We start from the raw sequence: 144,179 nt of genomic DNA, 5'->3' as shown, positions 1-144,179 counted from the left end.
ACATTTTTTTATTGAATGGTATGAAGCCCAGAAGTGTGTTCTGAAGACAACTCTTAAGACCAGGCTGTCAGTAAACTCTACACTGTTGTATTTGGAGCATGTGACAAGTAAAATTTGATTTGAAAAGGGGTTTTCCGCTAAGTTCTGATGGGATCGATGTTAACTGTGTTATCATTGCTGCAGAATTATGACACCACGGAATCCAAGCTTCGCCGTGAGTTTGAGGTCTACGGACCCATCAAACGGGTAAGTTTACTCTTTGTCTCCTAAACCACCCTTTGGTTTTATAATACAACTTATGAGACATTTGTTAGTGGCAATTGGTCCTCTGTGTGCCCCCCCCCACACACAGCTTGTTCAGCTAGCATTATTATAGTCGCTCTCTTCCAGATCTACATCGTCTACAACAAGAGGTCAGGGAAGCCCAGAGGCTACGCCTTCATAGAGTACGAGCACGAGAGAGACATGCACTGTGAGTACCACTAGAGACCAACCCCCCCATAACCCACCTCATCTCAAATGAGTTTGAATGCTGGGAGGGTACATGGGTGGGATAGTATTTTATTTGAAGGACTGAAAAGAAAGGTACCGAAACAATTTCACGAGATCAATTTTACGACCATACAAATGGTTAGAATTTCACCATAGCTTTACAAGTTGTACCAGTTGGGGTTACTGAATTTTAGTTAACATCGGCATCTTGTACTCTTGCCCAGTGCAGGAGGAACCCTCTTGACTGAATAGCACCTTTTATGGAGTAAACTGGCTAGGCTCTGTTTTTAAAATGTATCTATTTTCTGTACTGCACAAGCAGCTTATGCTGTCCTTGGTGTGATTTCCCTTTGAAGGGCCAGGATCAGCGATGGTTTCACATTTATCGATAGTCCTAGGGCCACTCTTAATATCTGGCAAATTTAAAAAAAAAAAAAAAAAATTAAAAAGTGTTCACACTGCTGAGCCACACCGAGCTGTACTGCGCTGGCCTGATTATGCTGCGAGGACATGAATGGAAAGTATCCAAGCCAGCAGAGTATGGTTTGGATTGGCACAATGGTATGAAAAGGGTCAGAGACGGAGAACTAGCTGGAAAGTAGGCTTGGGCGGTATCCAGATTGTCATACCCTCATACCGACCTTGTCATACTGGGATATTTGGTATTGCCGGGTTAGAATGCTAACGACCGCATTGCTAACATTTTGTAACTCAAATGATAGTTTGCTGCAAGCACAAAACCAATATTTGCCAGCGAGGCTCTTGATCCAGGAGGTTATTCTCTGCTTTTACCAAGTGAATGCTTGATTTAGAAGAAGCTAACCACTTAGCTAGTTGGCTAACTAGCTACTAAATTAGCAAACCAAATGCAGAAGTTGGCACATTTTAGGCAGTTAACTTTTCGACTTCCCATAGTGTAATTAAATCACCTGGCGCATGCTGCACAACAGTGAGTCACTCCCATGGCTCCGGTCTCTCTCGTAGTTGTGTGCCTGTGAACAAGCACCACATGACTGGGGACTACTGTAAGCTTCATAATAATGTGACAGGTGAAATGAAGAACTCTGTTCTTTGTCTCCTAACGTATTGCACAAGTTGATTATGGGTGTTTACTTAAGTAGCTACAAATAAAATGTATTAATGAACCTCAAATAGTTTAAACGGTGTTGACGGTATGGAAAAACCATCCCGTGTCTTTTTCCAAATACCCCGGTATACGATATACTGCCCAAGCCTATTGGGTAGGTGGTTAAAAATATGGACCCACAGTCCATACGAGTTAAAGATTAAAACTCTGAACACAAGGGTCCCCAAAATCCATCCATCCTTTATATTTTTACAACTGAGTTTGGAATGGCGATATGTTATTAATTAGGGGAAACAAGGTGCTGAGTGAATTTTGTGTGATGTCTGTCTTGTGTGGCGCATGATGACCTTGACTGACTCAAGTAAGGCTACGAAAGGGTTTCTGTACTGCACTTGTTTGAGTGAGTGCAGTTAGTCCAGCCATGACACTTGTATGTGGCGGTGCCATTTGGTGGGAAGGTTTGGCCTATGTTTTTGTATGTATAAACAACTTCTAAGCCCTGTTCTTCTGGTCACCTTGAATGTCTTTGCTTGCTGTAGGTTAGGCCTGTAATAGTTAGGAGTGTTAAGTCATCAGTGGAACAGGTAGGTTTCCTGGTTGGACAACCAACGGTAAGCTACAGGTCACCAACAGGGTAGTTCTTCCTCCTAACTTGTCTGGTTAACTTGGGTACCCTCATCTCTGTGCTTTTGTGACACTAGGCCATTTCTATCAGCTCATATCAGTGGTCCTCCACCCTGGTCCTGGCGAGCTACCATGCCAGCTGGTATTATTCTCATTGATCGAATTTAAACAAATTATCAGGCAGAAGGGTGTTCCAGGTGTAAATCAGTTGCTCTCTAAGATTGCTATTTACTGGCCACCTTCCAGGCCGACTGCCAGATCTCACAACACCTGGGTAGGTGTTTTACATGTCAGCTAAAAATCATATAAAATAAGAATCTGACGCCTGACTGCTAGTTGGTGATGAGGCAAGTCCGCACAGCGCGACTGCAGTGGAGCTGGCCTGGAATGTGGCCGCTGATTCATTGCTGGAACACTTAGGGTCATGCACCCAGGGTGCAATGAACAGGCAGGGAATAGTGTTCCCCAGGACCAAGGTCGCCCACCCTTGGTATGATGCGACTCAGGTGAGGGTTGACTTGTGAGGGGATGTCAATGCTGGCTCTGCAGTGTATTAACTGTTTGTTGTTCTCATTGCCACTGCAGCCGCCTATCTGTGATGGCTATTGGCCAGAGCTGGCTTGCAGATGATGATGGTTATGATACATCTACACCCTACTACCACAGCTCAGTATATGGTTGGTATGATGGGTTTGTATGATGGGTAAGCTTTCTTTCCACCCTCCATCCTCCTATTTAGGGAAGAGGAGCTACGTTCAATGGGCAAAGCACATTTTTTTTGAAGCTGCATAAATGTTGCTTGAACAATACTGACATTGATAAGACTGATCTGGTGCTTTGACCATTGAACGCACCCCCAGGCCAGTAGTCAGTTAATGGGTGCCTTTTGAGTTTTCCTTTTGTGTTAAAGCCACCTCAGATGTATCCCTTTTTAATACTTTTCCATATAGGCCTAGGTGCTTTTACTATTTTAGTATTTGTTGTCTGAAATCAGGTTCTCTTGCATAATCATTTACAAAAAATTTTTTTTTTTGCATAACATTGCATCAAAAAGACCACACGCCCAAAACGAAATCCCCTAGCATTGTAAGTTAAGGTCTTGTGTGCGTCGAGCTGGCTTTAATGGAATTGGCTTACGAGGGGACTCAACACTTTTACAGGAAGGCACATACTTATGCACATATGTAGCTTTGTCCCTACTATATAACTAGGCAAGAGCAGATGTCGACGAGCATAGCGATAGCTCATTCAGACATGGCAGTCATCTCACCCCCAGATCTCTTTACCACAGCTGATTGTAAGGATCCGGTGTATATAGCTAATAGAGCCAGTCAAGTGAGGAAACATGTCACCACTTGAACTTGCCTACATTTATTCTAGCCTACACCAAACACTTATCTAATTTTCTCTAGGTGCATACCTTTTGTTTCTTAATTCTTATTTTTTTCATATGCACCATATATGTGCGTGTATAGTAAGAATGTATTAGGCCTTCTTTTTGTGGTTGAGTTAAGGCAACCCCACCCCACTTTGAGTGAAGTCCTCTCTGATTGGTTGAGAAGGTTATGGTTTGTGGTAAGACAAACCCGGCTTGATTAGTGAGGGGTTGTGGTAAGGCCCCCTGGTAATATAAACCTGTGAGGTGTCATGAAAGTACAGTGATGATTTGCTATGATCTAGAGGGGGTTCTGGTAAGGCCCTCTGGCTATAAAAGCGAGTGGTTCTGGTAAGGCCCTCTAATTGGATATAAAGAGGAAAGAGTCCTCTGCCGTTTCCCATTGGATCGTCTACCACAGCAGAGCAGACCAGTGTAGAGGCCAGGATGGGTCATCATGGATCCTGCCGAATTCTTCGGTCATAAGAGACTGATCCCAAGACTGTCTGGCCCAAGGGAGTATATATTTGTGTGTGTGTGTTCTGAGTTTGACTCGGAAGCTGCAGACTGTGGTGTTAAATCTGGCAGTGGCTGGAGCCTGCCAATTTGGCTTGCAACTGGAAGCCCTATGCTCCCGGCGGTTCTGAGTCCGACACTGCGCTCTTGTCCAGGTGGTGGTAAGATAGTTGGTCAAAACAAACACAGCAGCCCATAAAGCCTCCACTAAGGTATGTGTATATAACTTGACACATTTTCTCATATCGCGATGATTCCCTCCACTATATCTCCCCCTCCAGACAAGTAATTACAAGGTCAGAGGTTGTATGTAAGGCAACCTAATTTACATTAGCCTCACTATAGTCTGAAGCACAACATGTATATGGTAAGAAGATATGTTTGTGTAATAAGCAGCATTGTCATACAAGGTTGTGTATTCTGGCAATTGGAGTAAATATTCAAACCAATGTCACTGGTATTTTATGTCTCACTGAACTGGGGGCTAAGAACACCAGAAGTGGTCGTGTCAGTGGTGATGGCTATTGCAGGACGTGCCTAAGGTGTCAACATTTGCAGGGCAGGATCCACCTGGTTTGTCACTAACTACGTTTCCATCCAGTTTTTGAAGAGTCATACCGTATTAAAGCAAATCACGACAGCTGTGATGGAAACATGAAGTTTCGGTACAATTTTATTAATGCAGAGTTTGACATGGTGGGATCTTTCTGTAAAATGAATTGTGTGAAATGGCGGTGTTAGTGCTTTTACGGTCAAATATTGATAGTAATTACTGTCTTATCGAAGTAAAAACTTGGAGTCAAGCAACTCCAATTCTACAACTCTGGCAACCATGCAGTTTAATAGGCTACAGATAAAATATATGAATTTTGAACTTCACATGGTGATGAAAGTGCATGGCAATGAGCTTGATTCTCCTTTCCAATAAATGTTTGTTCTTATGCTGGTGACATGATGCTTGACTGCTGTTTGACAAAATATTCTCTCATCCATTATCTTGTGTAGACTAGCCTACCCTTACTGTATATGCGAGCTGTTGGCTAGAGCACACGCCAAGACCAGCGTAGGCACATTTACTATTAAACGCAACAGTTTGTGACAATTGGTTGTTAAATGTTTGTATATAAAATAAATATATATGAACTTCGTCATCAAGCACTGATTTTTATCTGCAACAATTCGGTTTGGTGGGAAAATTCACGTTTTCTTTAATGCGGATTTAAGAATATTTGCATTAAAATCTGTCGCCAATGGGGTGGAAACCTGGCTACTAGTATAAAATCCCCAATTCCACCTATAAGAGGCTAGACGAAGTGGGTGGCTGTTTGATCCATGGGGGTGACTCCTATTCGATGTTCCTTCTGGGTAAGAGGTTGTAGATGTGACAATTAGGTGAACATGCACAAATGCATTTCTCATCAATTTGTCAGGTTGGGTAATATAATAAATAGTATGTTGCTATATGAATTACTGTCTTCAAGTGCACAAGCATTTTTCACAACATGCTCTCAAATGCACTCCACATCAAAGTACTGTCAACTGCTTGGACCACTAATTGCTCTTAACCCTAATTGCTCCTGTAAGTCACTCTGGATAAGTGCTTTGCTCAAGGGCACATTGACAGATTTTTCACCTAGTCCGCTCGGATTTGAACCAGCAAACATTTGGTTACTGCCCCACCACTCTTAAACTCTAGGCTAACCACTAGGGACATGCAATATTCAGTAATAATGCATTATTGGTAATGGTCTCTAGCTGACACTGGTAGCTTTAATGCATTTTTACACAGAATCCCATGAGATGGAAGTTACAGTTATTGAAAATACACAGCCTTTCATATCACTATGGAGCAATTTAAATGCATAGTTGTAGGTAAATCTTAGCCAAAGCTACCTGAGCCTTTCATGCGTCACTATAATTTTAAGGGTATGCATATAATTGATATTGAGCATTTTTGCTTGCTTCCTTAGCTTATAGTTGTGGGCAATGTCAAGACTGTTGATTGGTCTAATCTCCTCAAACTCAACTCTGGACCTCGAAGCCAGTCTCCCCCCCATCCCCCAATTGTTCCCCTCTAATTAGGGACTGATTTAGACCTGGGAAACCAGGTTGGCAATTGAGGCAGAATAGAAAAGCAGCAGGCTCTGGGCCACGTAGGTTGAGTACCCCTGGTCTAAACTATGACCTTTTAGCTTCAAGGTAAAAGGAGCCATGCAACAGTAAGAGGTTGACCCTCTGACAGTGTGGTCACTTGACCTAAGTAAGATTTAAATTATTTTAAGCGGCGTTTCACTTTTCGGTCTCTGGTGCTCCGTGAAACAGCAATCATTATAGGCCAAACTTCAATGTTTTCTCAAATGTATTATATAATAAAATGGAATGTTTTGCGATTTTAATGATTTAATGCGTAGTTCACAAAAAAAAACATTTATCTGCTATACCGGCTCACTTGTAATTTGCGCCTAGAATGCTTTTCTTTATCCCTCTTTAACGTTTTCAAAATAAAGATTTACTGAAGTAAAGTGCTTGCACAACAAAATACTTACTGTGGTACATCTTCAAAAAAAGATCGATGTGCAGGTAAATGCAGCATTTAGTGGTGGAAAAAGGTCTACTACTACATGGTCTGTCTGCCCAGAGAGCAGCTCCACACTACCTCACCTGCTCCTGGTCAGTATATTCATGCACTCTTTGTTAACCTTACCATTGAAACCGCAGAGCTCCATCTTACCCCTCTCTACCTTTCTCTCATTCCCCTCCCTTTCCTCCAGCTGCCTACAAGCATGCAGACGGCAAGAAGATCGATGGAAGGAGAGTGCTGGTGGATGTTGAGAGAGGCCGCACTGTGAAGGGATGGCATCCCCGCAGGCTAGGTGAGGAACTGCACATGATTTCTGTGACTATAATTAACAGATTCTCTTTGCACTGGCCATTTTATGAATCCCTTTAATGTTAGTCAGTTTTTTTAAATACAAATCATAGACAAATTTAATGTATCCTCAACCAGGCGGTGGTCTTGGTGGGACAAGGAGAGGCGGGGCTGACGTCAACATCAAGCACTCTGGAAGAGACGACACCTCACGTTACGATGACCACCCCCCAATTGGAGGGTGAGTAACTACACTGGGCCCTTGGGGTGGTCCACTAAGAGAGGGTTATGTTACCCTATTCTAAATAGGCCCTATCCATTAGACCTGAAAGAAATGGATAGATGTAGCAATATAGAAAAATTGGGCTAGCGGTAGACTTGGGATTGGACATTTTGGTGTGGCTGACTTGAAGTTTTCTGTAGCGGTTTGTCAAGTTGACTGTTATTTTTGCCCTTCCCGTCACCTCAGGGAACGAGAGCGCGAACGTGGACCTGAGCCCAGAGGGGAGCGCAGAGAGCGCAGCCGTGAGCGTGAACGTGGGGGGGAGAAAGAGCGTGGTGGCGAAAGACGGCGGTCCCGGTCCCGGGAAAGACGCAGGCGCAGCACCCGCTCGAGGGAGAGGGGCGACAGGGGTCTGGGCCTGGCAGGGCCCGCAGAGGAGAGCGTAGGGGGTGGAAGGAGGAGAGATCGGGAGAGGGAGAGGGGGGGAGGACCAGGGGGAGACAGTCATAGCAGGGAGAGGAGCAGAGACAAGGGTGAAAGGAAGAGGAGGAGCCGCAGCAGAGAGCGCAAGCGAGACCGGGAGAGGGGCAAGGGTGGCGAGGGGGATGAGGGCATGGGGCTTGGAGACGGTATGATGGGGGAGGGAGCAGAGAAGATGCCTGAAGAGCCTAGTGTGGGTGAGGAAGGGGGAGAGGTGGGAGAGGAGCGAGGCGGGAGGGAGCGGGACAGAGACAGGGAGCGGGACCGTGACCGGAGGCGCAGCCACAGGGACAAGGACCGGGAGAGGCACAGCAGGGGGGACAGGGAGAAGGACAGGGAGCATAAGAGAGACAGGGAGCGGGGTGGCGGGGAGCGCAGGGAGGACCGGCATGGCTCTCTCCTGCCCCCCTCGGCCGAGCAGGACGACGTGGGTAACGGGGAGGCGGGGGAAGCACCGCCCCAGCCAGAGGAGAACAGCCAGGATGGGTTGACGATGGACCAGGAGTCTGTGCAGTCGGGGGAGGGCTACGTTTCCAATGAGAACGGCTACAAGGTGGAGACCCAGGCAGACGAGTACTAAGCGGGGCGTTGCCATTTTTAAGTTCCTGTTTTTTTAATTTTATATATACACATCAAACCCACATACCCCCTTCCCTGTTTGTGTGAATGATACTGTAATGAGCTGCTGCCCTGTTAGAAGCCACAACGGAGCAGTGTAGGTATAACAAACTGTCTTTATGGGTTAAGTAGGGTTTTGTTTATTCTGTATTTGAACCCCAACAAAAGGTCCACACCACAAAATAATTATTTCAAACCCGTCCCTCGGTTCCAAACTGAACTGTCCCTTGACATTCACGTTCTTCCCCCAACCGGAACTTTAATCTGACATTCTGCTCTGTCAAGTACTTGTCTGATTACAATCCCTTTACGAGTGAGGCAGAGATTGCATAGTTAATGTTCAAATATGTCTTTTTCATAAATATCTATTGGTGTTAATTCAACCTGGGTTGTTTTTTGGGGGGTTGTTAAGTTGTTTAGGTTTTGTAACACCCCCCTCCCTCCCAAGTGATTTGTATCAATCCATGATCCCACAAAAGCAGATGAGAAAATAAAAAATATATATATTTGAGCCTTCATATGTTCCTTTTTCACTTCAAAGTACAACCCTGAGAACATCTTACTCAACTGTCTGGACCCATATGTCTATCTATTCTCAAGAAAATGTACACCAATAGCTAGGTTTCCATCCAATTGGCGACAGATTTTCATGCAAATATTCTTATGTGCATAAGGCATTATATGCATTTTCCCACCAAAGATGTTTCCATCCAATTGACTTGTTGCAAATCAAAGGCTGTGCGTGATCTCGTGAACATAAAAATGCATTTTGCGGTTAAATTCCGATGTATCGAAACCCATTGAACTAGCTTTTCCTTATCGCATTTAACTCCACAAAATGTGTTATGTAGCTTTGTTATTGGCGTATGTCCTCTAACCAACAGCACGAAGTTGGCTAGAGCACACGTGGCCTACATGCGATGTGGACAAAAGAGTGAGTATTTTTCAAACGGTAGCCAAGCATTGACTATCATGTCACCAGAATAAGACCCTGGATATTTATTGGAAAGTAACATCAAGCTAATTACCGTGCACGTTCAACACCCTGCGAGTTATATTAATTGATTTAATCTGTAGTTTAATGAACCGCACGCTTTCCCGACTAGTCGTAGTGGGAGGACCACATGTCAACGCGTGACTCCCAAGTTTACGTCGATATGATGGTTAATTGTATCAATATTTGCGCATAAATTCCACTGACATAATTAATTTTACCAACACATTCCACCTTGTCTAGTTGACATTTGTTTCCGTCAGGCCTGTCATTACTTTTTATCCGCCGTACTTTGCTTGCATAAAAAGGTTGGATGGAAACCTGGTTATTGAACAAAGTTAAAATTGGGGGGGTAAGGAAATGTGTTGCAAAGTGCATGTCTACGAGTTGGCCAATATTGCTCATTTTTATTCTGTAAAGCAAGATGGGGGAACCCCCTGAATGGAATTGTTCTGATTCTTCTGAAATAAAGTTTTTTTTAATTTTAAATATTGAACATTTAGTCGGTCATCCTTTTCAGTAATCTAAACTACCTGGTTTATCTTCGGTTGGCATCCGACATTATGGTGCATTGCTGCCACCTACTGTACTGGAGTGTGGGCCAGTGACTGGGAGAAACTAAATCATACTTTATGGGGCAAATTTCACGCCATATGTATTGCATTTCGACAAAAATAAATTGTAAACACGATAAAAGTTGCTAATGTAAACGTATTTTCAAGGAAGAGTGAAATGTGTTAATCAAAAACTAAATTGAAAGCAAAATGTATTTAACATCAAAAGCAAAACCCCAAAACTTGCAAACACTATTTTAAAGTGAGAGCAAAACAGAAATTATTTAAAGGTTTTCAGTTCATCTTTCCCAACAAACAATCCTATTGAATCCATTTTGCCTACGCTCTTGCCTGCATTTTCTACCTTTTGGTTATGCTACTCACATCTTGGCTCTCTTTGCTTTCACTGCCAGTTTGATTAAGTTTTGGCTTTTTTTGTGAAGGGTGGTATTTAGAGGGTGGTGTAGACAATGAGTCTCCATTGGTCCACTAGTTTGAGGGATGGTTCACCTTAACCCAATCAATGAACTTTAATATATTATTTTGGCTACTTAACCGGATGGTCTGATGTCACCACTGCAAATCTTTCTCACTGTGGCCACTTGTTCTGAACATGGCAAACCAGTTGCTAACACCTGCGCTGAACTTTGGGCAACAGGTAATTCATATGTTTACCTAAATAGTTACATGGTTTGTCATTAAATGTGTTTGACACACTTCTAATATCTGTACATTATTGACCCGTGACTGACAATTTTGAAGTACGTTGGCTTGTCAGACTAGCCAAATGGATATGTAATGGATATGCAAGACTAATGTTCCAGTTAGCCACTGCCAGCCATAGTGAAAGGTTTGCTCAGAGCGGGTGAGCGAACTAGATTTAAATAAAACAGCGACAACCCTGAATAGCTATTCCCATAATACCTGAAGCCTAGACCCAATGTTGCCTGATACCATGGATTGTATAATGATATAATTATAATGATATGCTTATATACTAAACAAAAATATAAAACGCAACATGTAACAATTTAATTGATTTTACACAATGCCATACACGTGATCTGCGGTTGAGCTGCCGGTCAGACGTACTGCCAAATGCCCTAAAACGATGGAGGTGGCTTATGGTAGAGAAATTAACATTAAATTCTCTGGCAACAGATCTGGTAGACATTCCTGCAGTCAGCATGCCAATTGCACGCTCCCTCAACTTGAGACATCTGTGGCATTGTTGCGACGAAACAGCACATTTTAGTTGCCTTTTGTCCCCAGTACAAGGTGCATCTGTGTAAATACAGTAACTGCAAAATAAATATATACATAATCACATTCACTATTGACTTTAGGATATATGAACCCGTTTTCCAAAGACACTATTGTGTTATACAGTTTTAAACTGTTTTTTTATATACAGAGGAAGGAGACTCTTGAACCTGCTCTCAGAATATCTCTGACTGAGGAGCAGGCAGACAAACTTCCCAAATAGGGGAGAAGCACTCAAAACCGACTAGAAAATAATACAAAAATGGTAAGTCCAAAGACCTCTCGTATTGCCAACCTTACTACAATGGCAGCAAATATTCTTATGAATTCAACAAAACATAATGAAAGGAAACTTTATATCACACCTTTTCCTGAAGTGAATGGTTTCACTCACTACTCTCCCCGCGAACTGCTGCGTTCTTTGATATCCACATTGCACGTGAGGTTGATGGAAACTACATTTTCACTTTGTCACATATATATGAGCACATGTTCAAAAGTGGTATCAGACAACATTATTTGAGTGACAGAGTTTAACATGTCAAATCAAGGACGTAGAATAGACTAGGCAAGACTGTATCCGTGTAGACTATTAGTGTAAGTGTGCGAGATCAAGATGGTTCGTAAGAGGCTAGCGTTTACACAGGCAGCCCAATTTGATATTTTTGCCCAATTATTGCCATAAAATAACAATTAGTGGAATATCAGAATTGGGTTGCCCGTATAAAAGCAGCGACAGGTTTAGGTAAACATAAATCTCTAAAAATGCACATCAGCGATTATAAGCTCTTCTGTCTCTGACCATCACAATCTTAAAATTATGTTCTCTAACCTTATGCAAAGAGCAAACAACAAGCTGCACAAGAACTCACTACTGTAATGGTCCAGGTTACAAAGTGGCTCAGTGACTCGTGTTTGCATCTCAATGTGAAAAAAACTGTTTGCATGTTCTTCACAAAGAGGGCAACAGATGCTACTGAGCCAGATGTCTATGTGTCAGGGGAGAAGCTCCAGGTGGTATCCGATTTTAAGTACCTTGGCATCATACTTGATTCCAACCTCTCTTTTAAAAAGCATGTGAAAAAGGTAATTCAAATAACTAAATTCAATCTAGCTAATTTCCGATTTATACGAAATTGTTTGACTACAGAGGTAGCAAAACTGTACTTCAAATCTATGATACTCCCCACTTAACATACTGCTTGACTAGTTGGGCCCAAGCTTGCTGTACAACATTAAAACCTATTCAGTCTGTCTACAAACAGGCTCTCAAAGTGCTTGATAGGAAGCCCAATAGCCATCATCATTGTCACATCCTTAGAAAACATGAGCTCTTGAGTTGGGAAAATCTTGTGCAATACACCGACGCATGTCTTGTATTCAAGATCCTTAATGGCCTGGCTCCCCCACTCAATATTTTTGTTAAACAGAAAACCCAGACATATGGCAGCAGATCCACAAGGTCTGTCATGAGAGGTGACTGTATAGTTCCCCTAAGGAAAAGCACCTTTAGTAAATCTGCATTCTCTGTGAGAGCTTCCCATGTCTGGAATACACTGCCATCAGACACACATAACTGCACCACATATCACACTTTCACAAAATGCTTGAAGACATGGCTAAAGGTCAATCAGATTTGTGAACATGGTCCCTAGCTGTGTGTTGCCGCTTTCAATGTTGTCTGTAGCTTGTGAGGTATGGAAACACTTTGTTGCTTTTATGAATTTTGTCTTGCTGCTTTTTGTTCTATGTTGCTCTGTCTGTATGCTATGTCTTGCTTGTCCTATGTTGCTATGTTGCTGTGTCTATGGTGCTATTGTCTATATTGTAATTATTTTTAATAACCTGCCTAGGGACTGCGGTTGAAAATTAGCCGGCTGGCTAAAACCGGCACTTTTACTGAAACATTGATTAATGTGCACTGTCCCTGTAAAAATAAAATAAACTAAACTAAACTTACAAGTTGTTTAATAAATATGTTACCTAATCATTTTGTAGCCTTAAATTCAGTGCGTGGCTGGTTGACAAATGTAATTGAAATTCTACAATTGGTGATTAGAAAAAAAATCCAGCCTTTTAGCAATTGGATCATGTGTGTGTGCGTGTGTCTGTATGTGAGATAGAAAGTGTGTGTGTGTGTGTGTGTGCGTGTGTGTGTGTGTGTGTGTGTGTGTGTGTGTGTGTGTGTGTGTACATGAGGGGGATAAATACATAAATAACCCAATGAAGTGTGAACTGTTTTAATTCTATTTATTTCATAAATCTTTTACTTAAAAGTGTGACAAACGTGTGAAAGTGAGCACAAGTACGTGTGAATGTGTGCCTTTTTTATTCATAAAATATAAATACAAAATTGACCATTCGACAAAGTTTATTTTAAAACAATATGACGGCTGAATGTCTGATTAATTCAGATCCAAACAGTTGCGTTAATGAGATTCACTCCACATTATTATAGCCCCTGCACTGGTTACCATCTGTCAAGGTGGGGGTGTTAAGGACTGCATTTAAACACATAATATTGTTCATTGGGTCCACATTAATTAGGTTAAATGTAATAAAGTCATTGACCTGTCAATTCTTTAATGTTAGGCTATTACATAAGCTAGAAAGCAGGAATATTGAGACATGATTGAATCTTTGTCATTCTTGATGTCTTCACATATTTAGACCATTTATTTTCTTACATTTAGGTCAGTGTATTTGTCATTGTCCACAGCATATCATAGTCTATATGTCTTGCATTAAACATTTATAGAACATTTTATACTGCTTGGTAAGAAACCTGATCCCCATTTCTGTACACAGATCTCGGAATTGCACTGTAATGGCTTTACTTGTGTCTCCTTGTGCATTATTATTGAAATCTAAAAAGTGAATACCCTACTGTTCTGGCCCCTGTAGTTGGGTTTGAGTTCCTTAAGGCTATTGTGGAATTCCTTTGTTGACCACTTGGGGGCCACTGTCCTGTGTTGATGTGTGTTGTTCGTTTAATGTGCTCAATCCTGTAGAAAAATAATTGTTAACATTCCAAAATGGTGAAAGTCACTGTGGAGCTGCAGATATTGTCAAACTCCATCATCCATCATGTGATAATGGAGCCAGAGGAGATGGCTGCCGTTTTACTGTCACATAACCAATTGTCTTGGTGTTTTTTCGCGTTATTTGTAACTTATTTTGTACTTAATGTTTCTGCCACCGTCTCTTATGACCGAAAAGAGCTTCTAAATACAAGGACAGCGATTACTCACCCCGTACTGAAAGAAGGATTTCCTCCAGACACCCGACAAGGCCGTCATCCCCGTCATTCACAGGAGAAAGAGACAGAGATATTGGGGACGTAGGTAAGGATCCGACGGCGAGTGGGTAATCTGCCTTAACCATCAATGTACAAAATTTGAATAATAAAACAGACGAACTACGAGCACGTACATCCTACCAACTGGACATTAAAAACTGTAATATCTTATGTTTCACCGAGTTGTGGCTGAACAACAACATGAATAACATACAGCTGGCGGGTTTTTACACTTTTCGGCAGGATAGAACAGGCGCCCCTGGTAAAACAAGAGGTGGAGGTCTATGTATATTTGTAAACAACATCTGCTGCAAGAAATCTAAGGAAGTCTCAAGGTTTTTCTCGCCTGAGCTAGAGTATCTCATGATAAGCTGTAGACCACACTATTTACCAATAGAGTTTTCATCTATATTCTTCGTAGCTGTCTATTTACCACCACAAACCAATGCAGGAACTAAGACCACACTCAATGAGCTGTATACGACCATAAACAAACAGGAGGACGCTCATCCAGAGGAGGCGCTCATAGTGGCCGGGGACTTTAACACAGAGAAACTTAAATCTGTTTGACCGAATTTCAACCAGCTTGTTAAATGTGCAACCAGAGGGAAAAAAAAACTCTAGACCACCATTACTCCACACACAGAGATGCATACAAAGATCTCCCTCTCCCTCCATTTGGCAAATCTGACCATAATTCTATCTTCCTGATTTCTGCTTACAAGCAAAAACTAAAACAGGAAGCACCAGTGACTTGATCAATAAAAAAGTGGTAAGATGAAGCAAATGCTAATACAGGACTCTTTTGCTAGCACAGACTGGAACATGTTCTAGGATTCTTCTGATGGCATTGAGGAGTACACATCAGTCACTGGCTTCATCAATAAGTGTATTGATGACGTCGTCCCCACAGTGACTGTACGTACATACACCAACCAGAAGCCATGGATTACAGGCAACATCCGCACTGAGCTAAAGGTTAGAGCTGCCGCTTTCAAGGAGCGGGACTCTAACCCAGAAGCTTTTAAGAAATCCTGCAATGCCCTCCGACTAACCATCAAACAGGCAAAGTGTCAATAAGATTGAATCTTATTGAAGTGCTTTGAAAGGTTGATCATGGCTCACATCAACACCATTATCCCAGAAACTCTAGACCCACTCCAATTGCATACTGCCCCAACAGATCCACAGATGATGCAATCTCTATTGCACTCTACAACTTTTCCCACCTGGAAAAAAGGAACACCTATGTGAGAATGCTATTCATTGACTACAGTTCAGTGTTCAACACCATAATGCCCTCAAAGCTCATCACTAAGCTAAGGACTCTGGGACTAAACACTTCCCTCTGCAACTGGATCCAGCACTTCCTGACGGGCTGCCCCCAGGTGGTAAGGGTAGGTAACAACACATCCTCCACGCTGATCCTCAACACAGGTGCCTCTCAGGGGTGCGTGCTCAGTCCCCTCCTGTACTCCCTGTTCACTCATGACTGCAGGGCCAGGTATGATTCCAACACCATCATTGAGTTTGCCGATGACACAACAGTGGTAGACCTGATCACCGACAACAATGACACAGCCTATAGGGAGGAGGTTAGAGACCTGGCCCTATGCTGCCAGGACAACAACCTCTCCCTCAACATGATCAAGACAAAGGAGATGATTGTGGACTACAGGAAAAGGAGGGCCGAACATGCCCCCATTCTCATCGACGGGGCTGTAGTGTAGCAGGTTGAGAGCTTCAAGTTCCTTGGTGTCCACATCACCAACAAACTATCATGTTTATTTTTATACCTTTATTTAATCTTTATTTAACTAGGCAAGTCAGTTAAGAACACATCCTTATTTTCAATGAATGCCTAGGAACGGTGGGTTAACTGCCTTGTTCAGGGGCAGAACGACAGATTTTTACCTTGTCAGCTCGGGGATTCAATCTTGCAACCTTACAGTTAACTAGTCCAACGCTCTAACCACCTGATTACATTGCACTCCACGAGGAGCCTGCCTGTTACGTGAATGCAGTAAGCCAAGGGAAGTTGCTAGCTAGCATTAAACTTATCTTATAAAAAACAATCAATCATAATCACTAGTTAACTACACATGGTTGATGATATTATCTAGCGTGTCCTGCGTTGCATATAATCGATGCGTATTCGCGAAAAAGGACTGTCGTTGCTCCAATGTGTACCTAACCAGAAACATCAATGCCTTTCTTAAAATCAATACACAGAAGTATATATTTTTAAACCTGCATATTTAGTTAAAAGAAATCCAGGTTAGCAGGCAATATTAACCAGGTGAAATTGTGTCTCTTCTGTTGCGTTCATTGCACGCAGAGTCAGTATATATGCAACATTTTGGGTCGCCTAATTTGCCAGAATTTTACGTAATTATGACATAACATTGAAGGTTGTGCAATGTAACAGGAATATTTAGACTTATGGATGCCAACCATTAGATAAAATACGGAACGGTTCCGTATTTCACTTAAAGAATAAAGGTCTTGTCTTTGAGATGATAGTTTCCGGATTCGACCATATTGATGACCTAAGGCTCGTATTTCTGTGTGTTATGTTATAATTAAGTCTAAGATTTGATAGAGCAGTCTGTCGTGCGTTTTGCCAGCAGCTGTTCGTTGTGCGTCAAGCATTGCGCTGTTTATGACTTCAAGCCTATCAACTCCCGAGATTAGGCTGGTGTAACTGATGTGAAATGGCTAGCTAGTTAGCGGGGTGCGCGCTAATAGCGTTTCAAACGTCACTCGCTCTGAGACTTGGAGTGGTTGTTCCCCTTGCTCTGCATGGGTAACACTGCTTCGAGGGTGGCTGTTGTCGTTGTGTTCCTGGTTCGAGCCCAGGTAGGGGTGAGGAGAGGGACGGAAGCTATACTGTTACACTGGCAATACTAAACTGCCTATAAGAACATCCAATAGTTAATGGTTAATGAAATACAAATGGTATAGAGAGAAATAGTCCTATAATTCCTATAATAACGACAACCTAAAACTTCTTACCTGGGAATATTGAAGACTTATGTTAAAAGGAACCACCAGCTTTCATTTGTTCTCATGTTCTGAGCAAGGAACTTAAACGTTAGCTTTCTTACATGGCACACATTGCACTTTTACTTTCTTCTCCAACACTTTATTTTTGCATTATTTAAACCAAATTGAACATGTTTCACTATTTATTTGAGGCTAAATGGATTTTATGTATTATATTAAGTTAAAGTTGGTGTTCATTCAGTATTGTTGTAATTGTCATTATTACAAATAAAATGTTTAAAAAAATACAAATAAAAATCGGCCGATTAATCGGTATCGGCTTTTTTTGGTCCTCCAATAATCAGTATCGGCGTTAAAAAATCGTAGTCGGTCGACCTCCAGTCCAAACACACCAATACAGTCGTGAAGAGGGCACAACAAAGCCTATTCCCCCTCAGGAGATTGAAAATATTTGGCACGGTTCCTCAGATCCTTAAAAGTTCTACAGCTGTACCATCGAGAGCATCCTGACTAGTATGGCAACTGCTCGGCCTCCGACCATAAGGCACTACAGATGGTAGTGGGTACGGCCCAGTACATCACTGGGGCCAAGCATCCTGCCATCCAGGACCTCGATACCAGGCGGTGTCGGTGGAAGGCCTTAAAAATGTTCAAAGACTCTAGCCACCCTAGTCATAGAATGTTCTCTCTGCTACCGCACGGGAAGCAGTACCGGAGCGCCAAGTCTATGTCCAAAATACTTAACAGCTTCTAAGACTCCTGAACAGCTAATCAAATGGCTACCCAGACTATATGTATTGCCCCCTCACCCCTCTTTTCCACTGCTTCTACACTCTGTTAATTATCTATGGAGTCACTATAACTCTACCGACATGTACATATTACCCCAACATTGACTTTGTACCAGTACCCCCTGTTATTTTACTTCTGCGCTTTCATTATTTGTTACTATATTGTTGGTTAAGGGTTTGTAAGTAAGCATTTTACTGTAAGGTTGGATTGTAATTCAGCTCATGTGACAAATACCTTTTTGCTTGCTATCACTTTGTAGAAGCATTGTCTGTTAGCAAAATTAATCATAACATATTTAGCTTTCATTTCATTATATTATTTTGTACGGCTGATCATTTTAATGAGATTCATGAATATTCTTCATAGCCACATGATGTCTGTTCACAGCATATGGTTGACAGGACCAGCTTCCTTGCTCAGGTCAGCAGAGCCAGAAACCTCTCAGATACCTTTCAACTTGGTTGACTCCGGATCTGATGTCGAGATCCGCCCTCAAGTTGCCTGCCACGCCACCAACGTCTACAGAAAGAAGTTTGACCCTGAACGCTTTGAGAGGTTCTCAAGCTGGTGAGCACTGACAGATGCAACAGCATTCTGCTTTTAAACAAAGCAGAATGCTGCAAAGGATGGCACATCTGTGACAAACCCTGCTCCATCGAAGACCTGGATCACACCAAGACAATCATAATACGCAGTCTGCAACACAGCACCTTTCACAAGAAAATGGAATGCATCAGAGAAGGTAAAGCCATTCTTAAGCAGAGCCCACTCTTCGGTCTGTGCCCCTACATGGATGATTCAGGCCTACTGAGGATTGGAGGATGCCGGTCCCAAAAAAACCTTGGTCAAGAGGAAATCAACCCTCTCATCCTCCCTGGAATGGGCCATGTGACTACTCTACTCATCCACCGCTGCCACCACGCGCAGGTCCACCATCAAGGGCACCACTTCACTAAGGGTGCTTTGAAAGAAGCTGGTCTGTGGGTCAGTGCTGGGAAACGCTGCATTAGCAGCACACTCTACCAATGCGTAATTTGCCGAAGACTACGTGGGAAGATGGAATCTCAGAATGTTGGACCTGCCCGTGGAGAGAATGATCGGAGTCAAGAGGCACATCCTTGATTTCATGTTGCTGAAGGTGGGTCCATCCAAACTTATAAAGTCTTGACCACATTTATGGCAGAAGTCTCAGCCATTGTGAATGCTCGTCCACTGGTTCCTGTCTACAGATCCAGACTCCCCTCTCATCTTGACACCAGTGACATTCCTCACCGAAAAGGTTGCTGAGGTTCCCCCACCACAAGGGGAGTTCAATGAGAAAGACCACTTCAGTCTTCAATGGAGGCAAGTACAGAGCCTTGCCGACACATTCTTTATTCCAACGGTGCCAGAATATCTGCCTTCCCTGCAGAGTCGTCAGAAGTGGCAAAATGAGAAGCCCAAACTTCAGCCAGAAGACATTGTGTTGCTGAAAGACAGACAACCAAAAAGAAACGACAGACCTATGGGCATCGTCAAAAAGACCTTTCCCGGGTGTAAGAAGGGGGGTGCGTTTAAGTTCTGATATAGTATCAGTTCGGATCAGTCTGAAACACTTTATGAATATCGGCCCTGGCGACTCCTCAAGATTTACAAGTGAAATTCTTCAAGAATAAATTACTATCTTCAATCAGTGTTTGACTTAGACTAAAATAGGTTCCGGTACTCATTTTGGGTGCCTGTACAGTTTATATTTAGGTGCAGGAGCTCCACAATACTTTTGAACATATATTCTTGAAGAGGAACAGGGGCTCAAGCAGTAGAACATTTGAGGTGCCGGAAATCAGCTCCAGTGAGCTCCTGCCTAAGTCAAGCACTGTCTTTAATTGCTATTACCATTGAACTGCAATAAATAGAGTTGATTGTGGCGATAAGCACTCTGTGCAGACTGCAGTGTCAAAATCTGAAGCAAATCTGACTATGAAACATCATCAGCTAGCCCTTTCTGACATGAGTTCTGCCACCCCAAGAACTAATTTCTAATACAACTCCAATTTGCTTTCAAATCATATGGCTACACAAATATGATCACAAACAAGGACTGTTCAAACCTTTACCGGCTTTATTTCATGAATAAATAAGTACATAAATAAACAAATGGTAAATATGAAAGCCTTGGAATGCTTACCCTACCTAAAGTGTACATACATACATACATACATACATACATACATACATACATACATACATACAGAATCATCTCACTATAGAGTAGAAAAGTAAATAGACCTATGCATTTAAACTACATCCACCATGCTTACTCTCCTCTGTTCTTACGCTAAACACATGGTTGCCATACGCTAGGATGCAGGTTTCACACGGGGAGAGAAAATCACAGAGGGTAAAGGATGACCTAGGGCTAGGCAGTCCCCTGCGAACAGTTAGGCAGTGGAGGGGGATAGTAGATGCATTTCACAAACATATATAAATAACAGATCTAAGTTGGCTACTTTGGTTACTTCCTTCTTCTCTATCATCTGACCTCCTAGAACTAAGGTGGCGGGTCCAACAGGCTTGACTGAGGGTGGGAGTGGCTAGCCTCGGGACTCCAGAGACCTGTGTTAGGGAAAATGATAGAGAAAGAGAAGAAGAGAGCGAGAGAGACAGAGAAAAATAATTACATAAAAAACAGACTTGTGAGAGTGAGCGTGCTCACGTACTTGCTTGTTTATGTGTCTGTGTGTTCCCTCACGAGTAGCTTGTGTGCTGCTGGCGTCTTCTGGCGCTCCTCATCTTCTCAAAGCGGGCCTCCATCTCCTCCAGCACCTTAGGCGTGTACCTGACCACTAGTTTCACTGAGCCCTGGGCAGCCTTCAGCAGCTCCACTGCCTTCTCGTGGTGCTCCCCCTCCACACTCTGCAATACACACACACAACCAAAAGTATATGGACACCTGCTCGTCAAGCATCTCATTCCAAAATCATTGGCATTAATATGGAGTTGGTCCCCCCTTTACTGCTAAAACAGCCTCCACTCTTCTGCGAAGGTTTTCCACTAGATATTGGAAAATTGCTGAGGGGACTTGCTTCCAGTCAGCCACAAGAACATTAGTGAGGTCGGGCACTGATGTTGGGCGATTGGGCCTGGCTCTCAGTCGACATTCCAATTCATCCCAAAGGTGTTCGATAGGGTTGAAGTCAAGGCTTTGTGCAGGCCAGTCAAGTTCTTCCACAAAGATTTCGACAAACCATTTCTGTATGGACGGGGGCATTATCCTGCTGGAACAGGAAAGGGCTTTCCCCAAACTGTTGCCACAAATATAGAAGCACAGAATCATCTAGAATGTCATTGTATGCTGTAGCTTTAAGATTTCCCTTCACTGGAATTAAGGGACCTAGCACAAACCATGAAAAACAGCCCCAGACCATTAATCCTCCTCCACCAGGGGCAGATAGCGTTCTCCTGGCATCCGCCAAACCCAGACTTGTCCGTCCGACTAGCAGATGGTGAAGCGTGATTCATCACTTCAGAGAACGCACTGCTCCAGAGTTTAATGGCGGCTTGCTTTACACCCCTCCAGCCGATGCTTTGCATTGCACATGGTCATCTTAGGCTTGTGTGCGGCTGCTCGGCCATGGAAACCCATTTCATGAAGCTCCAGACAACAGTTCTTGTGCTGACATTGCTTCCAGGGAGTGTTTGGAACTCAGTAGTGAGTGTAGCAACCGAGGACAGACATTTATTTACGCACTACAGCACTCGGCGGTCCCGTACTGTGAGCTTGTGTAGGCCTATCACTTCGCGGCTGAGCAGTTGTTGCTCCTAGACTTTTCCACTTCACAATAACAGCACTTACAGTTGACAGAGGGCAGCTCTACCAGGGCAGAAATTTGACGAACTGACTTGTTGGAAAGATGACATCTTATGACAGTGATATGTTGAAAGTCACTCAGCTCTTCAGTAATGCCATTCTACTGTCAGTGTTTGTCTATGGAGATTGCATGGCGGTGTGCTCGATTTTATGCAACAGGTGTGGCTGAAATAGCCGAATCCACTAATTTAAAGGGGTATCCACATACTTTTGTATATATAGTGTATGTGAGTAAGCATAAACACGCACACCCTCCTCCCAATCCCTCTTACCACTCCATTGACAGAGAGCAGTTGGTCGCCCCTCTTCAGCCCCCCCTGCCGGTCTGCCACCCCCCCGGGGATGACCCTGGAGATATAGATTGGGGAGTTCTGCTCCTTTCCCCCCATGATGTTGAATCCCAGGCCCTCCTCTGTCTTGGGTAGCTCCACCACCCGTGGGTGGGCATGTCCCTCGCTGGCTGCAAATGCAGCCACTGTGGCCTGGAGGAAAGGTTGAAAGTGAAATTGCACGAGAAGTTGGACGCCATTACACTAATATGACTGTTACGGGATTTGTGATGTTTATTCTTTCCCGGAGTGTACTTTTTCTGTATGTGTGTTAAATGTTTGTTGTCATTACCTTGGCAGTTGCCTGGGCACGAACCTCAGGCCCTCCCACAATGTCAAGAGTGTCATAGAGCTGTTCATACACCTGTTGGAAAATGTAGAGAGAACATGAGGGGAAACCAAGGAACATCCAAATCATTGGAGACATTGGCACTTTAATGAGTTTCACCGGTTTATAAAACACAATATTATAAAATGTATAAATCACAGATGATAAAACATAAAAACACTTCTCCAGGCCTCCATGCATAGCAAGTCGCTGATGCATGCCTTTTGAATGTCTACATTAAAAAAAAAGTCTAAACAAATCAATTTAATAAACACCATCACAGTAAATCCATTACTTACTTTAGTCAGGTCTAAAGAAACATTATGATATGAAGAAAATGTATTTCCGAAGAACAGAATATGATCTGGCCTACTGTATGTTATCTGGCTATGCTCCATGCAATAGACTTTAGGCTTGTTTATTTAGCTGACAAAATATGATTAGAAGTTCTGTGCCATTATTTTATATGATATTATAGTAAGAAGAATATAATTGAACTTAGCTGAACAAAATCATCAAGCTTCGATCATTTGAATCAGCTGTGTAGTGTTAGGGCCAAAACGTGTACCCCAAGGACCGAGTTTGGGAAACGCTAGGTTAGAGGGACAATAGAGCCCTGAGTACCAGGCCATTAGGACCTAATGGTCATTAAGAAGTTAGGAACTACCAAAACATGTCCAGGGTGCATAAGAGGAGATTACTGTGACTCAACGTTCACGTGTCATTTTTCTGCGGTCATGACTCATGACTTAACAACCCTAGTTGTAACCACTGTAAATATGAAACCTTTCATTTATTGTAAATACGTATACTGTTACATAATATACATTTTTTGTGACATCATGATAAACCTTGTCTGTTCGGAATTCAGTACCAAAGAATACATGCTATATACACATCTATACAAACCAATCTAAAAACAATATAAACTATATTGCTAGATCAGACATGCTGGGTTTAGGTAGCCTGTCCTACCTCTGATGGATATAGGCTACAACTAGATCAGACATAGTGGGTAAGTTATTCTAATATCTACCTCCCTGATGGCTGCACAGAACTTGCTCTGCAGGACTCTCTGCAGGGCCTGGAGTTTGGGAGGAGGCAGCTCACCGCTTCTCTGCAGCCGGTCCAGCAGCTCTATCACCCTGCACACATCTAGAGGGGAGCGAGGAGAGGGTGAGTTGAAAAGGGGTAGAATACCCCTTCTCCTGGAGAGCTACTGGGTGTCCAGGCTTTTGCTTCAGAGGATTTCGCTTCAGCCCTGCTCTGATCAAGGTTGGAGCAAAAGCCTGCATACCCCTACTTCCAATGATTTGTGCATGTACTGTATGAATGGCCACAAAGGAGAGGAATCTGCACACTGATATGCTCCTCAATATGTCTCATGACTAAACATTTTAACAATTAAACACATGCAGGAATATATTACAGTGAGTGGGTCCCTCCATTTGAGGATCTGTAGAGCACTGGAATATATAGTGTAGCCCGTAAATGAACACTAACGTTACTCACACCTACTATATACACTGATTACGCACATAACAAAGTACATACGCCAAAGTTGTTCGGCTAAGCCTATATAAATACGTCAATTAATAGCATACGCTTCGACTGGTCGCTAATCCGCAATGTTCGTAATAGGACTCCATCTAAATAAACTCACAACAAACGTCATATAAAACACCAGCGTGTTTATCTCAAGACGCGTCTGATTGTGGTACGATGATACGCTCAGGTTGTGCTATTGACAAAAGCTCTTCTGTGTAGTTACCTCTTTCTAGACAGAGCGGCTCGGTCATCGTCGCCATGTCTGTTTCCTTTCCCGAATGATAATATGATGACATCATTGAGAGGCTCCTTGTCTGGCAATGCGGTGAAGTGGGTGGACGTTTCTCGCCGACTGGACGCGATTGGAGAGGGTTGATTTACAGTGTTTTTTTATTCGTTGCACTGGTGGAATAATATAATAGAGATAAGGCTGTCCAGTCTGACCCGCAGTAAAAAAAACAGACGACGCAATGCAAGAAAAACACGTTTTAGGCTAGCGCACAAATGACCCAACCGCCTATGCCAAGTGTCGCCGGAGTGAATATTAGAGAAAAGACTGACATAATTACGTAACCCACTACGCAAGAACAAATCGTGTTTTGATTCGTCCGCAGTCCAGTCATTCACTGTCAAATCCTACAGTATGTTAGTGCTATAAAGTGTCATTGGGACGTTCATACACCCCCCAAACATGTTTTATTTCAACGGCATAGTGACGTCCCAAGGATTCCATATAGCATAACGTGTCTACATTTACAACGCCTTCGTTTGACCTGGTTTAGTCCCATGCTATGGAGGGTGATAAGGGACATAGAAAAGCCGAGGCAACCGTACCACCTGACCTGAAATGTATTTTACCTTTATTTAACCAGGTCGGCCAGTTGAGAACAAGTTCTCTTTTACAACTGCAGAGTTACACATGGATATAAACAAACGTAGTCAATAACACTATAGAAAAAAATATATATACAGTGTGTGTAAATGTAGTAAGATTAGGGAGGTAAAGGCAACAAATAGGCCATAGTGGAAAAATAATTACAATTTAGCAATTAAACACGGGAGTGATATAAGTGCAGAAGATGAATGTGCAAGTAAGACATGATTACCAACGCCTTACTAATGGCTGCTTGACTCCTGCGTTGTCAGATTTTACATGACATGATTACCAACGCTTTACGCCTGCATCGCGTGTTAATGAAAATCAAAACGTGCACAGTTTATATTTATACTAATTAAATCTCAACCATAAATGTTAGAAAGGTACCATTTTCCCGTGGAAGCAAACATTCCAACGTAGCCACCTTGAACTATAGTGTAGCCTATGGTTGTGTATTTCCTGTTATCGCTAATGGCCTAGAAAAGATGATGCCTAATCTATATATAATCTGTCTTTCCCTCAACATCTCATGGTATGTTATTTTATCAAATTGTATTGGTCGCACGCGCCGAATACAAACAGTGTAATGCTTACTTACGAGCCCCTAACCAACAATGCAGTTGAAAAAAAATACGGATAAAAATAAGAGATAAAAGTAACAATTAATTAAAGAGCAGCAGTAAAATAACAAAAACGAGACTATATACAGGGAGGTACTGATACAGAGTCGATGTGCGGGGGCACCGGTTAGTTGAGGTAGTATGTACATGTAGATAGTTATTAAAGTGACTATGCATAGATGACTATGTTGGTTATCCCACTGTATACAGATCAAAATATTGTTAGCCAATCACAGACTGTGTTGTTACCTGTTCCACATCAGACAACCAATAAGAGTTACTTTCATGAGTTCATAGGTACTATTCGGCCTCCTTGGGATGTCCCTTCAGTCGAATAGAGCAGTTCATAGACTTTCTCCGAGGGTCCGTGCTATTCGGGCTCCTTGGGATGTCCATACCACTATCAAGTATAAATGTAAATTGGTTAAAGACGTCCCAATGAATCTGGATCGCAGTGATCGTTCATAGAGTGAGAGACGGAATTTGAGAGCTCGGCGGCGACAGACATTCCTTTTTTTTTAAAGCGGCAGAAGCGATTATCGAGTGTCTGCCTGCCCCAGATATGTTTCATTAGAGACGATGAAAATAATTACCAAGATGTACTTGATCCAATTGAGGAGTAAGTAGGCTATATTTAAGTTGTGATATTTTAGGAAATGTGGTCTATATTTTAGGCAAATGTGGTCTATTTGAAAGTAAAATGTTTTGTTGATAACGCATTGTCGAAAGCACGTTGGCAATATTATTTACTGTGTTGATAGCATGGTAGGCTAGTGTACAATACCGTAATTTGATGTGCTAGTACGCTATAGGAGAGAGGAATAACCTCGTGGGGCAGACAAAAAGTGAGTAAAAAACACCCTAAATATGTTTAAAACTACAAATGAACTTTCTTCTGTCATTCTTGTTTTTTTAATGTCACAATTCCAACCCTCCTCCTTCATCCGGGTTTGGGACTGGCATAAGTGACCCAAAAGAGACACTCTGGCGGAGTTTATTTTTCTTAATTTGGTTTGTAACCTTATGGTCCATTTAGGAGCCTACAACAGGTCACAGTAAAACATGAACATTTTTAACTGTAATATATATATATATATTGTATACAATCTACATTAACAATCTAAATGGACCAAAAAGAGACAATAGAAAAAACTACCAATGGCAATGTGAGAAAATTATGGTAACTAGTCTGGACTAAAATGAGTAAAAAGCTGATGTGCCAAAAAGCTGCAGAACATTATCAGGCAGCTGGTGCTCATAGCAGGCCTCACCAGACAGCTTCAGTCCATATCGAATGTACAGGATGGAGTTAAGGGTCTGCAAGGACATACGGTTTCTAAGTTTGCTTTTTACCACATTCATCTGGCTGAATACTTTCTCGACTTCAGCATTCAAGTGTGACAAGGATAACACAGACACAGCAGCCATGGCAAGTTCCTGAAACGGGTTGATATCAGTTGCATCCCTGAACTTCCAAATCTCACTCCAGAAGCTCAGTGTTTTTTTTTGTCTCATCCCATTTACTAAGATGGATGGCATATGCCATTGCTGGACAATCTTGTCTATCTTTGCAGGGGAGTAGCCAAGGAGCTTGGCTATTTTTTCTATTTCTCCAGGGCTCTTATTGTGCCTGGCTCATTGCGAACTAATTTGACAGAATTGTATGTAATTATGACATAACATTGAAGGTTGTGCAATGTAACAGCAATATTTAGACTTAGGGATGCCATCCGTTAGATAAAATACGGAACGGTTCCATATTTCACTGAAAGAATAAACGTTTAAACTCATGTTAAAAGGAACCACCAGCTTTCATTTGTTCTCATGTTCTGAACAAGGAACTTAAACGTTAGCTTTCTTACATGGCACACATTGCACTTTTACTTTCTTCTCCAACACTTTGTTTTTGCATTATTTAAACCAAATTGAAAATGTTTAATTATTTATTTGAGGCTAAATTGATTTTATGTATTATATTTAGTTAAAAGTGTTCATTCAGTATTGTTGTAATTGTCATTATTACAATTAAAATCGGCTATGAGGGGCAGCCAGTCCTCTTCTGGCTGAGCCGGGTGGAAGTTAAAATAGAACATGGCCAAGATGTTCAAATAATAATAATCACAGTAGTTGTCGAGGGTGCAGGCAAGTCAGCACCTCAGGAGTAACTGTCAGTTGGCTTTTCATAGCCGATCATTCAGAGTTAGAGACAGCAGGTGCAGTAGAGAGAGAGAGTCGAAAACAGCAGGTCCGGGACAAGGTAGCACGTCCGGTGAACAGATCGGGGTTCCAGAACAGTTGAAACTGGAACAGCAGCACGACCAGGTGGACTGTGGACAGCAAGGAGTCATCAGGCCAGGTAGTCCTGAGGCATGGTCCTAGGGCTCAGGACCTCAGAGAGAAAGAGAGAGAGAATTAGAGGGAGCATACTTAAATTCACACAGGACACCGGATATCTGAAATACTCCAGATATAACAGACTGACCCTGACACAAACTGTTGCAGCATAAATACTGGAGGGTGAGACAGGAGGGGTCGGGAGACACTGTGGCCCTGTCCGACAATACCCTCGGACAGGGCTAACCAGGCACCCACTTTACCAAAGCACAGTCCCCACACCACTAAAGGGATTACCTCAACCACCAACTTACCATCCTGAGACAAGGCCGTGTATAGCCCATGAAGATCTCCTTCATGGCACAACCAAGTCGGGGGTGCCAACCCGGACAGGAAGATCACGTCAGTGACTCAACCCACTCAAGTGACGCACCCCTCCTAGGGACGGCATGGAAGAGCACCAGTAAGCCAGTGACTCAGCCCCCATAATAGGGTTAGAGGCAGAGAATCCCAGTGGAGAGCGGGGAACCGGCCAGGCAGAGACAGCAAGGGCGGTTCGTCGCTCCAGTGTTATAGGAGAAAGCCCTGCCTCCAGTTGCTTAGAAATTCTAGGGACAATAAGGAGGCCTGAGTCTTGTGGCCGTAGCGTAAGTGTAGGTATGTACGGCAGGACCAAATCAGAAAAATAGGTAGGAGCAAGCCCATGTAATGCCTTGTAGGTTAGCAGTAAAACCTTTTAAAATCAGCCCTAGCCTTAACAGGAAGCCAGTGTAGAGAGGCTAGCGCTGTAGTAATATGATACATTTTATAGGTTCTAGTCAAGATTCTTTCAGCTGTGTTTTTCTCAAGTTTATTTAGTGCTTTATCCGGGTAGCCGGAAAGTAGAGCATTGCAGTAGTCTAATCTAGAAGTGACAAAAACATGGATACATTTTTATGCATAATTTTTGGACAGAAAGTTTTTTATTTTGCAATGTTACGTAGATGGAAAAAAGCTGTCCTTGAAACAGTCTTGATATGTTCGTCAAAAGAGAGATCAGGGTCCAGAGAAATGCTGAGGTCCTTCACAGTTTTATTTGAGACGACTGTACAACCATCAAGATTAATTGTCAGATCCAACAGAAGATCTCTTTATTTCTTGAGACCTAGAACTAGCATCTCTGTTTTGTCCGAGTTTAAATGTAAAACATGCCGCCATCCACTTCCTTATGTCTGAAACACATGCTTCCAGGGAGGGCAATTTTGGGGCTTCACCATGTTTCATCAAATGTACAGCTGTGTATTGTCCGCATAACTTTCATTGCTAACAGTATGTTTCCAAATTATCTCACCAAGAGGTAAAATATATAGTGAAAACAATAGTGGTCCTAAAACGGAACCTTGAGGAACACCGGCATTTGCAGTTGATTTATCAGAGGACAAACCACCCACAGAGACAAACTGATATCTTTCTGACAGATCTAAACCAGGCCAGAACTTGTCCGTGTAGACCAATTTGGGTTTCCAATCTCTCCAAAAGAATGTGATGATCGATGGTATCAAAAGCAGCACTAAGGTCTAGGAGTACGAGAACAGATGCAGAGCCTTGGCAGACACCATTAAAAGGTCATTTACCACCTTCATGAGTGCAGTCTCAGTGCTATGATGGGGTCTAAAACCAGACTGAAGTGTTTCATATACGTTGTTTGTCTTCAGGAAGGCAGTGAGTTGCTGCACAACAGTTTAAAAAAAAATTGATCGGAATGGGAGATTCTGGGTCAAGGTTGGACTTTTTCAAGAGTGGCTGACACTTTTTGTGAGTTTGGTACACATCCGGTGGATAGCGGGCCATTTATTATGTTCAACATAGGAGGGCCAAGCACAGGAAGCAGCTCTTTCAGTAGTTTAGTTGGAATAGGGTCCAGTATGCAGCTTGGAGGTTTAGAGGCCATGACTATTTTCATCAATGTGTCAAGAGATATAATATTAAAACACTTGAGTGTCTCCCTTGATCCTAGGTCCTGGGAGTGTTGTGCAGACTCAGGACATCTGAGCTTTGGGGAAATACGCAGATTTAAAGAGGAGTCGTAATTTGCTTTCTAATGATCTATCTTTTCTTCAAAGAAGTTCATGAATTTATCGCTGCTGAAGTGAAAGCCATCCTCCCTTAGGGAATACTGTAATGATGTGTGCTGACAGTCGGGAAGCAAGTTCAGGGAGTGAGTGATTTAATTAATAAACTAAACATAAAACAAAACAAACACGAACAACGCACAGACATGAAACAGAAACAATGACGCCTGGGGAAGGAACCAAAGGGAGTGACATATATAGGGTAATCAGGGAAGTGATGGAATCCAGGTGAGTCTGAAGATGCGCAGGTGCACGTAACGATGGTGACAGGTGTGCGCCATAACGAGCAGTCTGGTGACCTAGAGGCCGGAGAGGGAGCACACGTGACAGTACCCCCTTCAAATTCTGCAATGGCCAACTGCTACAAAAAACACAATGTTTTTTTTTTCCCAGGCGGCTTAAGTGGCTTTGGAAAGATGAGAATGGTGATATAGGTCTATGCGCTCGTGTTTTGCAGCTAAAGGAAGAAAACAAGGATAGTAAGGTGGTGCGGCAAGAACTACGTAATCTGTGCCGGACACTGGTGTTAATAAGGTGCTTCAATTAGAGTCACAGGAAGGAGTAGTAAAGCATGGACCTAATGCTATAGTAGGAGATGACTGTACTGATAGTGACACTGTTGTCTGGGGTGATAGAGTTAACTGTGGAGTTGACCGTACTGATAAAGGCATAGATCTTAATAATAAACAGATTATAAATGCTGTTGACACACCAAATTCTACACATAAATTGTATGGGGGTGGTCATGATGTTGGGGAGCACCAGAAAGTTAAGACTTGCCAAAGAAAGGGGAAAAAAATTATAGATGTTTGGATTATCATGCTATTTCAATGACAATACATGGCATCATGTAGCATAATGAAACATTTGATTTACAATTTTGTGAGGAAGCTGCCAAAACTTTGCAATGGCCAACTGAAACAACCATCGTAGTGTCAAAATACATACGATTATTTGGAACAAGAATAGAGGTAACATTCAAAGTCTTGTTAATCCAATTGAGTTGACCAACCTTTTGAGCCTGTCACCGATATTTCATAAGATAAGGGTGACAGCACAAACTTAAGTCAGTGCAACACATCTCCTGATAGTCAAACGGATGTAGAATATGCCGCTTTTCTGTGCAACCCAGAATCATGCCGAGTTCAAGTACAGCCATTGCAAAATGGATTTAGTCTTAAAGGGGACTGTGACACATTTATACATTCTATTGCTTGTGACAACAAGGTGAAATTCAACAAGATGGTGCAAACAGAGAATGTAAATGAGGCTCAGGTTCAAAACCTATTCTCTGTGGAGAGTTTAAATGAGGGAACGAATGTCAACTGCTTAGAGAAGACCCTCAGACTGCCAACTTGATATGCTAAACGTACACACTTTCGAGTATAAAGAACCTGCTTCTGATTTCAATCCTGAGATAGCCAAGAGTTCATATGAGGAAGTGTCAGTGGTACAGCTCAATCAAATCTCAGACACCCAATTAATACTACCACAAAGACAGAAAGTTGTGGTAGAGGTTTATCAGATGAGGAATTCATAAGTTTTATGACAACTGAATCAAATGAGCCGCATGTAATTGTTTTGTCAGATGAGGCACATTTTGGAAGGTTCAGGCATACCGCTCCAAATAATGGTGTGTTTAAACTTCTTGACACACCTATCCCGTTAGCGGGATCTATTTGTCAACATCCGCTGAATTGCAGAGCGCCAAATTCAAATGAAATTACTAAAAATATTTAATTTTCATAAAATCACAAGTGCAATATAGCAAAACACAGCCTAGCTTGTTGTTAATCCACCTGGCATGTCAAATTTCAAAAAAGCTTTTCGGCGAAAGCATACCAAGCATTTATGTAAGGACATCTCTCAGCAGACAAAACATTACAAACAGCTAGCAGCAAAGTAGATTGGTCACGAAAGTCAGAAAAGCAATAAAATGAATCGCTAACCTTTGATGATCTTCGGATGTTTGCACTCACGAGACCCCCAGTTACACAATAAATGTTCCTTTTGTTCCATAAAGATTATTTTTATATCCAAAACGCGCCGACCAAATGGAGGTATTATGTTCAGAAATCCACAGGCTCGATCGGTCACGACAAATTCCAAATAGTATCCGTAAAGTTTGGAGAAACATGTCAAACGTTTTTTATAATCAATCCTCAGGTTGTTTTTACAATACACAATCGATAATATTTCAACTGGACTGTAGCTTCTTCAATAGGAGAGAGAGAGAAAATGTCTGCTCCACTCAGAGTTGGCGCATGCAAACGCTGCTGGCACCCAGCCATCCACTGACGCGATGGGATCTTTCTCGCTAATTTTTTAGAATAAAAGCCTGAAACTATGTCTAAAGACTGTTCACACCACGTGGAAGCCATAGGGAACGGAATCTGGTTGATATCCCTTTAAATGGAGGGAAGACATGCAATGGAACAGAGAGCTTTCAGGAAAAACAGCACTTCCGGGTTGGATTTTCCTCAGGTTTTCGCCTGCAATATCAATTCTGTTATACTCACAGACAATATTTTGACACTTTAGAGTGTTTTCTATCCTAATCTGACAATTATATGCATATTCTAGATTCTGGGCCTGAGAAATAGGCCGTTTCATTTGGGTACGTTTTTCATCCAAACATCAAAATACTGCCCCCTACACTCAACAAGTTAAATTGAATCGTGATGAATGGGAGAGGGTCTATTCAGAGGGAAGTGGTAGGTATTTCAAAACGTTAGCATTGGTCGGCCCATTTGTAGGAAAAATGAACGAGTCCAATCCTTACTGTGTAGTACATTTTCGATATCATGCATTTTCTGTCGCTCTGAAAAGGATATGTAAAAAAACACATCTTCAAATAAATTGATAATGTGGCCATTCTTCATGTGAGCTAAAATTTGTTATTGTTCTGGACATTGCGAATGTGCTAGATTTACATGTCTCATATTCAGATGAAGATGGTATAAAGGCCAGACCATTTCAAGCTCCAGAGAGGGAGAAAGTTAATTCATAATACTGCCCCATATAAGGTGCACAGGGAATTAATATCCAATGCCGACCTCCGATGTTTGGCTGTTCAGAATAGAACATCACTGTTGAAAAACATGAAATCGAAACAAAACACAAAACTTTTTGGATTCTGATGAAATCAAGTAACTGCAATTACTGAAAGAAACTTGAGAATAAAGATGACCAAAATATGGTAATAAAGGTGTTCATTCATGTTTACAAGTATCTCCTTTTAAGGTTATTTGTTTTACTGAGGGGGGAATCAGACTCTGGCATGATATGCCCAAGCACAGTGCAGCATCCTGGGACGCCACCGGGGGTGTGATCAAGTCTAGAGTAAAAAAATGTAGATGTATTGGTTCTGGCCTACACACAATAAATACAGCATAATGTCAAATTAATTAAAAATGAAAAGCTGAAATGTCAATAAGTCAATAACTCCTTTGTAATGGATAAGTTCAGGAGTAAAGATCTGCTTAACAAGTCACATAATAAGTTGCATGACTACCTTATCTCTGTACCCCACACAATACAGTTAGTAATCTGTAAGGTCCCTCAGTCCGAGCAGTGAATTTCAAACACAGATTAAACCACAAAGACCAGGTAGGTTTTCCAATGCCTCGCAAAGAAGGCCACCTATTGGTAGATGGGTAAAAATAAAATAAAAAGCAGACATTGAATATCCCTTTGAGCATGGTGGAGTTATTAATTACACTTTGGATGATGTATCAATACACCTAGTCACTACAAAGGTACAAGCGTCCTTCCTAACTCATTTGCCGGAGAGGAAGGAAACTGCTCAGGGATTTTACCATGAGGCCAAACAGTTACAGTTTAATAGCTGTGACAGGAGAAAACTGAGGATGGATCAACAACATTGTAAGTTACTTCACAATACTAACCTAATTGACAGAGTGAAAAAAGGAAACTGTACAGAATATAAATATTCTAGAACATGCATCAAGGCACTAAAGTAATACTGCAAAAAACATGGCAAATCAAAACCAAAAATGTCTTTAGCTGACAATCTAGGATTCTTCTTAATATCATTGAGCATTCAGCACTCTTCTCTTGCAGTCACCTTTTGCTGGACAGCCAGGAGAGTAGCAGTTGAACTCCATTTATACATTTACATTTAAGTCATTTAGCAGACGCTCTTATCCAGAGCGACTTACAAATTGGTGCATTCACCTTATGACATCCAGTGGAACAGCCACTTTACAATAGTGCATCTAAATCTTTTAAGGGGGGTGAGAAGGATTACTTTATCCTATCCTAGGTATTCCTTAAAGAGGTGGGGTTTCAGGTGTCTCCGGAAGGTGGTGATTGACTTGTTTGGGTGTAGGGCCTGATCAGAGCCTGGAGGTACTGAGGTGCCGTTCCCCTCACAGCTCCGTAGGCAAGCACCATGGTCTTGTAGCGGATGCGAGCTTCAACTGGAAGCCAGTGGAGAGAGCGGAGGAGCGGGGTGACGTGAGAGAACTTGGGAAGGTTGAGCACCAGACGGGCTGCGGCGTTCTGGATGAGTTGTAGGGGTGTAATGGCACAGGTAGGGAGCCCAGCCAACAGCGAGTTGCAGTAATCCAGACGGGAGATGACAAGTGCCTGGATTAGGACCTGCGCCGCTTCCTGTGTGAGGCAGGGTCGTACACTGCGGATGTTGTAGAGCATGAACCTACAGGAACTACTGGGTTGAAGCAGAATTTTCAGATCCCAGCACAAATCCAGGGGATTATTCTGCCCTGAAGATGGAGTTTCTGTCCTAATAACTAACCCAGGTAATGTCCTTTGTCTTTCCTTTTCTCTAGGACATATTAAAGTGTTTGTTTTACTGTCTGTTACCTCCTTAACCAGCTCAACTCACAGGTCAAGCTTTTGAGGTGCCCTTCGCTGTCGAATAGGATATCTCCGCTCCTCCTGGGCTTCCTGTGGTGGGCCAGGTTCGGGTGGAAGTTCAGGCTATGTCTCTCCCGTACGTCCACAGTCAGGAGAATAGTCCTGGGGATCGTTATTGTTCTTGTTCTCTCTGCATTTCTCTGCTGGGGCGTTGGACCGTAGCAGATGATCCACATGAACCTTGACCTGTCGATTACCAATTTGGACTTGGTAAGTCAAAGGTCCTCTGCGTTGTAAGATCACACCTGAGTTCCACAGGCACTTAGGGTGTCTGAAATCACGTACCATCACCCTCTCTTCCTCTTTGAATTCTCTGACAGTCTTTGAGTGTCTGTCATGAGCTTTCTTCTGCTGTAGCTGGTGCTTTGCCACAGTGCTTGACAGGTCTGGTTTCAACAATGTCAGGCGGGTACGTGGTTGGCGTTTCAGAAACAGTTCAGCTGGTGTACATTCCGTTACTGTGTGTGGGGTGTTACGGTAAGTAAACAGGAACCGGGGAAGCCTTTGGTGGACGGGCACAGACTGAACCTCGAGTCTAGTCCAGGCCTTCTTAAAGGTTTGCACGGCTCTCTCCGCTGCTCCGTTTGATGCCGGATGGTAAGGTGGTGACAGGATGTGCCTTACGCCGTTGTTCTTGAGAAACATTTCAAAATCGTTTGATGTGAACGGAGGGCCATTGTCCGATACGAGCTCCTTGACTAGTCCAAAGGATGCAAACAGATGTCTGAGAAGATTGATGGTCTTCTCAGCTGTGGTCAGTTGAGTAGGGAACACTTCCATCCACTTGGAATGGACATCGACGACAACAAGGAAATGTTGCTTGTCAATTTCGGCGTAATCCACATGGATGCGTTCCCAAGGTGTAGCAGTCGAGGACCATGGATGAAGAGGTGCAGCAGCAGGCTTGTTGCGAACAGCTTCACAAGGTGAGCAGTGGCCTACATGCTGTTGAATGTCCTGATCCAGTCCAGGCCACCACAGATAACTGCGAGCGAGTGCTTTCATTCGAGTGATCCCTGGATGTCCCTCATGCAGGTCAGATAGCAGTCTCCTCTGGAATTTGTGAGGTACCACCACCCTTGATCCCCACAGAACACACCCTTGATCAGTGGACAACTGGTCTTTCTTGTCGATGAATGGACGAAGGTTATCGTCATTTACGAAGGTTGGCCAACCACCTAATGTTAAGTCCAAGACTTTGGAAAGCACTGGGTCTTTCCTTGTTTCCTCTGCTATGTCAGAAGCAGATATGGGCAGTTCATCAATGAGAGAGATCTGGAAGACTGCTCTATCATCTTCACTGTCGGAGTCACTATTGCAGGGTAGTCTCGATAGTGCATCGGCATTTGCGTGATCACTGGGTCGTCTGTACTCAATCTTGTAGTCGTAGGCTAACAATATCAGAGCCCAACGTTGCATTCGAAGTGCAGCAAGGGTTGGTATAGCTGATTTTGGTCCAAGGATGGCCAGAAGCTTGTGATCTGTCATCAGGGGAACTTCCTTCCGTAGAGGTATTTGTGAAACTTCTTCACTCCGAATATTATGCTAAGGGCTTCCTTCTCAATTTGAGCATAATTTCTCTCACTTGGTGACAGAGTCCGTGATGCAAATGCAATAGGGTGTTCTTCACCTGACGGTAGAACATGTGAGATGACGGCTCCTACTCCGTATGGAGATGCATCACACGCGAGTCTCAGCGTCATCTCTGTGTTATAGTGGGCAAGCCACTTACATTTTAGCAGACGCTGTTTGCAAGTCTTGAATGCTTCTTCGCATTGTGGGGACCAATTCCACTTTGTATCGGCCTGCAGCAGTTGGTGAAGCGGATGCAACAATGTGGACAAGTTTGCCACAAACTTTCCGTAAGAGTTCAGGAGCCCCAAAAATGACCTCAGCTCTGAGATATTTGTGGGTGCTGGTGCGTTTACGATTGCTTCCACCTTGTTGTTGGTTGGGTGCAGGCCTTGTGCATCAATCTTGTATCCGAGATACTCCACTGAGTCCTGGAGGAACTCACACTTGCTGCGTTTCATTCTCACTCTGTATCTCTCCAGTCTTGACATCACTTTTTCCAGCACTACAAGCTGCTCTCCAATGGTTGGTCTGACACGAGGATGTCGTCCATGAAGCACACAACATTGTCTATACCGTCCAAGATCTGATCCATTGTGTGTTGGAATATCGCTGGAGCTGTCGAGATTCCATAGGCCAAGCGATTGAATCTGAATAGCCCCTTGTGTGTATTGATGGTCAGATACTGTTCTGACTCCGGATCCAGCTTCAGTTGCTGATAAGCGAATGCCAGGTCCAGCTTACTGAAAACCTTCCCACCAGCTAGAGTGGCAAACAGATCTTCAGCGTTTGGTAATGGATATTCCTCTGGTAGTATGCAGCGATTTACTGTGACCTTGTAGTCACCACACATTCGGACAGTCTTGTCTTTCTTTGGGACTACAACAATCGGAGCGGCCCAGTCGCTCCTCGCTACTTTCGTGATTATGTTATTCTTCTGTAGGCGGTCCAGTTCCTGCTCTACTGCTTCCTCAAGAGCATAGGGAACTGTGACGTGGTTTGTGAAAGATAGGCTTGGTTCCTTCTTGCATTCTGACTTTTGCTGTGAAGTCTTGTATTTCACCGTAGCCATCTTTGAAAAGTTCTTTGTGCTTCTCCAGCATGTTAGTGAGTGTAGCCTGACTCACTGGTTTGTCATTTCTCAGACTGAAGATTTCTCCCCAGTTCAACTTGATCTTTTGTAGCCAGTTTCTGCCTAGCAAGGCTGATTTTTCTCCTTTAACAATGACAAGCGGTAGCGTCCACTCCTTCCCCTCATACCGGACTGGTACCTGGATCTGCCCTAACACAGGAATAGTGTCACCAGTGTATGAAGAAATGCGGATGGACGCGGGCTGAAGAGGGCACTCTTTCAGTTTTTCTTTGTAGAGTCTCTCTGGAACCAGGGATACAGACGCTCCGGTTTCCCCGCTAACTCCATGTTGAGATATATTCCATCTTTTAGTTGTTGAGCTGTGTACACTGTGAACAGTTCCAATACTGTTTCAGTTGTACCTTCGTCGTCTTGTGCTGCGTCTGACACTTTGTGCGCTCTTGCTGTGCGTTTCGAGGCTTTACACACTCTCTGTAAATGTCCAACCTTTCCACAATTTTCATTTCATTTTGGAATCGACATTCACTGTGCTGATGATTATCTCCCCCACATCTGTAGCAACTTGGCTTAGACCTTTGCAATGTGGGCTGCTTTGTTCTTGTGTAACCTTGAGGACGGGACTGAAAAAAAGTGTGACTTTTGAGCTTTTTCCACCACGTGCATCACTGACCTTGTGAGCACCTTTCTGACGTTCTGCATGTCCCGATAGCTCAATAGTATCCCTGTGGGCAAGTTTGAGTCCAAGTGCTATATCACAGGCTTTCTTAAAGGTCAGGTCCTTCTCTGACAGGAGCCTTCTGTGATATGCTTCACCTGTGAGACCACATACAAACTTGTCTCGGAGAGCATCATCAAGAAATCGTGCAAACTCACATGTTCTTGCCAGCCTTTTCAAAGCACGGATGTAGTCAGCCACGGTTTCCCCTTGACTCTGGTGACGTTGTTAAAATCTGAAACGTTCTGCAATGAGAATTGGCTTAGGCTTGAAATACCTTGAAAGAGTTTCAGTCAGTTCTGCATAGTTCAACTCCACTGCTTTCATTGGTTCAATGAGACCTTTCAGCAATCCATACTCAGTTGGACACAAAACACTGCTTTCTTTTCCTCTCTGATTTCATTTGCAGCCAGCCAACGCTCAAAACGCTCCAAATAGGAATCAAAATCCTCTTTTGTAGCCTCAAACTCTGGTACTCGACCAATGGTTGCCATTTTCACAGGTAATTGTTCAGTTTCCTTATATTCCTTAATTTTCTGAATGTTCATCTACTTCTTCACTTCAGAAGTTTCTGCAATTACCTCATTCACTGCACTCATTTGTATTAATGTACACACCGTGTACGTCCCTTCCTTTTTTCCCCCTTGACAATATTTCTCCACTGAGATCGCCTAATTTCAATGGGTTCAATGAGACAGTTTTTTAAATTTAACCACCAGAGGGCAGTGTCGCTATTCTGGACTCCAATAGTCTTGCTACTTGGCAGCTCCTGAATATTGTACTAGCAGTGCTAGCAGTGCTTAGCCTTCTCTACTGGCGAAAGAAAATAAAAAATAACTGATGAATTACATAATTATTTTGAGTTTCATTACTCACGCAACATTCTTCCCTTCAAGCAATGTCAGTTGTATGTAGTTTAATCCCATCCTCGTCGCCACTGTAATATTTGTGTTGTGGAGAAATGACCAGGCAGGAGACGGGAGTACAGTTAGTTTTTGTTTAGTCAAAACCCCTCGTGCTCTACCATTCCCGGCACCCTAGTGCGCATGTGCATTTCCTATTAGGTGTAGTAACGTAACACTGCCGTAATACATTACTGCTTAGTAACAGCATAGTAACTAATATAAACTTGGTCGTTAAGTCAAATCTGGTCTGTAATAGGACGTTTTTTTTCACACCTCGGCTATTAGACTATACTTTAGTAAAGATTGAATAGTCTATTGTTCAGCTATTAGCCCCCCTCACCAATTTGCAACAAATTGATGTCTTTTTGTCGAGAGCAAAACTTTATTTTCAAGTCAAACATTTTTTTCTGAAAGCAACTTTAAAATTTTCAATCCAAAATAATTGTTCTGAAAGCCAAAACGAGGCTTCAAAGTAAAAAAGAAGATTTGCGATCAAATATTTAGTAATAGAGCACAAAACTTTATGCATTTTCTTCCCCAAAAATATTTTGAGAACAAATAAAGGAATTTGAAAACAAAACTCGCTAACAACCACCCTCCAATTTGGCAATTTTTTTGAGTGTCACTTTGGCTACAACCAATACTGTTCAGCCTTTCTTTCTGACACAAAGGAAGTCATAGCGGACACCTATGAAGAAGGACTGTGTCATGATGGCATCTTGGATAAGCAGCACTCCAACTTTTACATAGCTAGTAGTTAGCTCCTACGATTCAGTGTCGGTTCATAACATTACATTATATATTACATAGATACATACCGTAGAATGATAAATCATGCAATTATTATTCTCAAGCTAACCAAAAGCATTTAGCAACGAACGCCTGTTTTCGCCATTTACAGTTGAATTAACCTAACTTTCTTTCATGTCAACTCATAAGCCATGTAGTATTTGTTTCAAAGTCGATATATAATCATATTTCATGACAGTGTAACGGTTAGCTTTGTTTACAGAAGGATGAAAGAGCACAATATGTCTGTCAGGGAATGCTATTCTGATATGCCAGATGAAGAGTTAGACAAGAAAGTCAGCGCCATTAAGGCAAGGATGCCCCATGCGGGCTTTAGAATGGTCAAAGAAAGTCTCAGAGTAGACCATCGTGTACAATGGCGAAGAGTCTTTGCAGCGTGTAGATGGTGAAGGTATCATTGCCAGAATGATCCATCTGCGTTGCATTAATCGGCAAAAATGCTCTGTTCCTCCATCCCTGTCTCTCATCCACATTGATACAAACCATACATTGATAAGGTACTAAGATCTATAATGTCTCCATCAAATCTAAGAAGTTATTTAAACTTTTGTATTCTTACTTATTCCTAGACAAATGTTCAATGATGTATGAAATTGGAGTTGTTCTTCATCAACTGGTAATACATAAATAATGAAGCAGGTTAATATGTTAATCATTTCACTTTTAATTCCAATGCTTTGTTTTCAAGATACTAACCTGTTGTATATTATTTTGTATACATATTGCATATAGTATACATATTGCATATTTCCCAGCACCTAAATGAACCACAATACCAGTCTGGTCTTAAGCTTTCTGTGCTGTATTGACGTATACCTGAAAATGACATCTGCTGCTTTCTATTGAAAGGTCATATCTCAGTTGTTGTATTCATATCTACAAAAAAAATAAGGTATTTTCTTTACTTTCAGTGTGCGAGCTGATCAAGGGGTCGAAAATGTACATTTTGCCAGATGTTCACGGTCTGAGGAACAGGCTGTGGAAGCTTAATTTCTGGCAAAAGTGTCCATAACCAGAGGTAATTAAACTGTTCTGTGTTCTCTTTCTCTCTTCCTCTCTGCCTGTCTTGTTGTGCATGGAACCGGTCTCACATGCACAGTTTGGAGGAAGAATGATACCTTGACCTGTCAAATTCTATCTACCTCTTCTGTGTGGGATATGTGTACCTGTCTTGTCTGCGGGCAGATCTGCAGCATTTCACAGAGAGTTGGAATAATCACCTTTTAAGTAGAGGTGAACCTGACACCTCACCAACTGTGGCATATCGGAATGTTCCAAACTAGAGGTCGACCGATTATGATTTTTCAACGCCGATACCGATAATTGGAGGACCAAAAAAGCCGATGCCGATTAAATCGGACGATTTTTTTATTTGTAAGAATGACAAATTACAACAATACTGATTTAACACTTATTTTAACTTAATATAAAACATCAATAAAATCAATTTAGCCTCAAATAAATAATGAAACGTGTTCAATTTGGTTTAAATAAAGCAAAAACAAAGTGTTGGAGAAGAAAGTAATATGTGCCATGTAAAAATGTGTGCCATGTAAAAAAAGCTAACGTTTAAGTTCCTTGCTCAGAACATGAGAACATATGAAAGTTGGTGGTTCCTTTTACCATGAGACTTCAATATTCCAAGGTAAGAGGTTTTAAGTTGTAGTTAATATAGTATTTATAGGACTATTTCTCTCTATACCATTTGTATTTCATATATCTTTGACTATTGGATGTTCTTATAGGCACTATTGTATTGCCAGTGTAACAGTATAGCTTCCCTCCCCCTCCTCGCCCCTACCTGGGCTCGAACCACGAACACGTCGACAACAGCCACACACGAAGCATCGTTACCCATCGCTCCACGCTCCACGCAAGGGGAATAACTACTCCAAATCTAAAAGCGAGTGACGTTTGAAACAGTATTAGTGCACACCCAGCTAACTAGCTAGCCATTTCACATTAGTTACACCAGCCATTAGGCTGATAGGCTTGAAGTCACAAACAGCGCTGAGCTTGCGAAGAGCTGCTGGCAAAACGCACGAGTGTTGTTTGAATGAATGATTACGGGCCTGCTGCTGCTCAGTCAGACTGCTCTATCAAATCAGACTTAATTATAACACAATAACACACAGAAATACGAGCCTTTGGTCATTAATATGATCGAATCCGGAAACTATCATTTTGAAAACAAAACGTTTATTATTTCAGTGAAATACGGAACTGTTCGGTATTTTATCTAACGGGTGGAATCCCTTAATCTAAATATTCTTGTTATATTGCACAACCTTCAATGTATGTCATAATTATGTAAAATTCTGGCAAAGTAGTTGCCAATGAGCCAGGCAGCCCAAACTGTTGCATATTCCCTGACTCTGCGTGCAATGAACGCAAGAGAAATGACACAATTTCACCTGGTTAATATTGCCTGCTAAACTGGATTAGTAGTTATAACTAGTGATTATGATTGATTGTTTTTTATAAGATAAGTTTAATGCTAGCTAGCTATTTACTTTGGCATCTACTGCATTCGCGCTACTTGTGGAGTGGTTAGAGCTTTGGACTAGTTAACTGTGCGGTTGCAAGATTGGAACCACTGAGCTGACAAGGTGAAAATGTGTCGTTCTGCCCCTGAACAAGGCAGTTAACCCACAGTTCCTAGGCATTCATTGAAAATAAGAAAGTGTTCTTAACTGACTTGCCTAGTTAAATAAAAAGGTATAATATATATATATATTTTTAAAATTGGAAATCAGTGCCCAAAAATACTGATTTCCAATTGTTATGAAAACTTGAAATCGGCCCTAATTAATCGGCCATTCCGATTAATTGGTCGACCTCTACTCCAAACACCCGTGCACATTTTTGTTTTTGCCTTAGCACTACACAGCTGATTAAAATGTTCAAGTCATCATCAAGCTTCAAGTGGTATTTATGTCTAATAATGAAATGATCTTCTATTGTTTGTCCTCATGTGTCTGTTTTTCATCATAAAGTACTCTTTGGCCACTTAGTGTGGACACCAGGTGAGACCACACACCTAAAGTCTCTCTCCTTCACGTCATCCCTCTCCCCCTTCTCTCTAAATCCTCTAGGTTATATCAGCTGTGTCGGTGAACACTTCTCACCTTTGAACTGACTGACACAGAGGTCACAGGTGAGAGGTTGGATCAACAGGAAGTATTGTTAAAGAGATGTTTTACATTGAAAAACAGATAGAGATGTAGTAGTCCCAGAGTTTATGACGCCTTGGATGTCATGGTGAGAGCAGAGCAGGGTGAAAAAACAACACAGACACAGTATTATGCCACAGATAACCTGATCTGTGTTGACACCAAGTAGGCAATCATTGGCTTAGAGGGAAATACACACACACTGCTGATGGCTCCCTCTAGTGTAATAAGTCTTAAACTGCAGCTACCCAAATGAGCCTTTGAAACTGTGGCCAAGTGTGGTGGCTTTCGGTGGAAAAGGTTTTGATTTAGATCCTAATTTGTAATGTTCCTCCTGTGCCCCTCACTCCTCATTTACCCAGTCAATATTATATATCCAATTTAGCAGACACTTTATTCCAAGCATTTGACATTAGTGCTTGTACACATTTTCGTATGTGTGTAATCCACTATCCTGACTGCAGAGTTGCAAGCGCTATGCTCTACCAATTTTAGCCACATCAGTGAGTAAGCCTCTCTGACTTAGACTAGATACAGGTCCCCTCAGTTCAAGTTCAATGCTGATGGGCTTTCTGGATTATAGTGTTTAGCAAGGGTTAAAGCCTTTAACAGATATTTAATGCAAATATAACCAACCCCCTCGTCTCCCTGTTCTTCTTACCCTTCCTCTCTCCCTCGTCTGTTCTTCCTGAGTCTCTCTTTCTCGGTCCCCATCTCCTTCATCACTCTCTCACTGTCTCCCTGTTCCTCTCTCATCCTTGTTTCCTTGTACTTTAAGTGTCATTAGGCTGTAAATCTGAAGAAATCTATGCTTAATCCAGTAAGACTGTAATGTAGTGTGTCAACTCTGTCTGAACAGGATTAAAGTGGGGGTGTTAATGTGTTTGTATGTATGCGTGTGCACCAAGGTGTGTGTCTGTGTGCAGCATGATTGGTGTGTCTACTTGAGTACCTGACTTTGTGTGTTTGGCTCTGTATCCCAAACACTGACTGAATGGCATACTTGTGAATTCTTGTTATCTCAATTTGGATTTCTTTGTTCGACATTACTGATATTTAAGGATTGTTCGGTCTTGGTCATTCCTCATTTGAGATAGGGATCTATTGTGCCTGGTGTGGATTATTGTGGACATCTCTTCTGGAATAACCACTTTTCTGAGACCAGGCAATGTCCAGGAAACAGAAGTAAGAAATCTGAATATTTAGATGTAGACATGGGAATATTGTAGTGTTAGAAAAGATAATTGGACTCTATTTGTGTAGATATTAGTTTGAAAGCTTTAGAGGTCTTGTCGTGATAATAGTCCAGCATAATGCCTTTTATTTCTGAATGTTAAATGTGCATGAGACACTTTGTAACTGTAGGAGCGATACTTTCTTATTGTGATCAGCAGGACAATCTGGATGTCATTGAAACTATGTCTATCTAAAGACTATTTGACGGCAGCTTCTGAAAGTCTGTGACTCAAACCTTAAGGTTTGCTTGTCTGGAGTATGTCTGGCATATCACTCTAAGTAACTATAATCTATTTAGAAAACAAAACACATAACAGGAATTCACAGTAAACAAAATTCTCACAATAACTTCTACATATGACTGAAAGTTGTTTGATGTGATGTGAACCTCTTTACCACTAATGAAATGTTCATTTAAAGCCTTAATCCTCTTTAGGGATAATTTAGTTCTATACGTAATTCTATTCCAGTCTGGATGGCAGGCATTTTTTTAAGGACAGCAATGCCTTCTTGAACTCAGTGGTCTTTTAATTATTTTTCGTTAAGATGGAATCAATCAGAACTGGCTGTTGCTTACGGGTTTGTTCCAAACCTGACCCGAACCATTGGAATAGTCCCAAAATTGCAAACTCCACCCATTCTGCACACGATAAAGCTTCATCTGAATCAAGTGCACCTCAAGTATACAATAATACATTTGAAAGCATTACACATAAAACAGTAATGTCTGACTGTTTCCTCTCCAGTCTACATCTGCATTTACACTGGCAGCCCAATTCTGATTGTTTTATTCACTCATTGTTTTTTTTAAAACCATTTAGATCAGCTTTTATGCCAGTAATTGTTTAAAAGATCAGAATTGTGCTGCCTGTGTAAACACAGGTTATGCGTTTTATATCAGCAATCTAGATCTCAAGAGTTTAATCCAGAGTAGTCAACACTACTCTCCTGCTTCCTAATCCACTGGTTAGCTACTGAAGCTGACCTCTATAAACTTGACTACACATTGTTATACAATATATATAATTAACCGTTAGACTCTGAAAACGCACTAGCCTATACACAGGGACAAACAGTTGGAGATCAGCCATGCTCAACACTCCGGCTTGTTGTATGTAGCTGGTTGTGTGTGCCGTCTGTTTTGTGTGTATATATTTAAATTGATACCGTGTTGTTTGTGTGTGTGTGTTTATAACTATGTGTTTTTCTCAAGCAGGTGGCAGGAGGCCCTCGTTGTATACCCCAAGACCCACAAACTGACACAAAAGAAGAAGAGGAAAGTGGACACACCCACATCCCAGGTAGACCCTGTCTTCCGACTCATCATAACTGTAAACCCGCCTTCTTTTCCTCATTGTTCTACCTCTATAGCTTTGTCAACAACATGGTGAGATGATGTCTAGTACAGTATGTCCAATGCTGGGATGAATTCTATATACACAATACAACTTGTGTATATAGGTGAAACTACACAACAGATGTTGTGGGATGCAGACTCATTTTGACAGACTACTTGAGGTCTGAAAAGGTTGGAACTAAAGAGTTTGTTTATGACTGCATCAGTAGCAGAGTCAGGACTTTCCTGACAGCGGGCTGGAGCCAATTGATTTCACCCTGCTTTATAAATGGTGCAGCCACAGATAGATGGGCCCTACTGATTGATTATTGTGTGTGTGTGTGTACTTGGTGAGGTTGCAGCTCTCAAGATTTGCACATCTCCCAAATGGCATTCCGTCTTCCTAGAACGTCTGTCTGATGGCATCCTGTGCTCTAGTGTAATTAAGCATTAGTCAGACTTGTGTGTGTATACAGTATGTGATTTACACTTGTGTGTGTGTGTGTGTGTGTGTGTGTGTGTGTGTGTGTGTGTGTGTGTGTGTGTGTGTGTGTGTGTGTGTGTGTGTGTGTGTGTGTGTGTGTGTGTGTGTGTGTGTGTGTGTGTGTGTGTGTGTGTGTGTGTGTGTGTGTGTGTGTGTGTGTGTGTGTGTGGGGAGGGAGGGACTTTTAGCGTTGTTGGTCAGCCGGCTGTGTGATTAAAAGGCCCAGTCAGATGGCCACATTAACAGAATTAGCTGCAGCGATCTGATCAGGATTAAAGGACACTCCCCTCCCAGACTGATGGGATTGAGAGGCGGAGGAGCATCAGTGTCCCAAATGGCACCCCATTCTCTATATAGTCAAATCATTTTGACCTGGGTCCATACGTTACCATTTGGGATGCACGCAGGGGACGTGGCGCTGCTCCGTGGGACATTAAACTTGATGAGGGAGAGGAGCTAACTGGACTACATAGGGGATTCCTCGTCGAGTCAGATGGGAAACAGTTTACATTGGTCGTCCAGTGGTAGCAGTTGGAGTATCCACAGATTTTATTGAAATGTACTTCTGCATCCTCATCATTCCTCGTCCCTTTCTCCCTCTTATTTGTCTGTTTCTGAGTGACTCACATTATCTCTCTCTCTTGCTCTGACTCAATCTCTCTCTCCTTCTCTTACCTCTTTATTTCTTTCTCTCTCTCACTCTCCTTCCAGGAACCCGGGCCAGCTAGGGTGGCTGTGACCAGTGGAGTTGACCAGCTGGGCATCAGCAGGAAAAATACTGTTAGCATTAAAAGTAACAGCAGTGCTACTAGGGGCAGTGCTGGAAGTGCTAATGGTAGCTACAGCAGTTGCCCTAGCTGTATCATCAGCAAAAGCGCTAGCAGCAAAAGTAGCGACAGTGTTAGCGGTAGCACCAGCCGACACGGCAGTGCTTGCAAAGCCATGGTGGAGAAGACTCCGACAGGTCGGTCCTGGCGGTGCCAGGAGGAACAACAGCAGAGGATAGGAGGCGGGAGAAGAACCCTCCCAAGCAGCCGCAGTTCTCCATCCATCAGCACCTCCTCTTCTCTCTGCTCTTTGTCTCCCTCCATGAGTGGCAGCGCTTCCCTCGACCAGCTCAGTCAAACCATCTCCAGAGACGGTAAGAGCAAACATATGGTCCATTGTTTGTTTTGATGGTTTTTTGTGGCTTTAATGTGTGTTCATACTTGTTTTTCTATGCAATGGAGTGCTATGAGTATGTTTGTTTGTGCATCTGTTTTATGTGAGAGAGTTGTGTGTGAGGTGATTTTTTGTTACTTTATGGTATTGTGTTAACTTTATGTAAACTGTGCTATGCCACCTTTTTGTTAAGAGAGGATGTACTTGGGACATGTTATATACACAGGTATGTCAAATAATTGACAGAGTTAACCAAAGTGGAAAGATTTATGACAGATAAAGAGGCAATACATACAGGGAGGCAGGTCACCACAACTTGAACAGAGGAACTGTCTGGAACTACAGCTTAGAGGGCACACACAATGAATTAGCAGCAGGGCAAGGAATAACACCAAGTTTCCAAGACTCAAGCCTTGCATGTACAACTCACACTTGTTGTAAGATGGCACGCTGGAGATTAAACACTCTGAAAGATGATAACACACTTTGTGATAATTAGAGTGCAAAAGCACACACGTGAATTCATACGACTGCTACTCTATAACCAAAATAGCCCCTCCAAAAGGCAGCCAGCCCTGAAGGTCTCTGGGAGAAGGGGTGACAAAATAAGACAAACATATAAACACATGACAAAGAAAACTGTAACTCGTCCGCCTGCCAAGGCAGCCCCAACTCTTTTGCCTCAATACCAGCTCATTCGCTTAGGCAAAGAAAAAGTACATCTAACATATGTAAGGAACACGCCTTTATGCTGCCGATTCAAGAAAATGGTTCAAACTGTAACCAGTGAATGCAAACTGGTTCAGAGTATCAGTCAACCTACCAAGGTAGCTACAAACAGCACAGGAATTAAATCATCAATCAGTATTGATCACATCTTTACTAATGCTGCAGAAATGAGCTTGAAGGCAGTATCCAGATCCATCGGATGTAGTGATCACAATATAGTAGCCATATCTAGGAAAACCAGAGTTCCAAAGGCTGAGCCTAATATAATATAGTGTCATACAATACGTTTTGTAGTGATTCCTATGTTATTGATGTAAAGACGATCTGTTGGTCAGTGGTGTGTAATGAGGAGAAAACAGACACTGCACTTGACACATTTATGAAATTGCTCATTCCAGTTGCTAATAAGCATGCACTCATTAAGAAAATGACTGTAAGCTTTGGAACACCTTAAATGAAATTCTGGGAAAAAAAGGTAAACTCATCTCCATCCTTCATTGAATCAGATGGCTCATTAATCAGAAAACCAACTGATATTGCCAACTACTTTAATGATTTTTTCAAATCGGCAAGATTAGCAAATTTAGGCATGACATGCCACCAACAAATGCTGACATTACACACCCGAGTATATTTGACCAAATTATGAAAGACAAGCATTGTAATCTTAAATTCCATAAAGTTAGTGTGGAAGAGGTGAATTTTTTGTTGTTGATGTCTATCAACAATGACAAGCCACCGGGGTCTGACAACTTGGATGGAAAATTACTGAGGATAATAGCGGACGATATTGCCATGCCTATTTGTCATATTTTCAATTTAAGCCTCTAGAACGTGTGTGCCCCCCAGCTTGAAGGGAAGCAAAAGTCATTCCGCTACCTAAGAATAGTAAAGCCCCCCTTACTGGCTCAAATAGCCAACCAATCAGCCTGTTACTTACCCTTAGTAAACTTTTGACAAACTTTCAGCATACTTATAGAGAAGGACATTCAACAAGCTCAGCACTTACACAAATGATTGATGATTGGCTGAGAGAAATTGATGATAAAAAGATTGTGGGGGTTGTTTTGTTAGACTTTAGTGTGGCTTTTGTCATTATCGATCATAGTCTGCTGCTGGCAAAACTGATGTGTTATGGCTTTACACCCCCTGCTATATTCTTTTAATGGAAGCCTCTCCAACATAATCCAGGTAGAATGAGGAATTCCAAGGCAGCTGTCTAGGCCCATTACTTTTCCCATATTTTCTAATGAATTTCCACTGGCTTTGAGGATAACCAGAGTGTCTATGCAAGCAAATTTGGTGATACACAAAGCAACAGAAACGGTATTGAAATTGCATCAATGTCGTCAATTTTTTGAATGCATCTCCTGTCTGGCACGTCTCTTGTTATGCGGGTCAGAGATACACTGACGGATGTGTTGACATGTTTTGACTGGCCCTTCCTCCTTTTTTGTTCCATGCTGGCTGAAGACCTGAACACCAGACATAAATATCTGTGCCATAGATGATAGTGTAAACTTTGAATTATATTTGCTGACACCCTACATTCTCATTTTGTCACGAGTAGAGTAACTTTTGAGCTATATAAACCACATCCCTCTGCAAACAAGCCTTCTCCGATGTTGGTTTACAAGAGGGTACTTTTTAAACTAGGTTACTGTAATCCCCTTAATAATCCCGCCTCCTAAATACAAGTGTTTAACATGTGGGAGGGGACTAATAACTAAATGATCAAACTTTATCCATGTATAAGCAAGTAATTGTTCATACTTTGATCATCATACTTTGATCTGGTTTCATCCAAATATAATTTTCGATTTTGACTGTTCATGACCTATGTTTAAAATCTGCATTGTGTTGGAATGGTGTGAGCGTATACCGCTCATTAAAAATATTCACGCAAGTAGAATGCTGATTGGACATCTCTTCCTCCTCTAGACCGCCAATTGGCTAATCCTCCTAAGGAGTATTACATCATACTCTATGAGGAAATATCAAGCATTTTTGAAACGGTCGGGTTTTTTGTGCTTTTTCTCTCTCCAATTTATGCTTTGGTCAAATAGAAGTATAGAATGAGTCAACAACATTAATTGGGTATGAGTTAACAGAATATACATTTTTAAAAGTAAGATTTTCACTGGGCAGTTACAGTGCCTTCCACATTTTGTTTTTGCAGCCTTAATTCCAAATGGATTAAATCTATTTTTTCTCACCCATCACACAATATCCCATAATGATAAAGTGAAAACATGTTTTAAGAAATTCTAGCAATTTTGGAAAATGTGATACAGAAATCTCATTTACATAACTATTCACACAACCGAGTCATTACTTTGTAGACGCCCCTGTATCTTCGTAGTGACTGGGTCTATTGATACACCATCCAAAGTGAAATTAATATCTTCACCATGCTCAAAGTTATATTCAATGTCTGCTTTTTACATTTTATTTCTGCACATCTACCAATAGGTGCCCTTCTTCGCAAGGCATTGGAAAACCTCCCTGGTCATTGCGGTTGAATCTGTGTTTGAAATTCACAGCACTGATTGCTGAAGCGCGTGAAAATTGTCTGTCCTCGCCTGGTTGCAACACTCACTACCGAGTTCCAAACGGCCTCTGCAAGGAACATCAGCACAAGAACTGTTCGTCTGGAGCTTCATGAAATGTGTTTTCATGGCCGAGTAGCCGCACACAAGCCTAAGATCACCATGCGCAATGCCAATAGTCAGCTGGAGTGGTGTATTGCTTGCTACCATTAGACTCTGGAGCAGTGGAAACATTCTCTGGAGTGATGAATCACCCTTCACCATCTGGCAGTCCGACAGATGGATCTGGATTTGGCAGATGCCAGGAGAATGCTACCTGCCCGAATTCATAGTGCCAACTGTAAAGTTTGGTGGAAGAGGAATAATAGTCTGGAGCTGTTTTTCATGATATGGGCTAGGCCCTTTAATTCCAGTGAAGGGAAATCTTACTTCATATATTGACATTCTGTGCTTCCAACATTGTGGCAACAGTTTGGGGAAGGCCTTTTCCTGTTTTAGCATGACAATGCCCCCATGCACAAAGCGAGGTCCATACAGAAATGGTTTGTCTAGATCAGTGTGGAAGAACTTGACTGGCCTGCACAACCCCTGACCTCAACTCCATCGAACACCTTTGGGATGAATTGGAATGCCGACTGCGAGCCTAGCCTAATCGCCCAACATCACTGCCCGACCTCACTAATGCTCTTGTGGCTGAATGGAAGGAAGTCCCCGCAGCAATGTTCCAACATCTAGTGGAAATCCTTCCCAGAAGAGTGGAGGCTGTTATAGCAGCAAAGGGGGGACCAACTCCATATTAATGCCCATGATATTGGAATGAGATGTTTGACGAGCAGGTGTCCAAACTTTTGGTCATGTCGTGTATTTAATCTTGCCATAACAAAGGGATTGAATACCCTTTACACAAATGATTTCACACACAACAATAAACTGAGCCACTTCAAGAAATTCTCTGATGACAATAATAAGCTGTGTCATGAGAGGAGACGATGCTCATCACAGGGATATAACAGAGTCCTTGGTGTGAGGCCAATTACTTGGACCTGAATGTACAGAAGACCAAGGAGCTAGTGGTAGATTTCTATTAATTGTGAAGAGATTGACACTGTTGTCTCTTATAATTACTTGGGTGTAATAGTGGACAACAAACTGAACTATCAACAAAAAGCCCAATCCAGGCAGTAGATCTTTTAATGTATGTGACAAAATGCTTTGTATGTTCTATAGCAGTGTCATGGCGAGTGTAGTGACCTATGCCATTGTGTGCTGGAAAGGGAATTTAGCTAAGGAAGACTTAATCAAGCTTGACAATATCATTAACAAAGCAAGTGCTACAATTGGTTGCAGCCTGGAATCAATGCAGGACATGTTCATAAAAAGGCTGCATGTAAAAACACACATGATCATGGACAATGACACACACCCTATCCACAGCACTCTAATGCAACACAGAAACAGCTTTCGTATCAGATTCATCCTGCCCAGATTTTCCAAAGAGAGGTTTAGATGGTCATTTTTACCCACAGCCATGAGGCTTTTTAATGAGTGTAATTGATTAACTGTTTTATGGGGTCTTTCTATTGGGAAATGTTGTTGCTTGTTTTCTAGGATAGAAAATCAGCACTTGAATCAGACTATTCTTATAGAGATACTACAGTTGGTGTATGTGCCTTTGTCTTAGTGTATTTTTTTTATTTTTTATCGTGTTGGTCATTGTTGCGTGTTCTGTCATTGTAAGTCATTGATGCATGCTGTGATAAAACAATTTTAAAATTAATAAAGTAATACTCTACGGTCGTGGCCAAAAGTTTTGAGAATGACACAAATATTAATTTTCATAAAGTCTGCTTCCTCAGATTGTATGATGGCAATTTGCATATACTCCAGAATGTTATGAAGAGTGATCAGATGAATTGCAAAGTCCCTCTTTGCCATGCAAATGAACTGAATCCCCCAAAAACATTTCTACTGAATTTCAGCCCTGCCGCAAAAGGTCAGTGATTCTCTCGCTAACACAGGTGGGAGTGTTGACGAGGACAAGGCTGGAGATCACTCCGTCATGCTGATTGAGTTCGAAATACAGACTGGAAGCTTCAAAAGGAGGGTGGTGCTTGGAATCATTGTTCTTCCTCTGTTAATCATGGTTACCTGCAAGGAATCACGTGCCGCCATCATTACTTTGCACAAAAGGGGTACACAGACAAGGATATTGCTGCCAGTATGATTGCACCTAAATCAACCATTTATCAGATCATCAAAAACTTCAAGGAGACCAGTTCAATTGTTGTGAAGAAGGCTTCAGGGCACCCAAGAAAGTCCAGCAAGCGCTAGGACCATCTCCTAAAGTTGATTCAGCTGCGGGATCGGGGCACCACCAGTACAGAGCTTGCTCAGGAATGGCAGCAGGCAGGTGTGAGTGCATCTGCACGCATAGTGAGGCAAAGACTTTTGGAGGATGGCCCAGTGTCAATAAGGGCAGCAAAGAAGCCACTTCTCTCCAGGAGAAACATCAGGGACAGACTGATATTCTGCAAAAGGTACAGAGATTGGACTTCTGAGGACTGGGGTAAAGTCATTTTCTCTGATGAATCCCCTTTCCGATTGTTTGGGGCATCCGGAAAAAAGCTTGTCCGGAGAGGACAAGGTGAGCGCTACCATCAGTCCTGTGTCATGCCAACAGTAAAGCATCCTGAGAACATTCATGTGTGGGGTTGCTTCTCAGCCAAGGGAGTGGGCTCACTCACAATTTTGCCTGAGAACACAGACATGAGTAAAGAATGGTATCAACACATTCTCAGAGAGCAACTTCTCCCAACCATTCAGGAACAGTTTGGTGACAAACAATGCCTTTTCCAGCATGATGGAGCACCTTTCCATAAGGAAAAAATGATAACTAAGTGGCTCGGGGAACAAAACATTGATATTTTGGGTCCATGGATAGGAAACTCCCCAGACCTTAATCCCATTGAGAACGTGTGATCAATCCTCAAGAGGTGGGTGGACAAACAAAAACCCACAAATTCGGACCAACTCCAAGCATTGATTATGCAAGAATGGGCTGCCATCAGTCAGGATGTGGCCCAGAAGTTAATTGACAGCATGTCAGGGTGGATTGCAGAGGTCTTGAACAAGAAGGGTCAACACTGCAAATATTGAACTTTGCATCAAGTTCATGTAATTGTCAATAAAAACCTTTGACACTTATGAAATGCTTGTAATTATAATTCAGTATTCCATAGATATCTGACAAAATATCTAAAGACACTGAAGCAGCAAACTTTGTGAAAATTAATATTTTTGTCATTCTCAAAACCTTTGGCCACGACTATACTCAAAACATTTCAGCTTTTCATTTTTAATTATTTCATTCATATTTCTAAATACATAATTCCACTTTGACATTATGGGGTATTGTGTGTAGGCCAGCAATTTTTATTATATATATATATATATATACTGTGCCAGTCAAAGGCTTAGACACACCTACTCACTCAAGGGTTTTCTTTATTTTACTATTTTCTACATTGTAGAATGTTTGTGAAGACATCAAAACTATGAAATAACACATGGAATCATGTAGTAACCAAAAAAGGGTTAAAGAGCTTTGTACTCTCTTGGCATTCTCTCAACCAGCTTCATGAGGTAGTCACATGGAATGCATTTCAATTAACAGGTATAGTGGCTTGCGAAAGTATTCACCCCCCTTAAAAAATGTTCTATTATGTTGTCTTACAACCTGGATTTTTTTCTATCATTTGATTTACACAATATGCCTACCACTTTGAAGTTGCAAAATATTTTTTCCTGTGAAACAAACAAGACAAAAAAACTGAAAACTTGAGCGTGCATAACTATTCACCCCCCCCAAGTCAATACTTTAGAGCCACCTTTTGCAGCAATTACAGCTGCAAGTCTTTATAAGTTTGGCACATCTAGCCACTGGGATTTGTGCCTATTATTCAAGGCAAAACTGCTCCAGCTCCTTCAAGTTGGTTCCGCCGATGTACAGCAATCTCTAAGTCATACCACAGATTCTCAATTGGATTGAGGTCTGGGCTTTGACTAGGCCATTCCAAGACATTTAAATGTTTCCCCTCAAACCACTCGAGTGTTGCTTTAGCAGTATGCTAGGGACATTGTCCTGCTGGAAGGTGAACCTCCATCCCAGTCTCAAATCTCTGGAAAACTGAATCAGGTTTCCCTCAAGAATTTCCCTGTATTTAGCACCATCTATCCCTTCAGTTCTGGACAGTTTCCCAGTCCCTGCCGATGAAAAACATCCCCATAGCATGATGCTGCCACAACCATGCTTCACTGTGGGAATGGTTCTCTGGGGGATGAGTAACTTCTTCCATATGTTTGGGGAGTCTCCCACATGCCTTTTGGCAAATGCCAAATGTGTTTTCTTATTTTTTTTCTTTAACTTCTTATGGCTGCAATCCCGTTAACGGGAGCAATATAACAACAGCCAGACAAAGTGTAGGGCGCCATTCTCAAAACATAAAAAATCTCACAATTAACATTCCTCAAACATACATGTATCTCATACCATTGTAAATCTATTCTTGTTGTTAATCCCACCAAAGTGTCCAATTTCAAATATGCTTTACAGCAAAAGCACCACAAACGATTATGTTAGGTCACCACATATAGCCACAGAAAAACACAGCCATTTTTTCCCAGCCAAAGAGAGGAGTTTCAAAAAGCAGATAGAGATAAAATTAATCACTAACCTTTGATGATCTTCACCAGATGACACTAATAGGACTTCATGTTACACAACACATGTATGTTTTGTTTGATAAGGTTCATATTTATCAAAATATGAGTTTACATTGACGCGTTACATTCACTAGTTCCAAAAACATCCAGTGATTTTGCATAGCCACATCATTCAACAGAAATACTCATCATAAATGTAGATGATAATACAAGTTATACACATAGAATTATAGATACAGCTCTCCTTAATGCAACCACTGTGTCTGATTTCGGAATAAGCCAGCCATGCAATAATCTGAGATGGCGCTCAGAAACATTTGTCACAATAGCCGCCATGTTGACGTCAACATAAACAAGAAATTACATGATAAATATTCCCTTACCTTTGATGATCTACATCAGAAAACACTCCAGGAATTCCAGGTCCACAATAAATTTTTGTTTTGTTCGAAAATGTCCGTTATTTATGTCCAAATACCTTCTTTTGTTAGAGCGTTTGGTATACATATCCAAACGCTCATTCTGGTCAGCGTTATATCGGACAAAAACAACAAGAAGTTATTTATAGGTCGAAGAAACATTTCAAACTATGTACAGAATCAATCATTAGGATGTTTTCATGAGCCATGGAACGCAAGTGACTACCATGAGGAATAAGCATGATCAGAAAATGGCGGACTGCCAGACACCTGACTGATTCTGCTATCATTCACTCCCACAACACCATAGAAGTCTCATTATAATTTCTATTGATGGTTGACATCTAGTGGAACCCCTAGGCAGTGCAACATCATTAACATCTCAAGGGGATTTCATTGGGGACTCTGGTGAATACAAACAAAGCTCAGATTTCTCACTTCCTGTTTTGATTTTTCCTCAGGATTTTGCTTGCCCTATGAGTTCTGTTATACTCACAGACATCATTCAAACAGCTTTAGAAACTTTAGAGTGTTTTTTATCCAATACTAATAATAATATACATACAGTGGGGAGAACAAGTATTTGATACACTGCCGATTTTGCAGGATTTCCTACTTACAAAGCATGTAGAGGTCTGTCATTTTTTCATAGGTACACTTCAACTGTGAGAAAATCCAGAAAGTCACATTGTATGATTTTTAAGTAATTAATTTGCATTTTATTGCACACACTGCAGCAGGGATTTTGGCCCACTCCTCCATACAGACCTTCACCAGATCCTTCAGGTTTCGGGGCTGTCGCTGGGCAATACGGACTTTCAGTTCCCTCCAAAGATTTTCTATTGGGTTCAGGTCTGGAGACTGGCTAGGTCACTCCAAACCTTGAGATGCTTCTTACTGAGCCACTCCTTAGTTTCCCTGGCTGTGTGTTTCAGGTCGTTGTCATGCTGGAAGACCCAGCCACAACCCATCTTCAATGCTCTTACTGAGGGAGGAGGTTGTTGGCCAAGATCTCTCGATACATGGCCCCATCCATCCTCCCTTCAATACGGTGCAGTCGTCCTGTCCCCTTTGCAGAAAAGCATCCCCAAAGAATGATGTTTCCACCTCCATGTTTCACGGTTGGGATGGTGTTTTTGGGGTTGTACTCCTCCTTCTTCTTCCTCCAAACACGGCGAGTGGAGTTTAGACCAAAAAGCTCATTTTTTTCTCATCATACCACGTGACCTTCTCCCATTCCTCCTCTGGATCATCCAGATGGTCATTGGCAAACTTCAGACGGACCTGGACATGCGCTGGCTTTTACACCTGCATTGTTTGCTGTTTGGGGTTTTAGGCTGGGTTTCTGTACAGCACTTTGAGATATCAGCTGATGTACGAAGGGCTATATAAATACATTTGATTTGATTTGATTTGAGCAGGGGGACCTTGCTTGCGCTGCAGGATTTTAATCCATGACGGCGTAGTGTGTTACTAATGGTTTTCTTTGAGACTGTGGTCCCAGCTCTCTTCAGGTCATTGACCAGGTCCTGCTGTGTAGTTCTGGACTGATCCCTCACCTTCTTCATGATCATTGATGCCACACGAGGTGAGATCTTGCATGGAGCCCCAGACCGAGGGTGATTGACCGTCATCTTGAACTTCTTCCATTTTCTAATAATTGCGCCAACAGTTGTTGCCTTCTCACCAAGCTGCTTGCCTATTGTCCTGTAGCCCATCCCAGCATTGTGCAGGTCTACAATTTTAACCCTGATGTCCTTACACAGCTCTCTGGTCTTTGCCATTGTGGAGAGGTTGGAGTCTGTTTGATTGAGTGTGTGGACAGGTGTCTTTTATACAGGTAACGAGTTCAAACAGGTGCAGTTAATACAGGTAATGAGTGGAGAACAGGAGGGCTTCTTAAAGAAAAACTAACAGGTATGTGAGAGCCGGAATTCTTACTGGTTGGTAGGTGATCAAATACTTATGTCATGCAATAAAATGCAAATTAATTACTTAAAAATCATACAATGTGATTTTCTGGATTTTTGTTTTAGAGTCCGCCTCTCACAGTTGAAGTGTACCTATGATAAAACATTACAGACCTCTACATGCTTTGTAAATAGGACAACCTGCAAAATCGGCAGTGTATCAAATACTTGTTCTCCCCACTGTATATTAGCAACTGAGACTGAGGAGTAGGCCGTTTTACTTTGGGCAACTTATTCATCCAAGCTACTCAATACTGCCACCCAGCCATAAGAAGTTAAGCAATTGCCACTCTTCTATAAAGCCCAGCTCTGTGGAGTGTATGGCTTAACTTCTTGGTGACGGGGGGCAGTATTGAGTAGCTTGGATGAATAAGGTGCCCAGAGTAAACTGCCTGCTACTCTGTCCCAGATGCTAATATATGCATATTATTAGTAGTATTGGATAGAAAAAACTCTGACGTGTCTAAAACTGTTTGAATTATGTCTGTGAGTATAACAGAACTCATATGGCAGGCGAAAACCTGACAAAAATCCAACCAGGTAGTGGGAAATCTGAGGTTTGCAGTTTTTCAACTGTTTGCCATTCCAATATACAGTGTAAATGGGGTCATATTGCACTTCCTAAGATGTCAACAGTCTTTAGAACGTTGTTTCAGGCTTCTACTGTGAAGTGGGGGCGAATGAGAGCTGATTGAGCCAGGTGTCTGGCAGAGTGCCACAGGCTCGTGAGGAGCAGTCACGAGAGAGTTAGCTCTCGTTCAATTGTTTTTCTACAGACATAGGAATTCTACGGGTGTAACATTATTGAACATTTATGATAAAAACATTATTGAACATTTATGATAAAAAACTTTTCGTCCGATCCTGGAAAGACATCCATAAACATTATTGAACCTTTAAAGATTCCTTGGCATTCGGATTCATCAAAGGTAAGTGAATATTTATAATGCTATTTCTGACTAATGTTGACTACACAATATGGCGGATATCTTTTGGCTGCTTTGTTGTCTGAACACTGTACTCAGATTATTGCAAGGTTTGCTTTTTCCGTAAAGTTTTAAAAAAATCTGACACAGCGGTTGCATTAAGGAGAAGTATATCTCTAATTCCATGTATAACACTTGTATTTTCATCAACATTTATAAGGACTCTCTGCACAATCTCTGCACAATCACCGCATGTTTTAGAACTACTGAACATAAACACCCCAATGTAAAATGAGATTTTTTATATAAATATGCACTTTATCGAACAAAACATACATGTATTGTGTAACATGAAGTCCTATGAGTGTCATCTGATGAAGATCTTCAAAGGTTAGTGATTAATTTGATCTGTATTTGTGCTTTTTGTGACTCCTCTCTTTGGCTGGAAAAATGGCTGTGTGTTTCTGTGAGTTGGTGGTGACCTAACATAATAGTTTGTGGTGCTTTCGCTGTAAAGCATTTTTAAATCAGACACTGTGGCTGGATTAACGAGAATTTTATATTTAACATGGTGTAAAATACTTGTATGCTTGAGGAATTTTAACAGGAAAGGAAGACCTAGAGTTACCTCTGCTGCAGAGGATAAGTTCATTAGAGTTAGCTGCACATCAGATTGCAGCCCAAATAAATGCTTCACAGAGTTCAAGTAACAGACACATCTCAAACCTGAACTGTTCAGAGAAGACTGCATGAATCATGCCTTCATGGTCGAATTGCTGCAAAGAAACCACTACTAAAGGACATCAATAAGAAGAAGAGACTAGCTTGGTTCAAGAAACAATGGACAGTAGACCGGTGAGCAATGGAGCAATGGACAGTAGACCGGTGGAAATCTGTATTTTGTCCCGATGAGTCCAAATGTGAGATTTTAGGTTCCAACCGTTGTGTCTTTGTGTGAGACAGAGTAGGTGAACGGATGATCTCTGCATGTGTGGTTCCCACCACGAAGCATGGAGGATGAGATGTGATGGTGTTGGGGTTCTTTGTTGGTGACACTGTCTGTTATTTATTTAGAATTCAAGGCACACTAGCATGGCTACCACAGTATTCTTCAGCGATACGCCATCCTATCTGGTTTGCGCTTAGTGAGACTATAATTAGTTTTTCAGCAGTACAATGACCCAACACACCTCCAGGCTGTGTAAGGGCTATTTGACCAAGAAGGAGAGTGACGGAGTGCTGCATTTGATGACCTGACCTACACAATCACCCGACCTCAACCCAATTGTGATTGTTTGGATATGAGTCGTACCGCAGAGTGAAGGAAAAGCCGCCAACAAGTGCTCAGCATACGTGGGAACTCCTTCAAGATGGTTGGAAAAGCATTCCAAGTGAACCTGGTTGAGAGAATACTGAGAGTGTGCAAAGCTGTCATCAAGGCAAAGGGTGGCTACTTTGAAGAATCTCAAATATAAAATATATTTTATAACACTTTTTTGGTTACTACATGATTCCATGTGTGTTAAATCATAGTTTAATGTCTTCACTATTATTCTACAATGTAGAAAATTGTGAAAAAATAAAGAAAAACCCATGTGTCCAAACTTTTGACTGGTACTGTGATTTTATTATTGTTTTCTACATTTGTTTTTTTATATATTGAAAAAAAATATTTTTACTTGCTTTTTCTCCCCAATTTCATGATATCAGATTGGTAATTACGATCTTGTCTCATCGCTGCAACTCCACAATGGTCTCGGGAGAGGCAAAGGTCAAGAGCCATGCATCCCCCGAAACATGGCCAGCCAAGCCGCACTGCTTCTTGACACACTGCTTGTTTAACCCGAAAGCCAGCTGCACCAATGTGTCGGAGGAAACACCGTCCAACTGACAACCGAAGTCAGCTTGCAGGCGCCCAGCCCGCCACAAGGAGCAATGACAAAAAATATGAATTTCATCTATTTTAAATGAAGGCTGTAACACAACAAAATGTGTAAAAAGTCAAGGGATGTGAATACTTTCTGAAGGCACTGGAGGTGCCACAAAGCCCCAGCTCGGTACAGATTATTCCTGACTGAGTGAAACCAGCGTTTATACACTCACACACACACACACAGACACACCACACAGACACACATATACACACACACACGTTCCTGTTGGTGGCCCACTTTATGCACAAATTTACCTACAATTTACTGGTTATTCCCGTTGATTTATCTGTATTGCAGATTAACCCTTCCCTTCCTCTTCCCCCGTTCCCTCTCCTTGGAACTCCCTCCCCAGATGCCCAACAATTCCTTATACATTCCGGACCCAAGTCTCGGGCAGAGAGTGGTTGCTCCTCCCTAGAGAAGAACATACCAGCTACAGACTCCTGGCAGCCATCTTTGTCTCGGTCCAGTGTTTCTCCCAGGGACCCCCTGAGGTTTGTCTTCCTCCCCATCAACGGTCCCTTGGCATCTCCCGTCTCTTCCTCCTCTTCTGGTTGCTCTTCCTCCTCCTCCCCTTGTCCTCAGGTCCTGATTGGCAGGTCCCCAATGGGCTCAAGATGCTCTGCCACCAGCACGTCCTTCGGCTGGCTACGGGGTGAGTCTACCAGGGGCATGGTGAAGGTGGACAAGGGCCGGGCTGAGGACCAGGGTGACGACCCCCGGGGTCCCAGTGTGGGGAGACCAAAGTATGTGTGGTTGGCTGATGTGCACAGGACCAGACGGCTGGATGACAGGGAGACGATGGGGGCCTTCGGGGCCCAGGCAGGGAGTCTGGTGCAGGGTAGAGCAGACAGCCCTGGCAGGGACCAGCTCAACAGGCGATTTGTCTTGGAACGCAGGTCAGACTTCTTAGTCACAGCGGTGTTTGAGAGCATAAATTCTTCTCAAGTCGCTGATCACCGACAGAGCAGACTGACTGAGCAGAATTGATGCTCTCATGTCTCTTTTTGCCACATGAGCTGTCGTGTTCACCATCTCAAAACTTGTATCTTCTGTTTTTATGTTCATACATTCCAAACACAAATCATACTCCTTTGTTGTTTTCCCTGTCTTAGGTCTCTGGAGCCCCACCAACCATGTCACTCAGCCCTACTGGGACTGCCCGTTCCTGCCTGCTTGCCTCTTTCCAAACCATCCGCCAACCACAACATGGGGCTCCAGCCATCACCCCTACATTACCAAATCCATTCCTATCATCACAACCTATTATTTTGCCTCTGCATTCCTTATTATTACCATGCTGAAATTACATTACTAAACATGTAAACTGTACATTTTGTTAGTTATCTGTTTGTGTACTTTTGCGTTATGTAAGTCGTTTAAGTTCAGCATTGATATGTGTTGTTCTCTTTGTGTATTTTAAGGGAATGTGTTTGGGTACTTTTGCATTTAGTAAGTCAATTGAGTTAAGCATTGATATGTGTACTCTGTGTGTGTTTGTTTGTTTTGGGATCAGGAGGTCGCAGGTCATAGACCAGTTAGAGGGTAATCACGTTGACAACATGGACACCAGCTCTTCATCTGACCCGACCTCCTCTTCCTCATCATTCTCCAACACCACAAGCCAGACCCGACACAGCAGAATGCAGATAACCAAAAAACAGGTACAATGACCATTTTTGGTAAACGGATTATTGCGCAATAAACTACCAGTATATTGATCACATTCATTTAGCTTTGGACTACCAAGTACCTGAATTGTGAGATATGTGGAGATAGAAACTGCTGTTGAAACTGAAGAGACATTAAGTAGTGTCCAATCAAACTGAATATTTTGGCCAATGGGTAAAATAATGTTAATTGTGTAGATACTCCTCTAAGAAAACCAATGTTCCAAACCTCTTGTCTCTATCATAATCCGTTCAAAACTTATTAGACTTTTTACACTTGTAGGATGATCAAAATTAGGGTGAATAAATCAATGGCCAGAAAAAAGAGTTGTCAAAAAATTGCATCGCGTCGGATAGGCTGTGCGAGAATTAAGGCTGCCTGACAGGTTTACCATTGAATTCGTCATCTTGCTTCTCAAATCCAGAGGACATAAAACAATACAGAGGTAAGATAGATATCTATTTTGAGATATGACAGGTAGCATTTTCATGTTTTAGTATACACTTTTCATAACGCGAAGTTCCTGTTCTTTTTTGAAGACGTCTCACAAAAAAAAAGCGTCTCTCTTTGAAACGTCAACGGTTGGCGGACTGAGCATTCCCACAAGTTTTTAAAAATTTTATCTTCAAAACCTTTTATATTTTATTCAGCTCGTGTCAGGCTAATTTGATATTTGCGGAAACAACTTGGAAGGGGACGACCACAAAATGTTATATCCTCAAAAGCATCAGCGAGAAAGCCTCGGTGCTTATTATCAGATGTATTAGGTTACGAAATCTAACTTTTTGGATATTGTTGTTAATGATATGTTAGAGAGACCCCACTGAACGATTTTAGAATATTTAGAATCATATTTAAGGAAGTGAAATCAAATAAATTCAAATTGTATTGGTCACATATTCATCAGATGTTATTGCTTGTGTTCCTAGCTCCAACAGTGCAGTAATATCTAACAATACACACAAATCTGAAAGTTAAATAATGGAATTAAGAACTATATAAATATTAGGACGTGCAATGTCAGAGTGGCATTGACTAAAATACAATGGAATAGAATACAGCGTATACATATGAAATTAGTAAAGCAGTATGTTCCACCTTCTCCACTGTGGTCCCGTCAATGGGGATAGGGGCGTGCTACCTCTGCTTTTTCCTGAAGTCCACGATCAGCTCCTTCGTTTTGTTGACGTTGAGGGACAGGTTATTTTCCTGGCACCACTCCGCCAGGGCCCTCACCTCCTCCATGTAGGCTGTCTCGTCATTGTTGGTAATCAGGCGTACTATGGTGTCGTCTGCAAACTTGATGATTGAGTTGGAGGCGTGTGTGGCCACGCAGTCATGGGTGAACAGGGAATACAGGAAGGGGCTGAGTACGCACCCTTGTGGGGCCCCTGTGTTGAGGATCAGTAAAGTGGAGGTGTTGTTTCCTACCTTCACCACATGGGGGCGGCCTGTCAGGAAGTCCAGGACCCAGTTGCACATAGCGGAGTTCAGATCAGGGCCCCGAGCTTGATGATGAGCTTGGAGGGTACCATGGTGTTGAAGGCTGAGCTGTAGTCAGTGAACAGCATTCTTACGTAGATATTCCTCTTGTCCAGGTGGGATAGGGCAGTGTACAGTGCAATGGCGAAGGCATCGTCTGTGGATCTATTGGGGTGGTAAGAAAATTGAAGTGGGTCTAGGGTGTTAGGTAAGGTAGAGGTGATATGGTTCTTAACTACCCTCTCAAAGCACTTCATGATTACAGAAGTGAGTGCTACATTCGATAGTCATTTAGTTCAGTAACCTTTGCTTTCTTGGGTACAGGAACAATGGTGGACACCTTGAAGCAAGTGGAGACAGCAGATTGGGATAGGTAGAGATTGAATGTCTGTAAACACTCCAGACAGCTGGTCTGCGCATGCTCGGAGGACACAGCTAGGGATGCTATCTGGGCTAGCAGCCTTACGAGGTTTAACACGCTTTAAATGTCGTACTCATGTCGGCCAGAAAAGGATAGCCCATAGTCCTTGGGAGAGGGCCTCGTCGCTGGCATTGTGTTGTCCTCAAAGCGGGTGAAGAAGGTGTTTAGCTTGTCTGTGAGAAAGATGTTGGTCTCGGCGACGTGGCTGGTTTTCCCTTTGTAATCCTTGATTGTCTGTAGACCCTGCCACATACGTCTTGTGTCTGAGCCATTGAATTGCGAATATTTTGCCTGTTTGATTGCCTTACGGAGGGAATAAATACACTGTTTGTGTTTGACCATATTCCCAGTCACCTTGCCATGGTTAAATGCGGTGGTTTGCGCTTTCAGTTTAGCGCGAATGCTGCCATCTTTCCACAGTTTCTGGTTTGAGTAGGTTTTAATAGTCACAGTAGGAACAAATCCCCCTATACACTTCCTGATGAACTCATCAATGTTATTATCCGAGGCTACCCGAAACATATCTCAGTCCCCGTGATCAAAACAATCTTGAAGCATTGGTCAGACCAGCGTTGAATAGACCTTAGCACGGGTCCTTCCTGTATAAGTTTCTGCCTATAGGAAGGGAGGAGCAAAATAAAGTTGTGATCTGATTTGGCGAAGGGAGGGTGGGGTAGGGCCTTGTAGGCATCCTGGAAGAGAGACTTGCAGTGGTGGAGTGTATTCCCAGCACGAGTACTGTAGTCAATGTGTTGGTAGAACTTCGGTAGCGTGTTGGTAGAACTTTGTTACCGTCAAAGTTGCTTAGGAGCTAGAAGCAGAGCTGCCTGTCGGCACCATCATACTAGACTAAATGGCATCACCAAAGTGAGTTTTCACACACCCTACATTAAGCAACACAATGGAAGTTTGGTTGAAATTTTGTAATTTTTGGGGATAAAAGTAGACATGTGCTCAACTGTAGTTCTCTCCTCTCTGCCTGTGGTTGGAGGAGGCCCTGGAATCTGCTCTGAAGCGTTCTGCCCCGGATGTCTCCAGACCAACCATGCCCTGCTACCGCCGCTCCAAGTCCTTGGACCGGAGAGCAGCAGAAGCTACAGCCACCACAGCAACGGTAAATCTGTCCAGATGGGACCTCTACATTCTTAAACTAGATCTGGGTGTGTCCAATACATAATGTGCCGGTTTCCCAGACAAAGAGATTATCAATTGAGCATGCCTTTTAGTCTAGGACTAAATCTGTGTACTTAATCTGTGTCTGGGAAACTGGCCTAATATTACAAATATAGGGTAAAGTTCATTTAGCTAAACTGATTTACATTATTATAATTTTTTTTAAATTAAAAATGATAAAGGTTTTCCCCTTCTCAGCCCGACCTCAACTTCAAAAAGGGCTGGATGACCAGACTGACTGACAAAGGACAGGTTAGTGTTTATAAACTTTGTATCTGTATGTGCTTGTGCATGTGAATTGCAATTCCTTAATTGTTGATTCGTTTTCTATCTTGCAGTGGAAGAAGCACTGGTTCGTCCTGACTGACCAAACCCTGAGGTTCTACAGAGATATTGTTGCTGAGGAGGTATGGATGTACAGTTATCGTTATTTTAATGGAGTGCCTACGGATATGACATTTTTGGGATCTTTAGTCCTCTGAATAAAATATCTGGAGCTTCCTGAAGCTTCTGCCAGCACTTATGTGGATCACGTTCTGCGCATAAGTACATGCGTGGAGAACAGGCTACTCAGGCAAAGTTAGATCAACGTTAGACAAAGCTCAATCAATGTCTGCAAGATCACATAATGATCACAGTATTTTACATAACAGAACCAAATATACAGTGGGGCAAAACAGTATTTAGTCAGCCACCAATTGTGGAAGTTCTCCCACTTAAAAAGATGAGAGAGGCCTGTCATTTTCATCATAGGTACACTTCAACTATGACAGACAAAATGAGGGAAAAAAATCCAGAAAATCACATTGTAGCATTTTAAATGTATTTATTTGCAAATTATGGTGGAGAATGTGGTCCTTCTGTAGCTCAGTTGGTAGAGCATGGCGCTTGTAACGCCAGGGTAGTGGGTTCGATTCCCGGGACCACCCATACGTAGAATGTATGCACACATGACTGTAAGTCGCTTTGGATAAAAGCGTCTGCTAAATGGCATATATATATAAAAGTATTTGGTCACCTCTATTTGGTCAGGCTCCTCTGTCCTCCACTTACCTGTATTAATGGCACCTGTTTGAACTTGTTATCAGTATAAAAGACACCTGTCCACAACCTCAAACAGTCACACTCCAAACTCCGCTATGGCCAAGACCAAAGACCTGTCAAAGGACACCAGAAACAAAATTGTAGACCTGCACCAGACTGGGAAGACTGAATCTGCAATAGGTAAGCAGCTTGGTTTGAAGAAATCAACTGTGGGAGCAATTATTAGGAAATGGAAGACATACAAGACCACTGATAATCTCCCTCGATCTGGGGCTCCACGCAAGATCTCACCCCATAGGGTCAAAATGATCACAAGAACGGTGAGCAAAAATCCCAGAACCACACGGGGGGACCTAGGGAATGACCTGCAGAGAGCTGGGACCAAAGTAACAAAGCCTACCATCAGCAAGGGATTTGAAGATGAAACGTGGCTGGGTCTTTCAGCATGACAATGATCCCAAACACACCACCCGGGCAACGAAGGAGTGGCTTCGTAAGAAGCATTTCAAGGTCCTGGAGTGGCCTAACCAAATCAAACCAAATCAAATTTTATTTATATAGCCCTTCGTACATCAGCTGATATCTCAAAGTGCTGTACAGAAACCCAGCCTAAAACCCCAAACAGCAAGCAATGCAGGTGTAGAAGCACGGTGGCTAGGAAAAACTCCCTAGCCAGTCTCCAGATCTCAACCCCATAGAGAATCTTTGGAGGGAGTTGAAAGTCTGTGTTGCCCAGCAACTGCCCCAAAACATCACTGCTCTAGAGGAGATCTGCATGGAGGAATTGGCCAAAATACCAGCAACAGTGTGTGAAAACCTTAACTTACAGAAAATGTTTGACCTCTGTCATTGCCAACAAAGGGTATATAACAAAGTATTGAAATAAACTTTTGTTATTGACCAAATACTTATTTTCCACCATAATTTGCAAATTAATTCATTAAAAATCCTACAATATGATTTTCTAGATTTTTTCTCATTTTGTCTGTCATAGTTGAAGTGTACCTATTATGAAAATGACAGGCCTCTCATCTTTTTAAGTGGGAGAACTTGCACAATTGGTGGCTGACAAAATCATTTTTTCCCCTACTGTAATAGCATAGTATAACGTTACTGTAAGACAAAAACACCACCTAATATTTCGCTCATGTGGCCAAAATACACAGAGCTCACCACTAGGCATAATGCACATGTAGGCTATGCTACAGTTTGTTAACAGCATCTGCTCAAACATTTGATCACTGTACATCATTCAAAACAATACTGTGTGACAACACTGTATAACTCAATGTCTAAATGCATATCCCCATGAAACTGATTGAGATCAAATGGTTGGTTAGTATGGGTAAGACTTGAAGAATTAGGGACTGTACGTTATTTATAATGAGCGATACCTCGAGAAAATCGGACCTCTGAAATGAAAATGGATAGCCCTCACTAACATTTTCATCTGGAAGAAAAGTGACCCTCCTCTATAAATAAATGACCCTCCACTATACACAAAATTATAATTAAAACAAAGTGGATAGCAGAGAGCATGCCTAAGACAGACCAGAGCCTCAGACCTGAGCCTTACACCATGAGCAAACCAGACACGCGCATGCACCATCGTGCGCCAATTGATTTAGTTCCCTCACACCAAACGCGATCACGAACACGCAGGTTTAAAAAAAAAAAAAAAAAAAACGGATCAAATTCTATTAATTTGTTGACAGGTCAAAATGCATTAAACATTTATGGCAATTTAGCTAGCTAGCTTGCAGTTGCTAGCTAATTTGTCCTATTTAGTTAGCTTGCTGTTGCTAGCTAATTCGTCCTGGAATTTAAATGTTGAGTTGTTATTTTACTTGAAATGCACAAGGTCCTCTACTCCGCCAATTAATCCACACATAAAACGGTTAACCAAACCATTTCTAGTCCTCTCTCCTCCTTCCAGGCTTTTTTCTTATTTGGGACTTTATATGGCGATTGGCATCTAAACTTTCATAATAAGGTGTATTACCATGACCGACCAACCTTAATTCATCTCTCAATCACCCACATGGGTATAACCAATGAGTAGATGGCACCAGGGTATCTGCTTCTGTAAAGCAATGAGGAGATGTGAGAGGCAGGACTAATACCGCGTTCAGCATCACAAATAGAACTGACTTCTATTTTAACGCTTGGCAACGCAGACACTCTCTGTAGTGGAGCGAGTCGAGAATTTCGAGTTCCTTGGTGTCCACATCACCAACAAACTGTCATGGTCCAAACACACCAGGACAGTTGGGAAGAGGGCACGACAACACCTTTTTCCCCTCAGGAGACTGAAAATATTTGGCATGGGTCCGCAGATCCTCGGAAAGTTCTACAGCAGCACCATCGAGAATCTAACTCGACTAACAAAACTATAGCTCACCACATGAGCATCAAACCAAAGACTGGCTGTTTAAATGAATTAGGCCTTCTCGAATTAGCCTACTTTTAGCACATAGCCTAAGTTATGTAAGTTACTTGAATATGGCTTGAACATGACCTCCCCGAGGTCAATAACTCTGATAAAACTTCATCATTGGCAACGAAACATATTATTTTTATTAAAATCAATTATAGCAGTAGCAAGCTAATAAAATGTAGCTCCGGTCCTCCTTCGCATCTAGGTGCTCTCCCTTTCAAATTGAACAGGAAATCAGTAGCCTGCATGTACAGATAGGCCTAATTAATTTTTGGAACAAATCTAAAATTATTTTTGGAAGAAGCCTTATACTCGTCTCCTGAAGTGCCCCCATTTTTTAGACGGCACACAAAGGTTTACATCTGCAAGAGCAGGGCAGACCAGGGCTCATGATTGGGATACCATTGCAGCTGTAGTGTAACCTAGTTTTACACCATCCCACCAGCACAAAAAAAATTGTGAAGGAAGTATATTTTCTTAGACCTGTAACTGCCCTGTGCACTCCAAGCTCATTAATAAGCTAAGGACCCTGGGTTTAAACACTTCCCTCTGCAACTGGATCCTAGACTTCCTGATGGGCCGCCCCCAGGTGGTGAGGGTAGGCAAAAACACATCCGCCACACTGACCTTCAACACGGGAGCCTCTCAGGGATGTGTGCCTAGTCCCCTCCTGTACTCCCTGTTCACCCATGACTGCGTGGCCACGCACAATTCCAACACTATCATTACGTTTGCCGACGACACAACGGTGGTTGGCCTGATTTTCCGACGTCGATGAGACAGCCTACAGGGAGGAGGTCAGAGACCTGGCAGTGTGGTGCCGGGACAACAAGGAGCTGATCATGGAGTACTGAGCACACCCCCATTTGCATCCAAAATGCTGTAGTGGGCGATTCAAGAGCTTCATGTTCCTCTGTGTCCACATCATGGGACCTTTCATGGTCCAAACACACCAACACAGTCGTGAAGACGGCATGTCTCCCCTCAGGAAGCTGAGATTATTTGGCATTGGCCCTCAGATCCTCAAAAAGGTCTACAGCTACACCATTGAGAGCATCTTTACTTGCTGCATCACTGCTTGGTATGGCAGCTGCTTGGCATCCCACCGCAAGATCTTACAGAGGGCAATGCGTATGGCCCAGTAATAATAATAATAAATAATATGCCATTTAGCAGACGCTTTTATCCAAAGCGACTTACAGTCATGTGTGCATACATTCTACGTATGGGTGGTCCCGGGAATCGAACCCACTACCCTGGCGTTACAAGCGCCATGCTCTACCAACTGAGCTACAGAAGGACCACATCACTGGGGCTTAGCTCCCTGCCATCCAGGACCTCTATAGTGCTTTTACACCTGCATTGCTTGCTGTTTGGGGTTTTAGGCTGGGTTTCTGTACAGCACTTTGAGATATCAGCTGATGTACGAAGGGCTATATAAATACATTTGATTTGATTTGATATAGCAGGCGGTGTCAGAGGAAGGCCCCAACAATCGTCAGACTACAGCCACCCAAGTCATAGACTGTTCTCTCCGCTGCCGCACCCACGGCAAGCCTCGTTATTGTTATTTTATTGTTACTATTTCCTTTTTTTCCCTTATTTGTATTTTTTTTGTATTCCTTTTTAACTCTGCATTGTTGGGAAAGGGCTCGTAAGTAAGCATTTCACAGTAAAGTTTACACCTGTTGTATTCAGAGTATGTGACAAATACCATTATATTTCCTTTCTCAGAGCATTCATTTCGTATACAGTAGCCTTGGCCTATAGCCTACAGTATAGGCTATGGATCATTTGATTGAGACCACACTAAATATTGGCGCACTTAATATTGCACGCCCAGCAAAGAATCAGGGATGAGGGGCAGCATTGGGCACACATCAATAAGCAAATAATTCTTAAACACTAAGCAATATTGACATTTAATCTATTATAAAATACATAACTGTTCCCTGGTGTCACTATCGTTTAAAGATGGATTGGACCAAGGTGCAGGGTGGTCGGCGTACATTTTTTATTTTATTTAAATGACACCGAAAAAACAACAAAATACAAAAACTAACGTAAAGCTACATGCAGAAAGCAACTACACACAAACAAGATCTCACACTCTAAGGTGGGAAAAAAGGCTGCCTAAGTATGATGCCCAATCAGAGACAACGATAAACAGCTGTCTCTGAATGGGAACCATACTAGGCCAACAAAGAAATAGAAACATAGATTTGCCCACCCACGTCACACCCTGACCTAACCAAATAGAGAATAAACAAGGCTCTCTAAGGTCAGGGCATGACACCTGGACTAGATTTAAAAAATAAATAATACTAAACCCTCCCACTGTCTGAAATTGAAAAAGCATGGCCCTCCCCCATTTTTCTCCGGGTCACAATTCCAGAATCTTCAGGAAGCTCCAGATCCCTTTGTCTGCGGTATAACGATCCTGAAAATGTCAGATCCACTGCCACAGCCTTATTTTAAATGTTGTTTGAGAATACACTAGACTTGTATTATTTTATGTGTGAGAGAGAAAGAGAGAATGAGTGAGAGAGTGTGTGTGTGTGTGTGTGGGCATCACAACATCCTCTTAACTTCAACGGTCTTTCTCTATCATATTTAATTTCAGGCTGCTGATTTGGATGGCGAGATTAACCTTTCTACTTGTTATGACATCACAGACTACCCAGTTCAGAGGAACTACGGCTTCCAGATACACGTGAGTTGACATTTGTGACCGACCGCTTTGATTCAGTTTTATGTAGCAAAATTTGAAATTGTGTTTTTTTTACATTTGATAAAAGTAGAGACAGAGCTACAAAATGGTATATCCAGACCATTTTCCTTGTATGACTGGTAGAGGAAAGCCAGGCTTGTTCTACTGATGCTTAAAGATAAATTCCAGACACAAATACTTTAGCACTATTATACAACAGTGCTATTATACAAACAGTAATCACTGTCAGACGCACCTTGTTAACTTGATGGGTCATGTAATCATCTGGTGAAGTGGAGTCTTTTGTTTAGCTAGCTAGCTAAACAATGAGCCATAATCCCAATCCATAGAGTACTAGAAATACAAACTAATTGTCATAGCTAGCTAAAGTTAACCAAATAGGTTCAATGTTAGCTAGTTAGCTAGCTAACATTAGGCTATAACTAGCAATGCAAATGGATTGTTGAGATAATATTTTCTACACAGATCATACACATAATTTTAGCTACCGAGCCAGTCATCTAATCTCAGCTAGAAAGCTAACAGTACGCTTTATCTTGGGGTCTTTTGTTTAGACATGTAGCTAGCTAAACAATGAGCCATAATCCCAATCCATAGAGTACTCGCAATACAAAACCGAGGGTCATAGCTAGCTAAAGTTAACCAAATAAGTTCAATGTTAGATAGTTAGCTAGGTAACATTAGGCTATAACTAGCAATGCAAATGGCTTGCTGAGATAATATTACTATACAGATCATACACGTAATGTTAACAGTACGCTTGAACTTCCAATGAAAACAACTTTCTGACAAAATGTGAAACGTATAATATCTGAAACTGTAGCTCGATTCTTACCCGTATGCATGGACGAACGCTCAACAGCAGACTGCAACCCCTTTCATTAAACACGACGTCCTGTTTAATTTCCTATTTATTTGTACAGATTTCAAACCTCTGTAAACTTCTTCCGTGACAACAACACTGTTGATCCATGTTTCTTCCCCATCGCTGTCATCAGAAGACTGACTCTACAATGTCTTCTTCAATTAAAATGTTTTTACCTAAATCAGGGATTTCCTGAGAGTCAGCATGGTACGATCATCCTACTGAAAGTAGTCCGTCACATTTTTCCCCCACTGACCGTTGTCGATAGGGCCTGAGCATTAGCAACACATTTTCAGTTCTCCATAGCTAATGTTATATCTTTAAAAAAAAAACTGCAGTCGGAAGGATTATCCACACATAAGGAGCAGCTCATTTTATAGACAGAAGATGCTACATGGCAGAACAATCTGAAACTTATCTCTCAGCATGTTCAGCCCTTTCATTATCTCAGCCAATTATGTATGGCTAGCGGGAAGGTTCCTGTCTTTTTCTGTGGCTAAACCAACTAGGCTTGTAAATTTAACAACTTTATTCATATTTACAGATGGCATACAAGTTTGTTATTAAGGCAAATGAAAGATCCAAATGTTCCAGAAGGCATTTCTGCTGAATAAATTAAAATAAACGTTCAAATGCCTCTCCTGTGAAGTTGTGACTTACGACATACGCCTAGTTACCTGAAACGAGTCACATTTGGAGTCTTTGATTGGTTAATCCTCAGTCAGTTGAGATGATTTGTTATAGCCCGACAGTTTACCTGTTCTATGCAGTAGGGCTGTCAAGGGGTGTGTGGGATGGTATTAAAATAATAAAGGGTTCATTGGGGTGTATCTTAGATCAGATCTTTTTTTGTGTTCTGTGTGTAGTGCATGTTCAGGGTGAAAATATTCTATGAAATTAATTATTCAAGGGTAGAACAGGACCGGGTAGGATAGTTAATGACAAAAAGCACACTGAAATTGAGTGATTGAGTAACACAGTGATTGAGTCTTCCCCCCTCCTCACAAAGACTGCAGAGGGAGCGTTCACCCTGTGTGCCATGACTTCTGGGATCCGGAGGAACTGGGTCCAGGCAGTGATGAAGAACGTGAGGCACAACGTGGCCCTGGTCGTCTCAAGGTAAAGGAGTCTTCTCTGGTTGAGACAAACTATTTATGATTTATTGATTGATTTTCCATCTCAAAACAAGACTGACAAGACAAAAAGATAACATCAACGCTCTAAACAGAACATTACACAATTTACTTCAGTTTACAATAATGTGAAAACTGCAAGTCTATAAATCAAAGAGTAAAAATGAACAAATCAAAATGGCATCCAACACTGAACACCTCAATCCCCTGATATGTGCTTGTTAGGATACACAAAGTCTGATGGCTCTTCTTTCCTACTTTGTCCTATGTCTTCCATGCTACTCTTTAGGAAAAACCTGCGGCGGCTAGAACTGTCCACTCTCAGAGCCAGGTTGAATCCTTGGGCCTCGTGACCCTTGCCCTTTAGATGTATTTGGGTAACACTTTACTTGACACCCAGTGTCATAACACATTATAACACTGTCACAACCATGTCATAATGTGATAACAGCTGACTAAACCTGTCATTATATGGTCATAACACTGTCATGACCCACATATTTACACCTGTTGTGACATATATTGTGTTATTTTATGGCTGATTATGACACCTACATAAGAGTGTCAAAACCCACATCTATTCCTACCCAAAAATGATTATATCCTTGTTGTTGTTGAATGTTTTTACTGTTATTTTATTTCACCTTTATTTAACCAGGTAGGCTAGTTGAGAACAAGTTCTCATTTGCAACTGCGAAAGCAAAGCAGTTTGACACATACAACAACACATGGAATAAACAAACATACAATCAATAATACAGTAGAAGAATCTATAAATAGGCCATGGTGGCAAAGTAATTAAAATATAGGAATTAAACACTGGAATTATAGGATGTGCAGAAGATGAATGTGCAAGTTGAGATACGGCGGTGCAAAGGAGCAAGATAAATAAATAAATACAGTATGGGGATGAGGTAGATTGGATGGGCTATTTATAGATGAGCTATGTACAGGTGCAGTGATCTCTGCTCTGACAGCTGGAGCTTAAAGCTAGTGAGGGAGGTAAGAGTCTCCAGCTTCAGTGATTTTTGCAGTTCGTTCCAGTCATTGGCAGCAGAGAACTGGAAGGAGAGGCGGCCAAAGGAAGAATTGGCTTTGGGGCTGACCAGTGAGATATACCTGCTGGAGTGAGTGCTACAAGTGGGTGCTGCTATGGTGACCAGTGAGCTGAGATAAGGTGGGGCTTTACCTAGCAGAGACTGGTAGATGACCTGGAGCCAGTGGGTTTGGCGATGAGTATGAAGCGAGGGCCAGCCAACGAGATCATACAGGTCGCAGTTGTGGGTAGTATATGGGGCTTTGGTGACAAAATTTGTTGAGTAGAGTGTTGGAGGCTATTTTGTAAATGACATCGCCGAAGTCGAGGATCGGTAGGATGGCCAGTTTTACGAGGGTATGTTTGGCAGCATGAGTGAAGAATGCTTTGTTGCGAAATAGGAAGCCTATTCTAGATTTAATTTTGGATTGGAGATGTTTAATGTGAGTCTGGAAGGAGAGTTTACAGTCTAACCAGACACCCAGGTATTTGTAGTTGTCCACATATTCTAGTCAGAAGCGTCCAGAGTAGTGATGCTGGACGGGCGGGCAGGTGCGGGCAGTGATCGGTTGAAGAGCATGCATTTATTTTTGCTTGCATTTAAGAGCAGTTGGAGGCCACAGAAGGAGAGTTGTATGACATTGAAGCTCATCTGGAGGTTAGTTAACACAGTGTCCAACGAAGGGCCAGAGGTATACAGAATGGTGTCGTCTGCGTAGAGCTGGATCAAAGAATCACCAGCAGCGAGAGCGACATCATTGATGTATACAGAGAAGAGAGTTGGCCCGAGAATTGAACCCTGTGGCACCCCCATAGAGACTGCCAGAGGTCCTGACAACAGGCCATCCGATTTGACATACTGAACTCTATCGGAGAAGTAGTTGGTGAACCAAGTGAGGCAGTCATTTGAGAAACCAAGGCTGTTGAGTCTGCCAATAAGAATGTTGTGATTGACAGAGTCGAAAGCCTTAGCCAGGTCGATGAATACGGCTGCTTATCGACGGCGGTTTTGATATCGTTTAGGACCTTGAGCGTGGCTGAGGTGCACCCATGACCAGCTCTGAAACCAGATTGCATAGCGGAGAAGGTAGGGTGAGATTCGAAATGGTCGGTAATCTGTTTGTTTAACTTGGCTTTTAAAGACTTTAGAAAGGCAGGGCAGAATAGATATAGGTCTGTAGCAGTTAATGTCTAGAGTGCCTCCCCCTTTGAAGAGGGGGATGACTGCGGCAGCTTTCCAATCTATGGGAATCTCAAACGATACGAAAGAGAGGTTGAACAGGCTAGTAATAGGGGTTGCAATAATTTCGTCAAAAAGTATACATCATAAATATACTATTGACATGTAGACTATGGTGTAATGGAAGGCTTTGCCTTGTGTGGTGATTTTGTGGTTTTCGACAATCTTATGTAGGTGTCATAACCAGCCGTAAAATAACGCAATATATGTCACAACAGGTCTAAATATGTGTCATGACAGTGTCATGACCATGTTATAACAGGTTATGACAAGTTATGTCAGCTGTTATGACATATGACATGGTTATGACTGTGTCATAACATGTTATGACGCTGGGTGTCAAGTAAAGTGTTACCTGTACACCAGACCTGGGTCAAATACATTACGTGAAATATGTAGAGTTTGATGTGCACTTGACCCAGTTTGGAGTTTGCACTTTTGGACATTCCATTGTTTCCATTGTGCCCAGAAAACGAAATCAACCCACAGTTCAAGTATTTGAAAGTATTTTGGGTGGCAGATAGCCTTGCGGTTAAGAGCATTGGTTTGAATCCCTGAGCCGACTAGGTGAAAAAATCTAAATGTAAAGTAGTTCTGGCATACCCTATGTAGATTGTAACAGTTGACTTGGTCCCTTTGTCGTGGCTAGGTGATGAGAAAGCTTACTACGTAAACTGTTATGTTGTCATTTGACAACAGTTGACCATGCCTTTGCCATCTCTTCTGTCCTCCAGTTCTCTTCCACAGCAGAAGGAGCCACCAGCTCTAGGCCCTATGGAGACACGCTCTGCAGAGGAAGATGTGGATCCAGATCAGAGGAAGAACCGTAGTGTCCGCGAGCGTCGCCAGGAGGGACGCTACAAAACCTTTGACTGGGCTGATTTTAGCCGCCATCAGCACCACCAGGGCGTAGAGAAGGAGGCGGAGCCCAGTGGACAGTCGCGTCCTGTGGTAGGATGGGACACCGCTGACGGCGGCAGCCCATCACCAGTCTCCTCTGCCTCCTCTCTGGTTGCCTCTAACGCCTGCTCCTCCTCGTACTCTTCCCAGTGCCTCAGGGACACTGTAGCTTCACAAGAGGCGGAGGTGCTACAAAGGGGGGCAGATCCAACCATGCTACCCCAGGCTCCATTCACGGCCACACCCCTAGAGGAAAGAAGTGTTGCTGGGACCAAAACACCCACAACATCCACAACACTAGTTCATGCTCAAAATAAGGTTTTTGAAAAAAGGACCATTTCTGAGGTGGACAACAGCTCCACCTCTTCTACACCAGAGCTGCCCATTGGTTGTGGCGATGACGATGTCACTGGCCACACCCCTAGTGATGTCCCTAGCGTTGCCTCTGGTGATGGCTTTGGCAACACTCCTAGCCCCACCCCTTGTGATGGCACTGCCGGTGTACGGGTGGATGTGGTGATAGAGCAGAAAGTGGCTTCCACACCGCTGAGAGAGGAGAGGTGGGTTCCCATCAATAACTCTGACGAAACCAAAGAAGAGACGGAGCAGCAGTCCTATGAACAGCAGGCTGAAGAGGTGAGCTAGAGTATGTGTGTATAACGGTGTGTTAGGAGTGTGATTTAAGTTACTGTGGCTTGTTTGTGATTGTATGTATGTGTGTGTTTGAGGATGCATTTGTGTGTGTTCAGGCATGTGTGTGTTTCTCTGTGTGTGTGTGTGTGTGTGTGTGTGTGTGTGTGTGTGTGTGTGTGTGTGTGTGTGTGTGTGTGTGTGTGTGTGTGTGTGTGTGTGTGTGTGTGTGTGTGTGTGTGTGTGTGTGTGTGTGTGTGTGTGTGTGTGTTTGAGCATGTTTCTGTGTGTGTGCCCTCAGCTGGAGCAGACCCAGAGAGAGTTGTCCAGACTCCAGCAGGTGAACATCAGTCTGCAGCAACAGCTGCAGCAGGAGAGGGAACGCTCCAGGGAGAACCGCCTACTACAGGTCAGACCATACCTGTAGCTGAATTGGGTCAAATACATAAGTCAAATACTTTATAATACTTAAGGTACGCTTGGTTTAGCTTCCCCGTAACAATGGAACCAAATCTCCCATCAATCTCTTTTAGAATGGCCTACCCACATCTTTCAACCAGTCCTCCTCCGCACAGTCATGCGCGTGGCAGCGTCTTCAGAAGCTGAACCAGGACCTGCGCTTCGAGCTGGAGGCCCAGAGGAGGAGCCAGGAGGAGGCGCGTGAGGCTGAACTGCAGCGGAGGGCCGAGTTCATCGCCTTGCAGGCGCGGGCGTTAAGCGCAGGGGAGGCTGCAGCCTTGGCACGCTCAGAGCTGCAGCAGGAGCGTCAGAGCGCTCGGAAGCAGCGGGAGGAGGGGGAGCACGAACACCGGCAGGAGTTGGAGTGTTTGCGCCAGCGACTACAAGAGGTGTCAGCCCAGATGAGAGCAAAAGAGGAGGCACAGGCCGAGAAGGAGGTGCGCCTGCAGAAGCACCTGGGCCTCCTGCAGGAGAGCCAGGACAGGGAACGCAGAAGCCTGGGGGCCAACCTGGCCCAGGCGGAGCGCCGTTCTCAGGACCTGCAGGAGCAGCTGCAAAAGGCTGAGCAGCAAGCGGAAACATTGTGGAAGGGGCAGGGTCAGCCGTGGGCCAGGGAAGGAGAGGTGGCGGAGGCTCAGCAGCAGCTGCAGGAGGAGCTGGCCCGCACGCTGGCGGCTATAGGGAGGCTACAGGGGGAGGGGGAGCAGCTGGAGAGACGCTGCCAAGAGCTGCAGAACCAGCTGGCCGAGGCAGACGGGGAGGTGGTTCAGCTGCAGAGACGCCTACAGACGGAGGAGACTGACTACTACAACCTGGAGCACTCCTACGAGAGTGTTTCAGAGGAGCTACAGCGGGCCCTGGGACAGGCGCAGGAGAGGGAGGTGGCAGCCAGTGATGCCATGGAGGACTACAAGAGGCTGCTGGACAGGAAGGAGCGGGAGCTGAGTGAAGCCTTGGTTAAGATGGCCGCCCTTGGGAGCAGCCTGGAAGAGACCGAGCTGAAACTGAGTGAGGTGAAGGAAGCATGCACCTGTTGTTCCTCTCTTCCTCTCTTCAAAGTGACTGACAACAGACTGAATATCAAATCCAGCGGTCTGAATTCACGGGAAACCCAGATCATCCACCACTCCTACAATACAGACGGAGGACAGACAAATAGCAGCAGCGTCCCTGCCATAAGCCACTCCGGACCTGGCTCATGTTCTGTCGACCCGGCCTACCAGTACATCGTTACGGCTGGAGATGATCCGGACAGGTTCATGTCAGTGATCCAGGTCCTGGAGACCAAGCTGTATGTGACAGAGGAGAAATTGAGAGACATCACCCAGAGGCTGGAGGAGCCACAAGGTCAGTGGTGCAGCAGTGCAGCCACCGACCCCCACGTCCTCTCCCAGCTCACCCAGAGCCGGGCCGCTACCCAGCGCCTTAGCCTCTTTCTTCACAATCAGGCCAAGCAGAGCAGGCGCTTCGCCCTGGAAACAGAGGGCCGAACCAGGGTGCTGGGTGGGCAGTGTCAGGCGGCCCTGGCCAGTGTGCAGGCCTGCAGAGAGAGGATCCAAGCCCTGCTGAGGAGGAACCCTGGTGAAGGTAGCAACCCTGACCTAGAAACCGAGCTCTGTGCCCTGGAGATGCAGCTGGTCACTGCTGCCGCCTGCCTCAGGCAAGGAGGAATAATTGCCGATGAGCAATGGCACGAGTGCCACCGAGCTCAGAGGGAGGAGGAAGACTTGATTGATGACAAGACACTATCAGAGGACAAGGTTGAGCAAATGAGCACAGGCACGTATGCTCCAATGTCATGCCCAGAAGGAGAGGAAGCTGGAATGAAAACATTGGGTAGAGCTTTAGCCCTGGAAGCGTCTACGTTGGAGAAGATGGCGTCGGCAATGCAGAGCCAAGATACATTATTTTGCCAGAATGAAGCCCTCCTTGGTGGAGACGAAGGTGACTCGGCACACATGTATGCCGACGTGCTTTTGAAAAGGATGGCCCTCGGAATGGATTGTAGGGAACCAGTAGGTGGCGACACTGAGTCGGAGGAGAGCGCCATTGGCAGGGTCTGTACCAGAGCAGAGTTAGCTTACATCTCTCTAACCTTACAGCATCGCTACCAGGGAGAGCCCATACAAGAAGAACTGCACTCTGACAACCCGACCAGGGAGCAGCTATGGTGTAGCTCTCAGTCAGAGGAACAGTGTGGTGGCGCTGGGGATAACAATCTGAGCTCTGGTAAGGCCAGGGGTCTGGCTGATGTCAGTCCTCCAGAGCTGGCTCCTTATGAGGAACAGGTCCAGTTGAAGTCCGGAGGCCTCACAGACAACCTGCTGGAGAGGATCCAATCAGTCTGGAGTGGGGACAAGACAGAGAAACAACACGACTGGACAGAAAGACTTGCAGTCCAGCTGAGGAAAAGGGCCAAGGTCTTGCACCAACTCTGTCAGGAGATCCCCAGCAGCAGTGGCTCAAAGGGGGAGAGTAGTGCGGCGAAAGGTAGACGCTGGTTGGATGACCCGGACTCTGTTGCAACCCTGGACTTGACCCTGTACTGGCCGGAGGTGCTGGTCCAGTCCCAGGTGACCTACGTGGCATGCCGCCTGCAGCTGGATCACGAACAGGAACTGCAGCAGTGCAAGGGGGCATTCGACAGCCTAGTGGCGCTGTGTCAGGAGCAAGAGGCCATGCTCAGCAAGGACCGCCGCACTTTTAGCCTCGCCCTGTCACGACTGCAGGAGGACAGCCAGGCCCTCAAGGAGAAGCTGGAGCAGGTGGAGCAAGGGAGGGCCGCAGCAGAGAGCGAGACCCGGCGTAAGGTGGGTGTACTCCTAGCTGATATCGAGAGCATCGAGGATCGCCACGAGGAGCAAGTGCAGAAGCTGGAGGAGGAGTTCCAAGGGAAGATGCAGGAGCTCCAGAAGATCCACGAGGAGGAAATGATACGTCTGCACAGCCACCATGCTCAGTCTACCTGTGTTGCAACAGATGCACAACAAGAGTCCCGCTCATCACAGACCACCCCTAACACTACTCCCGAAAAAGCCACCTTCTACCCAGACTTCACCTTGGATTCCACCCTGCCGGCAGATAAACTTAATCTGGATGGAGCCTGCAAAATAGACATGGTGTCTATGGAAACAATGAAGAAACGAATCCATGTGCTTGAGACGCAGGTAAACACCATGAAAGATGAGGCAGGGAGACGGAATCTGGAAGGGGATGAAGTTGCCATGAAGGAAGCTTATCAGAGAGACCTTGAAAACATCAAGGTACAACACAGCCCCACTCAAATACCCAATACGTTTACACAAACACATTGACTTATGTACAGTGCCTTTGGAAAGTATTCATACCCATGACTTTGTCCACATTGTGTTACATTATAGCATTATTCTAAAATGTATTAAATAGTTTTTTTACCCTCATGAATCTACACACAATACCCCATAACAACAAATCAAAAAGAATTTTTTAGAATTTTTGCAAATGTATTAAAAATTTAAACTGAAATATGACATTTACATAAGTATTCAGACCCTTTACTGAGTACTTTGTTGAAGTACTTCGGCAGTGATTTCAGCATTGAGTCTTCTTGGGTATGACGCTACAAGCTTGGCACACCTGTATTAGGGGAGTTTCTTCCATTTTTATTTGCAGATCGTCTCAAACTCTGTCAGGTTGGATGGGTAGCGTTACTGCACAGCTATTTTCACGTCTCTCCAGAGATGTTCAATCGGGTTCAAGTCCGGGCTCTTGCTGGGCCACTCAAGTACATTCAGAGACTTGTCCCGAAGCCAATCCTGCGTTGTCTTGGCTATGTGCTTAGGGTAGTTGTCCTGTTGGAAGGTGAACGTCCACCCCAGTCTGAGGTCCTGAGCACTCTGGAGCAGGTTTTCATCAAGGATCTCTGTACTTTGCTGTGTTCATCTTTCTCTCAGTCCTGACTAGTCTCCCAGTCCCTGCTGCTGAAAAACATCCCCACAGCATGATGCTGCCAACACAATGCTTCACCCTAGGGATGATGCCGGCTTTCATCCAGACGTGACGCTTGGCATTCAGGCCAAAGGGGTTCAATCTTGGTTTCATCAGACCAGAGAATTTTGTTTCTCATGGTCTGAGAGTCTTTATGTATGTTTGTCTTTTACTGAGAAGTGGCTTCCGTCTGGCCACTCTACCATAATGGCCTGATTGGTGGCATGCTGCAGAGATGGTTGTCCTTCTAGAAGGTTCTCTGACAGAGTTCCAGAGTGACAACCGGGTTGTTGGTCACCTCCCTGGCCCTTCTCCCCTGATTGCTCAGTTTGGCTGGGCAGTCAGCTCTGGGAAGAATCTTGGTGGTCCTTCTATTTAAGAATGATGGAGGCCACTGTTCTTGGGGACCTTCAATGCTGCAGACATTTTTTGATAACCTTCCCCAGATATGTCCTTCAACACAATCCTGTCTCGGAGCTCTAGGGACAATTCCTTTGACCTCATGGCTTTGTTATTGCTTTGACAACTGTGGGACCTTATATAGACAGGTATGTGCCTTTCCAAATCATGTCCAATCAATTGAATTTACCACAGGTGGACTCTAATCAAGTTGTAGAAACATCTCAAGGATGATCTATGGAAACAGGATGCACCTGTGCTCAATTTCGAGTCTCATAGCAAAGGGTCTGAAAACTTATGTAATCAAGGTATTTCTGTTTTTTATTTGTAATAAATTAGCAATAATTTCTACAAACCTGTTTTCCCTTTTGTCATTATGGGGTATTGTGTGTAGATGGCGGATATTAAAAAAAATATTTGATCACTTTTAGAATAAGGCTGTAATGTAACACAATCTGGAAAAAGTCAAGGGGTCTGAATACTTTCTGAAGGCACTGTAAATGCTAATGCTTTGATATACATCAGTACCAACATCATACCAAATACTCCATAAAAGCAGGTGTTAAAAAGTATACACATGTAATTGTGAAATTCATACCCTGCAGGTTTCCTGTGAGCGTGGCTTCACTGCCATGGAGGAGGTACACCAGAAGCTGGTGGGGGATCTGCAACGGCAGCACCAGAGGGAGGTGGCCACGCTCCTGCAGGAGAGAGACTGCCTACTGGAGGAGGAGACAGCCGCCACTGTCGCAGGTAAAACATCTGTCCCATGTTCTGTAGCCAAACATGGTTGAAAGTTGCTGATTCAAATTAATAGAGTCAATATGATTCCTTAGAGTGGCATGTTTGTTCCACTTAGCATATTTCCATCTGAATGTTTCACAACGTTGTGTCCTGCTGAACATGCCCCTTGAAGTGGGATGGGGGCAGCATGTGGCAACATGTCTGTTCACTTCCTGTGTTTGTGGCCTGTGTGTAGCGATCGAGGCAATCAGGAATGCTCATCGGGAGGAGCTGGAGAGGAGTCAGAGTGGAGGGAGCTCTGACATCACGGACCTTCCCTCCCAGTATGAGTGAGTGACTATGTGTCGCTCTGGATAAGAGCGTCTGCTAAATGACTTAAATGTAAATGTAATATGTGTGTTGAAAATAAATCTGGCTTGCCTACTACTTACTTAAATTGCATACTAGAACGCAGTGTTTACTAAAAACAAATACAGCAAGCAACAAATATCATCATACTAGGCTCATCCTACTGAGAATCCATCATCTAATGCACAATTGCGTTGATTCCCACCATTCATGAATTTTGGTACAGTGTGTCTCCTCAGCTGATTATCAGCTGTTGTCAAACACACGTTTCTAAAGACAATTCTCTTCCTTAATAGTGTACAGTGAATTCTACTAGACGAGAAGCTGAAATGAGTATGACATCCTGGCATTTAAAGCACTACATTTTCCAAATTTAACATACTATAAAAATGTATTTGTTTGCATACCCAAAATGCCTACTATTTAGAACGCACATATGGTTATTCGGACACTGCCACAGTGTATATGAGTGTGTGCAAAAGCTGTCATCAAGGCAAAGGGTGAATACTTTGAAGAATCTCAAATATAAATTAGATTGTTTTTGGTTACTAAGTGATTCCATTTGTGCTACTTAATCATTTTGATGTCTTCATTATTATTCTACATTGTAGAAAATAGTAAAAATAAAGAAAAACCCTGGAATGAGTAGGTGTGTCCAAACGTTTGACTGAGACTGTATGTCCCTTTCTTATCTGGGTGTTTTTTGTATTCATGCACCTGGCTTTTTGAAAGTGTGTGTGTGCATGCATGCACTGTGTGTGTGTGTGAGTGTTACATGTTTGTTTCAATGCAAAGTACATGCACCTTTATATAACTGCCGACTTTCCCCTTTGCCCCATCGTCCAGGGTTGAGCTGCGGTCTCTGCACAGGGAGCTGGAGGTGTTGTCGGGCCAGTACTCCCAGAAGTGTCTGGAGTGCGCCCAGCAGAATCAGGCCCTGGAGGCCGAGAGACAGGCCCTGCTACAGTGCCAGAGGGAGAACCAGGTGCTCAGCATCCACAAGCAGGCAAGACACCACCAGACACCCATATAGTACACTGCATGGCACCCAGTGTGCCAATTTAGATCAATGACCACCAGACCTGGGTTGCGTTTATTTGGCAGACCTGGGTTGAGTTCGAATACTGGGTCTGACAGGAAAAAATGTGCCGTGAAGTGAGCTGGTCTCGAAGCATGCTTTCGACTGTACCTACAAGCCAGCTTTGGTGTTGCAGTTTAACTTAAGTCGGGAAGTAAAATACAACAATTCCCAATCAACAATTCCCAATCATCATCTTTGCCCTACCTTCCAGCTAGCTAACTAGCAAAGGACACAGTTATCTAGCCATATATAGCCGGCTGATGGCTTCACCGAGAAGAAGAAAGACTACAACCTTCAAATCAATGGTCGATGTGTGTCGCACTTGCGTGGAAAACTATCCCAATAAGACTTACAAACACAATCTCTTTATAAGACAAGTGGTGGAAGGTGCTGATGATGATTGGTAGATTGATGATTCATTGGTAGATTAAAGGGGAACAGCACATTTCTGAGATTTGTCAAAGTACCTAAACCTCTGACTCAGTTTTGGACTGGCTATCACAGTGCACAGCTGTCTCACTCTACTAGAGCTAAGTAGAGCTATGTCCCAGCTGCACCCCTCTGCCTCACTGCAGCACTACAATGCTCTAGATAGAACTTTGTGGAATAACACAGATCTATGAAAAAAATACACATACTATCACAGTGAACATGTATTTTTCTTCGGGTAACCCCAATCGGTTGTGAGATATGGCATATACAGTGACTTCGGAAAGTATTCAGACCCCTTCACTTATTCAACATTTTGTTACAGCTTTATTCTAAAATGTTTTTTTTTAAACTCAGCAATCTATACACAATACCCCATAATAACGAAAACAGGTTCTCGAAATTGAGCTCAGGTGCATCCTGTTTCCGTTGATCATCCTTGAGCTGTTTCTACAACTAGATTGGAGTCCACCTGTTGTAAATTCAATTGATTGGACATCATTTGGAAAGGCAATACGACCTGTCTATATAAGGTCCCACAGTTGACAGTGCATGTCAGAGCAAAAACCAAGCCATGAGTTCTAAGAGATTGTCTGTAGAGCTTCGAGACAGGATTGTGTCGAGGCACAGATCTGAAGAATGGTAACCAAAACATTTCTGCAGCATTGAAGGTCCCCAAGAACACAGTGGCCTACATAATTCTTAAATGGAAGAACTTTGGAACCACCAAGACTCTTCCTAGAGCTGGCTTCTCAGCCAAACTGAGCAGTCGGGGAAGAAGGGCCTTGGTCAGGGTGGTGACCAAGAACCCAATGGCCACTATGACCAAGTTCTAGAGTTCCTCTCTGGAGATGGAAGAACCTTCCTTCCAGAAGGACAACCAACTCTGCAGCACTCCACCAATCAGGCCTTAAGTAAAAGGCACATGAAAGCCCACTTGGAGTTTGCCAAAAGGCACCTAAACACACTCAGACCATGAGAAACAAGATTCTCTGGTCTGATGAAACCAAGTTTGAACTCTTTGGCCTGAATACAAAGTGTCAGTCACATCTAGAGGGAACCTGGCACCATCCCTACAGATGAGAATGGTGGCGGCAGCAGCATCATGCTGTAGGGATGTTTTTCAGCTGCAGGGACTGGGAGACTAGTCAGGAAAAGATAAACGGAGCAAAGCACAGAGTGGTCCTTGATGAAAACCTGCTCCAGAGCGCTCAGGACCTCAGGCTGGGTCAAAGGTTTACCTTCCAACAGGACAGCGACCCTAAGCACACAGCCAAGACAATGCAGGAGTGGCTTCGGGATAAGTTTCTGAATGTTCTTGAGTGGCCCAACCAGAGCCCGGACTTGAACCAGATCGAACATCTCTGAGGAGACCTGAAAATAGCTGTACAGCAATGCTCCCCATCCAAACTAACAGTTCTAGAGAGGATCTGCAGAGTAGAATGGAAGAAACTCCCCAAATACAGGTGTGCCAAGCTTTTAGCGTCATACCCAAGAAGACTCAAGGCTGCAATCGCTGCCAAAGGTGGTTCAACAAAGTACTGAGTAAATGTTCTGAATACTTATGGAAATGTCCTATTTAATTCAATTTTAGAATAAGGCTGTAACCTACCAAAATGTGGAAAAAGTCAAGGGATCTGAATACTTTCCGAAGGCACTGTGTATTGAATTCTGCTTATTTCACGCTATACTATCACGCTATACCACAATAAACATAAAGTTCAAATGCAGAGACTCCGAGACCATTGATTGAGTGCTTTTGAAGGGACAGGCTGGGCAAAATCTGTAGCCTATATCCGCTGCACTGTATCAGCACAATAAACCGCGCCCTACGCAGTAAAGCAATGCTGTTTTGGTAATGAAGATAGGTGTGTGTATGGCTGCATTCACAAAGGCTGTTTGTTATAGGGGAATTCACCTGTCTTACCAAAATAATTCAAACTAAATGCGGAAAGTAGTAGCCTAGCTATTCATGAATGCAAACAAAAACACTGAATATCAGTTGGTCTTAGAATAACGACACAACTGTGAATGCGAACAAATGAATAGGAACAGAACAAAACAGCGATACCAGGTAGGCCTAGTAAACTAAATATCAGATTGATAAAGGCAGGACACAATCTACATTTAGGCTAGTTACAGTAACAGTAAACTAAATATCAGATTGATAAAGGCAGGACACAATCTACATTTAGGCTAGTTACATTAACAGTAAACTAAATATCAGATTGATAAAGGCAGGACACAATCTACATTTAGGATAGTTACATTAACAGTAAACTAAATATCAGATTGATAAAGGCAGGACACAATCTACATTTAGGCTAGTTACATTAACAGTAAACTAAATATCAGATTGATAAAGGCAGGACACAATCTACATTTAGGATAGTTACATTAACAGTAAACTAAATATCAGATTGATAAAGGCAGGACACAATCTACATTTAGGATAGTTACATTAACAGTAAACTAAATATCAGATTGATAAAGGCAGGACACAATCTACATTTAGGATAGTGACATTAACAGTAAACTAAATATCAGATTGATAAAGGCAGGACACAATCTACATTTAGGATAGTTACATTAACAGTAAACTAAATATCAGATTGATAAAGGCAGGACACAATCTACATTTAGGATAGTTACATTAACAGTAAACTAAATATCAGATTGATAAAGGCAGGACACAATCTACATTTAGGATAGTGACATTAACAGTAAACTAAATATCAGATTGATAAAGGCAGGACACAATCTAGGATAACATTAACAGTAAATAAATATCAGATTGATAAAGGCAGGACACAATCTACATTTAGGATAGTGACATTAACAGTAAACTAAATATCAGATTGATAAAGGCAGGACACAATCTACATTTAGGATAGTTACATTAACAGTAAACTAAATATCAGATTGATAAAGGCAGGACACAATCTACATTTAGGATAGTTACATTAACAGTAAACACAATAAACAAAAAGGTGAATGGAGATCCAAATAACCAAAACATAAACTACAACCTACTACATTGAGATGCAGCCATGCTCAGCTGTCTTGCCTAATAAATAGGCATATAGGCCCGCTTCAAACCTGTAATAGGTCCAACCACTTGAGGGCCAACTCACTGGAGAGCCAGGCCCAGCCAATCAAATATGTTTTTCCCACAAAAGGTGCTTCATGTCTGGGTGGCAGGTCCCAGACGATACCACAGGTGAAGAAGCCGGAAATGGAGGTCCTGGGCTTTCATGGTTACACGTAGTCTGCGGTTGTGAGGCCGGTTGAACGTACTGCCAAATTCACTAAAATGACATTGGAGGCGGCTTATGGTTGATAAATTAACATTAAATGATCTGGCAACGGCTCTGGTGGACATTCCTGCAGTCAGCATGCCGGTTGCGTGCTCCCTCAAAGTTTGAGCATTTTATTGTGTGACACAACTGCACATTTTAGATTGAACTTTTATTGTAACCAGCAGAAAGTTCACCTGTGTAAGGATCATTCTGTTCAATCAGCTTCTTGATATGCCACACCTGTCATGTGGATGGATTATCTTGGTAAATGAGAAATACTCACTAATAGGGATGTAAACACATTTGTGCACAAAATTCTAGGATTTTTTATTTCAGCTCATGAAACATTGATTATTCCATTCTCTCCAAAATATTCTCGTAAGATCCCTCTCAAATGCCAGTTTGATTAGATGAGCTTTCCTCTGGTATAGCATGCTTCTTCTGTTCTGACTCAACACGTTTGTTAAAATGTAAAATTAGTTCTCGCATGTAGTTGTGGACTCCCCAACGGTCATCCACGTGTCAGTGCAGTAAGCACGGTCGGCATAGTGGAGAGAGGCCCAGAGAATCGTTTCAGGATATCAAGTGGGGTCCACTTGTCCTCATTTGACCAGGAGTGGGCGATTTCAGTGTGCAAAAAACTAAACTCAGTTTCCACTGTTAGGTTCTTATTTTTCAGATTGAATAACTCAGGGACACTAGAGAAGCTTAACCAAGTTTAATTCTTCCCAAAGGGTCGTTACAGCTGCAATTCAGACAAAAAAAAAAAACATTTCACAGAAGCACTGATATTTAACCCTTTCTCCTAGGCTGTCTCCTCCTCCACAACCGAACAGCCAATGCATCCCTGTTGCTAGACAGAACCTTAGTTATACATGTTCTTCCTCACATCTGACCTGACCTCTACCCCAAAGTGCTCACTCCTCCCCAACTCAAGTCTGTCATGGTTATTGATACCAGACTGTGTCTCTTCTCCTCCCAGAGGATCCCTGATGGCTAACAATAACATATCCGAACATAATGTAAACGTTATACATTAGCCTCTATCCCTCAGTGACATTGTTAGTTTCTAAGATCTCCACCCGTCTCCCCTTATCAATGTCTGCCACATGTTATCGGTTCCCTGACCTCAACACATTCCAAGCTTAGTTGCACCCACTATGTAACCTTCAACTATTGGTGAAGACCCTCAACCTCATCAGTGACATGAGTAAGTAACATTTCATATTCTCAGAACCCAACACCACCAAATGTTTCACCATTTTCACATCTGGAAAGTCACGGCTCTCTGGGTCAAGGGCACACAGGGTCTCCACCACTTGGCTGTTTGAGTTAGCTGACTTCCACTGGGGCGGCAGGGTAGCCTAGTGGTTAGAGTGTTGAACTAGGAACTGGAAGGTTGCAAGTTCAAATCCCCGAGCTGACAAGATACAAATCTGTCGTTCTGCCGCTGAAGGGACAGTTAACCCACTGTTCCTAGGCTGTCATTGAAAATAAGAATTTGTTCTTAACTGACTTGCCTAGTTAAATAAAGGTAAAATAAAAAAATTGTCCTGACACTTCACTAATGACAGCATCCAAGAACAGCCTTTTCCACTCAGTCTCTTCTCATCTGTCTTGCTGACCTGTTCACCACGTATTGCTAGAGATTTGTACTGACATAATGTCCTCATTTGTTTGGAGCTGGTGGTGCGTCACTTGCATTAAACATTGGCTAAATTACTTCGAACTCATTGTCACACCTCAGCTTCTCAACTCACTGTGGACCACTTTGACTCCAGTGTAAAGATCTGTTGCTTTTGCCTGGAGTCATTTGTTTACAGAATCGAGAAGACTTGAGGATTCTGTGCACTATGGTTGCTGTAAACTTAAAGCCGGGGTCAGTCACCGCCTTCAGTATCCCTGTAGCCTTGAGTCTTACTTCTGTTTTGCACGATTGCGTGCATTCGATGTCAGAGAGGAATGTCACAACGCTGTCATAACATTTAACAACCACTGACACAGTAGCCAGTTGTCTCCCTTTACTTTCGCTTTTGTTTGGTTACTTTGGCGAAGCCAATTTCTGATATCCATCGTGGCAGTGGCAAATATTACAGGCGGAGTCATATCACGTTGTTCACTTAGCCTTTTCTTTTTTGCTTTTTATGACAACCCAAAGGAGTCATAAATAACCGCCTCAGTGGCTTTCCATAGCCCCCTTAAACACACCGCGCCACGCTCTGTCCATTGTGCTGACACAGTGCAGCAGATAGACATATTTTGCACTAACCTGTCACTCAATCAGTTGAACTTTTTTGCAATTTATATATATGGACATAAAACTTAAACTGAAGTTGCACAAGTTTCAATTCCCATTAGGAAACTGGGCCCGGGATTACCCCCATTTCATGGACACATGGAATTATTTTATTTAGATGGATGGTTGACATGACAGAATGGTAAGCAGATATTTTCTTATCTAAAAGGTTGTTGAAAGTTGGCTACATTCTTGTTATAGTCTGTTTGATGAGTCGCACCTGGTAAAAACAGCATATATTGCGCAATTTGTTCAAAGATTTGAAAATAATACACCAACGACGCTATTTAGGAGATAGATGTTGTGAGCACAGTGTCTCTGATCGGATGGACAATAGATCCTAGCTATGCCCACTTTTGTCAGCACTTCTGCAATCCGATTAGTCAGTCCGCCACATGTCCACATGTGACGCAGGAAACTGGCTACCTACTCGTCTGTCGCAAAGTTGTTCTACACTTGGTGCATGTTATCAAAATGTGATGTTAGCTGTAATATGTCATTACGATTTAGCTAAAGTTATTGAACACATCAAGAACATGTTAGCTGCCAGACAGCTAAAAATCGGTTCATTAGCTAGCTAGCTAATTAGTATTACAGCATACAATTACATTCTAGACGATTCTGTGCTTCCAACTTTGTGGCAACAGTTTGGGGAAGGCCCTTTCCTGTTTCAGCATGACAATGCCCCCGAGCACAAAGCGAGATCCATACAGAAATAATTTGTCGAGATCGGTGTGGAAGAACTTGACTGGCCTGCACATAGCCCTGACCTCAACCCCATCGAACACCTTTGGGATGAATTGGAACGCCAACTGCGAGTCATGCCTAAACGCCCAACATCAGTGCAAAACTTCACTCATGCTCTTGTGGCTGAATGGAAGCAAGTCCCAGCAGCAATGTTGCAACATCTAGTGGAAATCCTTCCCAGAAGAGTGGAGGCTGTTTTAGCAGCAAAGGGGGGACCTTTAATGCCCATGAATATGGAATGAGATGTTCAATGAGAAGGTGTACCCCTAGCTAGCTAGCCAGCTGTCGTTCTGATTCAATGGACATGCATTAAATCACATCAAATAAAAATGTATTTGTCACATGCTCTGAATATAACAGGTATTATAATTTCACCTTACAGTGAAATGCTTACTTACAAGCCATAACCAACAATGCAGTTTAAAAAATAAGAATAGGAAATTAAAAGTAACAAATAATTAAAGAGCAGCAGTAAAATAACAATTGCAAGGTTATATACAGGGAGTACCGGTACAGAGTCGATGTGTGGGGGCATCGGTTAGTCGAGGAAATATTTACATGTAGGCAGAGTTATTAAAGTGGCTATGCATAGATGATAACAGAGAGTACTGTAGCAGTGTAAAAGATAGGGGGACAATGTAAAAAGTCTGGGTAGCCATTTTTTTAGATGTTCAGGAGTCTTATGGCTTGGGGTAGAATCTGTTTAGAAGCCTCTTGGACCTAGACTTGGCGCTCCAGTACCACTTGTCATGCGGTAGCAGAGAGAACAGTCTATGACTAGGGTGGCTGGAGCCTTTGACAATTTTTAGGGCCTTCCTCTGACACCGCCTGGTATAGAGGTCCTGGATGCCAGGAAGCTTGGCCCCACAGATGTACTGGGCCGTACGCACAACCCTCTGTAGTGTCTTACGGTCGGAGGCCGAGCAGTAGCCATATCAGACAGTGATGCAACTGTCTTGGTGTGCTTGGACCATGTTAGTTTGTCGGGCACCAAGGAACTTGAAGCTCTCAACGTGCTCCTCTACAGCCCCGTCGATGAGAATGGGGCCATGCTCGGCCCTCCTTTTCCTGTCTTCCACAATCATCTCCTTTGTCTTGATCATGTTGAGGGAGAGGTTGTTGTCCTGGCACCATATGGCCAGGTTTCAGCCTATAGGGAGAAGGTCAGTCTTGTTGATCAGGCCTACCCCTCGTGTCATCGGCAAACTTAATGATGGTGTTGGAGTCAGGCCTGGCCGTAAAGTCATGAGGGAACAGGGAGTACAGGAGGGGACAGAGCACGCACCCCTGAGGGGCCCCCCTGTTGAGGATCAACGCTGCGGATGTGTTGTTACCTACCCTTACCACCTGGGGGGCGGCCTGTCAGGAAATCCAGGATCCAGTTAGAGAGGGAGGTGTTTACTCCCAGGGTCCTTAGCTTATTGATGAGCTTTGAGGGCACTATGGTGTTGAAAGCTGAGCTGTCAAGGAATAACATTCTCACATAAGTGTTCCGTTTGTCCAGGTGGGAAAGGGCAGTGTGGAGTGTGATTGAGATTGCATCAGCTGTGGATCTGTTGGGGCTGTATACGAATTGGAGTGGGTCTAGGGTAACCGGGAGGATGCTGTTGATGTGAGCCATGACCAGCCTTTCAAAGCACTTCATGGCTACTGACGTGAGTGCCACGGGGCGGTAATCATTTAGGCAGGTTACCTTGATGCTTTGCTTGTTTGATGGTTCGTCTGAGGGCATAGCGGGATTTAGTATAAGCGTCCGGATTAGTCTCCCACTTCTTGAAAGCGACAGCTCTAGCCTTTAGCTCGATGCGGATGTTGCCTGTAATCCATGGCTTCTGGTTGAGATATGTACGTACAGTCAGTGTAGGGACAACGTCATCGATGCACTTAGGATAGAATTATGGTCAGATTTGTCAAATGGAGGGCGAGGGAGAGATTTGTACACCTCTCTGTGTGTGAAGTAAAGGTGGTCTAGAGTTTTTTTCCTCTGGTTGCACATTTAACATGCTGGTGGAAATTTGGTAAAACAGATTTAAGTTTCCCTGCATTAAAGTCCCCAGCCACTAGGAGCGCCGCCTCTGGATGAGCATTTTCCTGTTTTCTTACGGCGGTATACAGCTCATTGAGTGCGGTCTTAGTGCCACTTCTGTGGTGGTAATTTAGACAGCTACAAAAAACACAGACGAAAACTCTCTTGGTAGATAGTGTGGTCTACAGCTTATCATGAGATACTCTACCTTGAGACTTCCTTAGATATTGTGCACCAGCTTTTGTTTACAAATATACATAGACGGCCACCCCTTGTCTTACCAGAGGCTGCTGTTCTATCCTGCCGATACAGTGTAAAACCCGCCAGCTGTATGATGTTTATGTTGTCGTTCAGCCACGAGTCTGTGAAACATAAGATATTACATTTTTAATGTCCTGTTGGTAGTTTAATCTTTCTCATAGGCCATCAATTTTATTTTCCAATGATTGCATGTTTGCCAATAGAACGGATGGCAGTAGGGTTTTACTCACTCACCTATGAATTCTCAGAAGGGAGCCCGACCTCCGCCCCCTTTTTCTCTGAATCTCTTCACGCAAATGACGGGGATTTGGGCCTGTTCCCGGGAAAGCAGTATATCCTTCACGTCGGACTCGTTAAAAGGAAATGCTTCACCTAGTTTGTGGTGAGTAATCGCTGTTCTGATGCCCAGACGTTATTTTCGGTCACAAGAGACAGTAGCAGCAGCATTATGTACAAAATAAGAACATAAAAAATAAGGTACAAACAACGCAAATAACGAACAAATAACACAGTTGGTTAGGCGCATGTAAAACGTCAGCCATCCTTTCAGGCGCCATTCTACATGTCGCCTATGTGCAATTACAGCCACAACATCAAGTAGCTAGGCCTACAGTCATGCATCTGCAGGTCAGACAGGAGAAGCCATTCAGAATAGTAAGTTAACGTTAGCTGTAGTATCCGAAACCACCTGTATTATGATGATTCTATGCCATTATTTATGTATTTCTTGTATTCAGTATCTAGCTAGCAAAGCCAATAGTTGTTTATCTAATATGGTGACCGTTTTCCCTATGAAGTCTAGAGTCTACAGATATCTCTTAGGGCAAGGTTATATGCATCTGCAGATAAAACAGAATATAAGCTTTTGTGTAATTTTACCTAACACTAGTATTTGAAACCAACCAGTGCGAGGTTTGTCTATCATTTACAGTTTTGTATCATTTTAAAATTTGTGATGTCATACACAGTGCTTTCAGAAAATATTCACACCCCTGGACTTTTCCCACCTTTTGTTGTTACAGCCTGAATTTAAAATAGATTATATTGAGATTGTTGGTCACTGGCCTACACACAATACCCCATAGTGTCAAAGTCGAAATGTTTACGAATGAATTAAAAGTTAAAGGTTGAAAATGTTTTTTTTGTAATTAAGTATCAACCCCTTTGTTATAGAAAGCCTAAATAAGTTTATGAGTAAAAATGTGCTTAACAAGTTAGATAATAAGCCAAGGCAGAAAACTCACCAGCTTAATTAACAACAGCAAGGAGAGAGCTGTGACTTACTCATGCGATTAAATACTGGGGCCCATCAAAACAGCAATGCAACACTGGTCATATTACCTGTATGATAGCCAGAAGAGAAGCACCTTGGAGGGAATGTGGTTTCCAGTACAGGCTGGCAAGTGCTACACCGTGCCTTGGGAGAGTAAAAAAAAGAGTAAATCCAAGTAGGCAATATTGCACTATTGTCCAATGTGTTCACAGTCAGTTGAAACAAAGTTAAATGGAGACAGGCTGTCACACAGGTTGTGTTACAGCCTGATTTAAAATGGATTACATTTAGATTTTGTGTCACTGGCCTACACAATGCCCAATAATTTCAAAGTGGAATTCGCTATACTCGCATTAACATCTGCTAACCCTGTGTATGTGACCAATAACATTTGATTTTATGTTTTAAAAAAACATTGCATGTATTAAAAATTAATGTATTAAAAATGCTGAAATGTCTTGAGACAATAAGTATTCCACCCAATTGTTATAGCAAGCCTGAATAAGTTCAGGAGAAAAATCTGCTTTACAAGTCACATAATACGGTGCATTGACTCACTGTGTGTGCAATAATTTAACATGATTTTTGAAATACTCTCTCATCTCTGTACTCCACACATACAATTATCTGTAAGGTGCATTTCAAACACAGATTCAACCACAAAGACCAGGAAGGTTTTCCAATGCCTCGCAAAGAAGGGCACCTATTGGTTGATGGGTATATAAAAAAATGGAATATCCCTTTGAGCATGGTAAAGATATGAATTACACTTTGGAGGGTGTATCAATACACCCAGTCACTACAAAGATACATGCGTCCTTCCTAACTCAGTTGCTTGAGAGGAAGGAAACTGCTCAGGGATTTCACCATGAGGACCAATGGTGACTTTAAAACAGTTACAGAGTTTAATGGCTGTGATAGGAGAAAACTGAGGATGGATCAACAACATTTTAGTTACTCCACCATAATAACCTAATTGACAGAGTGAAAAGAAGGAAGCTTGTACAGAATACACATTTTCCAAAACATGCATCCAGTTTGCAACAAGGCACTATAGTATAACTGCTGAAAATGTGGCAAAGAAATTAACTTAGCCCTGAATACAAAGTGTTATGCTTGGGGCATATCCAACAACACATCACTTAATACCACTGTCACGGCTGATTTCCCCCTCTTCGTCTGAAGAGCAGTCCTATCTGGTGCAGAGACCACAGAGACAGGAAACAATCACCCACAAAGTACCCACAGAATATGGCTGCCTAAATATGGTTCCCAATCAGAGACAACGATAGACAGCTTTCTCTAATTGAGAACCAATCTAGGCAACCATAGACTTACAATATACCTAAGAAGAGAAACAGCCCCATAAACATAAAAAAAAACCTAGACAAAAACACATACATCACCCATGTCACACCCTGACCTAACCAAAATTACAAGGAAAACAAAGAATATTAAGGTCAGGGTGTGACACCCACTCTTCATATTTTCAAGCATGGTGGTAGCTGCACTTGATTTCTTTTAGGGGTAAAAAGAAACGTAATGGAGCTAAGCACAGGCAAAATCTTAGAGGAAAACCTGGTTCAGTCTGCTTTCCAACAGACTCAGAGACAAATTTACCTTTCAGCAGGACAACAACCTAAAAACACAAGGTCAAATACACACTGGAGTTGGTTAACAAGACAACATTTAATTTTCCTGATTGGCCTAGTTGCAGTTTTGACTTACATTGGCTTGAAAATCTATGGCAAGAATTGAATATGTCTTTCTAGCAATGATAAACAACCACCAACTTGACAGAGCTAGAAGAATCTGAAATATAATCATGTGCAAATATTGTACAATGCAGGTGTGCAAAGCTATTAGAGACTTAACCCCAAAAACTCATTGCTGTAATCGCTGCCAAATGTAATTCTAACACGTATTTACTCAGGGGGTTGAATACTTATCTAATCAAGATATGGTGTTTTATTTTTCATAATTCTTTTACAAATGTTATACATTTTCTTCCACTTTGACAAAGTATTTTGTGTGGATTGTTGACAAAAAAAATGACAAATCAATTTGAATCCCGCTTTGTGACAACAAAATGTGGAAAAAGTCAAGGGCTGTGAATACTTTCTGAGAGCACTTAGCACATTTAAAGTATTTAGTATTTAAAAACACACCAGGTCTATCTTGCACTTGATTTTATGTACAGACATGAATCTACTGGTTTGGATTCCAAACATGGGGAAGAGGAGGCATCCCAGCTCCCTCGCTGCCAACCCCCCTGACAGCCGAGGAGCCTGAGAGGTCTCTGGAGATGAGTCCCCCGGACTCAGAGCACTGTCCGGAGCCCACCAAAGTCCCTCTGCATGTCTTTCACGTAGGTTTGCACACAGGGACGGTAATACATTGAAATATGATGACGAGAAGTAGTGCAAGAAGTAGAGGAAGAGGTGGTTTTACTTAACAGCGGCAGAAGAAGCCCATGTAGGTCTCCGTTACATTGCCTGCCCACTTGCTTTTCAGCATAGCCATCATGGCCCCCAGCACAGTGTAACATAAAATAAACACCTCCCCTTGATATCATACATACTTCTGCCCAATATAAGCACGATGGATAAATCATTTTCAGTTTGACAAACTGTAGGCTACTAATTAACAACAGCCAGGTAGCCTACATCTTATAAGCTTCCCAGTAAAGCATTAAAAACAATCAAGCAACCCATAAAAGTGCTAAAAAAATAGCCCATTTTAACGCATGTAGCCTAAGAAACACGTTCCATTAAGTCAACAACTTATTTGTAACAGATGACATTCAAATTCTGAGTTTCTCTAAAACTCACTTAGTTAATACCTTTGATGAAACAGTCATAGCAATACATGGTTATAACAGCAACCGAAAAGACAGAAATGTCAGCGGAGGCTGTGTTGCGGTCTATATTCAGAACCACATTCCTGTAAAGCTTAGAGGCGATCTAATGTTAATTACTGTTGAAGTAATATTAACAGGTTCATCTGCCTCACCTAAAGCCCATTCTTGTGGGAAGCTGCTATAGACCATCAAGTGCTAACAGTCAGTATCTGAATAATATGTGTGAAATGCTTGATAATGTATGTGATATCAACAGAGAAGTATATTTTCTGGATGATTTAAATATTGACTGACTATCATCAAGCTAACCAATCAGGAAAAAACGTCAAACTGTAAACATTGTCTGCAACCTGAATCACGTTGTCAGTCAACCTACCAGGGTGGTTACAAACAGCACAAGAATTAAATCATCAACATGTATTGATCACATTTTTACTAACGCTGCAGATATTTGCTTTAAAGCAGTATCCAAATCTATAGGATGTAGTGATAACAATCTAATAGCCATATATAGGAAAACCAAAGTTCCAAAGCCTGGGCCTAATATAACGTATAAGAGGTCACACAATAAGTTTTGTAGTGATTCATATGTTGATGATGTAAAGAATATTTTCTGGTCTGGTGTGTAATGAGGAGCAACCAGACACTGCACTTGGCGGATTTATTCCAGTTACTAATAAGCACGCACCCATTAAGAAAATTACTGTAAAAATGGTTAAATCCCCATGGATTGATGAGGAATTAAAAAATTGTATGGTTGAGAGGGATGAGGTAAAAGGTATGGCAATTAAGTCTGGAAGCCCAACTGATTGGCAAACGTGCTGCAAAACAAGAAATCATATGACTAAACTAAATAAAAATAAACTACACTATGAAACAAAGATACATTATATAAAGAATGGTAGTAAAACGTTTTGGGGCACCTTAAATTACATTTTGGGGAATGAAAGCCAACTCGACTCCTTCATTTATTGAATCAGATAACTCATTCATCACAAAGTCCGCTGATATTGCAAACTACTTTAATTACTTTTTCATTGGCAAGATAAGCAAACTTAGGGATGACATGCCAGTAACAAACACTGACACTACACATCCAAGCATATCGGACCAAATTATGAAAGATAAGAATTGTACTTTTGAATTCCGTAAAGTCAGTGTGGAAGAGGTGAAAAAAATATTTTTGTCTATCGATGCGGGTGGGTAGAGTATTGGGCCAGTAACAGAAAGGTTGCAAAATCAAATCCGTGTGCTGACAATGGTAAAAATCTGTAGTTCTGCCCCTGAACAAGGCAGTTAACCCACTGTTCCTAGGCCATCATTGTAAATAAGAAATTTAAAAGATAAACAATGACAAGCCACCAGGGTCTGACAATCTAGATGGAAAATGACTGAGGATAATAGCAGATGATATTGCCACTCCTATTTTCCACATCTTCAATTTAAGCCTACTAGAGAGTGTGTGCCCTCAGGCCTGGAGGGAAGCTAAAGTAATTCCGCTACCCAAGAATAGTAAAGCCCCCTTTACTGGCTCAAATAGCCGACCAATCAGCCTGTAACCCTGAGTAAACTTTTGGAAAAAATTGTGTTTGACCACATACAATGTTATTGTACAGTAAACAAATTGACAACAGAATTTCAGAAGGAGCAGAAGGAGCAGCAAAAGGTCACTCAATAAGCACAGCACTTACACAAATGACTGATGACTGGCTGAGAGAAGTTGATGATAACATTATTACAGGGGCTGTCTTGTTAGACTTCAGTGCAGCTTTTTACATTATTGATCATAGTCTGCTGCTGGAAAAACGTATGTGTTATGGCTTTACACCCCCTGCTATAATGTGGATAAAGAGTTACTTGTCTAACAGAACACAGAGAGTGTTCTTTAATGGTAGCCTATCAAATGTAATCCAGTTACAATCAGGAATTCCCCAGGGTAGCTGTTTAGGCCCCTTGCTTTTTTCTATTTTACAAACAACATACTTTTAGTAAAGACAGAGTTTCTATGTATGCGGATGACTCAACACTATACATGTCAGCTACTACAGTGACTGAAATGACCGCAACACACAAGATTTGCAATTAGTTTCAGAGTGGGTGGCAAGGAATAAGTTAGCCCAAAATATTTCTAAAACTAAAAGCATTGTATTTGGAACAAAACACTCACTAAACCCTAAACATCAACTAAATATTGTAATAAATCCTTTGGAAATTGAGCAGGTTGAGATGACTAAACTACTTGGAGTAACACTAGATGGTAAACTTTCATGGTCAAAACATATTGATGCAGTATTAGCTAAGATGGGGTGAAATCTGTCTATAATAAAGCAATGATCTGCCTTATCAACACTATCAACAAGGCAGGTCCTACAGGCCCTAGTTTTGTCACACCTTGACTACTTTTTAGTCATGTGGTCAGGTGCCACAAAGAAGGACTTTGCAATTGGCTCCGAACAGGTCAGCACGGCTGGCCCTTGGATGTACACAGAGAGCTAATATTGTCAATCTCTCCTGGCTGAAAGTGGAGGAAAGATTGACTTCATCTCTACTTTTATTTATGAGAAGTATTGACATGTTGAATGCACCAAGCTGTCTGTCTAAACTACTGGCACACAGCTCGGACACCCATGCATACCCCACAAGACATGCCACAAGAGGTCTCTTCACAGTCCCCAAGTCCAGAACAGACTATGGGAGGCACACAGTACTACATAGAGCCATGATTACATGGAACTCTATTCCACATGAAGTAACTGACCCAAGGAGTAAAATTAGATTTAAAGAACAGATATAAAAAAAACACCTTATGGAACAGCAGGACCTGTGAAGCAACACAAACATTGGCACAGACACACGCATACACACACACACACACACACACACACACACACACACACACACACACACACACACACACACACACACACACACACACACACACACACACACACACACACACACACACACACACACACACACACACACACACACACACACACACACGATATCATACGCACTATACATACACATGGATTTAGTAATGTAGATATGTGGTTGGGGATCCATAATAAGTACAAATGTGCCCTGTCCCCTCTGGCCAGAGGAAACAAACATTTCATAATGTATTTCGCTATATAAGCCCATTTATTTGTGAGAGGACAAATTGTGAATTTGAACAAATTTGGTTTATAGCCAAGTGTCAGCTGGCTAGGTTACCTATACCTTTCATCCCAAATTATTGACTGAAACTAATCTATCAACATAGTGATGACAGACTGAATAACTTTTTAATTACAAGTGCATACTAAACGATGCAACCCTGCATAAAGCAGGATCAACCCTTTTTTTAATATTGTCCAACTGCGGTTGTTGTCTCTGTGCTTCCATTCATCCCCCCGAGGGTCTAAAGATTTTTAAAACTATGTGACCTGATTAGAAAACCTCAGCCCACTGTGATTGTTTTATGGTTGGAAAACTGTCCCATAGACATGTGTGTCATTTCACTATTAACAGGAGTTCAGCTATCCAGAATGAACAATTGTTCCACTGCACCAAGGTACAGAGAGGGATGAAAACAGAGACACCTTCACTCTACATCGTCACGATACAGACCTTCATATTTCATAGTCATCCCATGTTTGCTTCCTGTAAAAAAAATATATATATATCTATATTTTTACATGCTCTCTGTTTTCTTTGCATTAGATAATGCCAATTGTATAATGGACTCAATCACAATGATACTTTAGGTTGACTTGATGAAATATTATACTTACTGTATCTCCTTTGGTTTTGTTGGTCAAACTTGGTGTAGTCTGATCATTTTGGGCCAGAATTTGATATACTAGGCTATTTCATGCATTGCCAAAATTAGGGGGCAGGGAAGAAACTCGCTGCTGCTCCCCCTGTAGACATGTTATGCTTCATCCTGATGCTTCTGACAATATAGTAAAAGGGGTGATGTCTGCATTTTGAAAACTGCTGGTTACAGACAGGTGTAGTGTTTATGAGGAGTTCCCTTGTGTGTGTGTTGTTGCATGTGCTGTAAGCCCACAGGCAGGTTTTTTTCCCCCTGCTTGGCAGAGATTTTTAGAAAAGGTACAATTGTGAACCTGTGATCCGTGTTAATTCCACAAAGTTATAGCTAGCGCATAGTAGCGCTGCAGTGAGGAGGAGGGGCGCATAACCCTGTGACCTAGCTCTACCTCGCTCTCCCTGTGTGAGAGAGCTGCTCACTATGACAGACAGTCCAACACTGAGTCAGAGAGGTTTAGGTACTTTTAGAAATTTCCAGAAATTTGCCGTTGTTCCCCGTTAAGAACTCTATTCAATCAGATACGCTCTAACCGACATCCGCATAGCGGTCGTTTTGGCCAGGTCAGAGGTGGAACTGTGTTAGAGCTGTCAAATCCACAAGTGGCTACTCGCATTATACCCACAGTAAAGCAGACATTGCCATTCGCTGCATGGAGTCGCATTAAGAGAAATCCCATGGAGCCTTGTTTACAAGTTTGAACACTGGAATGTCAGATGTAATCTACACTTCGACTAGGATGATGGAAATCCTAATTATTTAGTTTAACTTTCAGGCCATGTTTGATATAATGGTCCACCAGCACTTCTGCAAATTTGCCAGAAAGTGTCTGGTAATGAGATTAGCCGTCTTCTAATGCTGTCTCCAGTTAATTATTTACCTCGGTGATTGACACGCAGCAAATCCTGGGAGGAGATGACGCTAAATTGAAATGACATTTGTCTAAAGTATTAAATAAAGTGTACAGAATCTGAAAGATACAGTATTCACTCTGAGTTAGGCAAAATGGCATTGGAATATCATGCTCCACACTCATTGAATGAATTGAACTCCAGTTAGATGTTTTGGTGCTCGTAAGACAGTTTAAATGCACATTACATGAGCATTTTATTATAAATTGTGATTGCTTTTTGCAATGTGTGTTTATCTTATAGAAATGTATTTATTTGAATCATTTTAATCTCCTTCTTGTACTTTTTAAATGTTATAATTTCGTTTGGTTTTAAATTCGTATTAATTGCTGTGTTGTTTTTATTGTTGTATCATAGGGCACAACTGTAAAATATACTCTGTCTCCGCTTGTTTCCTCTGTTTTAAATAAAGGCTAATAAATAAAAAATGTAAATGACCTCGAGGGAAATTATTGAAAAGAATGTAGTAGGACACCAACGTTTTCATAGATTCAACATGGATGGTTGGCAAAAGGGAAGCTTCTTTGACGTTGTTGTCTGACACTCATCTCCCTCTCCTCAGGAGCTGACTCAGAGGCTGACCGAGGAGATCTCTTGCAAGCACTCCCTTCTTAGCGAGGAACCGGCCACTGCCTTACAGGGGAAAGACCTCTACGAACTGGAGGTACTCACATTATAGCAGAATTCATACTACACATTCGCTCAGTCTATTCATACGACATCATTCGCGGATTATTCAAAAGTAGATACGTGCTGGATCCTCCAAAATTGTATCCATAAAAAAATGATATGGACGGCACTCCAAAGGGTACATTTTATTATTATTATTAAACCTCAATTGACGAATTATCTTAACACTTATGTCTTTTTTTAACCTCCATTTGTTGTGTTGTGCTGTAGGTGATCCTACGGGTCAGGGACACAGAGCTGCAGTGCCTCAAACAGGAGACCAACTCTCTGAAGGAGGAACTGAAAGCTGTTCACAGGGTACATGCATTCACCTCCAAGCATTTAGAAAATACTCAGAGAAATGATCCAATCTTTTGATTGTACCTCGACTCATGTTGGTTGAGCGCCCCCCACTTCTTTCCATTAACAACATTAATTTACAGACACTGTAGTAAACTACAGTCAAATCATATGTGGTTTCCTTTGAAAGATAACTTCCATAGGCAGCCTACTCTATTTCATTGAGATTGCACATATACTAGGCCTGGGCACTTAATCTCGCACGCCCAAATAGGAGAGGAGAGGTAAATGCCGACCACCCCCAATGATCTGCCCTCTACATCAATGCCCTCTAGCAGATGCTTTTTACATTTTTTTTTCAATGGAAAATTAACAATGACTATGTCCGAATACCCATAAGATCGTACTAAATAGTAGTTTTATAGTATGTGGTATTTCGAAAATAGTACTCTGGATGCATAATCTAATGCGTGATTGCGTTGACTCCCACCATTCGTTAATTTTGGTACAGCCCATCAATTTATCTGATTAGCAGGTGTTGTCAAACAGCTGAGTCGGAAAAGCTGAGTGAATTATTCTAGATCAAACGCTGAAATTAGTATGCAGTTTAAGTATGTAGTAGGCTAGTATGGGTATTCAGATCCGGCCAATGTATATGTGTTTCAAGGAGGGATGGGATTTGAAATAATTTTCCTATTCATATAGTATCATACATGTTTGTCGGACATCCAGATATTTGAAATAGGAGCAACATGTAATATTTTTGCATTGTAATTTCAGAAAATGTCTTCAATATACAGTGGGGCAAAAAAGTATTTAGTCAGCCACCAATTGTGCAAGTTCTCCCACTTAAAAAGATGAGAGAGGCCTGTCATTTTCATCATAGGTACACTTCAACTATGACAGACAAAATGAGAAAAAAAATCCAGAAAATCACATTGTAGGATTTGTAATGAATTTATTTGCAAATTATGGTGGAAAATAAGTATTTGGTCAATAACAAAAGTTTATCTCAATACTTTGTTATATATCCTTTGTTGGCAGTGACAGAGGTCAAACGTTTTCTGTAAGTCTTCACAAGGTTTTCACACACTGTTGCTGGTATTTTGGCCCATTCCTCCATGCAGCTCTCCCTAGAGCAGTGATGTTTTGGGGCTGTTGCTGGGCAACACAGACTTTCAACTCCCTCCAAAGATTTTCTATGGGGTTGAGATCTGGAGACTGGCAAGGCCACTCCAGGACCTTGAAATGCTTCTTACGCAGCCACTCCTTCTTTGCCCGGGTGGTGTGTTTGGGATCATTGTCATGCTGAAAGACCCAGCCACGTTTCATCTTCAATGCCCTTGCTGATGGAAGGAGGTTTTCACTCAAAATCTCACGATACATGGCCCCATTCATTCTTTCCTTTACACGGATCAGTCGTCCTGGTCCCTTTACAGAAAAACAGCCCCAAAGCATCATGTTTCCACCCCCATGCTTCACAGTAGGTATGTTTCTTTGGATGCAACTCAGCATTCTTTGTCCTCCAAACACGACGAGTTGAGTTTTTACCAAAAAGTTATATTTTGGTTTCATCTGACCATATGACATTCTCCCAATCTTCTTCTGGATCATCCAAATGCTCTCTAGCAAACCTCAGACGAGCCTGGACATGTACTGGCTTAAGCAGGGGCACACGTCTGGCACTGCAGGATTTGAGTCCCTAGTGCCGTAGTGTGTTACTGATGGTAGGCTTTGTTACTTTGGTCCCAGCTCTCTGCAGGTCATTCACTAGGTCCCCCCGTGTGGTTCTGGGATTTTTGCTCACCGTTCTTGTGATCATTTTGACCCCACGGGGTGAGACCTTGCGTGGAGCCCCAGATCGAGGCAGATTATCAGTGGTCTTGTATGTCTTCCATTTCCTAATAATTTCTCCCACAGTTGATTTCTTCAAACAAAGCTGCTTACCTATTGCAGATTCAGTCTTCCCAGCCTGGTGCAGGTCTACAATTTTGTTTCTGGTGTCCTTTGACAGCTCTTTAGTCTTGGACATAGTGGAGTTTGAAGTGTGACTGTTTGAAGTTGTGGACAGGTGTCTTTTATACTGATAACAAGTTCAAACAGGTATACAGGTAACGAGTGGAGGACAGAGGAGCCTCTTAAAGAATAAGTTATAGGTCTGTGAGAGCCAGAAATCTTGCTTGTTTGTAGGTGACCAAATACTTATTTTCCACCATAATTTGCAAATAAATTCATTAAAAATCCTACAATGTGATTTTCTGGATTTTTTCTTCTCATTTTGTCTGTCATAGTTGAAGTGTACCTATGATGGAAATTACAGGCCTCTCTCATCTTTTTAAGTGGAAGAACTTGCACAATTGGTGGCTGACTAAATACTTTTTTGCCCCACTGTATCTAAAGTAATAGTGAAAGGATAGTGTTTCACAATAGTTTTCCCCTGGAAATGTTCAATTGGGCCCACACAAAATTGCATTCTAATGTTTTAGTCTACTTATTGGTCAACAAAAAGAAGGCTGTCGTTGTCGCATTGACTGGGCCTGAGCCGCCCACTAACGGTTTGTCTGTGGCACAATCAGTTAGTGCATGGAGCCACTCAAATTGACTGGATCCACTCTAGGTGGTGGACCATAGAAAGCTATTTGCTTTGGTTTTTGAAATGATTGATCTTGTCCAGAGAGGAGCTGGTTTTTACATATTATATATTTATATTCCTCTGAACACATTTCCGTTTGTATTCTTCTAAATACTTTTATGTTTGCTAGCTGGACAGGCAAACTCTACTGGGTACTAATCTGTAAACCAATCAAAACTTGTGTCTTATACATGGTACTATCTCTGCTGATCATGTATGCCAATCACATTATCCGCATCTAAGATAGTAGACAGCTGGTGAGTTCTGTCCGACAAGTTGCTATCAGGTAAAGTATTTTTTATTTATCTGTACTCTAACTAGTTAGAAATGTGATATCATCAATGCAAGCTGTAAATAGAGTCCCAACTGAGAATGCAGCAACCTTGTTAATGTAGACATCTTGCTAGTTAGCCAGTTACAACAAGTAGATATGTTGCTAGCTAGCATGAGCAGATAGCTTTATCACTAGCTAGCATGTTATTCTGGGACAAGGAGCGTTTTAGCTATCAGTTTATTCTAGGGCTGTCCCCGACAAAAAATAATCTTGGTCAACTGAGAGTAGTCTGTTCTTCCGACCAATCGATTAGTCTAAATGTTAAACGGTGTATTTTTCCATATACATAGTATTGCCCTCTTTGCCCTCAGAACAGCCTCAATTTGTCGGAGCAAGGTGTCAAAAGCATCCCATTCCAATACTTCCCACAATTGTAAAGTTGGCTGAATTTCCTTTGAGTGTTGGACCATTCTTGATACACACAGGAAACTGTTGATTGTGGAATAACCCAACATCGTTGCAATTCTTGACACAAACCGGTGCGCCTGGCACCTACCATACCCCTTTGAAAGGCACTTAAATCTTTTGTCTTGCCCATTCACCCTCTGAATGGTACACATACACAATCCAAGGCTCAAGGCACAGTCTCTAGGCTTAAAAATGATTCTTTAAAATTATCCACCCCGTTTTTTTCATTTTTTTCCGCCTAAAATAACATACCCAAATCTAACTGCCTGTAACTCAGGCCCTGAAGCAAGGGTATGCATATTATTGGTTCCAGTTGAAAGGAAACCATTTGAGGTTTGTGGAAATGTGAAAGGAATGTAGGAGAATATAACACAATAGATCTGGTAAAAGATAATACAAAGAAAAAACAACTGTTCTAGTTTTTTGTTTTTGTACCATCATCTTTGAAATACAAGAGAAAGGCCATAATGTATTATTCCAGCCCAGCTGCAATTTAGATTTTGGCCACTAGATGGCAGCAGTGTGTGTGTGCAAAGTTTTAGACTGATCCAATGAACCATAGCATTACTGTTCAAAATGTTGTATCAAGACTGCCCAAATGTGCCTAATTTGTTTATTAATAACTTTTCATGTTCAAAACTGTGCACTCTCCTCAAACAATAGCATGGTATTATTTCACTGTAATAGCTACTATAAATTGGACAGTGCAGATATGTCTATATCCTGGAAAATGTTATTGTTACTTACAACCTCATGCTAATCGCATTAGCCGACGTTAGCTCAACCGTCCCGTGGAAGGGATACCGATCCCGAAGCCTGTCTCCTCCCCTTCATCAACACTGATTGAAGTAGATTCAACAAGTGATCATAGCTTTCATATGGATTCACCTGGACAGTCTATGTCTTTGAAAGAGCAGGTGTTTCTAATGTTTTATATACTCAGTGTATGAATGGATAGAATCTAACAATCAAATGGCAAACAATTCACACAATGAAGTTATGAAACAACGAATGCGTTCAAAGTGGCGGGCGAGAGCGCATTCTGTAGAGAGACGTGCCTTGTGCATTTTATCCACACTCCCCTTCTTCTTGGACCGTCCCAGCGGCTTCCACCATGGATTCGTTCACTGAGACAGACTGAATCAGAAAGGTGTGTGCCATTACATAGAAAAATCTATTTGCAGCTTGCTCGGCTAAAATAATCTTGGTCGATCAACAGCCTATCGACCAAACAATTGACCAGTTGACTAAACGGGGTCAGCCCTAGTTTATTCTAAGTAATAATTCAAGACTACAAAAACCTTTGAAATCATAAACTACATTCCTTAGCCGTGATGAATTATTTTGATTCATTCTTGTCTCTCACTTTTGTCTCTATTCAGCTCTCCAGTGTCCTGCTCCCAGAGATCAACCAAGTGCTATTCACCAAGCCTGGGCTGATTTACTCACCTGTGAGGAGAACCATCCTACTACAGTTTGAACTAGCCCTGCCGTCACTACTTAGACATTGGGACCACATATGCGTTTGCCTGATGTATTTCCTTTGTGGATTTTGTTTTACACAGTCGAGTGCCTTTTGGGTTGAGGAACAACAACTAATTTAGACTTAAAGTCTAAATTGAATGTAGAATCAGTTTAACAGGTGACTACTGCTACTATTGTAACATTCAGCGGGGAGAATTATATTGTCTCCGTCAGGAGCCCATTCGTTTGCCATAGGTGTTAGAGTTCCCGTCTTTGGACCACACAAGCTTTAGATTGCATTCTGTTAAGGCACTTCTCTCTCTTTACATCGGTCAGCTACATTGGTGACCAGGGAGGGACCCTTTCGATATGCCTATGGGGCCTGGGCAGACAAATGCTCCTAGAGAAAAGGGGGAATAGTGAAGCAGGTGTTTATGACAGTTCTACAGTCTCCATCAGAGGCCCAGGCTTTTGGCATATATCATAAAGCTTTAATTTCTGTACTGCAACATTGTGCCCTTCATGGCACTTAATATACATTGATTGGTAGGTTACACTATATTTAGATACTTCAAATCTGGCCCCAGACACCTTTGCTATTTGTCGCCGTACTCAATAAATGGGGACACACTATTTGTGACGTTTTTTTTTTATTCTATTTTTTACTTGTAACTTTATTTAACAAGGCAAGTCACTTAAGAACAAATTCTTATTTTCAATGACGGCCTATGAACAGTGGGTTAACTGCCTGTTCAGTGGCAGAACGACAGATTTGTACCTTGTCAGCTCGGTGGTTTGAACTTGCAACCTTCCGGTTACTAGTCCAACGCTCTAACCACGGTGTTCTTTGTTCGAATGTATAGTGCCTTCAGAAAGTATTTACACCCCTTTTTCCAAAGTTTGTGTTACAGCCTTAATTTAAAATGGATTAAATTGCGATTTTTGTCACTGGTTTATACACAATACCCCTATAATGTCAAAGTGGAATTATGTCATTAGAATTTTTTTCCAAACTTATAAAAAATGAAAAGCTGAAATGTCTTGAGTCAATATGTATTCCAAACTTTTGTTATGCCAAGCCTAAATAAGTTTAGGTAAGTTTAAGAGTAGAAATGTGCTTAACAAGTCACATAATAAGTTGTATAGACTCACTCTGTGTGCAATCATTTTGTTAACTTGATTTTTGAATCTGATGATTTTGTAATTAAAATGTTTGTTGTCTTGCAGATGAATTGGAAATGGTCATCTTTCTGCTTTGTGAGATCAAGTGTGAATACGGAAAGTTTTGTTACGTTACAGTCTTATTCTAAAACGGATAAAAACATAATCATCAATCTAAACACAGTACCCCATAATGACAAAGCAAAAACATGCTTTTAGAAATGTTTGAAAATATATATAAAAAAAACTGAAATATGACATTTACATAAGTATTCAGACCCTTTACACAGTAATGTACTTTGTTGAAGCACCTTTGGCAGTGATTACAGCCTCAAGTTTTCTTGGGTATGATGCTTCAATCTTGGCGCAGTTGTATTTAGGGAGTTTCGCCCATTCTTCTCTGCAGATCTTCTCAAGCTCTGTCAGGTTGGATGGGGAGCGTTGCTGCACAGCTACAGTGTCTTCAGAAAGTATTCAGACCCATTGCGTTTTTTCACATTTTGTTATGTTACAGCCTTATTCTAGAATTTATTCAATTGTTATTTCCTCTTATCAATCTACACACAATACCCCATAATGATAAAGCAAAAGAAGGTTTTTAGAAATTGTTGGTATTTATTAAAAATACAGTACCAATCAAAAGTTTGGACACACCTACTCATTCAAGGGTTTTTCTTTAATTTGACTATTTTCTACATTGTAGAATAATAGTGAAGACATCAAACCTATGAAATAACACATTTCAGTTCAATGCGTTCAGTTGTACAACTGACTAGGTATCCCATTCCCCTTTTCCTTCACTCTGCGATACAACTCATCCCAAACCATCTCAACCATGATTGTGTAGGCCAGGTCATCTGATGCAGCATTCCATTACTCTCCTTCTTGGTCAAATAGCCCTTACACAGCCTGGAGGTGTGTTGGGTCATTGTCCTGTTGAAAATCAAATGATAGATGGGATGCTGTGGTGTGCCTAGAATTCTAAATAAACCTTGAATCCAGCAAAGCACCCTCACATCTCCTCCTCCATGCATCACGGTGGGAACCATACATGCGGAGGTCATCCATTCACCTAAGGCATGGCTGTTGAAGCCAAAATATTTGGACTCATCAGACCAAAGGACAGATTTCCACCGGTCTACTGTCCATTGCTCGTGTCTCTTGGTCTCTTCTTCTTATTGGTGTCCTTTAGTAGTGGTTTCTTTGATTTTGAGATGTGTCTGTTACTTGAACTCTGAAGCATTTATTTGAGCTGCAATTTGAGGCTGGTAGCTCTACTGAGCTTATTCTCTGCAGCAGAGGTAACTCTGGGTCTTCCTTTCCTGTGGCGGTTCTCATGAGAGCCAGTTTCATCATAGCGCTTGATGGTTTTGCGACTGCACTTGAAGAAACTTTCAAAGTCTTTGAAATTTTCCAGATTGACTGACCTTCATGTCTTAAAATAATGATGGACTGTAATTTCTCTGCTTATTTGAGCTATTCTTTCCATAATAGGACTATCTTCTGTATAGCACCCCTACCTTGTCACAACACAAATTGCGTCAAACACAATAAGAAGGAAAGAAATTCCACAAGGCACACCTGTTAATTGAAATGCATTCCAAGTGACAACCTCATGAGGCTGGTTCAGAAAATGCCAAGTGTGTGCAAAGCTGTTGTCACGTTCTGACCATAGTTCTGTTATTTTATGAGTTCTGAGTTTGAATTAAATATCATCATGAACACTTACCACGCTGCACTTTGGTCCGATCCTTACTCCTCCTCAGACGAAGAGGAGGAAATCCGTTACAGCTTTCAAGGCAAAGGGTGCTACTTCGAAGAATCTCAAATATAACATATATATTGATTTGTTTAACACTTTTTGTAGTTATTACATGATTCCATATTTCTTAGTGCATAGTTTTGATGTAGAAAATAGTAAAAATAAAGAAAAACCTTGGAATGAATAGGTGTGTTCAAACTTTTGACTGGTACTGTAAAAAATGTTGAGGAGTTTCTCCCATTCCTCTCGGCAGATCCTTTCAAGCTCTGTCAGGTTGGATGGGGATCTTTGCTGCACAGCTATTTTCAGATCTCTCCATAGATGTTCGATTGGGTTGAAGTCCGTGCTCTGGGTAGCCACTCAAAGACATTCAGAGACTTGTGCCGAAGCTACTCCTGCATTGTTTTGGCTGGAACATTCCGGGATTGTTCTGATGGCATTGAGGAGTACACCACATCAGTCATTGGCTTTATCAATAAGCGCATCAGGACGTCGTCCCCACAGTGACTGTACGTACATACCCCAACCAAAAGCCATGGATTACAGGCAACATTCACACTGAGCTAAAGGATAGAGCTGCCGGTTTCAAGGTGCGGGACTCTAATCCGGAAGTTTATAAGAAATCCCGCTGTGCCCTGTGACGAAATATCAAACAGGCAAAGCGTCAATACAGGGCTAAGATTGAATCTTACACCACCGGCTCCGATGCTCGTCTTTTGTGGCAGGGCTTGCAAACTTTTACAGACTACAAAGGGAAGCACAGCCACAAGCTGCCCAGTGACACGAGCCTACCAGACAAGCAACACTAAGGCATGCATGAGAGCATCAACTATTCCGGACTACTGTATGATCACGCTCTCCGTAGCTGACGTGAGTAATACCTTTAAACAGGTCAACATTCACAAGGCTGCGGGGCCAGACGGATTACCAGGACGTGTGCTCCAGGCATGTGCTGACCAACTGGCAGGCGTCGTCACTGACATTTTCAACATGTTCCTGATTGAGTCTGTAATACCTACATGTTTCAAGCAACCACCATAGTCCCTTTGCTCAAGAATACAAAGGCAACCTGCCAAAATGACTACAGACCCGTAGCACTCACGTCCGTAGCCATGAAGTGTTTGGAAAGGCTGGTAATGGCTCATATCAACACCATTATCCCAGAAACCCTAGACCCACTCCAACCGCCCAAACAGACCCACAGATGATGCAATCTCTATTGCACTCCACACTGCCCTTTCCCACCTGGACAAAAGGAACACCTATGTGAAAATGCTATTCATTGACTACAGCTCAGAGTTCAACACCATAGTACCCTCATCACTAAGCTAAGGATCCTGGGACTAAACACCTCCCTCTGCAACTGGATCCTGGACTTCCTGACGGGCTGCCCCCCAGGTGGTGAGGGGAGGTAGCAACACATCTGCCACGCTGATCCTCAACACTAGAGCCTCTCAGGGGTGCATGCTCAGTCCCCTCCTGTACTCCCTATTCACCCACGACTGCATGGCCAGGCACAACTCCAACACATCATTAAGTTTGCAGAAAACACAACAGTGGTAGGCCTGATCACCGACAACGACGAGACAGCCTATAGGGAGGGGGTCAGAGACCTGGTCGGGTGGTGCCAGAATAACAACCTATCCCTCAACATAACCAAGACTAAGGAGATGATTGTGGACTACAGGAAAAGGAGGACTGAGCACACCCCCATTCTGATTGACGGGGCTGTAGTGGAGCAGGTTGAGAGCTTCAAGTTCCTTGATGTCCACATCACCAACAAACGAACATGGTCCAAGCACACCAAGACAGTAGTGAAGAGGGCACAACAAAACCTATTGTTTAACCCCCTCAGGAAACTAAAAAGATTTGGCATGGGTCCTCAGATCCTCAAAAGGATCTACATCTGCAACATCTGGCTACATCACTGTCTGGTATGGCAATTGCTCGGCCTCCGACCACAAGGCACTACAGAGGGTAGTGCGTACGGCCCAGTACATCACTGGGGCTAAGCTGCCTGCCATCCAGGACCTCTACACCAGGTGGTGTGAGAAGAAGGCCCTAAAAATTGCCGAAGACCCCAGCCACCCCAGTCATAGACTGTTCTCTCTACTACCGCATGGCAAGCGGTACTGGAGTGCCAAGTCTAGGACAAAAAGGCTTCTCAACAGTTTTTACCCCAAAGCCATAAGACTCCTGAACAGGTAATCAAATGGCTACCCGGACTATTTGCATTGTGTGCACACCCCCCAACCCCTCTTTTACGCTGCTGCTACACTCTGTTTATCATATATGCATAGTCACTTTAACCATATCTACAGTTGAAGTCAGAGACTATCACAGTGCAGGTGCATTTATACGGAGACTTGATTACACACAGGTGGATTGTATTTGTATTTGTATTGTATTGGATCCTCACTGAACTTCTGGAGAGAGTTTGCTTCACTGAAAGTAAAGGGGCTGAATAATTTTGCACGCCCAATTTTTCAGTTTTTGATTTGTTAAAAAAGTTTGAAATATCCAATAAATGTCGTTCCACTTCATGATTGTGTCCCACTTGTTGTTGATTCTTCACAAAAAAATACAGTTTTATATCTTTATGTTTGAAGCCTGAAATGTGGCAAAAGGTCGCAAAGTTCAAGGGGGCCGAATACTTTCGCAAGGCACTGTATCTATATCCACAGTAAAACGAGTCCTATACTGACATAACCTGAAAGGCCGCTCAGCAAGGAATAAGCCACTGCTCCAAAACCGCCATAAAAAAGCCAGACTACAGTTTGCAACTGCACATGGGGATGAATATGGTATTTTTGGAGAAATGTCCTCTGGTCTGATGAAACAGAAATAGAACTGTTTGGCCATAATGACCATCGTAACGATGGAGGAAAAAATGGGGAGACTTGCAAGCTGAAGAACCCCATCCCAACAGTGAAGCACGGGGGTGGCAGCATCATGTTGTGGGGGTGCTTTGCTGCAGGAGGGACTGGTGCACTTCACAAAATAGATGGCATCATGAGGCAGGAAGATTATGTTGATATGTTGAAGCAACATCAAGACATCAGTGAGGAAGTTAAAGCTTCGTCGCAAATGGGTCTTCCAAATGATATTAGCTAGCTAGCTAGCTAACATTATCTAGCTAATGATTTGCCTAGTTAAATAATGGTTAAAAAATGTTTTTAAATGAGACCTCTGTCACAAACCTGTATTCATGACTCATGAACATACTTGCTACTAGCAAACAAGCAAATGCACTGTACAATGCTTCTCATGTTGCTCATTTTTTAACATAAAATTGGAACATTCATGCTAAAGCTAGCATTAGAAGCTAGGCTATCTGTTAGCTAACCCTCTACTAGCCTAAGCCTAGCCTTAGTTGAAGTGAAAATATGAAAGTGAAAATCTTTCCAGACTTACCAAACAAATGGTCCTCCTTGGAATAGAGATTAGTGCAGTTAAATCCTGAACAAGCCATGTTTGCCCTTGCTAACAAAACTGTATCCCATACCCGAAGAACAAACACTGGAAAGTGGTGCGATCATAAAAATAGATCTGACATAAACACTATCAGCCTGAAGGCAAGGAGGAGACTGGAACATCTTTCCCATGGATTGCAATGACCATATAAGTTCTAGCTCTTCTTCTCTACACAGGATTGTGACGTCAAAACTAGCTGCCGGTAGCAAAAACAATTATCCTCATTTCAGTGTGGGATTTTAAAGTAATTGGTTCAAGGACATACATCTGGTTAAAAATAGAAGCAAATATTCATACATGATTGTGTTACAAAAAATATTGACCACGAAGATTGCCATACTCCCCCATTGACTATAATGGGGATCCTGTTTCCTGGAAACAATTGCTTCTTAACCACCACATTTTTGGTCCTCCTGCAGACGAGTTGTGGTGTTAGCATTTTACACTTTTTGTGGAAGGGACAGATGGCAACACACCTTTGTTGGTAAATGCATCAACCGAATGGGACCGGCTAGAGTATTGTTTAGGGACAATGAGGGGACATTTGGGAGCTGCTTTTGAGAGGAAAGATAAGTCAACAAAGTGAATGGGCTGGGGGGCTAAAGAAGGTGTTAAAAGTCTTTGGAAGGCAGTTCTTACACTGTATGAATTGGTTTGTATGGGAGATTGAGGCGGCATGGCACCTCAATCGCTCTCATACACAACAATACATTTACTGTCTAAGCACAACCCTGCACAATCAAAACTCCCTATCTCATCTCAAAGTACTATCTGTTAACCTCCCCTAGCCCATTGACAGATCATTCTTGTCAATAGTAGCCCTTCTGGTCCTTCTGTAGCTCAGTTGGTAGAGCATGGCGCTTGTAACGCCAGGGTAGTGGGTTCGATCCCCGGGACCACCCATACGTAGAATGTATGCACACATGACTGTAAGTCGCTTTGGATAAAAGCGTCTGCTAAATGGCATATATTTTATATATATATATATTTTAGCCCTTTGCAGGGGAATTTTGTATTGTGTCTTGAGAATCTGTAGAGAGAAGAATGAGGTGGTTGTGTCATTACTGTTGTTGTCTATATGTTTTATCTTTCAGTGTCCCTTGTGGGTTTCTGCCTCACAATCTTGTTACGCTCCATAACTGCAAGGTGTGTCCACTCTAGAGGTCGACCGATTAATCGGAATGGCCAATTAATTAGGGCCGATTTCAATCTTTGCAATCTTGCAACCTTACAGTTAACTAGTCCAACACTATAACGACCTGCCTCTCTCTCGTTGCACTCCACAAGGAGACTGCCTGTTACGCGAATGCAGTAAGCCAAGGTAAGTTGCTAGCTAGCATTAAACTTATCTTATAAAAACAATCAATCATAATCACTAGTTAACTACACATGTTTGATGATATTACTATATATTATCTAGAGTGTCCTGCGTTGCATATAATCTGACTGAGCATACAAGCATACAAGTATCTAAGTATCTGACTGAGCGGTGGTAGGCAGAAGCAGGCAAACATTCATTCAAACAGCACTTTCTTTGCGTTTTGCCAGCAGCTCTTCGTTGTGCATCAAGCATTGTGCTGTTTATGTCTTCAAGCCTATCAACTCCCGAGATGAGGCTGGTGTAACCGAAGTGAAATGGCTAGCTAGTTAGCTTGCGCTAATAGCATTTCAAACGTCACTCGCTCTGTGCCTTGGAGTGGTTGTTTCCCTTGCTCTGCATGGGTAACGCTGCTTCGAGGGTGGCTGTTATCGTTGTGTTCCTGGTTCGAGCCCAGGGAGGAGCGAGGAGAGGGACGGAAGCTATACTGTTACACTGGCAATACTAAAGTGCCTATAAGAACATCCAATAGTCAAAGGTTAATGAAATACAAATGGTATAGAGGGAAATAGTCCTATAATTCCTATAATAACTACAACCTAAAACGTCTTACCTGGGAATATTGAAGACTCATGTTAAAAGGAACCACCAGCTTTCATATGTTCTCATGTTCTGAGCAAGGAACTTAAACGTTAGCTTTCTTACACGGCACATATTGCACTTTTACTTTCTTCTCCAACACTTTGTTTTTGCATTATTTAAACCAAATTGAACATATTTCATGATTTATTTGAGGCTAAATTGATTTTATTGATGTATTATATTAAGTTCAAATAAGTGTTCATTCAGTATTGTTGTAATTGTCATTATTACAAAGAAAACTTTTTTTATTATTAAATCGGCCAATTAATCGGTTATCGGCCTTTTTGGTCCTCCAATAATCGGTATCGGCGTTGAAAAATCATAGTCGGTCGACCTCTAGTCCACTCCCTCATGCTTATGCACCCAAAATGACTCAGGGCTGAGAGTCAGACTCGGCCAACGTCATGTGGTCCGATTCTTGGCCGCCTTCGGCAGTATTACTTATGGCTAGGATGTGGGGATGGAGTTATCTTGCCCAAATGTATTACTTGGGGCTTGGGCCTATTGGAGCTACTCTGTGGCAGATGATTACACTGGCTGCTTTATATAATTAACATGTCATTATATATTGTTCCATATTTTCTCATTGTTTAAATTCTTTAATATAGTAATGACTGTATGCCGTGGTAGAGCCATAACATTTTTGACATGCTTTTTTCTGGATTTTTGTTGTTGTTATTCTGTCTTTCACTGTTCAAATACATTTTAATTTTAATATTTTAATGTAATTCAGAAAAAATACTTTTCATTGTTGAAATAGGCCTGTAATTTTATTTTGCGCAAAGACTAATATTCATTCGATTTGTATATTCAACTAACAGTGCACATCTCTAGTTTCAAGTAGTCTAAAATAAATGATTGGCTCCCCGTTCCATGGGGGTTCAGAAACCATGTGTATCCACTCGAATTCACCAGATTTTTTTGTCAATAGACCGTCAAAGGAAATCTGGTAAAACTTCAATCTTCCCAATATGTGTATGCAGGATAAGGCATACGCCAAAGACAAGCTCAAAGCCCTGTATTCTGAGCTGAGCTTCAGCCGGTCCAAGGTCCAATGTGACATTCCCAAACTGCGAGAGGAGCTCCAGACTGCAACAGGGTCTCCCAGGGATGAGGGCAGGGGCGGCGACGGCTCCAATTCTGCTCAGGCTTACGGTAAGACATGCACACACAAACACCCCCACCCCACACAGTGCAACCTCTTCACACTCATATGTGCACACCTGCATGCACACGTACGAATAATCCTACTGGCATGTATAGTGACTTAGGACTTCTCTCTATGCATACACTGTAGACATAGTGAAGTTGACAAGCAACCCTGATTTCCTGAAGAAGGAGAGGTCGACACTCACCAGGCAAATCAGAGGGGTCAGGTCAAAGGTGAGAGGTCAGGGGCGAGGTACAGTGCCTTGCAAAAGTATTCATCCCCCTTGGCAAGTTTCCTATTTTTTTGCATTACATCCTGTAATTTAAATTGATTTTAATTTTGATTTCATGTAATGGACATACTGAAAATAGTCCAAATTGTTGAAATGGAAAAAAATTACTTGTTTCAAAAAATTCTCAAAAATAAAAAATGTAAAAGTGGTGCGTGCATATATATCCACCCCCTTTGCTATGAAGCTCCTAAATTAGATCTGGTGCCAACAATTACCTTCAGAAGTCACAAAATTAGTTATATATATATATATATATATATATGCCATTTAGCAGACGCTTTTATCCAAAGCGACTTACAGTCATGTGTGCATACATTCTATGTATGGGTGGTCCCGGGAATCGAACCCACTACCCTGGCGTTACAAGCGCCATGCTCTACCAACTGAGCTACAGAAGGACCACCTGTGTCACATGATCTCAGTATATACACCAGTATATACACCAGTATGTATATACACCTGTACTGTTCTGAAAAGCCCCAGAGTCTGGAACACCACTAAGCAAGGGGCACCACCAAGCAAGCGGCACCATGAAAACCAAGAAGCTCTTCAAACAGGTCAGGGACAAAGTTGTGGAGAAGTACAGATCAGGGTTGGGTTATAAAATAATATCTGAAACTTTTAACAACCCATGGTGCACCATTATATCCATTATTAAAACATGTAAAGAATATGGCACCACAACAAACCTGCCAAGAGAGGGCCACCCTCCAAAACTCACGGACCAGGCAAGGAGGGCACTAATCAGAGAGACAACAAAGAGACCAAAGATAACCCTGAAGGAGCTGCAAAGTCCCACAGCAGAGATTGGAGTATCTGTCCATGGGACCACTTTAAGCCGTACACTCAACAGAGCTGGGCTTTACGGAAGAGTGGCCAGACAGAAGCCATTGATTAAAGAAAAGATAAGCAAACACATTTGATGTTTGCCAAAAGGCATGTGGGAGACTCCCCAAACATATGGAAGAAGGTACTCTGGTCAGATGAGACTAAAATGTAGCTTTTTGGCCATCAAGACAAATGCTATGTCTGGTGCAAACCCAACACCTCTCATCACCCTGAGAACACCAGCCCCACAGTGAAGCATGGTGGTGGCAGCATCATACTGTGGGAATGTTTTTCATCAGCAGGGACTGGGAAACTGGTCAGAATTGAAGGAATGATGGATGGCGCTAAATACAAGTGGTCCTTCTGTAGCTCAGTTGGTAGAGCATGGCGCTTGTAACGCCAGGGTAGTGGGTTCGATCCCCGGGACCACCCATACGTAGAATGTATGCACACATGACTGTAAGTCGCTTTGGATAAAAGCGTCTGATAAATGGCATATATTATTATATTATTATTATTATTATTACAAGGACATTCTTGAGGGAAACATGTTTCAGTCTTCCAGAGATTTGAGACTGGGACGAAGATTCACCTTCCAGCAGGTCAATGACCCTAAGCATACTGATAAAGCAACACTCGAGTGGTTTTAGGGGAAACATTTAAATGTCTTGGATTGGCCTATTTAAAGCCCAGACCTCAATCCAATTGAGAATCTGTGGTATGACTTAAAGATTGCTGTGTACCAGTGAACCCATCCAACTTGAAGGAGCTGGAGCAGTTTTGCCTTAACTTCTCTCGGGTATGCCAACATCCAGTGAGATTTCAGAGCGCCACATTCAAATACAGAAATACTCAATATAAAAATTCAGAAAAGATACAACTATTTTACATAGTTTTAAAGATCCAACCACGTTGTTAGATTTAAAAAATGCTTTACTGCGAAAGGATACCTTACAATTATTTGAGAACATAGCCCAGCAGACAAATCATTACAAACAGTAACCAGCCAAGTAGAAGAGTTACACAAGTCAGTAATAGAGATAAACTTAATCTCTTACCTTTGATGATCTTCATATGGTTGCACTCAGAAGACATTAATTTATTCAATAAATGTTCCTTTTGTTCGATAAAGTCACTCTTTATATCCGAAAACCTCCGTTTTGTTCACGCGTTTTCTTCAGTAATCCACAGGCTCAAACGCAGTCACAACAGGCAGAGAAAACATCTAAATTGTATCCGTAAAGTTCATAGAAACATGTCAATCGATGTTTATATTCAATTCACAGGTTGTTTTTAGCCGAAATAATCGATAATATTTCAACCGGACAATAACGTTGTCAATGTAAAAGGTAAACAAGAAAGGTACTCTCTCGGTCGTGCGCATGAAAAAGCTCTGTGACATGGCAGGGTCCACTCATTGACTGCTCTTACTCCCTCATTTTTCAGAATACAAGCCCGAAACAATTTCTAAATACTGTTGGCATCTAGTGGAAGGCATAGGTACTGCAATTGGAGTCCTAAGTCAATGGATACTGTCATGGCATTGAATAGAAAACTACAACCAACAAAAAATCCTACTTCCTGAATGGATTTTTCTCAGTTCTGTTATACTCACATACATTATTTTAACAGTTTTGGAAAGGAAACTTTAGAGTGTTTTCTATCCAAATCTACTAATTATATGAAAATCCTATATTCTGGGCCTGGGTAGAAGGCAGTTTAATTTGGGCACGCTTTTCATCCAAAATTCCAAATGCTGCCCCCTACGCTAGAGAAGTTAAAGAATGGGCAAAAATCCCAGTGGCTAGATGTGCCAAGCTTATAGAGACATATCCCAAGAGACTTGCGGCTGTAAATGCTGCAAAAGGTGACTCTACAAAGTATTGACTTTGGGCGGATGAATAGTTATGCACGCTCAAGTTTTCATTTTTTTTGTCTTATTTCTTGTTTGTTTCACTATACAAAATATTTTGCATCTTCAAAGTGGTAGGCATGTTGTGTAAATCAAATGATACAAACCCCCAAAAAATGCATTTTAATTCCAGGTTGTAAGGCAACAAAATAGGAAAAATCTCAATCCCAATTTGATAACACTGCAATAACTAAAAACCAAACACTGATCTTGTGCCTCATTTCTTCCTTTTTTTTCATCTGTGTCGTCTCTTTGTCTGTCAGAGTCTGAAGGAGGGTCTTTCTGTCCAAGAGAGAATGAAGCTGTTTGAGCCCATGGACTAGAAGAAGATCTGATCAATTTTTTTGTTGTTGCTCATTCGTCAATGTGTGTGTGTGTGTATGTGTTTGTGTGGTGTTTGCCAATCGTGTGCAACAGTGCTAGTCTGAGTACAGGTCTCATTAGAAACATTCCACTCCTTGCCACTCCTTGTCATTGCCATTTGTCTTTGGCAAATGACATAGAGTACAGGGAGTGGAATAGCTAAAGAGACTAGTACCCACACTACTGTAGTGCTTGGCTTGCCTGTGATCTGTAGAGTGTACCATTGGGAGATTTTTAGAGCATCGATGTGGTGAGGTTGCAAGTATTGTGATGAACTATTTATTTATGTATGTATTATTACACAGACCAAAATATTGCACAGTTGGGCTAACTAATAAAAAGCTCTTACAGGGCTCAATGCACAATGTGTTTCTCTCCTCCTAGTCCACTTCACCACACCCGGACAGTGATGTGAACTGTTTAATTAGGACAAAACCAAATTCCCTATGTAAGAACACACTCAAATCTAAATACTGGTCATGTAAAAATGCATGGCTATGATTTTTTCAATGTATTTTAATACACTTGTGTCCTGTATTTTAGTGTTCCATATTATTAATAAAATGTTTTTTATTTGAATGTCAAAGTGTGTCTAAATAAATGTAATGTCGGAACCATTTTTCTGTTTCCATCCTCTTTCTCCCAGTGGCCATGGTAACACCAGACCACAAGGTTTCCCTCTCGCAGCAGTCAGAGCGTTCATTGGCATTCTCTCACTCACTCTCCTTATGGCGTTTGTTTTTCTCAATACGATGGGAAAATGAGGCCTCGCATCCCTTCCCCACAAATGATTTGGGATCCACTATTAAACTATAGTTCTGTAAACTACTTGAAAACAAGCAACGGTGGTGTTGTTTAGTGATATGATCGTCCCATTGGAAGATTGTGTAGGCATACATTATTAATCATCTATTCTACAGTGTTGTGGAGTAAACGTGATTTACTCACCTTCATTTTAAGTGAGCGTTTATCCACCTTTTACAGAAAAATCTATTGAACGTATAGGGAGCATAGCTTTTTTCACTGCAACCTGGGATGAGCTATTGTTTTTACCACTACCCCACTGTTTCTACGCCAGCATCTAGCTGGCAGAGTGAAACTGAAATGTCCTTTGTTTAAACTTTACAGCGACGCTATGGAAATTGAAACGTAACTGTCCCATCATATGAATTTGGCACATTTTTTACTCACCATGGGTGATGTTGGTTCATCCTGATTCTCAGATGTATGCAGAGAGAAGAGGAAATTGGTCCCGGTGAGGAGGTGTGTCATTCACAGCACTTATGGTTTTAATAACGGCAGCAATTATGACTTTCATTGTGTAAATAATTCCAGAGTGCTCATATTCTTGAAGAATGTACTTTATGCTCACTGGGTTTGAGACCACAATAATGTGCCGCTAACAACTTAATTAAAAATGCTGTGATTTTTGTTTTACTGGATTATATTTGATGTTACCTTTATCCCACTGACAAAAAGGACCGGTGTCTTTCATAAGGCAGCCCTGCATGTTACAATTTCACACATTTGACAAAATACAAGAGAATACAAAAATACACACTTAAGAAAAACAATCACATTCCTCAACAAAGATGTCCTCAATCCATATTTTGAACTGCCCGAGAGTCATCAATGTAACTAGTTGCAAGGAACTTGTTATTCCATACATGGGGTGCAAAGGCAGTTTTCTCTAAGTCTGGAGCAACAGATAAAACAGTACATTGTTGTATATAACATCATTACGCCACTACATATCCACAATGCAAAATGTATAATACCACCATACAACAATATTACAATGTACATGTGTGTGCTAGCGCTTGTGTGCGTATGCGTGTGTCCTTCTGTAGCTCAGTTGGTAGAGCATGGCGCTTGTAACGCCAGGGTAGTGGGTTCAATCCCCGGGACCACCCATACGTAGAATGTATGCACACATGACTGTAAGTCGCTTTGGATAAAAGCGTCTGCTAAATGGCATATATTATTATATTATTATATTATTATATTATTATATTACCTTTGTGTGTGTCTCTTCACAGTCTCCGCTGTTTCATAAGGTGTATTTGATCATTTATAAAAAATATGATTCTACTACTTGCATCAGTTACTTGATTTGGAATAGAGTTGCATGTAGTACTGTGGGACTCCCATAGTCTATTCTGTATTTGGGGATTGTGAAGAGACCTATGGTGGCATTTCTTGTGGGGTATGCATGGGTGTCTGAGCTTGTCAACACTTCTTACAAAAACAAGTAGTGATGAAGTCAATTTCTCCTCAACTTTGAGCCATGAGAGATTGACATGCTTATCAGTAATGTTAGCTCCCCGTGTAGTTTTAAGGGCCAGCCGTGCTGATCTGTTCTGAGCCAATTGTAATATTCCTAAGTCCCTTTTTGTGGCACCTGACCACACAACTGGACAGTAGTCCAGGTGCGACAAAACTAGGACCTGTAGGACCTTCCTTGTTGATAGTGTTGTTAAGAAGGCAGAGCAGGGCTTTATTATGGACAGAGCATTCCCTATTTTAGCTAATGTTGTATCAATATGGTTTGACAACGACAGTTTACAATCCAGGAGTACTCCAAGCAGTTTAGTCACCTCAACTTGCTCAATTTCCACATTATTCATTACAAGATTTAGTTAAGGTTTAGGGTTTAGAGAATGATTTGTCCCAAATACATTGCTTGGTAGTTTTGAAATATTTCGGGCTAACTTATTCCTTGCCACCCATTCTGAAACTAACTGCAGCTCTTCTATAAGTGTTTGCAGTCATTGCAGTCGCTGTAGTAGCTGACATTTATAGTGTTGACTCATCCACATACATGTCTTTACTCAAAGCCAGTGGCATGTTGTTAGTAAAGATTGAAAAAAAGAAAGGGGTCTAGACAGCTGCCCTGTGGAATTCCTGATTCTACCTGGATTATGTTGGTGAGGCTTCCATTAAAGAACACCCTTTGTGTTGTGTTAGACAAGTAATTCTTTATCTACAATACAGCATGGGGTGTAAAGCTATAACACATGTTTTTTTTCGAGCAGCAGACTATGATCAATAATGTCAAAAGCCGCACTGAAGTCAGCCCCCTCCCAAACTTTGTATCATCAATTTCTCTCAGTCAATCATCAGTCATTTGTGTAAGTGCTGTGCTTGTTGAATGTCCTTCCCTATAAGCATGCTGAAAGTCTGTTGTCAATTTGTTTACTGTAAAATAGCATTATATCTGGTCAAACCATTTTTCTCAAAAGTTTACTAAGGGTTGGTAACAGCCTGATTGGTCTGCTATTTGAGCCAGTGAAGAGGTCTTTACTATTCATAGGTTGCGGAATGACTTTTGATTCCCTCCAGGCCTGAGGGCAAATACCTTCTAGTAGGCTTAAGTTGAAGATATGACAAATAGAAGTGGCAATATCGTCTGCTATTATCCTCAGTAATTTTCCATCCAAGTTGTCAGACCCCAGGGGCTTGTCATTGTTGATAAACAACAATAATTATTTCACCTCTTCACACTCACCTTACAGAATTCAAAATGAAAATGCTTGTCTTTCTTAATTTGGTCAGATGTACTTGTGTCAGCATTTGTTGCTGGCATGTCATTCCTAAATTTGGCAAGATTAGCAATGAAAAAAGTAATTCAAGTAGTTGGCAATATCAGTAGGTTTTGTTATGAATTAACCATCTAATTCAATGAATGATGGAGCTGTTTGCCTTTTTGGCCAAAATGTCATTTAACCTCTTGAAACTAGGGGGCACTATTTTCATTTTTGGAAAAATAACGTTCCCGAAGTAAACGGGCTATTTTGTCAGGACAAGATGCTAGAATATGCATATAATTGACAGCTTAGGATAGAAAACACTCTAAAGTTTCCAAAACTGTTCCTATGCGTCCCTATTGAGTAGTGAATGGGATATCAACCAGATTCCTTTTTCTATGGCTTCCCTAATGTGTCTAGTGTCACAAGACATAGTTTCAGGCTTTTATTTTGAAAAATTAGCGTGAACGACAACATTTTTTCTCTCTTTCCTACTAAGAAGCCAACTGTCCCGGTTGATATACACTGCTCAAACAAATAAAGGGAACACTAAAATAACACATCCTAGATCTGAATGAATGAAATATTCTTATTAAATACGTATTTCTTTACATAGTTGAATGTGCTGACAACAAAATCACACAAAAATGATCAATGGAAATCAAATTTATCAACCCATGGAGGTCTGGATTTGAGTCACACTCAAAATTAAAGTGGAAAACCACACTACAGGCTGATTCAACTTTGATGTAATGTCCTTAAAGCAAGTAAAAATGAGGCTCGGTAGTGTGTGTGGCCTCCACGTGCCTGTATGACCTCCCTACAACGCCTGGGCAGTCTGTGGTGCCACGTGGCGTTGGTGGATGGGAGCGAGACATGTCCCAGATGTGCTCAATTGGATTCAGGTCTGGGGAACGGGCGGGCCAGTCCATAGCATCAATGCCTTCCTCTTGCAGGAACTTGCTGACACACTCCAGTCACAAGGTCTAGCATTGTCTTGCATTAGGAGGAACCCAGGGCCAACCGCACCAGCATATGGTTTCAGAAGGGGTCTGAGGATCTCATCTCGGTACCTAATGGCAGTCAGGCTACCTCTGGTGAGCACATGGAGGGCTGTGCGGCCCCCCCAAAGAAATGCCACCCCACACCATGACTGACCATGACTGACGGATGTTGCAGGCAGCAGAACGTTCTCCACGGTGTCTCCAGACTCTGTCCCGTCTGTCACGTGCTCAGTGTGAACCTGCTTTCATCTGTGAAGAGCATAGGGCGCCAGTGGCGAATTTGCCAATCTTGGTGTTCTCTGGCAAATGCCAAACGTCCTGCACGGTGTTGGGCTGTAAGCACAACCCCCACCTGTGGACGTCGGGCCCTCATACCACCCTCATGGAGTCTGTTTCTGACCGTTTGAGCAGACACATGCACATTTGTGGCCTGCTGTAGGTCATTTTGCTCCTCCTGCTCCTCCTTGCACAAAGGCGGAGGTAGCGGTCCTGCTGCTGGGTTGTTGCCCTCCTACGGCCTCCTTCACGTCTCCTGATGTACTGGCCTGTCTCCTGGTAGCGCCTCCATGCTCTGGACACTACGCTGACAGACACAGCAAACCTTCTTGCCACAGCTCGCATTGATGTGCCATCCTGGATGAGCTGCACTACCTGAGCCATTTGTGTGGGTTGTAGACTCCGTCTCATGCTACCACTAGGTGAAAGCACTGCCAGCATTCAAAAGTGACCAAAACATCAGCCAGGAAGCATAGGAACTGAGAAGTGGTCTGTGGTTGCCACCTGCAGAACCACTCCTTTATTGGCGGTGTCTTGCTAAATGCCTATAATTTCCACCTGTTGTCTATTCCATTTGCACAACAGCATGTGAAATGTATTGTCAATCAGTGTTGCTTCCTAAGTGGACAGTTTGATTTCACAGAAGTGTGATTGACTTGGAGTTACATTGTGTTGTTTAAATGTTCCCTTTATTTTTTTGAGCAGTGTATTGTCGAATAGATATTTGAAAAACACCTTGAGGATTGATTATAAAAAACTTTTGCCATGTTTGTTGATATTATGGATCTAATTTGGAATATTTTTCGGCGTTGTCGTGACCGCAATTTCCGGTCGATTTCTCAGCCAAACGTGAAGAACGAACAGAGGTATTTCGGCTACAAAAATAATCTTTATGGAACAAAAGGAACATTTGCTGTCTAACTGGGAGTCTCGTGAGTGAAAACATCCGAAGCTCATCAAAGGTAAACGATTTAATTGGATTGCTTCTCTGATTTTCGTCACCAAGTTGCCTGCTGCTAGCTGTACATTATGCTATGCTAGGCTATCGATAAACTTTCACAAATAATTTCAAAATCTGAGATGAAAAGATGATTAACAAAAGGCTAAGCTGTGTTTCAATATATTTCACTTGTGATTTCATGAATATTTTCTAGTAATATTTTTTGTCTGTTGCGTTATGCTAATTAGTGTCAGTTGATGACAATTCTCCCAGATCCGGGTAGTTCTAATTTATTTTAATTTGACCTTTATTTAACTGCCTGTTCAGGGGCAGAACGACAGATTTGTACCTTGTCAGCTCGGGGTTGAACTTGCAACCTTCCGGTTACTAGTCCAACGCTCTAACCACTAGGCTACCCTGTCACCCCTAAGAGTTAAGGTGCTCCAAAGCTTTTTACTGTCATTCTTTATAAAAATGTATCTTTGTTTCATTGTATAGTTTGTTCTTCTTTTTATTTAATTTAGTTACATGAATTCTCAATTTGCAGCACATTTGCCAATTGGTTGTGCTGCCAGACTTACTTACCATACCTTTTGCCTCATCCCTCTCAACCATAACATTTTTCAATTCCTCATCAACCCAATGGGATTTAACAGTTTTTACAGTAATTTTCTTAGTGGGTGCATGCTCATTAGTAACGGGAATAAGCAATTTCATAAATGTGTGAAGTGCAGTGTCTGGTTGCTCCTCATTACACTCTTTAAATCATTAACATAACAATCACTACAGAACTTATTGTGTGACCTCATACATTATATTAGGACCAGCTTGTTGAACTTTGGTTTACCTAGATATGGCTACTATATTGTGATCACTACATCCTATGAATTTGGATACTGCTTTAAAGCGAATTTTTGCAGCATTACATATCTGATATTGGCAGAAAGCTTAAATTCTTGTTAATCTAACTGCACTGTCCAGTTTACAGTAGCTATTCCAGTGAAAGAATACTGTGTTATTGTTTGAGGAGAGTGCACAATTTTGGACATGAAAAGTTATTAATAATAATAAACAAATTAGGCACATTTGGGCAGTCTTGATACAACATTTTGAACAGAAATGCAATGGTTCATTGGATTAGTCTAAAATCTTGCACATACACTGATGCCATCTAGTGGCCAAAATCTATATTGCACCTGAGCTGGAATAATACATTATGGCCTTTCTCTTGCATTTAAAAAAATCCTTAAGTTAATTTAATCTGATGACTGTTATAGTATCTAATCAACTAACTATGTGTAATTGTTAACCTATTTAAATGAATAATGTAACAATTAAACTCTAAGGTCTTTACCTATCACATCCATAAACAGTCAACTTATTAATCATAACCTCGTATCATATCATCATTCTCAACAGTCATAACCTTGCATCTGCAAAACCCGAGCATTACTTATGATTCAGTTCTACACAAATTGGTTTAATTATTAATTTACTAGCTAACTAAATAGTAATACAGGATAGGAGAGGTCAAGAGAGAGAGCGAGGGACAGAGACGTTGGTAAATTTAGAAACTACTCTCACTTATACTTTGTACACAAACCGCCGCTCGCGTGGAGTAAGAAATCATGAATGTATTTACATAAAAATGCCTTGGTTCGCCGTATATCTCTTTCGGAACCTTGCCGCCTTGGAAAGGGGTTGGGCCTTTCCCGTCTTCTACTGTTGTTCTCCTCTGCAGTGGTCCGGTATCCAGTGAGTTGTTGTGTAGTCCTGAACAGAGCTAAAGTTTATTCTACTTCCATTCGCTCCTGAAGCTTCTTTGAAGATAGGCTAGCCAGTCATGTTGATGGTTCCCAGTGGGGTGATGAGAGTAACGGAATACAATGGTTTCAAAAGAGTAGTAGAATGGTTCCTCTTCAATTCACTTTTCTAGATACTTTACTTATCACAGCTAACCAGTGATTGTCCAGGAGGTGACTTTATCTTCTCTACCTGTTGTTGAGATTCAGAGTTCAAACCACTTTAAACGTGAGCTGTAGCTCTACGTCTCTCTGGTCTGATATGTTCATTCTTAACCTATCATTTTATACAGTTCATTCAAAAGGGGCATTTATGAAAACACTTTCATAATTTGTCACAACGTAGAGGATGGAAACTTCATACATGTAGTATGTATACTTTTACAAGTTACAGTATTTCCTTTATAACATTTTTAATTGACATCACGTTCTTTTAGATCACCTCTGCCCATTCCCCACATTCTATGCTAGAAATGTTGTTCCAGTAGTTGCTTTTGAACGTGTTAGAGTTTTGTCAGGAAAAGTCTTCTTAATGCGAAAGGCACATTCCTCGTGTGAATATTGGAGAGGGAGATGCTGAATGTTCTGTCCTTGATTTACATTAATGCGAAGGAACATTCCTCGTTTGAATATTGGAGGGGGAGATACTGAATGTTCTGTCCTTGATTTACAACAGGATGTGAGGTGTTAACCCCCACCAGTTCCCTCCTCCCCCCCTCTGCGGGTGAGAGTGGGTCTTGTTGAAGTTATTTATTGCAAAGCTGATTTGACCTATTTGGAGCCTCATGGGACAGTCATGACACAGGTTGCAGGCACTGGTTACAGTTTGAAGCTTTTTCTTGAGTGGGCAGCTTGATGAAACCCAGTCAATATTGAAATCACCCAGAAAACATACATCTCTGTTGATATCACACACATTATCCAGTATTTAGCACATATTATTCAGATACTGACTGTCAGCACTTGGTGGTCTATAGCAGCTTCCCACAAGAATGGGCTTTATGTGATACAGATTATTACTTCAACAGTATTTAACATGAAATCCTCTCTAAGTTTTACGGGAATGTGGTTCTAAATATAGACTGCAACACCACGCCCATTGGTATTTCTGTATTTTTGGTAGATATTATAACCTCAGGTGTGGTACATTTGTGTACTCGCCAACATCAGATTCTGCGGACACTGTATCATCAAAGGTATTATCTAAGTGAGTTTCAGAGCTCGTCAAAATATGAATGTCATCTGTTACTAGCAAGTTATTGACTCCATTTGTTAGGCAACATATGTTAATATGGGCTGCTTTACTGGGAAGCTTATCAGAAGTAGACTTGCTTATGTTATTTATATTGGAGATGATAGTGCAGGGAGAGCTGCACACAGTGGACTTCCTACTAGGGCACACCACCTCAATGCTAAAAGTGTATCTCTGGTTCATAGGCACATGATTACTGCATACAATAACTGTAGGATCAACAGAGGTATTCAGGGCAGTTAGGGGGACATAAATTAAGTTACTTACATTGTGTCTGCCAACGCCCCTGGGATAATGTACATTTGAAGCTGCATTATGACAAGTCAGCAACACAATGGTAGGTATTAACTGAGCTTGGGTCATTGATAAGTCATTGTCTCAACGCAGCCTTGAAATGCGTGGACAGAGTCCAGGAGCAAGATGATTTGGATGGACTCCATCATTCCTGTAGAGCAGGTATCCCCAAACTGGGGTACACGTAATGCCATCGGTGGTACGACAAATAAAAATGTGTTTCACATTTAAATTAAATTAAAATCTTGGTTCACTGCCAAAAATAAAAAATAAACCATGTAGTGTTAAAAAACCATCTAGTGAAATAACAACACAATGTCAAATACAGGTAGTTAACTTTCAATCACATTATTAACAGTTACTCTCTCGCAGGAAACCTTCACTCTTGCGCAGACATTTAGAAACAAAACTTAACCATTTGAAAATAAGCCACAGGAGTTTTTTAAGCGACAATAAAGATGACTTTTGAGTAGTAAGACGTACAGTTGAAGTCGGAAGTTTACATACACTTAGGTTGGAGTGATTAAAACTTGTTTTTCAAACACTCCACACAATTCTTGTTAACAAACTATAGTTTTGGCAAGTCGGTTAGAACATCTATTTTGTGCATGACACAAGTAATTTTTCCAACAATTGTTTACAGACAGATTATTTCACTTATAATTCATTGTATCACAATTCCAGTGGGTCAGAAGTTTACATACACTAAGTTGACTGTGCTTGGAAAATTCCAGAAAATTATCTCAAGGCTTTAGAAGCTTCGGATAGGCTAAATGACATAATTTGAGTCAAGTGTAGTTGTACCTGTGGATGCATTTCAAGGCCTACCTTCAAACCCAAATAAAAAGAAATCAGCCAAAACCTCAGAAAAATTATTGTAGACCTCCACATGTCTGGTTCACCCTTGGGAGCAATTTCCAAATGCCTGAAGGTACCACGTTTATCTGTACAAACAATAGTACGCAAGTATAATCACCATGGGACTACGCAGCCGTCATACCGATCAAGAGGCGATGCGTTCTGTCTCCTAAGGATGAATGTACTTAGGTGCGAAAAGTGCAAATCAATCCCAGAACAGCAAAGGACCTTGTGAAGATGCTGGAGGAAACAGGTAAAAAAGTATCTATATCCACAGTTATATCCACAGTCCACACCATAAAAAAGCCAGAGTACAGTTTGCAACTGTACATGGCAACAAAGATCATACTTTTTGGAGAAATTTCCTCTGGTCTGATGAAACAAAAATAGAACTGTTTGGCCATAATGACCATTGTTATGTTTGGAGGAAAAAGGGGGATGCTTGCAAGCCGACGAACACCATCCCAACCTTGAAGCACGGGGGTGGCAGCATCATGTTGTGAGGGTGCTTTGCTGCAGGAAGGACTGGTGCACTTCACAAAATAGATGGCATCATGAGGATGGAAGATTATGTGGATATATTGAAGCAACATCTCAAGACATCAGTCGGGAAGTTAAAGCTTGGTCGCAAATGGGTCTTCCAAATGGACAATGACCCCATGCATACTTCCAAAGTTGTGTCAAATGGCTTAAGGACAACAAAGTCAAGTTATTGGAGTGGCCAGCACAAAGCCTTGACCTCAATCCCATAGAAAATGTGTGGGCAGAATTGAAAAAGCCTGTGCGAGCAAGGAGACCTACAAACCTGACTCAGTTACACCAGCTCTGTCAGGAGCAATGGGCCAAAATTCACCCAACTTATTGTGGGAAGCTTGTGGAAGACTACCCAAAACGTTTGACCCAAGTTAAACAATTTAAAGGCAATGCTAACAAATACTAATAGAGTGTATGTAAACTTCTGACCCACTGGGAATGTGATGAAAGAAATAAAAGCTGAAATAAATAATTCTCTACTATTCTGATATTTCACATTCTTAAAATAAAGTGGTGATCCTAACTGACCTAAGACAGGGAATTTTTACAAGGATAAAGTGTCAGGAATTGTTTAAATGTATTTGGCTAAGATGTATGTTAACTTCCGACTTCAACTGTACCATTAATAAGAAGGGGCTAGAAGCATCTTATATGCTGAGCTACCGAGTGGCTAGGACAGGCAAGCCCCATACTATTGTGGAGGACTTCATTCTTTCTGCTGCCGTGGATATGGCTGGGACAATGCTGGGGGAAAAGACCCAAAAAATGTACAGACAATTCCTTCATCAAACAACACTGTTTCACAATGCATCAGTGTCATGGCTTCGTGTACAAGCCAGAGAATTATATGCATTACAGCTAGATGAGAACAGACGTGGCGGGCCTGGCACAGCTCCTGGTATATGTCTATTACGTATATGGGGGGTAAATTAAGGAAGATATCCTCTTCTGCAAACCACTGGAAACCAGGACAACGTGAGGGGATATTTTTTAAGTACTGGACAACTTTGAGACATCAAATGCACTTCGGTGGTCAAGATGTGTTGGTATCTGTACTGATGGCGCAAAGCCATGACAGGGAGACATAGTGGAGTGGAAACGCATGTGCAAGCAGTTGCTCCCGATGCCACTTGGGTACACTGCAGCATCCACAGAGAGGCTCTTGCTGCCAAGGGAATGCCTGACAGCTTGAAATACGTTTTGGACTACAGTGAAAATGGTTAACTTTGTTAAAGCAAGGCCCCTGAACTCTCCTGTATTTTCTGCATTATGCAATGATATGGACAGCGACCATGTAACGCTTTTACAACATACAGAAGTGCGCTGCTGGTTATCAAGGGGCAAAGTATTGAACTTTTTTTTGTTAATTGAGAGATGAGCTTAAAGTTTTTTCATTACTGACCATAATTTTCACTTGTCCGACCACTTGCATGAGGACGAGTTTCTCACACGACTGGCCTATGTGGGTGATGTTTTTTCTCGCCTGAATATTCTGAATCTAGGATTACAGGGACTCTCCACAACTTTATTCAATGTGTGGGACATAATTCAGGCTATGATTAAGAATTTGGAGCTCTTTTCTGTCTACATTAACAAACACAACACGTCTTTCCATTATTGCATGATTCTTTGTGTGCAAATGAACTCAAGCTTACGGACAATGTCAAATGTGATATAGCCCTATACCTGAGTGAGATGGGTGCGCAATTACGCAGGTACTTTCCAAAAACGGCCGACACAAACAACTGGATTCGTTATCCCTTTCATGCCATGCCTCCAGTCCACTTACCGATGTCTGAACAGGTGTGCCTCATAGATATTGCATCAAGCGGTTCTGTGAAAATGTAATTTAAGGTTTCTGGATAGGGAAGACGTTAACCTCATAGTTTCTTGCCTTGGCAAATCTCACTGTTAAGACACTGATGCCCTTTGCAACCACGTACTGTACCTATGTGAGAGGGGTTTCTTGGCCCTCACTAGCATCAAAACTATATACAGGCACAGACTGTGTGTGGAAAATTATTGAAGACGGAGACTCTCTCCAATACATCCCCAACATTGCAGAGTAATGTGCATTCTTTCAAGCACAACCTTCTAATTGTCCTGTGGAGAGTTATTCACTACGTTTTATATGTAAGATGGCTAAATAAAGAGAAATCATTTTTGCCCTGGTCCTATAAGAGCTCTTTGTCCCTTCCCACGAGCCGGGTTGTGACAAAAATTCACACTCATTCTTATGTTTAATAAATGTATCGTATAGTGTGTGTGTGGCAGGCTTACAATGATGGCAACAACAAAAAATTGAGAGTGCGTTGACCCTGGTGCTAGAGGGGGTACATAGCTGGAGGTTGAGTGTTTGAAGGAGTACGGGACTATAAAACGTTTGGGAACCATTGCTGTAGAGTATCTTCTGTTTCTAGAAGGTGTCAAAGTTTTTCTATAAAAGTGATTCCAACTGAACTACAGTAATATTTTAGCCAGGTGTGTATCGCAGCTAGTCTGCTGAATCTTTCACATCTGTAGCCCAATGATATACCGGACCTGAAATGATTGGCTGCTTTTTGGAATCTTTCAGTACTAGAATCAGTTCTTTAAAACCTATTTTCAGAAGTTCTGAGCTAGCCCTCCTGATGTCGTTTGACCCCACATGGACTACTACAGCGTCAGCTCCCGGTCATGCACATCATGCACATTTTCTTGGTTTTGTTTTTCTAGGTTTTGGATTTCACAATTTCTTTCTGGTTTACCCCATTTTATTCACACTTTTTTAATTATAAAACCAACACAATAGTTTTTTTCTGTGTTCACAACAATGTTTAAACCAAATCAGGGGATGACTTTTGGGTTCAAGGAAAAATCTAAGAAACTTTGATTTTTCACTGTAGTTGCCCTTTAATTCAGTGAGCATGCCCTGCACTGTTGTTTGGTTAGCATGTTTTCTGTAGTGCAGTAAGCGCAAGTGATTCGGCCACCAATGGAATGGGTGGAGGAAAAGGCCAGCAACACTCTCAACAACTAATCTGCCTTTGCCATCTGTACTGTTAGCTAACATTCAATCGCTGGAAAATAAATGGGACAAACTGAAAGCACGTATATCCTACCAATGAGACATTAAAAACTGTAATGTTTTATGTTTCACCGAGTCGTTGCAGAACAACGACATTAATAGCATGCAGCTGGCAGGTTCAACACTCTATCGGCAGTATAGAACAGCAGCCTCTGGTAAGACACAGGGCGGGGGCCTATGTATATTTGTAAACAACAGCTGGTGCACAATATCTAAGGAAGGCTCAAGATTTTGCTCGCCTGAGGTAGAGTATCTCATGATAAGCTGTAGACCACACTATCTACCGAGAGAGTTTTCATCTTTATTTTTCGTATCTGTCTATGTACCATCACAGACCGATGCTAGCACTAAAACCGCACTCAATGAGCTGTATAACGCCTTAAGCAAACAGGAAAACACTTATCCAGAGGCGACACTCCTAGTGGCCGGGGACTTTAATGCAGGGAAACTTTAATCAGTTTTACTGCATTTCTATCAGCATGTTAAATGTTTCTTGGTGTATTGGCATCCCCAGGCTATTGCACACACAGCACAAATAAGCCTGGGATATCAACCATTCAAAGTTTGCCTTTATAAGGACAGATGCTTGGAGACGAGAAGCAAGTACAGGGAGTGAACAATGAATTAATGAACAGACATGAAACAGGACAGGACAGCATCTGGTTAATGCTGACACGGGGAACAAACTGAGGAACAGACAGACAGAGGGGGCAATCAACATAGTGAAGGCTAAGTCGCAGCCGGCCGCGATCGGGAGGTCCCTGGGGCGAAGCACAAATGACCTAGTGTCTTCCGGGTTAGGGAGGGCCGGTAGGGATATCCTTGTCTCATCGCGCACTAGCGACTCCTGTGGCAGGCCAGGCGCAGTGCACGCTAACCAGGTCGCCAGGTGAACGGGGGTTTCCTCCGACACATTGGTGCGGCTGGCTTCTGGGTTGGATGCACGCTGTGTTAAGAAGCAGTGCGGCTTGGTTGGGTTGTGTTTTCGGAGGACGCATGGCTTTCGACCTTCGTCTCTCCCGAGCCCGTATGGGAGTTGTAGCGATGAGACAAGATACTAACTACTAACAATTGGATACCACGGAATTTGGGAGAAAAGGGGCAAAACATTTTTTTTAAACATAGTGAAGTAGTCCAGGTGAGTCCAATACTGCGCTGATGTGCATAATAAATGGTGACAGATGTGCGTAATGATGACAGGTGTGTGTAATGATGGACCGCCTGGCACCCAGACGCCAGAGTGGGGGAGTGGGAGCAGGTGTGACAGCCTTAGTGGGAGTGACCATAGAATTCTATAGGAATGAGCTTGTATTGTAATGAGTGTTGTATTTGTCATCGTCACTACTTAACACAGTCAAAAATTCATAATTATTGCTAAACCCTACCCATTTCCCCAATTTATCTTCTTAAAATTTGATATGAAACCTAACCCTAACTAATGAAGGCCAAGTTTGATGCGTTTGGGCGGAAGTGTCTGGGAACGAGATTAGGTGTAATGTGACTAACATGACATCACTTAGTGTATGCCATCCTTCGACCCAACAAGTCACCCCTTATAAATCACATGTTTATATTGTATTTGACATAGTGGGTTATGTCACATTTACAAACACTTTATAAAGCATGACATATGGTTATAGATGCTATGTAAAACCTTTATGTAGTACTTATGTACGCTTTATGAAGCCTTTATTGTCACGACTTCTGCCGAAGTCGATGCCTCTCCTTTTTCGGGCGGTGCTCGGCAGTCGACGTCACTGGTCTTCTAGCCATCATTGATCCATTTTTCATTTTCCATTCGTTTTGTCTTGTCTTCCTACACACCTGGTTCCAATCCCATTCATTATCCTGTTGTGTATTTAACCCTCTGTTTCCCCTCATGTCCTTGTCAGAGATTGTTTGTTTGTTCATGATCGTGTAGTTTGTACTGGTGCGCGTCGGGTCCTTGTACACACTTTGCTTTGATTATGTATTATGGTTTTGGAGCTGTGTTTTTAAGTTATTAAACTACTCCATTATACCAAGTTCGATTCTCCTGCACCTGACTTCCCTGCCACCTATACACACATCGATGACATTTATAAGCTGAAAGTCATTTAAAGCGGGACTGAAATGTGTTTTAAAACTTCAAAACCTACTCTGAGACACATGACAAAATGTGCAGAATTTTTCCTCTCTGCCCCATGGCAAAATGGTTTGAAATGCAGGAAATAAACACAGTGGACAAAACATTAGGAACACTTGCTCTTTCCATGACAGACTGATCAGGTGAAAGCTATGATGTCACTTAATTATAATTCATTAATTATAACTTGTCACCAAAAGTTCAGAATGTGTGGCCACTTTTACGCCACCACAGTTAGACCTCTCACTCAAGCCCTTGTCATTCGTTTTTTTGTCTTATGTTGCACCTACTCCAAATTTTCCATGATGTGTCCATTCGATATAGACAAATGCTGCAATAAGTACAGTAAATATAAATGCACATAAAATCAACAGTCTAATGTTCGGATTCAGTCTTATATCAGATAAACTGTTGTGTCCACACCTTTGGTCGGATAATTTCCAAATAATATCTAAAGTTTTCCTTTTCAAATTGATACCATGGTTATGCATATGCTTCTCATATTTCTCCAGCTCAATTTGTTTTTATTTGTCTCTGTCCATAGGCCAATTCCCACGAGTGTAAAGGGTTCAAATATTTCAAAAAAATGTTGAACTTACTAGAAAATGTATTGAACTTAGGAAAGTTTAAGTTTTTAGGGGGGGGCGTTGTGATTTTATAGGACATCTCACCTTTTTAGAGGCATCTCACCTTCAGCTCCACATGCGCAAGATTGAACTTCACTCAACTTTCTAGAGTTTTCGTGTTAGTTAAAACACTATCAATGTTTCAGACCGGTGTGGCATAACCAATCAGAGTTGGTTTCTTGTGTCAAACAACACAACAACATTTTCAGTCACCTCCTTGTCTGAAGGACAAGTGGATAAACATGCAATGATGGCCTATATTGAACACCACACATTGGCTGCTGCTGTAGGTGGAATGATTAGAACAGCTATTTCTATGTTAAAATATTATGGGATGCATTTTGTCCATTGTTTTTGATGGTAGTCCATTCTGGTAGGCATACATTATGATCAAATAGTCACAGTAGCCTACATGGCCCCTGTTAATACTGTAACTTAAAGCCGGTACAGCCTCGGTGTTCACAGTAAACACATGCTGGAAGTTGCACATAATTTCACAACATTCAAGTTTACCCTCAACAGACCTGAAATTTGCTGTGTCGAAAATATTTGAGTGAACATTGTTCTCAAGGTGTTGATTCTGTTGAAATGCCTGAAGACTGCCACCATTTGTGGTGGATGGTGGCAGATTGTGGTAAATTGCATCATTCTGGCAACAATGGCTGACACTTAAATAACGTGCCATAGAATTCTGCGGTAGCCCGCAAGCTGTGCTACAGTACGCCACAACTTTTAAAGGAAGAACCACTATACCTAGTCTAGTGCATTGTAAATTTGCTTCTGGGTTCCAAAGATTAGCAGATACACTTACCTGTATACAGATGTAGGATCTTAATTTAAGCCAATTTGCTACAGCAGGGAAAAAAACTTGCAGCAACAGGAAATGTGAATTGTGTAGTGGTTGATGCATTTGTCGTTAGGACAAATGAAGTGGCATTTTAAAGTGGAAATTACAAACTTTAGAAACCTTTTTAAACCATGAATACACTGCAAGTTTGCATTTTCAGCAACAAAAGTGATCAAATTAGCATCCTACATCTGTATTCTAAAAATGCAATCCTCTAATCCACACACACAGAGATAGGATGTATATCAGGTACGTAACTTGACACCCTGGCTGAGGGCACAGTTCCTCTGTCTGGCTGGGGTTATTCATCAGTGGCTGGGCTGCCAGGGAGCTGCAGGACAGAAAGTTGCAGACACCACTTTAGCTGCCCATCAGACAGTCAGCACACTGGCCCATAACAAATTATGTCACTTATAAAGTATCCCACTAGGGTTGCCAGATTTCAGATTTTGCAAAATTGGACAATATTGTGCAAGCACAATGGTGTGGGGACTTTGGAGACAGAACTACCAGAACAAGTTTGAGTTGTTGTAATATTCTTCTTTAATAAGAAACTGTATGGATTCTGACGGGACAGTTTCTCAAGTGTTTGTACAGGGTCCGGTCAGAAGTCTGTGAAATATTGTATATCTGACCTGCAGACAGTCATGCCGATATTAGTGCTGTCTTACTGTTGGAAAAACCTTTTAAAGAACGATAATGTTTGAGAGGTCAATTTTAATTTTCCAATTAAAACACACAGATCAATCAACCTTCTGAGCCTCATTTATTTGATCTTGAATAGAAGAAAGGGGTCAAAGTTATTCCTGTGATTTCATCAATAAATGTCAGAGAGAAAGTTGAAATACTGAAGGTGAGAGAGGTAAATATTTATATTCAGTCAGCTAGACTAAGACCTGCACAAGTAACGTTGTAATTTCCCCCCGTTTTTTTGTCTCTATACACTTAATGGGCCACCAAAAATCGAACTTTGTAAATTGTTTACAATTTCCCTGAAGTTGGCCTGTATAACACTCTATAACAGCACTCGCCCTCAGACCCAGGTCAAAAGTAGTGCACTAGATGGGGAATAATGACCCTTTTGGATGCAACCATTGACTCATGCTCTAACTATTATAGGAATGGAGACATAATAATGCAAAGATACCGCAAAATCCCAAACTCAATGGAGAATCTCAATTGAAAGTGCTTTTTAGTCCAGGAATAGGCTTAACCTGTGTCTTAAATAGTAAGCTTACAGTTTTTTCCAACTGCTTACACACAAAATCTTTTCATGTTGCACACACGTTGCACATATTTGAAACCTCTCACTCAAAGTGAAAAACTACACACCAAATATCCAAAACCATAAGCTATTTCTCAGCCTTTGACTCAGTTGTCAATTGCATAATTGTTTTTTCAAAACACGACACACAATTCTCTACCTAAAACACAAAAATCTAACAGGAAGTGACTTGCTTTCCTTTTCCAAACACAACCAATCAAAATGCTACACTTATTCACCAGGTCACACACACACTGATAGCTTAACTGATCACTAACCAATCACTTGCTTTACTGTAGTATCGGCCTATAAATAGGTCAAAGGTCAGATGACCTGTTTTGAACCGTTGATGCCAACAATGGACAGAGAGCAAGAGGAGTAGGAGGGAGAGGAAGAGGAAGAAGAGGACGAGGGCAAAGAAGAGAAGGAAGGAGAGTCATCTCTGATGAGATTAGGGCAACACTTGTTGATCATGTGATCAACCACGGTTTGACCATGAGAGAGGCTGAACTGAGAGTCCAGCCCAACATGAGTCGATTTACAGTGGCGTCCATAATTCGAACCTTCAGAAATGAGAACAGGTATGTAACTATCTGATGACTATTTTAGCATTACAGTAATGTACTGTAAAATACATATGAATGCATAGTATTGCATAAACATTTGTAACTCTAAGCCATCCATTTACTGCACTGCATTGAATGAATGAGGTTGGTTATCATGCTGTACTACATTTTTTTGTACATTGTTTACAGTTCCTATGCTGAACACATACTGTGTTTGAATACTGTACAGAATGGAAAGGCAAAGACATCATGGAAGACGAGGACGCTTGTTTACAGATGTACAAGAGACTGCAATTATAAATATGGTTTTGGCCAACAATGCAATTAGGATTCGAGAGATAAGAGAGCATATCTTGAATGACACCATATTTAACAACATCAATGCTGTAAGCCTGTCGACAATACAACGCATCCTCCAACGGCACCGAGTGACGATGAAACAACTTTACAAAGTGCCATTTGAGAGAAACTGACAGAGTCAAGAATATGCGACATGACTTTGTAGAGGTATGTATGCAACACTACATCCAGTACTTCAGACACACCATATTTACTCATCTGTATATCCTTTTGTCTGTTACAGAGAGTATTGGAGCTGGATGCCCATGTAATGCGCCATGAATTTATTCATGTGGATGAGGTTGGCTTCAACCTCACCTAAACCAGGTGCCACGGAAGAAGAGAGGACAGAGGACAGAGGGCAATTACCAATGTCCCTGGACAGCGTGGGGGTAATATAACTATGTGTGCTGCCATCACTCAAAACGGGGTCCTCCATCACAATGCCACACTGGGTTTTACATTTTGGGTGTGCTGTTTTGGGAATTGTGTATAGAGTTTTGAAAAAAGGAGATAGTTTTGAAAACGTGTGTAAGCAGTTGGAAAAAACTGTAATAGTAAGCTTATCATGAATATTGAATACATTCAGTAATACCCATGAATAAGGCTTCTAATTTATAAGCACTATTACTAATGCAGTGGTACTGGTGTCATGGTAGCTCTGTTTACCTGTTGGCTTGCTGGGTTGACCCACGCATGGCCAAGAGAGGGAAAGTGGAATTAAGGCCTTCACATGTGTCCTGAATGTGTCCCGATTTCCTTTCACTGTGCTATACGTGCTTTCCTTTCGAAAGCTCTGTATGCACTTTCAGTAGCCTGATACAGTAGAGATCCAGATACAATGTGAATCCGTCCACCTCCGGAGGTGGTCAGTCAGCCAGATATGATCACAATCAGATCACATGCGCTTTTGTTATATCTGGTTCTCTAAACTGGATACAGGTCTTTAATACCAAGTGAAAATGGAGTCTATCCTTTTGTACTATCGGGATCCTGGGGCGTTTGGTACCCTGATCCGTGCTAAATGTGTAAACGCAAACTAATCCTAGTCCCTTCCCAAGTGATGGGTCCAAGATCCAGGACCACAGTATCAGAGTAGTGTGACACTGTTCGGTAGAGTTGTATGTGTGTGCATGCTCATCATTCATAAATGAATACTAAAGTATTAATACATTTACAGCTCTGTGACAGTGGAGGCTCCTCAGATGAGGAAGGGGAGGATAAGTCTCAGTGAATTTCATTAACTTAGTTAGATATAACTATTCTAAATATATATTCACGTGACCAAATAATTTATTAAAGCACGCTGTTTTGCAATGAAGGTCTACTGTAGCCTCAGCAGCACTCTGTAGAGTAGAGACTGAAAGAGGAGAGAGAAAGAAATGCACGCAGGGAGAGAGATCAGTATAATTACACTTCTATTCCTGCAGCATGAATAAGACATCATTACGTAGATAATGGGCTCTGAGTGTCCCCAGCAGTTTCTCACATGCTCCCAGTCTGGAAGTGTGTGTGTGTGTGTGTGTGTGTGTGTGTGTGTGTGTGTAGGGTGGTATGAGAGAGCGCAAGAGCCAGAGGAGGAAAAAAGTATGTGCGCATGTTCAGGAATACTTCCTTCCAGGCAGAAGGGAAGCTATTGTGTGACTGGTGATTGAATTGAGCCCTGTGGGATTCTGACGACCAATTACCTCCTACTGTCACCCCTTTCCCTTCTCCCCCTCCACCTGAAAGGAGAGGCTCTTTTCTCCTTCTCTTTGATCCGAGTCTCACTAAATTAAATGGAAGCTCGGGATAGAGGAGGAGGAGAAAGAGAGTGGGAAGGATAATAATGCCTTGATAATAGGAGGTAATATTTACCACGTCAACGACCCTGCCCTTAAAATTACATTGAAATTGAGAAAGGGATAGAGAGAGAGGGATAGATAGACTGAGTGAGGGATATAGAGAGAGAGGGGAGTAGGGGAAGTGACATTCCAATACCTACCTGTGGAGTTTCAAATGTCAAGCAGTGGGAGTCAGAGAGGGTGGGAGTAGGGGGGTAGCGGAAATGGGCCAGGAGGAGAGGCAGAATTCAGGTCAGCTACAGACTGAGGTGGGACCACTTTAAAATAGCTGAGAGCAGTAGCTTAGCTATATTGTGACAGCACATACAGGGCCGATTTCCCATGCACAGATTAAGCCTATACCTGTCAAGATAATTATGTTCTCAGTGTTCATAAACCCAATTTGATTGATTACTCAGCCTGATACCCAGAATTTGTAGGAAACTGGTTGGAGTTAATCAGACAGAGGCCCAGCTACAATTGTCAGGAATGTTTATTTAGAGAGCTCTCCCTATCATTTCCGGTACATTGGTCTATATACCTCACATTTCGTCATAAATGTCCCTCCTCCTCACAGATACAATGGCAACATAGTTCACAAGTCTTCTCCTACTAATACGTTGTCTGCCACCTGTTAAACAATCTACTACAAGTCCAAGGTCTCTCCCCTCCCTGGCTGGGGACAGAATGTCATGTAAGGAACACAGTATTCCAGCTTGTCTGACGATAGCTCCATTTGTTTCTCACTTACACACTGCTTACATACTACAAAGGAACAGAAAGTCCTTGTTCTAATTCTAGACTAAAATTACACCCATCGGATTTAGTTTTATGATTCTAAGAAGTTTCATACAATCATACAGTGACAGGGTAGTATTCTGTTAGTTATAGTTGTACGTTAAATGTATACATCATTTAGTCATTATTTATCAAATTCATAACACACATTTAATAGATCATTTCCATAGTGCATAGTAAGTAGTGTGTAAAGTCAGAGGGCATCACTACTTTTGGATTACCAATGTGTGTGAAGGACGTGACGCTGCCTGCTTAGCGAGTACCACTTCATCTCACAACGAGGCTCGAACCCAGGACTTATGTGTTTGTGTTGGACGAATGAGACTTTGTTCTTTATAAAGGACACTGGTTTATTAGCGATCACTCTAACATGCTCATGTTCCTCAGCTAGTATATTAACAATGTTTAGCCAAAGTACAGTAGCCCTTCTGGATAACAATAAGGTGAGTCAAAAGACCCACACAACAAACTCACAGGAGCTATATAAATGCAGATCTAATTTTATTGGTCAAATACACATATTTAGCAGATGTTATTGCGTGTGTAGCGAAATGCGTGTGTTCCTAGCTCTAACAGTGCAGTAATATTTAACACACAACAATACTAACAAATCTAAAAGTAAAATAATGGAATTAAGAAATATAGAAATATTAGGATGAGCAATGTCGGAGTCCGGAGAATAAGTAAATAAATACGTAAATATTGTAGAGTTTTAGAGAAGAGATCAAAACTATTAATTAACATATATGTAATCATGTAGTAACCAAAAAAAGTGTCCAACAAATCAAAATATACTTTATATTTGAGATTCTTCAAAGTAGCCACCCTTTGCCTTGATGACAGCTTTGCACACTCTTGGCATTCTCTCAACCAGCTTCAAGTTGTCACCTGGAATGCATTTCAATTAACAGGTGTGCCTTCTTAAAAGTTCATTTGTGGAACCTCTTCCTTTTATGTATTTGAGCCAATCAGTTGTGTTGTGACAAGGTATGGGTGTCACGTTCTGACCTTAGTTCTTTTGTTATGTC

General features: G+C 42.0%; 3 protein-coding genes across 4 annotated transcripts in view; 2 read left to right on the top strand and 1 right to left on the bottom strand.

Annotated features, from left to right (window-relative positions):
- The window catches only part of snrnp70 (small nuclear ribonucleoprotein 70 (U1)), a 12,472-nt gene extending 2,698 nt beyond the window's left edge, over positions 1-9,774 (top strand). The window contains exons 6-10 of the mRNA XM_035761302.2: positions 184-246; positions 391-472; positions 6,866-6,967; positions 7,102-7,204; positions 7,433-9,774. Of these exons, the coding sequence (XP_035617195.2) occupies positions 184-246; positions 391-472; positions 6,866-6,967; positions 7,102-7,204; positions 7,433-8,246 (1,164 nt within the window). The 3' untranslated portion in view covers positions 8,247-9,774. The remainder of the gene's footprint in view (positions 1-183; positions 247-390; positions 473-6,865; positions 6,968-7,101; positions 7,205-7,432) is intronic.
- Positions 9,775-20,269: 10,495 nt separating this feature from the next.
- On the bottom strand, positions 20,270-24,992 carry lin7b (lin-7 homolog B (C. elegans)). Its single transcript, XM_035761299.2, has 6 exons — positions 24,470-24,992; positions 23,735-23,853; positions 22,663-22,734; positions 22,314-22,523; positions 20,923-21,086; positions 20,270-20,786 (listed from the first exon to the last, which is right to left on the bottom strand). Exons 1-6 carry the CDS (start codon positions 24,543-24,545, stop codon positions 20,765-20,767), a joined length of 663 nt encoding a protein of 220 aa, XP_035617192.1. The 5' UTR covers positions 24,546-24,992; the 3' UTR covers positions 20,270-20,764.
- Positions 24,993-43,284: 18,292 nt separating this feature from the next.
- Positions 43,285-121,794, top strand: LOC118374817 (plectin-like). 2 transcript variants are annotated; one of them, XM_035761298.2, is made up of 21 exons: positions 43,285-43,342; positions 45,811-45,895; positions 47,126-47,555; positions 61,177-61,318; positions 62,341-62,488; positions 65,390-65,512; positions 65,770-65,823; positions 65,910-65,978; positions 71,676-71,765; positions 73,658-73,767; positions 76,792-77,593; positions 77,889-77,996; positions 78,121-81,309; positions 83,017-83,164; positions 83,391-83,484; positions 84,350-84,509; positions 103,063-103,164; positions 103,401-103,487; positions 117,648-117,819; positions 117,962-118,047; positions 121,110-121,794. In XM_035761298.2, the coding sequence occupies exons 3-21, from the start codon at positions 47,357-47,359 to the stop codon at positions 121,167-121,169; spliced, it is 5,943 nt and encodes a 1,980-aa protein (XP_035617191.2). In that variant the 5' UTR covers positions 43,285-43,342; positions 45,811-45,895; positions 47,126-47,356; the 3' UTR covers positions 121,170-121,794. The 2 variants fall into 2 exon arrangements, with proteins under 2 accessions (XP_035617191.2, XP_052374292.1); XM_052518332.1 differs by lacking the exons at positions 117,648-117,819; positions 117,962-118,047; positions 121,110-121,794 and adding an exon at positions 108,226-109,462.
- Positions 121,795-144,179: the final 22,385 nt, after the last annotated feature.

This window comes from Oncorhynchus keta, chromosome 5, assembly GCF_023373465.1.
Source record: "Oncorhynchus keta strain PuntledgeMale-10-30-2019 chromosome 5, Oket_V2, whole genome shotgun sequence".
NCBI classification, from domain to species: Eukaryota; Metazoa; Chordata; class Actinopteri; order Salmoniformes; family Salmonidae; genus Oncorhynchus; species Oncorhynchus keta.
The sequence above is the reverse complement of the archived record's forward strand: the minus strand, read 5'-3'. Positions and strand labels throughout refer to the sequence as shown.

Excerpts from the sequence above, each read along its gene's own strand:
- lin7b (XM_035761299.2), bottom strand. The coding sequence starts at position 24,545 with ATGATGTCATCATATTATCATTCGGGAAAGGAAACAGACATGGCGACG. Across the intron at positions 21,087-22,313 it reads TGCTCTCTGTCAATGGAGTG|AGTGTGGAGGGGGAGCACCA; the intron begins GTAAGAGGGATT and ends TGTGTATTGCAG. Across the intron at positions 20,787-20,922 it reads CAGCAGCACACAAGCTACTC|GTCTCTGGAGTCCCGAGGCT; the intron begins GTGAGGGAACAC and ends TCCCTAACACAG.
- LOC118374817 (XM_035761298.2), top strand. The coding sequence starts at position 47,357 with ATGGTGGAGAAGACTCCGACAGGTCGGTCCTGGCGGTGCCAGGAGGAA. Across the intron at positions 47,556-61,176 it reads TCAAACCATCTCCAGAGACG|ATGCCCAACAATTCCTTATA; the intron begins GTAAGAGCAAAC and ends CTCCCTCCCCAG. Across the intron at positions 117,820-117,961 it reads CAATTCTGCTCAGGCTTACG|ACATAGTGAAGTTGACAAGC; the intron begins GTAAGACATGCA and ends CATACACTGTAG.